General features: G+C 37.2%; 5 protein-coding genes across 10 annotated transcripts in view; 1 reads left to right on the forward strand and 4 right to left on the reverse strand.

Moving 5' to 3' along the window:
- The window catches only part of LOC131434752 (chymotrypsin-2-like), a 7,478-nt gene extending 5,258 nt beyond the window's left edge, over positions 1-2,220 (reverse strand). The window contains exon 1 of the mRNA XM_058601832.1: positions 1,888-2,220. Coding sequence (XP_058457815.1) covers positions 1,888-2,120 — 233 coding nt within the window. The 5' untranslated portion in view covers positions 2,121-2,220. The remainder of the gene's footprint in view (positions 1-1,887) is intronic.
- Positions 2,221-8,252: 6,032 nt separating this feature from the next.
- LOC131435564 (glutaminase kidney isoform, mitochondrial) lies at positions 8,253-23,931 on the reverse strand. Of its 3 annotated transcripts, XM_058603582.1 has the most exons (5): positions 23,211-23,931; positions 18,952-19,043; positions 10,850-10,885; positions 10,606-10,702; positions 8,253-10,541 (listed from the first exon to the last, which is right to left on the reverse strand). In XM_058603582.1, exons 1-5 carry the CDS (start codon positions 23,598-23,600, stop codon positions 8,934-8,936), a joined length of 2,223 nt encoding a protein of 740 aa, XP_058459565.1. In that variant the 5' UTR covers positions 23,601-23,931; the 3' UTR covers positions 8,253-8,933. The 3 variants fall into 3 exon arrangements, with proteins under 3 accessions (XP_058459565.1, XP_058459566.1, XP_058459568.1); XM_058603583.1 differs by lacking the exon at positions 10,850-10,885; XM_058603585.1 differs by lacking the exons at positions 10,850-10,885; positions 18,952-19,043; positions 23,211-23,931 and adding an exon at positions 18,112-18,922.
- A 4,278-nt stretch (positions 23,932-28,209) lies between these two features.
- Positions 28,210-34,505, reverse strand: LOC131436265 (nucleoporin Nup188). The gene is made up of 7 exons (XM_058604890.1): positions 34,361-34,505; positions 34,056-34,281; positions 32,551-33,997; positions 30,027-32,488; positions 29,673-29,960; positions 29,232-29,609; positions 28,210-29,166 (listed from the first exon to the last, which is right to left on the reverse strand). The coding sequence occupies exons 1-7, from the start codon at positions 34,384-34,386 to the stop codon at positions 28,243-28,245; spliced, it is 5,751 nt and encodes a 1,916-aa protein (XP_058460873.1). The 5' UTR covers positions 34,387-34,505; the 3' UTR covers positions 28,210-28,242.
- Positions 34,506-38,237: 3,732 nt separating this feature from the next.
- On the forward strand, positions 38,238-79,793 carry LOC131434522 (protein cueball-like). Of its 2 annotated transcripts, XM_058601276.1 has the most exons (6): positions 38,238-38,627; positions 39,370-39,655; positions 39,764-39,845; positions 75,472-76,993; positions 77,057-77,327; positions 77,397-79,793. In XM_058601276.1, the coding sequence occupies exons 1-6, from the start codon at positions 38,608-38,610 to the stop codon at positions 77,532-77,534; spliced, it is 2,319 nt and encodes a 772-aa protein (XP_058457259.1). In that variant the 5' UTR covers positions 38,238-38,607; the 3' UTR covers positions 77,535-79,793. The 2 variants fall into 2 exon arrangements, with proteins under 2 accessions (XP_058457259.1, XP_058457258.1); XM_058601275.1 differs by lacking the exons at positions 38,238-38,627; positions 39,370-39,655; positions 39,764-39,845 and adding an exon at positions 50,618-50,996.
- Positions 79,794-87,193: 7,400 nt separating this feature from the next.
- LOC131435836 (tubulin polymerization-promoting protein homolog) lies at positions 87,194-105,108 on the reverse strand. Of its 3 annotated transcripts, none has more exons than XM_058604064.1 (4): positions 104,830-105,108; positions 88,907-89,222; positions 87,928-88,113; positions 87,194-87,860 (listed from the first exon to the last, which is right to left on the reverse strand). In XM_058604064.1, exons 2-4 carry the CDS (start codon positions 89,210-89,212, stop codon positions 87,678-87,680), a joined length of 675 nt encoding a protein of 224 aa, XP_058460047.1. In that variant the 5' UTR covers positions 89,213-89,222; positions 104,830-105,108; the 3' UTR covers positions 87,194-87,677. The 3 variants fall into 3 exon arrangements, with proteins under 3 accessions (XP_058460047.1, XP_058460048.1, XP_058460046.1); XM_058604065.1 differs by lacking the exon at positions 104,830-105,108 and adding an exon at positions 99,771-100,233; XM_058604063.1 differs by lacking the exon at positions 104,830-105,108 and adding an exon at positions 89,281-89,321.
- Between the last annotated feature and the right edge of the window lie 12,913 nt (positions 105,109-118,021).

Genomic DNA, 118,021 nt, shown 5'->3' on the forward strand with positions numbered 1-118,021 from the left:
TTTAGAAGAAAAAAAATTCAAAAAGATGTTTACGTTTCGTTTATGTCTTTTTCTCCAACACAACATCGTATTTATACCTGCCAATATAGAAAAGACAACCGCGTCTGAAATTTTTTCGGCAGTAGTGTGCCATCTAGTGGCTAGTAGTCATTAAGGTGTTACCGTTTCGGTGACAGGGCGCCATATAGCTGCAGATTGCAGAAGCCAATTCAACCATTCATATTGGTTGAAAACAACATTTGATTTCTTTAATTCAACTAAAAAATTAGTTGAATGGAAATGAAATGTGCCTTAGCTAAGAAATGAAAGCACGTTTAATTTGTGAATTCAACTAAAAAAAATAGTCATTTCAACAAATATTTTATTATTATTAAGGGAATGAGAATAAAAGATCTAAATTAGCAAAAGTAAGATTATTTTAGTTGTCTCAAAAAATAACTAACTAAAATCAGCAAATCAACTAAATTTTTCGCGAAAATGCTGATTTCGGTCGTTCCGTGTATGATCTTATTTGTGTAATGATACAAATAAGTTAGTAGATTGAATTAACCGTATCAGTTTTGTTTCTCATAAACCAGAGAATTTTTCACTTACTTGGATAATCAATAAAGTTTGCACGTGTTTTATGGAAAATTTATGTGCTTCTTTCGTTTCCTTGGGGCTTTTCAACAGTTCAAGTGTATGTAGTGATAATTCAAAATATTACCAAACTTGCATTACATTACATAACACATTTTTACAGAAAATATGATGCAGGAGTTCTATTTTGACCAGACTGATGAAGCACCGAATAATTTGTTACAATAAAAATTAATATACCAGGAGCTTGAAATGGGCTCAGCTCATATTGAAAGCAATAAACTATTTGAAAATGGATAAAAGATTGAAAAAATGACCTTGAAAATTAGTTTGAAACAAATCAGATATCACCTTTATCTAATATTAGTTCGTTTTAAACTTATTTTGAAAGTTAAATTTACCATGAAATTGTTTGTCAAGAAATTGACAGGAACGCCCAAGTGAAATATTTTTTATATTTAACAAAATATTTATTGAAACAAACTAATCCACTGACCAAAATCAAATATCTGGTTTTGTAGCTTCAAGCAACAATATTTGCAATTTCAAATCAAATTTTTTTTGTCACTATTTCAATAAAATGAATCGTTGCGTGAAACCTAGATTTAGTTCATTATTTTTACGTTTCGATTTAGTTACTTTTACAATATTTTTCTCTGCGTGTACTTAAACTGACTTAGCAGCCGATTCATAACATACTGCATCATTGCATGGCTAGTACTACGACACTAAGAATCCTTCCGGGCCGGGACTCAAACACACACGAAAACTGGCTTGTAACACCAGCGTCCTTTGCATTGAATCGCTAACCCGGGCCGTGAATTATTTCCAAATTTTAAATTATGTGCTGAGAAATCACGAATCAGATAAAATCAAACTGTCTTCTGATCTATGATAGAGCTGTTATTGAGAAAAAAACACTGTGCCATATATCGTAAGCTGTGGAAACACGATTTAACGGCTGAGTGCAAAAATCGTATAAGTATTTTTGAGTGCAAAAATAGGGTTAAATCATTGAGTGTAAAATCCGAATAAAACGGAATTTGTTTCGGAAGAACTCGAAAAATTTTGGCCGGTTTTTGTATTCAATGTTTTTATCCGGTTTTTGCTTTCAGAATTACTAAAACGGGGTTTTTCAAACTATATATCACTTATCCAATTTTTGCATTCAGCCGTTCAATTATTTTAAGCCTGTGCAGGATCATCATCCTGTATATTGATCGAAAAATGCCAATGACACACTTGACAATGAATAAAAGACGAATAGCACATCCCTGGGTTATGATTCTTTTAAAAAAATCTACTCACTTGACTATGCAATGTGCAGCCGTAAGAATCCATCGATCTTCTATTATAGCTCCTCCACAGTTATGACCAAAGGAAGTTTGCAACGAAACTTGGAATGGAGCTGCCCCTTCTTTTGCTTCTTCTCCACCAACTATTCTGGGTAATGTTTCATCACTATTCTCGTCTATTCGATTCCCACAACTAGTACTTGCTCTCCATCCGGTCACCAACAAAATTATTACCAAGCGTTTCATTATTTAGTACACGCTATTCTGAGATGAGGAAAATGTATGCTATTTCTTTCAGTTAACTCGGTTGAATAGCAAATGATTCCAGGTGAGAGAATAACGTTCAACTTATAATGAGTTGTGGTGTTCCTGCTGTGTGCCACTTCAAGGCCTAATTATTGATAGTCCACTTGAATCCGCGAACATACCTAGAAATTAGGTGGAAACTGATAAAAATAAGAACAGCGGACTAGGTTATACGTAAGCTGTTTGCATAATAGTATTTTGTGGCACAAGGTACGGTACACTTCAGAACTAAGTCCTTACCTTGTTTCACGGGTCGCATTTGTATAGTTTGTTAGTAAAGAAAAGTTTACTTATGAGCGGACCATGGAATTTCAGATAATTGAGATCAACCACGCGCCTTTTGTATGACAACTTTAAAAACACACAACAATATACTTAAATCAATTTGTGATTCAATGCTTCATCATTTCAAGACTTTCCGAAGGCCAAGCATTTCTTTGAACATTTTTCAATCAGAATGTCAGCAACTCATCCGATATAATTTATTTTCCAACGTAAAATATTCCCATGTCTTCCCATTCCAAGACGTGTCTACTATAAGTATAACTAGATCACATAGGGTTATTGTACCAATAGTCATCTCATTACAAGTGTCGCCATGTTATTTTGCGGACTATTAGACATTCAATCAACGAATTGTGATAAAATCGAATACAATATCATCGCTTCGGCTGTTAAATTTCAATTTCCGGAATAGCCTTCAATACGGGTAGCGATTTACGTTTGATGTCTTCAATTGACTCAAAACGGTTTCCCCGGAGCGGTCGTTTGAGTTCGCTGAATAATCAGAGTCACACGGAGCTACATCAGGTGAATACGGAGGTTGCGGAACAATATTGCTTGAATTTTTGACGAAAAAATCACGAAGAATCAATGCAGTATGCGACGGTGCATTATTGTGGTGCAAAAACCAAGAGTTGTCGGCCCATAACTCAGCATCTTTTAACGAATAGCTTCGCGCAAATGACGCATAACACTCAACTTGTTGACAGTTTGGCCGGTCGGATGGAATTCGGAGTGCATCACACCTTGATAATCAAAAAAAACTATCAAAACTGCCGCCCGGGCGTGGTTCGTCATCGACGCGCTCTCGACCCTCTTTGAACAACTTGTACCAATCAAAAACACTTGTTTGCGACATACAATCATCACCAAAGGTCTTTTGCAACATTATGAACGTTCCGGCACCAGGAATTTGATTCCGTACACAAAATTCAATGGAACTTCTTTGTTGAATAATTTCACTCATTGTAAAAATCGCCGTTCGCACTTTTAATACTTAGAAAGATAGACGTGTATTAAACACTAATGAGTATTTTGAAAAAAAAAACCTAGAAAAAAAATATTTCGACGAAAAAAGTTCATCACTCGTTTCTCTTCAATCGAGGCTCAGTTTAATTACCGTCAGTTGATCTCTTGAAGTAACAATATATCTCTTTCAATAGTGTGAGAGCGGCCTTCAAATGAGGTTCATGTAAACATTCGAATTGGTTCAAGATGTTAGATGAAAGACTAATCAGATAGCTGAAATATCAATCACAGAATACACAAAAATTAATTGTTTCCTCCTTCAGTTTTATTTTTAAAGCTTGCTTCATTTAGAATTGGAACAAACTTTTGCTCATATTGTGACGCTCTCGTGGTGGAAGGATTTGGAAGTTCTTGATTTTTGACATTCCGCAAATCGACTGTACTTTGTAAACAATCAACATGGAAGCCGAAAGAAGGGAAAAAATTATGCACAGTTATTTCGAAAATACATTGTGGTCTGCATCTAGGTTAGCTAAACAGCTGAAATTGCCCAGAAATACCATATGGCGCGTTATCAAACGGTATAAGGAAACATTGACGACGATTCGGAAGGCTCAAGCCAATCGTCGGAGTGGAACTGTCGACCGAAAACTGCGTGGTAAGATTTTGAAAACGATTAAGAGGAATCCTAATCTGTCAGACCGTGATTTGGCCAGAAAATTCGGTATTGCCCATAGTACCGTGAGAAGAACTCGACTCCGGGAAGGAATTAAGCCGTATCGGACTAACAAACAGCCAAATCGGACCATAAAACAGAATAGTGTGTTCAAAATTCGTGCTCGGAAACTATATGACCATGTGCTGACCAAGTTCGACGGATGTCTTCTGATGAACGATGAAATCTATGTCAAGGCTGACTTCGGGCTAATCTCAGGTCAAAAATTTTACTTGGCAACGGCTCGGGGGGATGTTCCAGCTAAATTTAAATTTGTTTGTGCCGACAAATTTGCAAGAAAATTTAGGATTTGGCAGAGCATTTGCAGCTGTGGCAAATAAACGAAAGTTTTCGTAACAAATAAGACAATAACATCGGAACTATACCAAAAAGAGTGTCTCCAAAAACGAATTTTGCCGTTCATTCGATCCCACGACCATCCCGTAATGTTTTGGCCAGATTTGGCAAGCTGTCATTACAGCAAAGTCGTTCAAGAATGGTATGCAGAGAAAGGGGTCCAGTTTGTTCCGAAAAACCTTGAACCACCCAACTGCCCCCAGTTCCGCCCTATTGAGAAATACTGAGCAATCATGAAGAGGAGACTCAAGGCAAAGGGAAAGGTTGCCAAAGAGATCAATCAGATGACGACCTGGTGGAATAAGATAGCTAAAACGATGGACGAAGAAGGTGTGCCCGCCTAATGAGCAGTGTTACAGGAAAAATTCCTTCGAAACCGTGACGAATAATTTTATCCGTATTTTTCTTTAAAGTATGAAGAAAACGCTACATTTGTATAAAAAAAGATCTTGAATTCAATAATAAATAACTGAAATACTACTGTTTTCTCTTCCATGAGTTCAACCAATAGCCAGCTATCTTATATTAAATAAAAGTGATGAACTGATACAAACAAACCTGAAATAGTTATAAAATCATGTACAAAATAAATGTATTTCATTTAATGTAATTTATAATAGCAACTCGCTTGATAAAAACAGTGTTTAGATTAACTAATGAATACCAACATACTAATATGATATTCGAAATGTATTAGGTTTAAAATACTATGTAATGTGGATGCCACGGCGAAGAAAAACTTATGTATATTGCCTATGAAATAAACGTATTTATGAAAAAAAACTGAAATACAGGCAATTGTCTTTGTTCCAATTCTATCTGAAGCAAGCTTTGCTCCATTTATAATTCTATTCATTCGAACTTGCTTACTACCGAAGCGAAGACAATGAAGCAGCTAGACTACTTGGCAGTTGAAACTGAGCAAGCAAAACTTTAAATGACTAGGTACGATTATTCAACTGACGATGAATTCTGGGAGCTTCACTTGAAAATGGCAGTAAAAGTCAAATGAATTAGTAGGGATACGCTGACGGTCAGCGGCCATAAATTTCATTTTCATTTTATATTATTCGATTGAAAATGAAATTTTACCGCACTGATCGTGACCTTAAATGCAGATTATTCTCGGGATTATATTGGAGTGAAAAACTTAATTAAATGATTTATTGACAATGTTTTCATTAATATTACTAAGGGATTATTCAAAAAACGTTTCTTTAAATATTGAATACGAACAAAAAGTTTGTTTGGGCATACATATTTTTTTCAATTTGAAACCATTTCAACTCAAGTAATTAGAAATTCTTCGTGTTTTGAATTTTTGCTCTAAATGACGGTTTAAAATTTTAAACACATCTCCGGAACCGGCCGTGGGATCTAAACAAAGGTCGAAGGAAGTCTATTTTTATATACGTTGACCCTTTTATTTGAGTCTAAGTTTGTGAAAATGGACTTCAGCTGACTCTGATAAAATGAAAAAAACTTAGATTTAAATTAAAGGTCTCTTGATCCCATAGGGTGCTTTGAATTTTACCCGGATTGGACGAATTGGAATGTGCAAAAAAATGAAGAAAAAGTGCTCTCGATTTTCTCAGAGAACACTCAACCGATTTTTTTCAACTAAAATTTAAATTGAAGGCCTTGTAGTCTTATAGGTTACGATTGAATTTCATCTGGATCCGACTTCCGGTTTGGGAGTTATGGGGTAAAATGTGCAAAATGAGCTAAAAACGTGATATCGATTTTCTCAGAGACCGCTCATCCAATTTTTATAAATTTAGATTCAAATGAAAGGTCTTACGGTGCCATGCGGAATTCCGTATTAAAACTTCAAAATTTGAATAAAAACTAGTAGAGTTTGTACGTCATGTTAGTTTTTGGCCGTGCGAACCGACTTCGATACTAGTTCTCGTGTTCCGGTGCTGGAATTACATATAATAGTGAACCCATTTCGTTTTCTTAAGGATGACCTACGCGAGCAAAGCACTGTTTCATTCTGTATGTAATACTAGTTAATGCACAAACAATCCCTTGGTTTCTTTCACAAATTGAAGAGAAACATTTGAAAAGAATACCACAGTAAGACATCATTACATCACTAGGTGGATTAAAACAGGTTTTTAGTTAATTTTTCACATTTTACTCCGTAACTCCCGTACTGGAAGTCGGATCTAGATAAAATTTAATAGCACGCTCTGGGGCTACAAGGCCTTTAATTTGAGTCTAATCTGAAGAATATCGGTTGCACTTTTTCTTTTTTTTCACATTTTACCCCGTTATTCCCGAGACGGAAATTCGATGCGGGTAAAATTCAATAGCAACCTATGGAACCAAGAGACCTTTCATTTGAATCTACACGGAACGACCGAAATCAGCATTTTCGCGAAAAATTTAGTTGATTTGCTGATTTTAGTTAGTTATTTTTTGAGACAACTAAAAAAATCTTACTTTTGCTGATTTAGATTTTTTATTCTCATTCCCTTAATAATAATAAAATATTTGTTGAAATGACTATTTTTTTTAGTTGAATTCACAAATTAAACGTACTGTCATTTCTTAGCTAAGGCACACTTCATATCCAGTCAACTATTTTTTTAGTTGAATTAAAGAAATATAATGTTGTTTTCAACCAATATGAATGGTTGAATTGGCTTCTGCAATCTGCAGCTATATGGCGCCCTGTCACCGAAACGGTAACACCTTAATGACTACTAGCCACTAGATGGCACACTACTGCCGAAAAAAATTCAGACGCGGTTGTCTTTTCTATATTGGCAGGTATAAATACGATGTTGTGTTGGAGAAAAAGACATAAACGAAACGTAAACATCTTTTTGAATTTTTTTTCTTCTAAATCACTGTTTCTTCATTCTCACTGAAAACTTTGAGCACTCGGAAAACAAAAACCGAATACAAATAGTACACCGGACGGCGCAGCTCGGAAGGTTTGAAGATACAAAAAAACTTCATCACAATTAGAGTGAAACATTCGAAATTCACTTCACTGTTCCGCGTAAAAACATTATTACGCACAATCGCTTCAAGTGCGCACAAATTTTGAATAAATACGATTTCCACTAACAGTTTACGACATTTTTACATATCGGTTTAGAAATTTAAATAAAGATATATCGAACACATGCGAAAAACATCAAAACAATGTTCAAGCAGTTTCAATAAGACTGTCCTTTTTAGCTTTTCAATGGATTGTTTTGCTTTGACACTTCTCATGAGTTTTTGGCTAATAAACTTGTTAATAATACCCATTTCAGTTTTGTTTTTTTTGTGCTGTCCTTCAGTAATGATGGTGATAGATAAATAGAAACAAATTTTCTGATTTTAATAACAAAATTAGTTGTCAAAGAGAATTTCGTGTTGGATTGAAATATTGCTGGTTTGAGTCCAGGATATTCACCAACTAAACACATTCTCTAAAACTAAGAGTTTTTTCAGCAAAGTAAATTCTCAATTTTAACTAATTTTATAGTTATTTTGGAAATTTTGTTGTTAAAATCAACTAATTCAAAAACAGTAATACGAATTAGGCGTGGAGCTAATTTCGGTCGTTCCGTGTATGTTTGTGATAGTCCAGCCATCTCCGAGAAAATCGAGTGCACATTTTTTTACATACACATATACAGATAGATACACACAGACATTTACTCAGTTCGTCTAGTATGGAATGATGTAACCCTAGAGTCCCCACTCTAGGGCACAGTGGCCCAAAAAGGAATCACGATAACAAAGAAATACACGTTATTTTATGCATTTTACTCATTCAACGTTTAATACCATCATTTGTCCATGCAGACTAACCACAATAATTGATGTATATTGATTATGTCTTACATCTACTAGTCACTCCAACAGATAGATATTTCTAATCGGTATATTCACATTCACATATTCTGAAAACACTAAACAATTTATAATTCGACAAATAATTGACTGACCTGTAACTAGCTAGTAAGCCTTAATCTGTAATTATTGTCTGAATATTACTTTATTGATTCGTATTAGGACTTCCTGTTATATTGAGAACAGAGCTAGTTCAGTTTTAAAACGCTGACATGACACGGAACAATTATTTTTAACTGGACATAGTTGCAATCGATGAAATGTTCACATTTAGAATACAGTAATTTATAAAACTAAATATCGAAAAGAAAAGTTACGTATTACTAAAAATTTAAAAGAAATCAGAATAATTGGAATATTCGTATTACATGAGAATCTAATTTTTGAGATTTCTAAGAAACTAATAAATTATTGTTAACTATTAGGATTTCAAGTAACCAAATAACTAGAGGTTACTTTGAATAAAAGAAAATCAGTCTCATTATTGAAACTTAGAGTACAACAAAAAACTGCGCGAAATAATCAAATAACTGATCGATAATGCTATACATTCACATAGATGTTGCTGCACCTCAGTTCAAAATATCTGTAGGATGTTTGGCTTTACTGTCGGTTGAGCAAGCAGACGATTCACTCTTGGAACTGTCACGGTCCGAGTTGTAACCGGGATCGTTTGCAATTTTTTTCGCCATCTCTACCTTCTCATCCCATTCCTTCAAAAAATCTACCACCGCATCATGTCCGAACGTTTCGGCTTCATCGATTGGACGATTTCCCCAACGGTCCCTAGCGTCATGTGGAACACCACAATGCTCGAGCAAGAATTTTACGCACTCTAGATGTCCTTCGGAACAGGCCAAATGTAATGCAGTTCTACCGTCGTAGTCAGACAACGTGATATCCATTCCTGATAGTTTATGTCTTCTCAAAGCCGTAACATCACCACTTGCAGCTGAGAACAGTAGATTTACTACCGACAGTCCTTTGGTTTCGTAACGATGGCGACGTGGATCTTTTTTGTTTGAACCGTGTTTCAAATTATCATATAAATGAAAATTGAAAATGTTCACCAGTTCCTCGCAGAATTGTACTCCACGGCAACTGTTCCCCAGTGGATCCAGGGGAGGAGACCACATGAAAATTCCCATAACATTCGGGATGACCAACATAACACCCCCGCAGACTCCTGATTTCGCTGGAAGGCCAACTTTGAAAGCAAACTGACCAGAAAAGTCATACATTCCACAGGAATGCATTAGTGAAAGCACATCCCGTACGTTCTCTGATTTCAGAACTTTTTCCTCCGTGAGAGGGCAGATTCCTCCATTCGCAAGCGTGGAAGCCACTATGGACAGAGTTTCACATGTAGTTTCCATCGAACAGCACTGAAAATAAAAGTCCATACATTCACGCAAATTAGCCTTTTCTGGATAGCACTTATGTTCGCGCATATAGAATCCAAGTGCATAATTTCGATCAGCAGCTTCTCGTTCCGATAAGAACACTGCATTGTTGAATCCCAGCGTTTCACCGCCAGCCATTCGACTGAACCAGGTTTGAGTGTAATCGAACTTCTCGGCAAGTGTCATTTCCGGGTGAACCAGTGTTTTCAACAAAGAACAAGTTAGTATAGACCCGGCATTGATCATCGGATTATGTGGTTTCTTGTTGTAGTCTAACACCAACTCATTGAAATTTCTTCCACTCGGTTCCTGTCCAACATACTGGTGAACCACGTCGGATCCAAGCTTTTCCAACGCGATTGCATACGTCAACGGTTTGCTGCAACTCTGCAGCGTGAAGGAAACATTGGAATCTCCGATCGAGAATCGCTGACCGTCCACCGTGCAAATGCTGATGCCCCAATAGTCAGGATTCACACGTGCCAGTTGTGGAATATAGCTGGCCACCTTACCATCCGTGTTACTTTTACACTTCCAATATAGTTCCTCAATGTCCTTCGTGAAACCATGAAAATCAGGAATCACAAACTGGTGTCTGAATGCCCGTGCAATCAGGACGATATTTGGTGATATAACGGCCTTAAACGTTTCCGCATTAAGATGCTGGGTTAGAGGAGAGCCTCCATCATAGTTATTCAATTTGTGAACTTTCTTCAGATTTTCCATCATTTCACCGATGCGTGGATCCGTTCGGCGAATGCCGGTAGTTCGGAGTGCCTACGAAAAAAAGGAACCCATTGCATTTGAATACTTACAGCTCAATAACGAATAAAGAACTTACCGCCAGAAATTTTCCAATATTGAGCAGATTTGTATCTTCATTTTTGAACATATCGAACAGCAGATCTTCGGCTTGTTTCTTGTCGGCATCACGCTGTCTGGAAAGGGTAATACAATAATAAAACATTAAAATCGTGTTAATTAACCTGCCTTTTGCTGTTTATGATCCTTCCAAAGAATTGCAGGGGGGTAGATTAGGGCAACAGAAAGATAAGAAAATCAAACAACCCTTTCAAGATACTCACTTTAAAACCATTGACAAATTTCTCCGAAATTGAAAGCTTTGCATGAAAATTCATACAATAGATATCAGATGTGAATCAAAAAAAGGCAGGGTATTTAAAACTATACAGGATAATGATATTTAATGCTATGAACTCAGATGAAAATAATACCAAATCTGGTTTTGCAAAATTTTGTTGTTTTTCCCAAGCTCTTCAAAATTGTTCAGTACATAATTGTGCCTACTGAATGGCCAATATATCAATCATGCGGTGAAGTGTCGTCAAAAATGAAATTAGTCGAGAAATTGAGTTGTTTTCTATTCATTCATTTCATATGTCTATTGATCTTAGAGCAAAACATATGAGGTCCATTTTCTATTTTTTTGTAAAAATAAAATCACTGCTTTGGTTTGTTTTGAGTTTGATCTCTTCTATAACCTTTCCCTTGGAGGAGAGGCAGTCTCATTACCATTGAACGAGGCTTGGTTCACTGACCGCGCCTTTGTCCATAGATTCGTCGTCTATATCGTTGCTCTCCTTGCTGTTAGTATTCCCAGTGATGAAGTGATCCAGTCTTGAAGACATTTTTCCACACCTTCATAACTAGTGAAGTGGTGCTTAGAAAATGTGCAAAATATCGATGATCGAAAATAAAAATATGATAAGTGGGGCAAAAGTTACCATATGAGTTCTGAAATTATGTTTTGACTGCTTCAGCTGTATGTGGGGGCATTGTCGTAGTGCAAAATGATGCAAATGAAGGTTTTTCCAGCAATGCTCAATTCGGTTTCATCATTTGCTGTCGGTAGCGATTCCCGAGTAAAGTCTAACATCAAAATTAGAACAAATTGATATTTGATTATGATAGCAACATCAGATTGAAATCCTAATATGATATCGACTCATCAAATTTTCAATAAATATCATATTGTGTTATCATTTTGCTGTTTAAAGGCAAAAGTTGTGTGATACCCAAAAAATGAAAACATTAAAATCAACAACTTAGTGAATCCATTGAAATTGAGCAAATTTCAAATGGCAGCACAAAAATACAAAGTTAAGTTTCAACGAAAGAATTATTCCTTCAATCCTTTGTTGCCTTTTACAAAAATGCTTTGACATCCTGCCGAGATCCCGCAGTTGACCGCAACCATAACCGCGAAGAAACGATTTTTTTCAACTTTTACGCAAATAATGCTCTTTCTTTTTAACCACGAGAATATTGGTGTCAAACCACACGTCTGTGAGGCATTAGATAAATTTTCGATCATCGGTACCACGTTTGTCACGACCTGGATGACGATAAAAATCTACTCACCAAACCCGTTCTGAAAATATACATAACTTTATATCCAACAGTATGGAAAAATTCATTGTTTACGAAGTTCGAACATCGAACAATGAATGTCTCAGATTTCAGAACCTAGAGCTAATTCTTAATAATACTTTAGTGGCTTAGAGGAGCCACCAAGAAAATATATGTTTAATTTGTATATTCCTAAGTAGTCCACAAACTGTGTCGAAGAATCTCTTCAAAACAATTAGAACTTCATATGCTCACTAACGCTAGATACTATGAGAAGTAATTTATCAATCATCTAATAGATCTTGGAACTTTAATATACTTTTCTAAAGAAACCGTCTAACTAAATCTTCATAATTTTGAGTCACAGGACTAATTCTGCATCAAATGATTGTAAATTATAAGTCTACACAAGAACTAAAAATTTACTAAAGACATTATAGTTCTATCTGTGGTCAGAAGCGAGATAATCGTTCATTGTCCCAATTAGTCGAAAAAACAAATGATCTGGGATACCTTATTACCGGATTCCTAATTCACGTTCCCTGTGTTGTAGAAGACTTCACTGTAAAACGTTCGGTCTTCAGAGCCTCTAAATTCGTATTTCAAAGTGATTACATGTGCGAGTTGTTTGAGATCAAGTAGATAACTCAATTTAATGTTATAATGTTTGAATGCTACATCTTTGGATATAAGAAGGACAAAGAGAACATTTTTATACTGTGCTCAATTAGCCACACTGCTATTCATGGTGGATGCGGGATGGAAGCGACGCAACGAGTGTGCACTGACAGAAACTACCTGCATACAACTTTGTAAAACAACACTGCTTGTCATATAACTGCACATTTTCCATCTCCTGATAGCTAGCACTTGCAGTCCATAGCAATCGCAAAAAGTTTGCATTCCAATACACCTAAGTTCGAAACCGGATTCTCTCCGCGGTAGTGTGAAGATTGCATGAAATCTTTTTTCTTGCTTGCGACTAATATGGAGATTACATAAAATCTTTTTTCTTGCTTGCGAGTAATATCGCCTAAATGTATACTATCCCGGACCTTTTTTGGCTGTTCTAATTTTAGATTATGCTCGTGACGTATCATTTCAAGAAAATCTACATCATATTAAGTTTTCAATGTGCTTTCACTGAGAGCAAAACTAGTTTCCAGTTTGATGTCACACAGCATTTTTTGCTTTCAATTTTTATCTTTTAACCGTTAAAACGACCAAAACGATAGCAAATTAAATAATCGATATATACGAACAGCACAACATCAAATTGAGTTTTCTTTTTAATCTCACATTCTACTCGGGTATTTACTGTATTTACTCTTGTAAACTAAGGATAGTTTGTCGTACAAGCCTCCTTCATGATTTCACCCAAAGAACAACATCGTTCGTTTTCCTAAGCGATTAGGTTTTGCCCTTGATGTCGATGGTAGGCCAGGCTCAAACAAGGGTGATTTTCTGCGTATAAGATTTTCAAAATAAATACATTTCATGTCTACCGTCACGATCCGGTGCAAAAAATCGAAGTTTCACTCACCATTCTTCGATTTTCCTGCAGCCTATCATTCAGCTCATGAGAAATCCATTTTGTCACGATCTGTCACAAGCCGCGATTGATCAAGCATATTCCTCGCAGGCTTCTTTTCTTGGCCAGAATTTCGACATGTTCACTTCAATAAATGTATATGACACTAACTTGCAATCAACAATACAGCAATGGATTCTTGGAAAGTGATATTACAGGAAAAAAAACTCTCACCACTGGTAATATGAACAATTGAGGCAAGCTTCATTTCAGAATTTTTGTCGGAATAGCACAGTAAAATTGAAAGGCCTTAAACTTACAAGACATATATATTGGAACAGTATTTAGCCCAGTTTCACAGAGTTTTTACGTTCATTGCAGTGGAACCTTGAATGATGGTTTGAAATTTTCACCACTACAACATTCCTGTTATTCTGGAACCGAACATCGGATTCGAAAAAAAATCGAACCATACAACCTTTAATTCGAGCCAAAGCAAGTGGAAATCGGTTCGAATATCGAAGTGAGTTCATGGTTCATGGTCACATGGTTTGACCATTATGTAATAGAACCTACACACTTAAATTGGATTACCGATCTCAGCTGTTCCATTTTCTGTAGGTGATTTTTTCAGAGAAAATAACGTCTCATCACAGCGGTACTTTCAGGAACTGCTGTCAACAAATATGTATTTGTGCTGATATATCAGTAGAAGGAGAATATTCGGTAGTTCAGCTGTTCAAAACTACTCAAAAGATGAAAAAATTACCGAACTAAGATAAGTGTGTACATATAAACGACTGTATGCAAAAGTCGGATAAATGCAACTTAGTTTGGAAAACCCGTTCAAGTATTTTGGAATGCAAAAACCGGATAGAAAAATTTAAATGCCAAAGCCTGATACGGATTTTGCAATGAAAATATTGTTTATATACATCTTTTTTGCAAGAACCGTACAGAAAAATTTTCAAAGTTTTTCTGCCGTCTGTCGCTGTTGAAGGCAGCATGGATCTGGACGCCCACTCTGAAAATCAATTTTACCTATTTTGGAGAAGAAATCACTCATTGTCGAGCTCTTCTATAAGCGACCCAAAATTAGGTCGTTATCTACTCAAACTTTGAGTTGATCGTAAATACTGTAAAAATCACTTTGGGTAAACTTACATTTACCTAAATGTTGAGGTCATCACTCGTTACCTAAAATTGGGGAGATGCACATTAGTTGATTTTAGGTAGGTTTTGACCGCAAATTAGGTAGTGGGTTGGTGAGAGTGCATAACCACCAAACAAACCGAGTTATATTGATACGTTTGCTAGATACTGCAAAGAACACGACTTTCTCAGCTTCGCTTCCCGAATTGTAACGGTTCAACTATACTACTATACTATATACTAAACTTATTGACGACGAACATATTCTATCACACTAATAACGCTGAACAAATGAGAGTAAAGCAATACAAGTGCAACTATGTTGTAACATAGTTGTTTGTTTTTTTTTTTTAGATTTACATACACTGAGACCTTTTTTTATTCGATTTTTTATGCGGTTTTTACACGGTTTTTTGTACATGGTTTTTTCACACAGATTTCCGAATTAACGCTGTTTTTTTACGCGGATTTCCGAGGTTAAGCAGTTTTCTTGTTTTGTCTTCGAAATGCATGAAACATGTTTGAGATCTGGTGTTATCCCAGTTTTTTAAAGTCAACTCTCTGACATTTTCGATTTAAAATTAATTTGTTTTCAAAATTACACCAGATCTGTACGTTTCATGCATTTCTAAGACATTCGGCATCAAAAAACAATTCGATATAAGTAATTTCAAAATTCCCAAAGTCGATTAAAAAAAACATTCTTTTTTGAGAATACACCAGATCTGGACATTTCATGCTTTTTCAACGCTAATTCCCGAAGATACGCGGTTTTTTACGTGTTTTTTTTTGCGTGGTTTTTTCACGCGTTTTTTTAAGTGCGTAAAAAAGAGACCTGCGGTGCGTAAAAAAAAGAGACCTCAGTGTACCCAGTAGAGGAAGGTATAGTCGTTTGGGAATATTTTAATGGTTCTAAAAGAAACCGGTTCAAGAAATTTGTCCTATGCTTACAACATTGAATACTTTTTGCCACTTTCTATTTATCTACACCAGAACCTGAATTCTGGACATTCAAGAACTGGAACTGAACTAAAGAACGGAACCTGGGACTAGCTCCGAATTCAGTTGCAAAATTCAAGTTCGGAATCCAGATCAAGAGTTCAGTTCAAAGAATTTAGTTCTAGAACTCTGAACTCTTTTCAGAATCAAGAATCTAGAACAGAATTTAGAACTTAAATTCTGAATCTGAATTAGAGAACTGAATTCAATATAAAAAAAATCTAGTTCCAGAACCTAAGGTTCGAAATCAAATCCAGCATCTGGGCACGAGTTAATCGATGATTTTCACGCAGCCCACCTGGGTTCGATACCCAACCCCGCACATAGGGCCAGAAAGCTGTGAAAGTTGTGAATAATGAATTCTGAAACTGAATTCAGAAATTAAATTCTGAAATTGAATTCAGGAAGTAAATTCAGAAACTGAATTCGGGAAGTAAATTTTGAAACTGAATTTTGGTGAAAATGACATCTCCAAAATTATGGTTCCGAGGTCAGATCTAAAATTTTGTTCTAGAATTTCTAAACCAGAATTCCGGATACGAGTTCCAAACTTAAAAATTAAGGTACTAAAAACAGTTCCAAAATGTAGTCAAGAAACTAGTTCCCGAAATTTCAATTAAGATCCAGTTCCAGAGTTTTAGTTTTAACTGTTGAACCAGTATTCTGGAATTAAATTCAGAAACTGAATTCTGAAATTAAATTTTAGACCTTAAATTAAGTTCCAAATTCAGGTGGACAAGAATCCAGGTTCTGAATAGTCTGAATTCACAAGAGCGGATCGATCTCGTTCAACAATCTTTGGTGTCCGTACAGACAAGACGTGTCCCGGAGGTTTTATTTTGGTCACAGAACCTGTTTTTACAAAAAAAAATTCACTCACAGCTTCACAGTATTACGCAAAGGCACCGGCATTTTCGGTTTTAATTTAAAATGTTTTTTTAAACTCACGAACGACTGATTTTTCAAAAACGAGTTATAAATAAAAACGACACTCCAGTGTTCCATGATGGAAAGCTACTAGGTGAAGAAAACTTTCATTCCTCTTCGTTCCGATGCCGTGTTCGGTTTCGCCCTCCTATTCATTCTATCCTATTCGTCGTATTGTTTCAAATAAATCCAACAACACAGAGATCATATAAAAACATAAAATTCATGTTTTCTAGAGGTTCTGACGCCACTCGAATGCCCTTTTGACTATACCACTTACTCAGTCTTTTCAATATTTGGCATATACGCTACGAATCTACTGAATAGAGATGCTAATTTTTCGAAATACACAACACCCATCAAGTCACTGTCACTATTTTATAAAGGGTGATTTTTTAAGAGCTTGAGAACTTTTTTAAACAATAAAACGCATAAAATTTGCAAAATCTCATCGGTTCTTTATTTTAAACGTTAGATTGGTACATGACATTTACTTTTTGAAGATAATTTCATTTAAATGTTGACCGCGGCTGCGTCTTAGGTGGTCCATTCGGAAAGTCCAATTTTGGGCAACTTTTTCGAGCATTTCGGCCGGAATAGCCCGAATTTCTTCGGAAATGTTGTCTTCCAAAGCTGGAATAGTTACTGGCTTATTTTTGTAGACTTTAGACTTGACGTAGCCCCACAAAAAATAGTCTAAAGGCGTCAAATCGCATGATCTTGGTGGCCAACTTACCGGTCCATTTCTTGAGATGAATTGTTCTCCGAAGTTTTCCCTCAAAATGGCCATAGAATCGCGAGCTGTGTGGCATGTAGCGCCATCTTGTTGAAACCACATGTCAACCAAGTTCAGTTCTTCCATTTTTGGCAACAAAAAGTTTGTTAGCATCGAACGATAGCGATCGCCATTCACTGTAACGTTGCGTCCAACAGCATCTTTGAAAAAATACGGTCCAATGATTCCACCAGCGTACAAACCACACCAAACAGTGCATTTTTCGGGATGCATGGGCAGTTCTTGAACGGCTTCTGGTTGCTCTTCACTCCAAATGCGGCAATTTTGCTTATTTACGTAGCCATTCAACCAGAAATGAGCCTCATCGCTGAACAAAATTTGTCGATAAAAAAGCGGATTTTCCGAATGGACCACCTAAGACGCAGCCGCGGTCAACATTTAAATGAAATTATCTTCAAAAAGTAAATGTCATGTACCAATCTAACGTTTAAAATAAAGAACCGATGAGATTTTGCAAATTTTATGCGTTTTATTGTTTAAAAAAGTTCTCAAGCTCTTAAAAAATCACCCTTTATTATTCTGATTCACTGCTTTATGAAAAACCATTTATCTAACAACAAATTCCAAACTACCTTATGAAATTTGCCAGGAGTTTAACAAAGGCATCACGCTGCTTCGCGGGGATTCCAGTACTTTTTTTACCGCTAGGTACACCAGCACAATCGGTTAATGTATCCATGCCAGCGCCAACATAAAATTTCACTATTTTTCAATATTCTGAACCAAGCAGCACTACTAACACAGTTCCTGTTCCGATCGCTATTAAACTGGAACGGCAGAGCGGTTAAAAACGTTCTTTTATACGTTTGATCAGGACCATGCATGTCTCCAAGTTCTCGAGATGACTATTGGGATTATCAATTATCGAGTTGCGCGTCGACCATGCACGAGAAATATTTTTTAGTGGAAATTCGCAAATTGGTTTGTGTTGTTACATTTATAATTCTATTAGCACTCATAATAAGCTGGGTAAATCTCCAAGCTGTCGTCGCAGTTTTGCAGGTAGTTCTCAAGATTTCAGTGAAACACGATATTACATTAGTAAGAGAAAATTGACTCACAACTCATCTTCCGACACCTGTGCTGGGTAATTTTTGATCATGTGTTAATGAGTTATCACGGAAAACGCATTTTGGATAGTTAGCATCAACTTATTGAATTTTGTTTTCATGATATCTAAGATAACTGTTTTATAGTCGATATCTGAAGTATTCAAGCGTATCATACATCAGTAACAAACCACACCCTCACAATTCTCGCAACAGTGATTATTGATATTTATCTATCGTAATTCGTTTGTTGAAATAATTATCACATATTTTCGACAGCCATAGACTAAATTCAACCAGTCTGTACGTGACTCATTATTTAATCATCCAGTAAAAGTTAAAAAAAAAAACTATTGCACTTACCCAGAAACGATCGTTCCTTTGTTGTCTTGATCTATTTCCTTGTAAAACGCTGCTCGTTTACTGTAGATTCTTGGTGATAATGGTAAACATAACTAAAAAGAAGGAACAAATGAATTAAGGTTTGCAAAAGTCGTTTGAGACAAAAAGACTGAGTGTAAAAATCTGACACGGATTTTGCAATGCAACAATCGTTTGAAATCATCTTCTCTGCAAGAACCGGACAAAAAACTTTGGAATGTTACCCACTTTACGAATAGACGACGACTCATCAGCGTTTTCCATAGCTATAGTGGCGTATCTAGGAAAATTAGCTCCCGATCAAAATATGATAATCCCAGCCTCAACGGAAGAATTCTATTACTATCAATATTGAAGTCAGCACACCATCATCAACGATACTTACTAATGTATACATGCATGTGCATACACATGTGTATGCGTGTTCAATTCTTTCTCTTGCACTGACAACATCAACGAGAGCTCTTCTCTTTCACGCATATGCACCACTGTTATATAAAGTGTACACGCATCATGAGAGCGCGTGTTTATTTTCTTTCCCCTCTAGCACTGGATCACACCAAAGTGCTAGAACAGAGTTCTCAAATTCTCTGAGATGGACGCAGATATTTGCACATGCCGGTGAGCACTCTGATGTACGGTTCGCATAAGGGAAGCATTGGGCACGAATTTTCAGAAAAAAAAATTTATCGTTTGAAATTTCGTTTTTCCGTACTGCTAAAACGATTTTAATAGCAAGGTCAGCGCTACTTTCTATAAATTTAAAAATTCAATCACAGAAGTGTTCGTTCACCTGCGAAAAAGTTTGTACTAGCTTGGATGTCTGCTCTCTGTTTTACCTTTTTTTATAAATATAAAAAATAGGTATAGAATTCGCTCAAACTTTAGAAAAAATTTTCGAGGCCCGGAGGGAATTTCGATTCAGCTCGACGAACTAAGCAAATGTCCGTGTGTGTGTGTGTGTCCGTGTGTGTGTGTCTGTATGTGTGTTGTCAACTAAGAGGTCGAGATCTCAGAGATGACTGGACCGATTTTGATCAAACTAGTCGCAAATGAAAGGTCTTCCCGTCACCCTGAACGCTATTGAATGGTTTTGAGATCGAATGTTTACTTTTTGAGTTATACGAAGTTTTATGTCAAAATTTTCAGTTTTTTGACAGTATCTGTCGCAATTGACCTTGAAAACAGAATATATTTTCAGACTTAGATTCCGCACGGTAATACCTATCCAACAAGCTATAGATTGTTAAAATCCGTCCATTTTTAACGGAGAGCATTGAGCACTGTCTGGCAAAGAAATGCTTGGGAGCAACATAAAACACGATTCTCTATACTGTTACATACATTTGTTTCTAAGTACAAAAAAGACTGTGTACAGCATGATATTTTGCCGCGGACCTATTTTAGCACGGTTCGTTTTTGGCAACATAACCGTTCGAATATGCCATATGTCAACCGGATGATGGCAGAATTTTCGAGTTGAAAGCAATTCCATAATTATATTGATTTAAACTACTTTCAGCAATAAATGCTAGAAGAACATAACATCCATGTACCATTCGAATCAGTTCGCCGAGATCAGCAAATGCGTGTGTGACAAATAATTTCACTCATTTTTTTTCGGAGATGACTCAACCATTTTCTACAAACTCAGATTCATATGAAAAGTCGTATACTCCCAAACAAGGTTCCTGAATTATGTTTGGTTCCGACCTCTGGTTCCGGAGCTACAGAATGATATGTGAAACGAAATTAAAACTGTGTAACTCATTTTTCGCGGAGATGGCTGAACCGATCTAGGATTCAAATGAAATCTAAGAATCATCTAAGATTCAAATGAAAAGTTTTAAGATTTTAGTGAGATCCAACTTTCGGTTTCGGAGATACAGGGTGATTAGTGTAAAAATGTCTATTTCACATAAATTAATCAGGTTTATCGGGTTAGCAGATTTGGATAGTCGATAACCAAATAAACTTATTTCATTTTTGGTTGTATTCAGTTTTCGTTTCGGAAGGCACCCAAAAATTTAATTTGCGCTACGATTCCTCAAAGATGTCTACATTGATTTTTAAACATTTTGAAACAAATGTAAACTATACAGCTACTCAGGTGAATTTGCCTGACTTCGGCTACACCGAATTTCGAATTCCGGTTCCAGTATCGAATCGTTTCTCAAAGCACAATCGTTTTCTCAAAAAAAGTCAAATCGAATTTCAGAAACAAAAGTTCAAATTAAAATAAATCCAATTCTGACCTCCGATTCTGGAATTGTAGGATGATGAATTTTTAAAATTCAATGCGATATAGAAGATGACAATCCTGAAAAGCTTTAAAGTTGGACTCAAAAATTTTGCAAATTATTCGTCATATGACCATACGAATCGGTTTGGGTTATGCTGGTTCCGGAATACCGGCTCTGGAAGTACCTTAAATTACCCTAAACTCTAAAGTGGAAATTACTTCGACATATCATGGAATGTTCAATCGATTGTCACACTTTTAGATTCAAATTCGATCCGATTTGTAGTTTCGACATTACAGAGTAATGAGTGATTAAAATCTCAAATTGCCACTTAAAACGACGGACATAAGAATAATGTCATGAAAACTGAAACACCGAAGAATATTCATGCAAAAAACACATGTGGATTGATAAAAAAAGGTATCATCTCACTGCTAGGTGGATTAAGCACGTTGTATTACTCAGAAATCGGTTGAGCCGAAGTCAGTTAAATTTACCTAATGGATAGATAACCATTTCATTAGATTTAAAATTTTTGAAAGTCATTGTGGCCATCGTAGAGAAATAGTAGTTCCACATGAAATTTTGTGGTACCTTCCAGGATTGAAAACCGAATACCGACAATACTGAAATAAATTTATCAACTCTCAAAATCTGTGAACCCGATAAATCCGATAAATTTATGTGAAATTTTTACGCTAATCACCGTGTATCTCCTGAATCGAAAGTCGGATCTGAAAAAACAAGCAGTTTCTATGGGACTTTAAAACTTTCCATTTGAATATTAGATGTACGAAATCGGTTTATAACGAATAAAATTTTGATTTCATCACATACATCATCCTGTAATTCCGGAACCAGAAGTCCAATCCAAATGACATTCAGAAACATTATATGGGAGCACAGGACTGTTCATGTGAGTCTGAGTTTGTAAAAATCAATCAAGCCATCTCAGAGAAAAATTGATGAAATTATTTTTCACACACAAATTTGCTTATCTCGACGAACTTCTTCGAATGATATAAGGGTGTAAGAAGTTGTGTACTTCCAGCAGTTATTGCTGCAAGCAGTATAAATCAATATAAATATGAAATTGTTTCGAATTCTAAAATACTGCCATCTTTCCAATACATATGTCATGTTCGAACAATTATGTTGCCAAAAACGAATCGTGCTAAAATCGAAACGTCATGAAAAGGGGTGCTGTGAATAGTCTTTTATGTGCTAAGAAACAATTTCATAAAACAGTATTGAAAATCGTATTTCACTTTGCTCCGAAACATCGCTTTATCATCAAACACGTAAAATTCTTACTACTGGAATAATGGGAAAAGTTGCTTACACGAAAATATCGCTATCTCCATTAAAAATGAATGGATTTTAACAATCTATGGCTTGTTGGATGGCTATTACTGTACGGAATCTAAGTTCAAAAACATATTCTGTTTTCAAGGTCAATTGTGATAGATACATACCGTTTAGGATGACGGGGAGACCTACTAGTATGATTAAAATTAGTCCAATCATTTCTGAGATCTCGATCTCTTTATTGATAACAAACAGACAGACAAACACATACACACATACGAACATTTACTCAGTTCGTCGAGCTGAATCGATTGGTATATGACATTCGGCCCTCCGGGCTTTGGAAAAATTTTCTAAAGTTTGTTCGAATTTTATACCTATTTTTTATATTTATAAATAAAGGTAAAAAATCGGTCCAACCATTTATGAGAAAATTGAGTGAACATTTTTGTTACATACACACACACATACAGACATTTTGCGTACTCGACGAACTGAGTCGAATGGTGTATGACACTCGGCCCTCCGTTCAAAAGTCGGTTTTAACAGTGATTGCATTGCTTTTCTATATGAGAAAGGCTTAACACATTGCTTTAAAAAGTCGCATTACAAAATTACTTCAAAAAGACCCGTGTATTTACATTTACCGTGTTAGGTTCAATGTTATCATATACACATTTCAATACTCACCGCATTGCAAGAATGAAGATTCATTCGTTGGTTTAGAAACAGATCCCTGTTCCCATGTGATTGCAAAATACTGATAGTACCGTACTGACAAACCATCCTTTTCCAACGGTTGTTTGTCGCTTCATACTGCCTGGGTAATGCGAGGGAGGAATGATGATTACTGCTTTGTCTGATACACTGATTGAAATCAGAAACGACGCGATCTGTGATGTTGACAACCATCGACCTTGTGGGGTGAATTTGTGCGAAAATTTGCACCGATGTGCTAGCTTTATTTTTTATAAGGAACATCTCTACACTTTCTCGCTCCAATCTTAACTTTGCTTGAGCTAAGATATTCTTATTGATTCTATGATAGAATTTCACTTTTGGAATGTTTCTTGTCAACATGAAAAATCGATTTTAGCTTCGACAGCATGTACCCAAGCAACAGTTAACAATCCATGGCAAACTTGGGCTTCCTGAGAACGTCACAGAAAACGATTCAGAATGATTCAATAATCATTTTTTGAGAAATATTAAAATCCTTCAGCAATGAATAAGAACACTTGTATCCCTGTCAAGAGTAGTGCTTGTAAGGATATTAATCGGCACTTGCATTGCCTTATCCCTACGGATCGTTATTGCCTCGAGAGAAAGAGAGTGAGATAAGTGATTGGTGTGTAGAACAAGAAAGAGCACGTCACTCAGCAGTTTGAAACTGTATATGCGAACAAATTCGTGAAGCTTACACATATTTTGAATACCTCGTGGGTGCTGAGAACATAATCTCTACAAATAGAGCACGCGATAAGGGCGATTCACAAGTTTCTGTATTACATAATATATGTATGTGTTACCTGAAGGCATATCGAGATTCATTCACTATCGTCAGAGATTGTGACAATCTCTGGAATGCAAGCGAATGAGTATGGCACGGAAAATTCACTCCTTACTCTGGGAAATGCTCGGTAAAATCATGCGTACGACACCCACTTCGTTTTCGTCATTCAGTAACAGATGATAGGAACAGGGCTCATGGTATTGCTGGAGTTCGAGCAACAAGGTGCAATAGAATGTTTTGGTAGTGCTCCATTCCAAGCTCGTGTCTTTCTATTTAAGGTTTTGTATTGTACCTAGCTAACCAAAAGTAAAGTAACTGTTGAACTAATGTTTTACTTTTGAATTTTCGAGAAAACACGATACTCAGCACTAGATGGTTCCATCACAGAATTGTTTTGAGCACAAAATACGTGAAGATAAGAACTAAAACTAACGTTGCATGAAATGCTTCATAGATTTATAAACCATGACACGGCGTTTACTCATTTTTTATCTCTTCAGCGCCACAAAATTGAACAGATTTATGCCCATACTCACATATAAGTCTTATATTGATGTTCATCATTTTTAGGCTGATTCAAAAATTACATGTCTTATTTTAATGAAAGATCCGGAATTTGCATTAATAATATTAGGTTTGTTCAGTCAATCGTAACAGGTAGCCGTGTATGCCTCATAAGCAAAGAAACGCAATACAATGCATGCATGCGAGGAGCATTTCTCAAGAAAGGTCGTGTATTTCGAACCGATAATATCAATTTCTTGGGCTTTTATTATTTCTGTTTGGCATCAAATCTACAAAGCAATGACAGTGCAAGCCATTATAATGTAAGTTAGCTTATAAATCAAGTGAACCTAGTTTACTCACTTTACCATCAAGGTGGATACAAAATCTAAAATTGATGGATTTATTATATCACGTTGAATCTGTAGTATTATCAAAGACGAGTGTATGAGACGGATTCATCTGTAACATGACTACTGCGTCGTTTTTGGTATTAAAAAGATCTTAATCTTCACATAACGGGGCCGGGTGTCAATAAAAAGTTTCAAAAATAGTTGCGTAACCTTTTTTCTGTCATAGTTTTGAACGTTAATAACTCAGTCATTCGTCAACCAACCGATTCGGAAACTTTTAACCTCAACATGTATGGCAACGTCGTTTCAGTATTTTAATCGCATACTATTGAAAAATTGGTTAGAATCAACCTATGTTTTCATCCACGAATCCCAGTTGACCAAAATGATGTCATCCTCTTGATTTTTTCGTGCACGCCGACTGATTCGATCGTTGGTCTACACATATAATTTCATACAGTACGAAGATCTGCTTCGTTCGGCATAGGAGGCTTTGCGTCACACATAAAAACACCGCATCGTTCTGCGTAGTATCATAAATTAAGTAAACCTAGATTTCCCACTATACGGTGACACTGACAACCTAGATTCACCAGTGTATTAGTAATGTAGTTGAGCAACGGCGCTTTTGGGGTCACGGGTTGCTCAACTACATTACTAATACACTGAGGAATCTAGGTTTATTTGATTTAAGACAGTAACTAATGGAAAAAAAGTATACCCGTTTCTCGCTAGAGGTGCTGTTAGTGTCACCGTACAGTGGGAAATCTATGTTTATTTGATTTATCCAATACAAAAAAATGTGGGAATGGTTAAAAAATCAATTATTACGAAACAAATCATTTGTTAGTTTTATCATTCGCAAACAGTTCAAGCGCCTAAAGTAGATTAAGGTTCTAATCGGTCACTGGAATAAGTTTTTAGTTCTGTGCATCCATCATCATCTGTATTTTTGATTTTATTATGGGAACCTTTAAATTGTTTCATTTCTAATGTAATTGTGCTTGGTCGTATCTTGCACACAACCTTGTAATGATTTCTTTAGTATCTAGCATTTTCTTCTAAGTTTCTCGCTTAATTTTCAAACGGGTACAGATTCAGATTCAACAACCCGACGGACTTGGGTCTAGTTCGGGTAGAGTTTCAATTTCGATCGGGTTCGGGTTTAGGAAAAAAAATCGGTTATCGGTTGACAAACTATCACTTCGTCTTGAACACTTACTTACTTACCTTACCTTAGCTAACAGCTATAGGCCTGGGGTGTCCTTTGCTGTATCAAGAATACGTCTCCACATAACTCGGTCCATGGCTGCTCGTCGCCAGCTACTCAAGGCACGGACGCTTCTGAGATCACCTTCCACTTGATCGATCCACCTTGCTCGCTGCGCTCCTCTTCTTCTTGTACCAGTCGGATTAGATTCAAGAACCATTTTCACTGGGCTGTCGTCCGACATCCTTATGACATGCCCAGCTCATCGTAGACGTCCGATTTTAGCTGTCCGTACGATGGGTTATTCCCCTAGCAGCTGTTGCAATTCGTGATTCATACGTCGTCTCGACGTTCCGTCTTCCATCTGCACTCTGCCATAGATGGTTCTCAGCACCTTTATTTCAAAAACACTGAGGGTGCGATGGTCCTATGCCAACATAGTCCAGGTCTCGTGGCCATAGAGAACAACCGGTCTAATGAGCGTTTTGTAGATGGCCAATTTCGTGCGGTGGCGTACTTTTCTCGATCGAAGGGTTTTTCTGAGTCCAAAGTACGCATGATTCCCTGCCAAAATACGTCTCTGTATTTCTCTGCTGGTGTCATTGTCGGCGGTCACCAGTGAGCCCAAATACACAAACTCGTCAACCACCTCGATATCGTCACCGTCTATCAATATTCGTGGTAGGAGGCGAAGTGCTTCTTCTCTAGAGCCTCTTCCTCTCTTCCGATACGCCTAGCTTCAGCTTTCAGTCCGATGTAGGTTTCCGTCATCTTCTCAAGGTTACGTGTTACAATATCAATATCGTCAGCGAAGCCAAAAAGTTGTACGGACTTTCGGAAGATCGTGCCACTCGTGTGGATCCTCGCTCTTCGAATCACACCTTCCAAGGCAATATTGAACAAGATACAAGAAAGTCCATCACCTTGCCGTAGCCCTCTCCGAGATTCGAAGGGACTCAAGAGCGTCCCAGATACTCGGACGTAGCACATCACTCTATCCATCGTTTCTTTGACCAATCGCGTCAGTTTATCCGGGAAACCATATTCGTGCATGATCTGCCATAGCTGTTCTCGATCGATTGTGTCGTATGCCGCTTTGAAGTCAATGAATAGGTGATGCGTGGGTTCGTTGTATTCACGACACGTCTGGAGTACTTGTCTTATCGCGAATATGTGATCCGTAATGGCGCGGGCTCCAGTAAATCCCGCTTGGTACGGCCCTACGAATTCCTTAGCTATTGGTGATAGACGACGGCAAAGGATTTGGGAGAGTGTTTTGTAGGCGGCGTTGAGCAATGTGATTGCGCGGTAATTGCAACAATCTAGCTTATCGCCCTTTTTGTAGACGGGACATATCACTCCATCCATCCATTCCTGCGGTAGAATCTCCTCCTCCCAAATCTTAGAAATCATCAAGTGCAGCGCTCTAGCCAGTGCCTCTCCTCCATGTTTGAGCAGCTCGCCTGGTAACTAGTCATTGCCCACTGCTATTGAATTTCATCCCGATCCGACTTCCGGCAATTATTTAAGTGTGAGATGCTAAATGCTAATCTATGAAAAATGCAAGGAATGTTACAGACGGTTTTTATCAAAACAAGGTGACTACAAGACTGGATAAATAGGACGTCAAGCCGAAATACTTGACCTATTTGAATTATTTTTAATATTTTTCACGTTTCAAATAAGTATGTATGTAATAATCAATTCGCACCCTCTCACATTTACCATTGGGGCATCAAGGGGCGGGAGCATCAGGGCATCATACGAATTGAGGACTGGACGAGGGAACGTGGATAGCCAGCCCGAGTCACTTGACGGAACTTGTTTTTCCTGAAAGAAGTATGAATCACCCTTCTTAAAGAAACCATCAGCACATGTAACGAAATTGTTCATCGTTTAGCTGGATGTTATTGTTGGAAGGGAGCCTTGCATTCCCGTGGTACACGCGTAAGTTCTTCGGTTTACGAATCCACCCAACCCGTTTTGTTTTCCCTTCAGTAACAACAATAACGTTAAGACTACTCGGTGAATTATTTCGGGGCTACGCTAAGTCTACCCGCATTCCAGCCTCCATTCAGTAAAAAAAAAACTATACGAATAATGCTCAAACTATTTTTATTTCTGAATGACACAAGTTTGAACTTAATTTTCGCTTTGCGAAATAATCATAAACAAGTTGGAAAGCAAATGCAGATAATCCTCTTCGACAATTCGTACATAGGACAAACCCGTGTATTTATTTTCCTCCGGCTCGAAAAATATAGGTTCATCTTCGATAACGGAGTAGGCGAATGTCTTCGCGCCTTCCAGTTCGTCATCGAACATAACTCGCTTAAATGACGATGTGTGTCCTGGTTTGAGAATGCCTCGAGGCACAGGTGTTGAAGACGAAGGTTTGTTAACGTTCAGATCGGAGCGTGATTGAATCACCGTACTAAGAGGTGTGGAAGCGGTTTGCTGCAAGTGTTGCTTCCGTACCACATTGACTCGCATCGATTGGCTTCGGTCAGGTCGTTTCGGTTGAGCTCGAGCGTTAGTTTTCGGCGTACCACTACCAGCTGGATCATTGTCATCCTGGTCGGTACAATCATTATAAATTGGAACGGAACCGTGCTTTTTTCGTGCAAAAATTTCCTTCGAATCTTTATGAATTCGTTTTTTCACGAAATCATGAAAAATCAACAACTCGGTACTGAGCTCCCGCTTGATGAGTTGCTTTTCACGCTGTGATAGATTGGTGTCCTTCAATGCCAGCAAACTTTGCGAAGCCAACAGCGTTAACACAAACTCCAATCCGCTGATGCAAAGTTTGGTATCAAGATGAGTTAGCAGTTCGTTCGAAAGTGCAATAGCGTTTGTTGATGTGAAACTAGATACGGATGTCATGGACAGTGATTTCGAAAAAGGTGTCCTGGATTTGCGATTCGTTCCATGTACCGCCGCTAAAGCCGATTTATTAAGACGCGCCAGTGTAGAATTAGATAGAGACGGTGTGGTGTCGACGCAGTCTGAATCGCTATGCGCAGGTAACTCGTTCAGTGGAGTTTCTTGAAATGAATAGTGTTGCTGGAACAAAACAAATATGATAATTGTTAGTTAATCGAATCATCGAACGGACATTATTCACTTACAACGTTCAATACTTTAGTGAAGAGGCAAATCGATCGCAAAACGGTACCAAAACTAAGCTGTGAATAGCTATCGGAGTTCATTTTAGGTACACCAAACTGAATCTCTATCAAAGGATACCACTGAACGGGCGAAAACGTCACATCACACAGCAGACACAGTAAGGATGGACTAAATTTCAGCAGACATCTAGCACACAATGTAACGATCTCAATCACATTATTCATAGCCGGTACAAGCTCATCCGAAGTATCCACCGCATTTGGATCATCGTGTTCATTGCATAGATCGGCAGATGAAAGTCCTACAGCGAGTCTTTTCAAAATTTTTGGCCGATAAAGCAACGATACGGCATGATCCATTAGCACCTGAACATAGCGCTGTGAAAAAAAATGCGTTCAGTTTAATTTTGCATAAAATATGAAGAGCATCATTCTTCTTACCATCAAATTTATCAAGCTTTGTCCATGTTCCAGTCGCCATTCCTTCTCATAGTTGACCAGCTCGCCCAGTAGTTCGAGCGTTCCCTTGATCAACAGAATAGCATTTCCTTCCAACGATTGTTTCGCCAATAATAACGAATCCATTAAATACTCTTCATGAATCCCCACGAAGAAAACGGCATCCCGAAAGAAAAGATATTTGTGCTGGGACAGAAGCACCCGTACCAGTTCTATTCCTTTTGTGTAAATCGGCCACCAGTCTTGAGTTTTCCATTTGTGATCTGCTACCTATAATGAACAATGAATTCAATTGAAAAAAAAAACGCTTTCTGGCAGTCAATATATTCTGCTCACGTTCGCCATCACGTAGGGTCTCTGCAGGAGCTCCTTAGGAGGCAATAGTTTCAACCACAGATAATCCCCAATATCACAGTGCAGCATTTCACCAGAGCATCGACTTTTGCCTAGCACAACTAATATTTCGAGAATCTCAGCGGTCAGTTTGCGTTTTGAGAATATGTGCAGCATTGTGTTGATTACGCTGAGAAGTCGTTGGAACACTTTGTTCCGGATGAACCAGCACTGCCACCATGTGGCGGGACTTCCATTTTCCTCGAAAACTAGTATGAGCTTCTTCAACAGATTGAGTGCTAGTACCAGAGCGGTCTGTCTATCGGCAATAATAGGCGACGGGGACGATTGAAGGGCTTTCAATTCTATCTTCGTTGCAGTTTCCAAATCGTAGACTTCTTGACAGACGATGTCCACCACAGACCGTGCAACACTGGATATCACTGAGGTGTTGTTGTTGTTGTTGTCTATTAGTTGATCTGCTTGCAGTTCGATTGTTTTGATGGTGATTGCTAGAATGGATTCTTTTGCTCGGAAGTGAATTTCCTTGTAACTAATCGCCAGTGCGTTTAGTAGTTTTGAAACTTTTTGTAGTACTGCTTCATCCTGCTCGGAATTTTCGGTATATTTGTGTTCATAATCTGAGAGAACTACAAGATACAGCTCAGCTAGTATGACAAAGGGACGTAGATCTTCTAAATATTCGGCACGATCGATAAGCACATCGAGGCATTGATTTGCAAGAAATCGTTTGCTACGGTCAGGCAGAAATATACTAGAATCTTTCTTGCGTATCAGTAAAACCATCAGATCTTTGAACGACTGCAACCGACTAAGCCACTCGGGAGTTTCATCATTTATTGCTATGCCACCGATGCCGCTTTCGTCATTTATTTTGCCGCTCATTCTGGGAAGATCTAACACCGAGACAACCCAGCGAGAGAATGTTTCGTAGTCCAGAAACTGATCGTAAACTTTCTTCAGTGTTTCGTCCACTTTCTGGGTGGAGTCAATTTTAAACAGTTCTATTCCGAGAATGTTGAAAAGCTGACTGTAGGCTTTGATATTTTCACCGATGTTACCGAACAAAGGGTTACAGAGTGATTGCCAGAATGTTTTCTTTTCAAGTAGATCCTTGCACAAAATTTGCATGTTATTTTTCCAGAGAGCATGAAACAGTGACATGATTCTCGACAGAAGTGGGCTCGCCAGTTTTTTTGGATCATTAGCGATTGCTTCCAGATACTCTTCCATGTAAGTTGGAATTCCATCGCTGATGTTTCTTGTTTTGCCTGGTTTGACACCCAGGAAAAGCCGTTTCTCGACATCTTCATAGTGAACTTTGAAGAATGCTTCCGTCAGGCCCGGTTGTTTGTGAATGCATGCTTCGACAAATTCGAGAACGGCAATTTTCAAATTATCACTTTCAAGATCATCTCTCAATCGTTGCAGGAAAATAAGACGTATCTGATCGGGTTCCATGTCTAAACATGCTAGCAGGGACATTTGGAATTCGATCGAAAAACGTCTGAGCAACCGACAGGAGAGAATCGGTAGCCGGCGATTGAAAATATTACTCATATAACCCGTCACCACAGGAATTATTCGAAGGGTATCTCTTTGCTTGGGCTGTGTGTAGATTGCTGATTCTAGAGGAGACAATATTTTGCTATCTTCGATTACTGCATGTTTCAGGCGCAAAATTTGCATCAATATCGTCATCGACAGTTGAACAACAATGTTCATACTTTGCTCCGGTGCCATCATCCAACTAGTTTCACTTTCCATCACCTTCTGGAGATAGCCGTTTCCTAAACCTACGAATCTCAGCAACGTCATGCCATTGTCCAAATCCAACAAACTGTAAACGCAAACATTTCGCAGCACCTTTCGGGGATAATCATTCTTCAAAGTATCTGGGCTTAGCTGAAGAATCTCAAAAATGTACTGCAAAATGAAGACAAAAATCTTTTGCCGTTCCGCTTCCTGCTCAAACCGCCACGTATGAGCATGTGGAAAAACCTCGCGCAGCAGAAATATCAATCCCGGTAGCTCCACTCCAAACACATTATTTCTGTTTAGTTTTGTGTAAGTTTTCAAAAAGTTCAAGTACGCCATCAAAATTCGATATTTGCCAGTGGTTTTCTCCTGATTGACCAAATAATATCCAATTAGGCTGGACTCGAAGCCGGTTCCGGTGGCGTAATCTTTAAAATCCAGACTCGTGTTATTTACAGTCGGGAGCATGTTCAAATTAATCACTCTTGCGTAAATTTCCGGTTCGAACAAAGGTACCAGAGCAGCGCACACGTTAAGACATTCGGCCAGCAGCTCAATCGGGGGATTTTGTATCACTTTGAATTTGAGCAGTATGTCAAAGACCATCTCTGTTGGATGAACCATTTCGGAACCAATTTCGTGCGGTTGGTGAATTCGTTTTACGGCGACTGCTAGATAACGGATACCTATAACGAAAGAGCAATCAAAATGGGTTATCTCCTCACTTCACCTATCGCTTTTCGCTTACCTGCAGTAATTCGTTGAATTCGTTCATCGTTCAATTGGGTATAAGCGAGAGCGTCAGACAAAAGTTCATTTATTTCGTGATGAAGGGCATTGAAAAAGTTGAAACTAGTTCTAAAATGTACCAACGTGTGTGGCCGTTTATCGATGACGACCGCCGCGGTGCCTCGGGCAATTTTGAAACCAATCTTTCGAAACGGCTCGTAGTCATGCATTAGAACAAACTCATCTTCATTGGACGGTGACGGACGCAACTCGTAGCGATCGGGATTGAATATCTCACTGTAGACGGGTAGATTTTCGAGTATTTCATGGATGTACTTGTTTTGAGCTATCCCTGCCGACGCTAGAGCGTGTGCAATCATCGAGAGCGGCACAAAATCTACAGGAAAATTTTCCAGTGCAGTGTCCAAGAGAGATCGAATTGGTGTATCTTCGTTTTTGCACAGTTCCGTTGCAATCGATGGACTGTGGAGTAGTTCACTAAACAGTTCGAAAATTTTCGAGTGTTGAGACATAGATCCATCCGAATCGAACAGTTTACACATAAATCCAAGATGATTGAATACTGCTCTCCGGGTCACCCGACAAACAAGGTTATGATCCTTAAATGTGCAATGTGTCACCAGAGCATACAAGTACTGGAATACGCCCAACTGGATTGCTCTGGAGCCAAATTGACGGTAGCGGCTAGACAAATCGTCATCCTCTGAGCAGCTAGGTAGTCTAAAATTAAACAACATCCATACGAGCAGTAAAGGTCCATGCTCTGGAAATTGATGTAAGGCAACGAATTCATTGTCTAGGGCTTTTACCATCTCAACTATCCACGATGACTCATACGACCGATTTGTCACATCCAAAGCACAGTACACAATAGCTAGCTCGCTGAAAGTTATCCGTTTAACCATATCGCTGTGGTTTTCATTAGCGTTATACAAATATTGTTGTTGCCGTCCGAAGGAGTGGCCTTTAAATAATTTGAATAGTTCGATAAATTCATTCACACTTATTCCATCGATGCTGATAATTAATAAAAGAATGTGAAGAATTTCATTCATTTCTCTCATTTTTCGCTCGGACCACATGACCATTTTTGCTTGATTATTTAGCATATCGCCCGGAATCAATTTTCCTGGCATAGATTCGATTATCAAATGAGCCAGTTGCTTGATGTAAGATTTTCTTAAATTCGCAAAACCAATCTTATCCACCACTATTTTGTACTCCTTCGAATAAGGATGGCTACCGGAGTTATAAAATTCGAGTAAGTTTTTGGTAATCTTCAACATTACCATTCGCTCAAGTGTGTAATAGGCCCAAATATCATTTAATAATGTAAGCATTGAGCTCTCGGATGAAATGTAATCCATTAAGGCATTTGCGGGACCACGGTATTCATTGACAAGGTAAAAGCACAGAATATTCCAGGACTGCATCGCATCGATATCCTAGGGAAATATATAACGAGCATTACATTGAATTAAATTGTATCAAATTCTAACTTACCAAATATTGGTAAAGTTTAGTGGCAAATGTAAGCAATTTTTGCTGGTTGCGGTCTTTCATTTTTTTCTGGAATTTTTCCTCCGAGCCTCGGTCACTTCCTGCTTTTTTATAGAGTAAAATCCCATCGGTCAACTCTTTAGAAACATCAGTCAGCTTATCCCGCACAACAGAATTTGGAGTTTCGTAGTGAATTCCAGATATCAATTGCCACAATTTCTTCCACTGGCTGTAATCAGATATGTTATCGAATAAAGGTTATGTAAAGATAAACATGGTGCTTTTCTTCTACTGGATATTTTACTTACATAATATCTCCGTTTAAATCCTCCATTTTTGCAAATTTAATATACTGTACAAAATTTTTCAAAGAAACTATGATCCGAGAAACAAAATAATTCTGAATCTAGCGGCAAAGTTCGACTTCTCTCTTGTTATGTTTTCATCTAGCAGAGATGCCAGATACCAATCAGCGTTGCCAGATACACATACACTGAGATATTAGGACCTACACACTCATTGAACATTATATAAAAAATGAGTGATATGTCACTCAATATCAGAAAACGATTAATTGCCCGCCAAACTACAAAATTAGTTGTTTCTAATAAAGATATAGCTGATTCAAACAAAGTATGCTTATTTTTCATATAAATTAGTCCCTGTTATAGACAGAGTGCACTTCAAATGGCTCTTCAATACAAATTTTAGAGATAGATCGGTTAAATTTTGTAGACTTCATTCCGGTGGATAGAGGAAAATTTTAGGCTATACTTCAATTATAAACGTGATTTATACATTGCTTTCCGAAGCAGGAAATGTTGGTTCCAGGAGCTACGTGTTTATAAATCGGTTCCGAATTTAAGCGTTACGAAAAACAACTACGAGAGGTGTATGTATACACCAGGGGTTCCCAAACTATTTTGGGTCATGGACCCCTTTACTAAAATTAACTTAGGCTGTAGACCCCCATCAACAAATTCAGTGTCTTGCTTTTTTATAGTTATGTAAAATACTTACCAATTTCTGCGGATGGTCAAATAAACACAACTTTTTTTAGCGTAAATATTTCAAATAACAACTTATATCAAACAACAGGGGTCGATTTCTAGACCTCGTCGACCCTCATAGTCAGTTTTCGTTCCCGTCGACCCCCGCAAAAAGGATATCGACCCCAAGGGGTCTATATCGACCACTTTGGGAACCCCTGGTATACACGATTAACTTTCCAAGAGAAGATCAAATTATTTTCACTTGTAATGCAGGTGTTTTTCTCACAGAAGAACCCGCTTGTGATGAATTCTGGCAACCGTCAGAAGGCTGGCTGCATTCCGGCAGCTGTCAACATTGTCCAGGCGAAATTACGTCATTACTTCGCCGCACGTGTCTTGTTTATTTCTCTCTTCCTTCCAATTCTTTGATGCTGATATCTTGACCGAACTGATGATGCACCAGAACATTGAATACTAATTAAATACCCGGGCTTGATTGTGGTATGTGAATAATTCGATTTTTTAGAATTTGATAATGATTTATTAAAAAAAAATCATTTCATTCTTAAAAGCAAACGAAAATATGTGATTGTAACAAACAAAAGCGTTAGTTGAAATAACTAAATTCAAGTTCATTTTTTTCAAGTAATTAGTTTGTAGATTTAAATTTCATTTATTTCAAGTAATTAGTTTGTAGATTGTAGTAGCTACAAATAATGAACTGAAATAAGAGTTCGTTTATTTAAAATTATTTTTTAAAATAGAATTTACTGTGAATTTTCTTGTCAAGCAATTGACAGGAACGCATAAGTAAAATATTTATTATTTTTATCAAAATATTGATTGAAACAAACTAATCAACTAAGAAAAAATAATGATCATGTTTTTTAGTCAAAATTCGTCTGAAACCCAGATTTGCATGCAGTCTGATTTCAACAGTGATTTCAACATAATTCAACCCGAACGGTCATCGGGAAATGTATCCTACGAAAGATCGATAAAACATTCGCGGTAAGTTTGCGCATAGCAACATTGGGAACAGTGATTGAAGTTGTTGAAACGTGAAGGTAATTCCTTTTTATTTTAGAATGCCGACCCTAACAACCGATCTAATGGAGCATAATCAGATTCAACTTCCGCCAGTTGAACCATACGAATCCCAGCAAAATAATCAATCGGATGAGGACATTCTGTTCGTATGTGCAGAGTTTGCAATGGAGAAATACAAATACATTTATAATTTTTGTTTTGTTTTTATAACTCTGTTATTTTAAATGTTTGATCTTTTTGAATCAAATGCAGATACACTCAGAAAAATATTATGGTAACAGTTACTATATAGAGGGCCAACCTGACCATGCGAGTATAGTGGTTTTCAGCCGACTATTAAATCAGATGATTTCAACAATAGTCAAGTTCATGTTTACTATAAATGGTATCGGCTCTAGAATAGTAATATTGAACAGTATATTGCATGAATAACTAATACGATTGAGATGGTTAGGCTAACCATGACCGAATCTTTATTTACATTGTGGTTTTCGCTATAACCAGAGCCATGGTATTTTTGACATTTCACTTCTAGTTATTTCGAAACTGAAGGCAGTGGTTGATTCAACAATGCTGAAGATCAGCAAAACATGAGCTAATGTTAAAAAGTTTTATGAATTTGAAGTCTAGAACAAGAACAACAAAATAGTTTCATTGAATTCTATTTTATTTTTGCAATTATTACAATTTTATTATGATGATGTGCCTGGTGAAATATTGATTATCAACGTAGACACGGAGCAGCATTGCTTGGTTGCAACTGTTGATCCCAGGCTCTGTTCGGTGAAGTTTTTCCTGAAGAAGAAATGGAAGAAATTAATAGCCAAGTCCAGAAACAAACCTCAATACCCACCTGCCGTATATTGTTATTTTTTCCGTCGGATTCGAGCGATTTGAATCCGGGAATCGGATGCTGTTCATCGTTTTTAATCAATCGCTTGATGTTGTTTCTACAGCGACCGATAAAGAATAATAAGAATTATACAGGACGTCGATTTCACTAGAAAACAGCCATTGCCGGGAAAATTGTTGAAAAATTTAATTTCAACGACGGAAACTAGTAAGGCTACAAAATTTACTCACCTGCAAGACCTTCCAAATTGCACAATATAAGTCACAATATACATTTTTTCAAATCATTTACTGATGTGTTACGAAATTGTCTGCTGTATTGTAACTTTATGTGACAATAACAAAGTATATCCGTTTATTGACAATTTGTATAGTCAGCACAAATGAAAAACATAGTCGGTTAAAAAACACTATACGATAATGTGCTTACTACATAAATTCTGTTGATATGGACTACATGAATAGTGTTTTCAAACTTCATAATTTCATTTAAACCATGTTTCTATTTATGGTAACATTATTATACTGTGTACATATTTACATGGTAGCGATAACTATTCAGCTCCTCATATATATCAAGGCTCGAGAGCAATTTCACCTTACTAGAAATTGTGAGTTTAACTATTTGTTCTTATATTTGAGATGACTACCATTGTCAGGATGACCATGCCAGAAAAGTCATAAATACAAATAGTTAAGTCAAGTCGTAGTCTTTGTTGTCTAGTAATTTATACAATACAGATGGTGAATAGTCATATATCATGATTATTGCTACTATTTAAGCGTATAGTTGAAATGACAATGGAAAACAGGCTACGGTTACTATGGTATTTTGCTCAGTGTAGCTTTCGTATTATCAGACCCTGTCAGCTTGGAGCGATCTCGATCTTCAGTTCAGCAACGCCATCGCACGGCGTCTCATTCAACTTGTCATGTCAATTGTATGGGTGCACAGCCCTGCTATTTTGGCGCGCACGAATTTGACATTTCTCTCCTCTACTTCTATGTATGAGATTCGATGCGGACTCACCTGAGGGCGACATGCTCGCAAAAAAGGATGTTGCCAATGATTTGTTCGGGAAATGTGAGAGCTGGATATCTTGTTAATATGATGTCTTTGGTATTATCACAAGCGCACTATAATTTTAACTAGAACATGCTCTTAATTTACCAGAACAGTGTTCTATGAGTAAAGAAAATGATTACTCAATTAGGCTATTAAAAATTAGGCGTGTGATTAGTTTTAGTACATTTCAGTTTGTGCTAAAACATCTAAACAAAATGTAACATTATTGTCAAACTTTTCCCTGATGATGCATTTAGTTTGAACTGTGCCAGTCGAAAATTTTTTTTAATAATGATTTGAAGAATATGGACAGAATTCCATTCAGAAAATATTTTCAGTAATCATTTTTATCATGTGAAATATGAATGTGCAATATGAAGTAATGTTTAGAGTAACTGTTAGTATGCCAAGTAAACATTTTCTATGCTTCCTAAACAAAACAAAGGAACAGTGAATACATTCAAGGTTGTTCTTTTGGAAGCATTATACGTTCTTGATTGTACTGAAGATATCGTAAACCCAATTGTGGGGTGAAGTGGTGGATGAATTTCGTTCGTTTAATGTCCATTCCTGGTGATTTTGGGGCATATCACTAATGGCTCAATCATTCAGTTGGTAAGAACTCAAGGGGTAACGTTTGTGGTTGTTGAATCTGCTGTACACATTGCGATAAAGATGTATGTGGCGAGGAATTTGGACAGTAACGAACCAATCTAAAGCGTATTTTGTCATCAACTCAATTGTAGTCCAGTGAAGTTTTCCGTTTCATTATAACTATAATAAATGCCAATTGATTCGAACACTCGGGAGCAAGTTGATGTCAAGTATACAATCCATGCAGTGTATACACAGCAAAAATAAAAAAAACTTTGTTAGCATTTTTATTTGAATGTAACAGTTATTAGCTGTGAGCTAGTATATAGTTTTACTCAGTCGAAAATAGCACAAAGTTATGTTTGCTGTAGGTTGAAAATATTGATATTTTTTTTACTGTGCTTTTATTGTTATATTCTCTTCCGTTTATTCGCCTGTGTTTATTATATCTGAAGCAACCACCAGTATGTCGTATCAATCTGCTTGCGTGAGTTTTCGATTGTTAGAAATAGTGTTTGTCAGCCGTTGTTTAGTGCTGTGATATGCTACATGAATTTGTTCGGAGACACTAAAACAACAAAATGTAGTACGCTTTAGATTGCAATCGTTTTATGCAAACCCCTCAAATGGCGATCAATTATCCATAATAATTAAATCAATTCCTATCGATCCAGTATGCGATTGTGAGTGGTTTTCTTTTCAATTTTTAAGCCATGCGGATCAGATTGTTTAATAAGCGAAACTCTCTGTCGTTCTCTGTCAGGTACCACCACAACCACCTTGGAACGACGAAACCGGACGACCAATTGAAAACGAAGTCCGTACCGCTGTGTTCCGTCAATGACGTTCAGTTGCGTTTTTTGTGTCCTGATGATTTGGAGGAAGTGCGAACGCTATGCCAGGATTGGTTTCCTATCGATTACCCGCTATCCTGGTATGAGGATATCACGTCTAGCACCCGTTTCTTCGCGCTCGCCGCGGTTTATAACTACACGATCATTGGTTTGATTGTGTCGGAGATTAAACCCTTCTCTAAACTTAACAAAGAGGTATGAAAACGGTGTTTCTTTTTCTCAAATTTATCGACGTTTTCGATTACCAGTGAATTTAGGAAGAGTGTGTCGAATACTTATATTCCGTATTTTGTTTTTCTTCAGGACCGAGGTATTCTCTCAGAATCGATGGGTAGAGAGGCTGAAATAGGTTACATTCTGTCTCTTGGTGTTCACCGAAAATACCGTCAGAATGGGATCGGGTCGCTGTTGCTGGATTCTCTGATCAACCACCTGACAACTGCCGAACGTCATAATGTGAAAGCAATTTTTTTGCACGTGCTAACCACGAACCAAACCGCCATACTGTTCTACGAGCGAAGGGGGTAAGTTCGATAAATTTTGCGGGCACACTGCAATTTTTATTTATATGACCAACTACAGGTTCATACTCCATTCGTTCCTGCCTTACTACTACTCGATTCGGGGAAAATGTAAAGACGGATTCACCTACGTGTCCTACATCAATGGGGGACATTCACCGTGGACGTTATAATATCCTTTTCTAAAACAAATGCTAACTCATCAGCATCACGTATCATAATTTTCGAGAGTTTGGTAGCTTTATGCATGTGTTTCTTTATGTTACGGTTATTGTTTATTTCTGCATATATATGCGTTTTTATTTTTTTTTCTATTAAAACAAGTGTTCCTTAACTGTTAACCCTACGCATATTGGTGTGCTGCTATTGGCATGTTATGAGTGCTGCGTTCGGGTGTTCCGCATGTTCATTTTACTTATTTAATAGCTTGTTATCAAAGTAGTCACACCTTGCATTAAATTGAAATCAAACGAAAACACGAATGAAGCATGCTGCATGACACTTTTATGTGTGGTATGTATTTTTTAATTGTTAGTAAACATTATACCATATCATTATACTTTGTCACTGCCTATATAATAGCATCATGTTTGTAATAGTTAAAATTTTTTTTAATTGCTCGCACGCCTTTCTGAAACAATAATGATAATCATCCATACTATAGTTAATGTTTATGTTTTAAAGTATTGAAAATTATCGCAACGGATTTTTAGAAACCTCCAAGATTCTACTACTTATAATAGAAAAACAACCCTTGTTAAAAAGGAGTGTTTAGTGCTACATGAATCAATTTTAGCAGGAATGAAAGGGGAAGGTAAAAAGGACATGGGAAGGACTTGGCTTGTAGATTGGGTGGTAAAAACGTACAAAACAAAAAAATCATATCATTCTAGAAAAGATGCTGAGCAATTTGCAGGTGGAAAATTCTACATTTAATTGAACATACAGCATCCAATAGGATGTAGAGATTTTGCAAAAGCAACACCATTAAGCGACCCGGAAGGAAGCTGAACGATTCACAATATTTATGAGCAGCAATATAATCGGCACCCTGTGAAGGATACCAAACAATCTGCTAAAACCTTTTAGGGTAAATACAGCAAAAATTCATTGGCTCCTGGAGGAATGACAAACCCATCTGACTATAGTTCAGTAGCGCATAAAGATATTTGGCATACACACCATTTGGCATAACGGTCATTATGCATACGGTCATTTGGCATAAAGGTCATTTGGTGTAATGATATTTGGCACAGTCGATGGAACAACATTGTTGGGCGGCATGTAGGAGTTTATAGACTCGGTAATGAAATGCGAAGCGAGGAAAAATATACTCATGGGCAAGTCGTGTTCTTCTAGTAAAAGGCGAAGAACTTTGAACCAGAATAATGACGCCAATATAATGAAAATAGCACATAGTATTAGAAGTACTCTGAAGAAAACTACTTGAAGCAATAGCAGCATTGTTGGGGTCAAAATCAAAATAATTCCGATGACTGTTTCGTTATTTATATGTTAAATATTATTTTCTTTTGTTTTGTTACGACTTTTCGTTCATTCGCTATCGGAAGCGGCGGCCCCTCGCAAACAAACCTGTAATCAACCCGTATGCCAAATGACCGTATGCCTAATGACCTTTATGCCAAATGGTGTGTATGCCAAATATCTTTATGCCAAATGACCTTTATGCCAGTTGACCGTATGCCTAATGACCGTCGGCGAAATGACATGTAACCGCACATTCATTTCCTTTAATATCAGAATAACCGGGTAGAAGAAAGCAACTTGTTCATGTTCTAGATTTGACATGCGATCACAAGATTTGTCCGTGAATCTTTCGAAGTGAGTGCCTTTAAAACCCGACTGACTATCGGAACAAAAAAGAGCTCTCTCACCACGGATTATCTTCTGAAGTGTCGATTGTACACCACAAAGATTTGCAAAGGTTTCTCCGTGGAACTGCGAGTATTTTATAATAACACTGGTAGATGATTTAACTCAATTGATGTTTCCAAAACATATCTGATGCAATCGCACGGATGGTAAATGTGAAAGTCATTCAGCGCTTACATACCGACATAGAAGATGAAGCACCCTGTAGAAAGGTATTAGAATTGTTGCAAAAATCGATTTTAGAACGAAGCCTCGGAGACCCATAGTGTTATATACCAATCGACTCAGTTCGACGAGATCGGAAAATGTCTGTGCGTTTGAATTTTTTTACCGCGCAATTTTCTCAGAGATGACTGAACCGATTTAAACAAGCTTACGCTCGTTTGAAGGCTACTGTTGAGCCACTGATAAAATTCTAAGATCAAATGGTTGTCATTTCCGGTTCCGGAGAAGAATATAGACTCGTTTGAAAGATACTATTAGGTTATTTCATAAGTTCAACATACTAATGGCCGAGGATACGATCTTATGAATGTTTTAATTAGACTATTTAAATGGTAAGAGAAAGGCATGATCACACCACTAGTTGGATTAAAAAAGGTGTTTTTTTGCGTCGCGTTGTTTTGTACCACAGAAAACAGATATCTAGGCTTACAGGCAAGTATATCTGTTATTATACACACTTAGAAAAATTTACATCATTATAGAGCTTGAGCTTGAGCTTGAGCGACCACCCCTGGTTGCTACTCCGTTACTGATCGGGATTAGCTGAAATTGTACAGGGAGTTTCTAGATGATCTGTCCTGGGACTGGTAAATCATCCTTCAATGTACATCTTCTGGTAATCCCAGAATTCATTGATCAGTACCAGCGCCATCCAGGCCCGAACGTAGATCGTCTAAGGAATGGGAAGGGATGTTAGTCCAACACTTGTTGTTATTAGAAGCCGTATATACTACTGCGCACTCCACAAGTGTCACGGGAGAAGGATATTTGTTAGTAAAAATGTCAGTATTGGTATTATTCGCGCGCGACTCAGTATGTTCCGGTTTCAAGATGCTCGGATGCACCACTAAACTCATTGACTTCCCGAGTGAACGTTTCAACAATATCCTATATTGAAGTCCCGGCAAGTTTTGATTCACAGCTCTTGTTCGAGGAAACTGAAGAAAAATTTGCAATACTATCGCGTGAAGAATAAAAACTTATCTATTTTTTATAAATGAAATTACGTGATACAAAATCGAGTGAATAGGATTTAGACAAAATAGCTGATTCATTGCATTGACATATTCCAAACAGTTGTTATAAAATCATTTTAAATCACCAAATAAAGATCAACAGATTTCACGCGCGTCTTTATTTATTATTTATTAATCTTTATTATTTCCGCTTTATTATTTTAATTACTTATTAAAATTATTAATTGGTTATATTGGTTGATCTGGGCAGCCGACTACCGAGAAAAATATTAATTTATTGTTTGAAATATTAATATCAAGTGTTTTTTACTACGTGTTCAATATATCGATATATGTTATCTCTATTATTAATTTTGTAATATCAACGGATTTGCGCATTAGTTGGTTTTTATCATTCAATTTACAATCCTGAAAGACAATCAATAACATGAAAGAAGAAAACATTCCAAATAAAACTTTTCTCCGAAGCTAGACGGAAGTTGATAGGTTGAATGAAGAGATAATTTAGTAAAATAGAATAATCAGAAGTGAATTATTTCAATCAGTTAGATATTGAAAATATCTAATAACTGAAAGGAAAAAGAAACTCCTGCAATTGTCGCCTTTTACGACATGGAAGCAGGAACCCAGTGGATCTATTCTTGGTTAATTTTTTTTCCGCCGGATTCCACACGGCATCTAGGCTGGTACTGTCCGGAGAGAGCTAATAGGTACTATCAATCTACTAGTGGACCCCAGCCCCTATTTAGAAAAATTTACATCGTTATAGATGCACATAAAAGAAACGTTTACATTTCAAACCATGTAAAGATAAGTCATATCATCAACCTCACGGTTGATTTAGCTGAACCTCATCGGTATAGACACAAAAATGTTATTAGATGTAATATTGTGTCATTACCGAAGAAATTACGGCATGCTTGAATTTACTTCAAGCGTAAATTTATTTTTTTCTAAGAATGTAAATAAACATGTATTAACACACAGTGGCGTCTCGTCCTCATGTGCACCTCTTGCACCATCTCGTCATGTGCAACCCTTGCACCATCTCTCTCACACTTTTTAATCCATGCTTTATTCAAACCATTGTCGTTTTGAAATATCTTTCAAAACGGTTTTGAAACCTGTCCTTCATAATTGTCCTGAAGTTTCCTATTCGCTGATGAGTTTGGCAAATTTGTCTTCTTCGGCAAAAAAAAAAACGTTAGCTTCGTAACATTCCATCACTGGTTTCATGTAATGGCACGATACCAGATCCACCCAAAACAAGGTGTCATTTTTGTTTGACTGGATGAAGGGCAGGTCATTATCTGTGGATTGTCGAGTTTACCGCATCCACAGAACCCCTGCCACACAAAGTAGTTCTTGGAAAATTTGTTGACCTTCTTCTTCCGGAATATTTAGTTTCGGCTGCACCAGCCACTTGTGATCCTTACTTTGAAAGTGTCTGAAATAAACATAGTTTATTACCATTTTTCCGAGTTAGTTAGTCGGCTTACACTTAAATTCAAATTTTAGTTTGAACTACGGTATTTGTTACTTCTATTGATTTGCTTATAAAGTATACAATTCATGTCGGAAATGTACCAACCATTAGAACAGGGTTTCTCCGAAGAAAACTAATTCTGTTGTCAACAACTCAATATTCTCAACTATTACTGAAACATACAACAATCAAAGAAAATAAAATTTGGAGGTTATAGTGTACCAAAAATAGAACGATTTATTTTCAGTTCGGTTTTGCATGATTCATCCATTTGTTTCCTTAACGCTGCTATGATCAAATTTGCTTGCTCGCTTGCATTTGTTTGTTTAATTGGTTTTGTTGTGCAGATGTTTATCCCTAGGTACATAGGAAATACAAAAACTACAAAACATACGTGTCTCAGCAATGAACCTTAACCTTCGGATATACTGATCATTTGAAATACTGGTGCTCTCTGGTAGTCACTGCTGGTGGTCTGTTCTCATGGATCAGTGGTAATCTCAGGAGTGCGCTTCGTTGGGTTTGTTATCGCACGATATCTAGGTTTTCACTCACACAGGACAACTAATGACTTATGGAGGAGCGTTAATTATGATATTCCTAGTGCTGTGGATTGCTTTTACTTCAATGAGTTCGGTGATAATCGTAGTTCAATTTATTGGAAGCACAAGCGGCTAAAAAAAATATCGTTTGTTTTTAGTTGACTCAGCCATTAGTTGCTTTACCAGTAGGGTCATTAGATGTATATAGATAGTAAGTGTAATTGTTGATTATAAATATTTATTCCAATCACTCGCATTGATTGAAACGTTTTAACATTAAGAACATAGAGCGCCAGTCCAGTTTTATTTCAAGAATCATCTAACGGATTGTTTTTATTTTCAATATTGTAATATTAAACCAAATGTGAATAATAATAACTGTTCTCGAACATTCTAGCTAAAAGATCAAGAGACATTTGATTGCATATCAACTATTATCAGGTTCCTTTTTATACATTGATCACTGCAACTTGCGTTGAGTAAAAGCCGCATTTCACGTTTTCAACTATTGTACCAAACTACCTTACGATGCAAACGAATTGTATCAAATTTTACAGTGTTTTAGGTACAAAGCGACACAAGTTTTTTTTTTACGACAATAATTATATTAACCCGGCTTACAGGAGTCGTTTATTATTTGTATCAGTCATTAGACGCAATCGTATTACTAGATCTAAGCTCACAGTGTCTTGCAATCGAAAGACCCAGATAAAAATGACAAACACGTAATTGTAATTAATATAACACGGAAAGGATTATTTATTAACAGATACGAACATTGATATAGCTCTTGAGAAGAGAACAGAGTATAGCTATGCCAAATATATTACGATGTAATGATAAAACTGATTTATCGAATCTTGTTATATGTCTAGTGATTTATCACAACGTTTTAAGGTAAATAGTATTTTTGTTGCAGCAGAATTCTGAAAAATACTTCCAGCGATAATCATTATTATCGCTTTTGACGTGTAATATATGATGTCGTAAGTATTGCGCTTCATTCGTATAGTGATGCACATTGACGTTATGAAATGGCTTATGAACATGACAAAAACGATAATTCGACGTCAACATTTCAAAAGGGCCTAAAAATAATTGACATATTCTCTTTGTTTACTTTCTCTTTCGATTATATCTGCGTTATTATACAAACGTTCGTTCCATATTTGGTACTGTTGGAAACATGGTGATATTGTCTTTCATTATACACGAATACTTTGTAGGTACAAGTGAAAATTAAGGAGATATTCACAAAAGAGAAAGTAAACAAAAAGAAACTCTCATTGGTTTATGTGCCCTTATGAAATGTTGACATCGAATTGTTAGTTGCGTTTTTCAGTCAACTGCAGCGACTATACAGAAAAATATAATCGGTATATATATCTCCAAATGCCCGGAATGTCAAAATGCTCGAATGCTTGTTGTAAAATGCAAGTAATGGTTTAAACAACTCAGGTAAAATGATTTAATGTGAGAAATGAAGAACGTGGAAGACCATGAAACAAGTTTGAAGTCAACAATGTTGAAAGTTGCACAACAAACAATTTCTAACCTATGGCAAAAGTGAGAAAAATGGGTTCCAAATGAATTCAATGAACGACAGTTGGAAAAACACTTTATTTTAAGAATCTTAAATGAAAAAATCAAGGGTTAATCAGTGTTGGTGATAGCCGAAAATTTGACAGAAGCTGCTATATTACTATCTATATTGTATACAACATTTTCAATCCGGTAGAAGATGCTACAAGAACTCGAGTCTCTCAATGCATGAACCGTGAGAGAATTTTGCTACATTTCTTCGCTCCACTTCATACTCACGTAGTTCACGCCCTTAAAAAAATTACAGTCTGATAATGATCGTTGCTGTGTGGAATTTCCCATGAGAGAATCGCAAGTTGACAATTATCGCAGAAAATCGAATCGATGATTCAACTTGATTCTCATACTAGGTTGCAATATTTCAAAACCCTTGTGAGGAGCATTCACAGATATTTTCATAGACTTATACAAAGGTTATATACACATAGTTAGAATAAGCGGCAATAGTAAAATGATTCTATCGCAATTATCAACTGCCTGTATAGAATCGGATCGCGAAACGAGAATAAGCGACCGTTTGTTGGTTCAGAGAGAATCCCCACAGCAGCGTGCTAACCTTTGATTCTCAGAAATGTCATCGAGAGAAATTCGCTCTCGCACTGGTGTCGATTCTATGTTAAATGAACTGATGCCGGGTTTTTGTTGTTGCGATGATATTCGTCTCTCTTTGATGGCACTGATTCAATCGTGTGAAGAGTTGCCAGTGAGCGTTCTTTGATACGATAAAAGCCATCCTTGGGTTTAATCCAGGACAACTATCGAAATCGACTGCAAGACTAGATCGTTTCGGCAAGAAGGCGATGTTCTGAGTTTGGTGAAATCAGAAAGGTGTGATGTATCTTGAGCTTTAAAAACCGCGCTTTGGCTGACTAGTACTTCGATTGCTACGAAGAAATCGAAAATTGGGTGTATGATTGGTTTGCTTCAAAACACGAAAATTTCTATTGATGTGGTATCAATAAATTGTCAAAAAAAGGTGGTCAAGATGAGTAGAAAACAATGATCAATTAAACCAGTATGATCAATACTTTGAATATTTTTTTTTATTTTCCTATTTAAAATTAGTGTCATTTTAACAAAAAAAACTGGTATATTCATAGTTTAAACATATTTATGTTTCCTTCTCGATTAGTCAGTGCGTAGCAGCACAAATTGAAATACTTGTGCAGCGTAGCTATAATTTAATGGTAACATTCAGTTGCCGTTTCGTATCGGTGATGTCACATTAGTGAACGTGTGAACTGTGCTTATTTCGGTACCAACATGTGATTTGGGCATATCGTCCGATTGGCCCTTACGAAGGTAACAAAATATAATGCTCAATGGTCGGCTCTTTAACTTTCATGTACACCATAATTCGATATGGTTAGGTCTTTATGAATTACATCGTATGAGAGATTAAGACATCTGTAAAATTTATTTTTTTAGTGTGTATGGTCTGAAAGTTTTTCTGAACGAAGAGGCAAATGCCATTAAGGTTAAAACCTGAAGGCACAAAAAACTGAGAGCACACGAAAGCGAGTGATCAACATTCCTAAGGAACCAATAGAATATCATCAAGAATTCACAATAGCACTGATCACAACAACACAGGAAAAAAATTATGAAATTTACAGGTGACGCAAATCCACATATGACTCAATTCATAAAAACGTAATTCGTAAAATGACTGAGTTTTACAAGAATGATTTGAATATGTGTCAAACGCATCCCGTATTTCTAGAAGTCGTGCAATTTTACATGTTTCAGCACCTAAAAGTATATGTGTTAAACTTAAAAGTATATCTGTTCGATCTAGCCCTTTTTTGTCGCTCGTATATGTCGACCTCAGAAGACGTAAATTTACACGATTGTTTCAAGGTGTGCAGGAGAGATTAAAATCGAGGTGAGAATGGACTTCTTAAATACACCCTCCCTCCGCAAAAAGTCTGTATAGATTTACTGAAAATAAACAAACTTTAGCAGAATTCATAACTTGATTCAACATGATGCTTCAAGTAGATCTAAGAATCTCTAAGCACAATTCGATTCGACAAAAAGAATCTCTAAGTTCGGTCGATTCGACAAAAAAAAATGACACCGTGATTAAAACTCAGGTTAAGTTATTTAAAAGTAGTTTGGTTTGAAAAAGCAATATCTCTAATTTTGAGGATTCTGTTTTATTATATATGAGATTTAGTAGCGTTAGTTAGTTTTAAACATTTATTTGTCACGGAGTTCCGAAAATTAGCGATGTTAATACGAGTTTTATCTTGAAACTACCAAAAAGCAAAGCCTTGGTATTACATTCCTTTAGTGGAATTTGACCTTCTGTTTCAACAGACTTCGCAGCCGATTCAGAGTGTACAGAACCATTGCATGGCTAGTGCTGCGATATAATTGGGACACGCAAGGTTAAAAATAAATTAAAGGAAATTTACATACACAGCGTTCAGTTCGAACTCCGTCTCAGAGGTACTCCCGACAAATCACAAATTGGCAAAAGCTTGTCATCTATTTTTGAGGTATACAAGGCTTTATTTTTAAAATACAACTCATAATCATTCATCTGATGAATAATTGTGATTATTACTTCATGTGATAACGAAGAAGCTAGATAGGTTGAGATACAAAGTGAAACATCTTCAAAAATTTTGAAAATGTATACAAGACTACGCCGGGTTTTGTTTTGTTACATTTTTAGCAGTCGTTTCGCTTTTTCAATGTTTAAAAACATAATATTTATTTAAAAAAATAGTAGCTGTACTACTATTTAAATTTTATTGTAATTAAATAGTAACTTCCGTTGACAATATACGTTATAAATTTTAAAGTTGTTCCTAAAATTTAATAAAATTTTAAAACTTTCGAAATTCAGGTCTTATAAGTTGTAAGATGATGGATGGTAATAGTTTACATCCTCCATATAGTTAATGGCACAAAAACAAGGACGATATCAGGCGTATAGGCAATTTAAAGAAAATATTTAAACGATTAGACATCGTCAAATCCAAAACAAAGTTGTTATTTTGTAACCTGAAAAATTATTTCATACAATAATATAAAAGATTTGAGCCAGAATGTGCTTGCTTGGTGTAGGCTTACCACAAGAAGCTTTAGTTTGCCACAATGTTCCCAACACAAATCGTTCAATCGTACCCAATGTTTTTCTGAGTGTATTGTCATGAACATGCAGCATGAATACCACTGAGAAGAGGATCAAACCGACCACGTGTTGGTAAATTCTCTCTCTCATGATTCAATGTTTTTCTCTCTCTCTAAATAGTGCACTATTGCCATGACTACTTCACCTAATCATTCCATATGTTTCAGGATCAGATTACCACTGATAACATTTATTTCATGCGGACATGATATATCATGTACTTGGATTAGTGTTGTAGTCGACTTGTCCGAAGTTTTAACAAGCTAGGGTATTTATTTCTTTGATAAAGCGTACATATGCCAGGTAGAGAAAAACAGTGTTTGAATATCTATATCTATGCTTGTTCCACATGTTTTGTATGATCGACAAAAGTATATAGAACAGGTAATTTATCAACTCAACATAAAAGATACTTATTTAAAAATATCCATAATCGCCGTTACTGGAGGAAGTTCATGCGAAGTGCTGCCACTTTGAGGCAGTACATACTTAAAAATAAATTCATCTGCTATCAGCTATTGTAATGAGAAAATAAGTCTATTTGTTTCAACTATTCTGTTATTGGTATATCGTAAAGCATTTTTCACTAATTTTAACTCGTATTCACTAAGACAGAAAAACTTAATTAACCACTGTTCACCTGTTAGTTGAGAAGGCAGCTCTGCTCATAGCATTGACGGATCAGTTTGACAACTGAGAACATCATATATAGTGAACTAAACAGTGAACGCATGTGTTACATAAATTCGTCTCACGAGCACACATATTTCGCTCAGTCGATAGCCGAATGTGGAACAAGATAGATGTATCTTGCGTGAACCAAACTTCCTCGACTCTTTCGGTCGTACTTAATCCGTCTATTGGTTACGGTGGTTCGACCGTCTACCAGTCACAGTAGCTGTATATAATTTGATAATAGTTATATTTAGTGTCAGTGTTTTAAATCAAAAAGTTATAGCAGTGAAGGTTGTATATAATATTTTGCTAGTAGGATTTAGGCAAGCCATCGACTGCCTGCATTGGTTTTCACTTTTTTTTTTTGGTGCGACGAAACTAGTGAGGTGTTAGTCTATTGCTACCAAATATGAGAAATTTTTCAATTCTCTTCTGTTTCCTGATTGGTTATGTCACCGGTCTCAAATGGGGTAAGCATCAAACCGAATTAAAGTCTGTGTAAACTGCTCAACCAAAAAAAAAAATTGTTCATTAATGTCGCATGACTTAGAAGCCCTGATTGTTAATGAAAGTAAATATGCCAAAACTAAGATGTTACACCGAAAAGGTACTAAAATTTTATCGCAATGTTATTGAATTATCGCAGAACTCATGAAGTTCACAAATGTTCGTATCCATATGATTACGACAGCACTGTGACGACAATTCGTTGGTATAGTCTTTTTCAGCGTACAACTTCTAATCATTCATCGTAACCACGGTCTATGAAATAAAGCTTAAAGTTTCTTCTCATCGAAAATGTATTGTGGATTAGACATAAGTATTTAAAGCAACCGAAGCAAAAAATGAATTAGACATGTTTGCCCTCTTCTCAAAATGATACGTCTGGTCATGCGGTAGTGATGTATTGTGGCTTGTGATCGAACGTAGTTTACACGTAATTCGTGACACTGCGCTGATAGTGCGAAGTTTGAAGTTTATTTCAAAATTATGCGGAGCTACACCGCGTGCTAAAATGTTCTCATATTTGTCAATTTGGAGAGAATAAGGAATTGTCATGTAAAAATTGAACTACAAAATGCGAATAATGTGACTTGGAGCGACGGAAATAAATCAACTAACGAATGCTTTTGAAAAATGTGTTTTTTAAGAAAAAACAACGATTCGTTTAAATGATGCCTCTGACCTGCGAAGAAAATGGTCGAATTTGGTCTATAACGCTTACATAATCATGAGACAGTTTTCATTTAATATGTGATAAAAATGATTATTTTGAGGGGCAATTTGAAGTCTTAGGAAAATGGTCATTGTTGCAAAACGTAAAACCAGTTGAGGGGAAATTTCGAAAAAGAAATATCTGCTTGTTTGGTACATTTTTATAAATAAACTGATTATTTCTTAAAAATTCATCAAGCATTATAGGAGAAAAAAGCTCTTCGATTTTTCAGCAATGGTTGTTTTCCTAAACTGAATGGACCTTAATGAACAGGTTGATCAATTCGTATAACCATTCAGAAGAGATGTTGAAAAAGTGGGTGTGGTAATAAGACGATCGCCTTTCTCGCAGCCTACCCGGGTTCGATTCTCAAATCCCGTGCATAAGGTCAGAATAACTTGCAGATTGAAAAGGTTAATTATTACCAAGGCAAAGAATGCAAGGCATGCTGTATTGTATTTATATTTCTATTTATGTTACGTTTCTTTCAATGTACATAAATGACGATTTCACTTGACAGCTTGAACTTGTCAATTGTAAGAGAAGTAGATAAGAAAGCGTTGAAGTACTTTTATTATACATCCGGCAAAAAGACGTGCTGTTTCACCTTCATTGCGCGCTTTTACCGAAATGAACAATAACATGCTGAAAAAGGCTACACCCATGTGCATGCGCCATTCTAGCATAGCGTGCAGTCACGTAGTCCGCCTGGAAATCTATGCTTTCTGCTATATTTTCTAGCTTGCAGAACTGAGTAACAGTGAACGACATAGAAAGTGCCGGTAAAGTGTACACAAGTACGTTTGTCTATCGGCTCCGGTGTGTCGTAAGTTGAATCCTGTTTTTATGTTGGATGATATTCGTATGTGGGAATTCAAAACAGCTGACTTCGTACGTCACATGTTTTTGTCTATAGTGCGGATATGTTTACTGTTGCTTAGCAGCAATACGAAAAATAAAATGTGTGTAAGCTTTTACTATGGAATGAAGGCCACCTGTGGCTCTGGTGAGGGAAGCAATTTTAAATAGTGTTTATGTTTCCAGTTTTCCAGTGTCATTCATGTCTGTCTGTGGTTTTCCGTCTGTTTTTGGAATAAATTTTCAGAATTAAAAGATTTCTCCCGTCTAGAAACTCTTCGATGAACAGCAATGCACATAATGCAGTAAAAGAAGCGACGAAACGTATTCACCTGATACGCAGGGCACTCAAGTTTGACCTCCGCACCTAGGATGAGTGTTTACTGATTGGAAAAGGTTTGATCGCATGGTTGAAACATCCAAAATCGAAGTGAAAATGCCAATAGGCTACTACATAATATACACAGTTCGAAACATTTTTGTGATTTTACATCTTATAAGATGCACAAAAATGGAGCGTCGTATTTCATACAAATTTATATTCAAGAATATGGAAAATCGAGATTTGAAAATTACATGTCTTGAATTCGAATGAAATAAAAAACAAAAAATCGATAGCATCAGCGCAACTTGAACCGAGAAACATCAGATCACAAGCACATCGGTTACTCGACTGGACCGCAGAGCTCATATCTGTTCATTGAATAATTGATAAATATAAATCCATACAGCGGCACTTGGTAGCCGAGTACAAATTACACACGCAGCATGTAAAATTCTGTGCGAATGGAATATTGCGTCATTTTTAAAAATTTAGTATTGCTCAATTTTTCTGCGGTACTACTTCTTAGAGCCAAAGCAAAAATATTGACGAGGTGACTATTGGTATAATAGCCCAAATGGCTCACAGGACAACGATTTCAGAATACTTACACAGAAAGAAAAGATGAAACTTACACGACATGTAAACCGATAGTACTATGAAATAGACATCAGTTGAAACGAAAATCTGATTTAAAACCATGATTGATGTAAAATTACATTAAAATTCATTTAGTTTTTCATTGAACAAGACTGTATATTTACAAACCGCTTCGTTTTGTAATGTAAATTTCTATTTAATTGCCTGCTCCAAATATGTGCATGAAAATAAATGTAAAATCACAAAATATTTTTATCTGTGTACATTGTATGGTTTATAGCCTAACGTTCACCTAGATGTTTGTTCAAAAAAAAAATATTCCTAGTAGCATTGATTTTGGTTGTTAGAAACAGAAAAGTCAAGGTGCTAGATTCTGATGCACAGCAAAGTCAAGGTGCTAGATTCTGATGCGGAAATTGATCTTCTGTTTCAAAAGACTTCGTAGCAGATTCGTAAAAGCGTACATGACTATTTCATGGTCAGGTGTAGTCCTATTGACACTATAATATCTACCAGTTCCTTATACTCGTTAATCATTGTTAATCACCTTGATCGAATCGAATATATTGAAAATTCCTGAATAAATTCCGATTCATATTATCAATCCACAGAAAACAGATGTTAAAACTGCAATTGCATTTAAGCTATGTTTATAAACATCAGAATTATCTTCTACTAATCAACGATCAACTCAAACGCAATTAACGCTTATTCAGATCGTCGCGATCACTTATAACCTTAATTACCGCTTGCTTATGGCGAATTCAGCAGCTGTAAATTTTCTATAGGAGATGGATAATAGAACTGAACGGAAACAAAAGTTTTAGGATTATTTATTCGAACAGTTTTACTGTCATATTTAAAACTGGTAAACGCTGCCGTTCTTTATTCCCTATATTTGAAAGACGAGTGAAACGCTACTTGGGTTGCAAAATTTTTGTTTTGTTATAATATTCAGATTCAAATTTAAAAACTGACACAAATTATGCATCTAGAACTAGAACACACCTGAACATGCCATTAAGAACCTGCAGAAGGTTGGCAACAATGCGATGATTATTGCTGGTAGAGAATTTCACCTAGCGATTATTACCGGTTCCGCTTCTGTCGGATTTTTGCCAGACAGGGGTATCATAACCGGTTTAAATCAGTTACTATTCGGTTATGTTATAATAGAAATCAAATTTGCACAACAAAAATGTTAAGTGTTGATGAAATTATTTAGTCATATATAAAGGAATATCTATCTGGTCTCATAATTTTTGGTACATGCTTGATTAATAAACACAGAAAGAAAAGATGAAACTTACACGACATGTAAACCGATAGTACTATGAAATAGACATCAGTTGAAACGAAAATCTGATTTAAAACCATGATTGATGTAAAATTACATTAAAATTCATTTAGTTTTTCATCCAAAAAGACTGTATATTTACAAACCGTTTCGTTTTGTAATGTAAATTTCTATTTAATTGCCTGCTCCAAATATGTGCATGAAAATAAATGTAAAATCACAAAATATTTTTATCTGTGAAATATTCATGGCAAAAATAAAAGGAAGCGCTTGACCGGCGAGGAAATGACAAAATTTAGACAGTAACCGGAAACTAGATTTCAGTCAGTCTGTCAGAATTCCTCACAAGCAGAGAGGTACCCGTGAAACCTACAGAAACTTGGCTAGATTCTCGCAGCTAATAAAATTATTTTTTAAAATCGCATTCCTTCATATATTCTCTCGGATATTTTAATAAACTTCGTCAGATATTTTGAGCTGATCTAAAATCTTCTGTCAATTCTTCATTCTGCTTTCCAGTGTGAATATAGTTGAAAAGCTCTCTACAAAAATGTTCACTAAGAATAGACATGAATTGGAACAGAAAATGCATGGAATAAAACCGGTTCTGCCAATATTGTCTGACAAGTCTGCGGCAGAAACTGTTACTGTTAATAATCAGTATGTTAATGTTTCCCAGGTTGGCGGTTCAATGCAAAATAAAGATCTTTACCCATACCCGACCCGAACCTGGAAAAACTTTGGTAGTCGGGTTCCAATACCCGAAACCCGACCAAGTTTTGAAACCCGAACCCGACTCGTACCCGTTTAAAATGGAAAAATCGTTACCCGAACACGGGAAACAAATATTCTTAACACGAACCCAACGCGTACCTGTTGGGTACGGGTTCGGGTCGGGTTTCTGGTTCAAATACCTTAAACCCGACCATCTCTACTAACGGCTCAACAGAACCGGATTAGTTTTAATGCAAAAAGAAAACAAAAATATGTCTTTTTATTACTGTATCTCGTTATTTTTTTCTTGGAGCAGAAGCACTTTTAGTCCTAAACATCGCAGGTTGAGGGTCAATGGTTCATAATTCGTGCGTGCGTTCATCAATCCGCCCTAGCTGTTGTTTTTGCAACCATCGTGGGGTTTTATTGTTTTTGCCTTTCTCATATAGAAAGGCTATGCAATTACTTTGAAAACTGACTTTCTAACTGAGACCCGGAAGGTCGAGTGGCATATATCATTCGAGTTCATCGAGTTCGCGAAATGTCTGTGTGTGTATATGTATGTGTGTATGTATGTAACAAAAATGTGCACTCGATTAATGGCTGTACCGATTTTGATAAACTTATGTCGTTTTCGCTTGAAAAAACTAAAACTGACCCAGGGTAGTTTCATCAAATAAACATTTTTCACGAAACTGTGTTGATTTCGCACTTAGCAACGGGGGTTTGAACAAACCTGATATTAAAACCAGCTTCGAAACTGACTTGATTTTCAGTTCAACAACGCTGAAACTAGGTTCGAAACCGACTTCAAAGAAACGGTTTGACAGCAGTTAGAGTGGAAACTTGGTTAGGTTTGTCATCAAGCGAAAACGACATTAGATTCAAAAGAAAGGTGTTTTGGTCCCATAGCCTGCTATTGAATTTTATCCGGTTCGGGAGTAATGGGGTAAAATGTGCAAAACAAAAATGAAAAATTTACTCTCATGTCAGATGTCTCAGAGACGACGTCCCATAGCGTGCTATGTACAAAATAAATTATATAAAGGCACTTGAGTTTCTCAGAGACCGCTCATCCAATTTTCATAAGTTTTATGAAAATTAAATGAAAGATCTTACAATCCCATATAAACGCACTTTATTCGAAAACGACTTTCAATTCCGGCATTACAGACTGATAAGTGTAACATTTTCATTTTCAAGGGCGTAATGTCATAACAGTTCATCACAAACTGTTAAACAAAATAAGTTTTGCCTTTCTCATATAGATCACTGTGCAATCACTGTGAAAACCGACTTTAGAACCGAGGCCCGGAGGGCCGAGTGTCATATACCAACCTCGTACAATAAAGGAGCAATTTTTAGTTTGAATAAAATATCGTTGTTTATCATAATTTAAAAGAAAAAATTTTGGATAGCTTATTTTCGATACACTCCTTAATACTTTACTCCATTTATAATTCTATTCGTTCGAACTTGCTTACTACCAAGAGCGAAGGCAATGAAGCAGCTAGACTCAGTTCGTCGAGTACGCAAAATGTCTGTGTGTGTATGTGTGTGATTTTGTGTGTTTTTTTGCACTAACGATTTTCACAAACTTAGATTCAAATGAAAGGTGGTACCATACAAAATTCCTGAACATTATTTGGATCCGACTACCGGTTCCGGAATTATGGGGTAAAATGTGCAAAAAATTGTGAAAATAAGTGCACTAACTTTTCTCAGAGATGGCTGAACCGATTTCCACTTAGGTTCAAATGAAAGGTCCTGTGGTCCCATGCGTAATTCCTGAATTTCATGCGGATCCGACTTCCGGATCCGGAAATATAGGGTAAATTGGGTTAAAAATTGTATACCATCACTGAAAATGGGGAAAAACCTTAAAAAAAATTCTAATTCGATCTCAAATCTTTTCCAATTGATAGTTGTTATCAGTAGACAGTTAAACAAACCGATTTCGGTTATTCTTTTAAGAATCGAAGAAAATTGTTTTGAAGAATACCACAGTATCATATATGATAGTATGATTGATATGAGAAAGGCATCATTACACCAATAAAAAATAAAATTAATAAAAAAATCCACATAAAAATGTTGGAGAAATCCTTGTACAGGAATTCACATTGTTTGATTTAGTTAGCTCGAGTTTTGATTGGTAAAATATCAATATTTCAAATTTATTAAATGGCCGAATTGGGGTAGAGTTTCGAAACTATTCCCATGCAAAAAAAAACATGCAAATCGACGAATAGAGACAAAGACAACTAATTGTAAATACTTGTTCCAGTTTGTAGGCTGGTTCGAGATTTCCCTTCACTTTGCGTTGAGCACTCTTAATCGAACTTATTGAACAGCAGACAAAAGTTCACGTAATGCAACCTCTAGCTTCGCATGCATCATTTTCGGCATAGTATTGGACCAATGAAACCAATCGCCAACCACGCGACATGCTGATCAAATCAGTTTCACGATTGCTGAATGGCAGCAAGTTCAATTAAAATATTAAGGAAGATTGTGAACGGAGGACGTTTACTTAGAAGATGTCGTTTTTTTAACGGTTGGTTGTACTCTATCTAGTAATTCTGAAACATAACGTGCTTAACTGTTTTCTGATTTGAGCTTGCAAAAAAATTTTCGAAATCTTGACTCCCAGAAACCAATTTGTCCCCAATGTCCTCTATATTCGATCGGTCTGCCGTTGTTGAGATTGCTGACGAATGGCACGGAATTAGCAACACAAATTGAACACTCAAAAAAAAAAAAGTTTCGCAAATGTGCTGAACACACATCAGCGAGCTCGAAGTTCAATGCTGCAACGGTTGACCGCCTCAGCATGGCTTAAAGCTTCTTCGATCGACGTGTAGATTGTTGGACCTATTAAGTTACTAAGTTGAGTAACTGGGTGCTGAAAATGATCCGGAGCTTAAATTGATAGGTTCGCTAATTCAAATAATTAGAGCTACATTTTACTTGGACTTTAACAAATACTCACAGATGTTAAAATAATCAACTAAACCATGGGATGCTATTAAATAAGTAAGATAAATTAAAACTGTAAAATTCACGAATTGAAATCCGTTTTTGTCTATTTGTTTGTTGAACACAGCGTTACTATTAGACACTAAGATTTGAGCACTCTAAAACCAATATTTGCTGTTTTACTGCAAGGTTTCTTACAAACACTCAATGGCCCGCTTTACTCTGAGGACGTCCGGAGTGAAAATGAAAAGTAAATGATGCGATTGTGGCTCAACTTTACTCCATTGTCACTGACTGGGGATTAATATCGTTTTTTCATCAATTTTCCATTAGTGCTTAAAACGTTCTAAAATATCATCGTCACACACATGAAAATCTTATTCGATAAAGTAGATTCAAATAGTTGCTGCTTCTTGCAAAATTACTAAGAAATTGATTAATGTAATATTTGAACAATCCGAATATGCACATTGTTCGGTTTATCCGGTTAGCCTTCTGAGTTTAGCTTTATCACATCAAGAGTAGTTACTTTTGACTGGCACTTCATCACGGTCTGTAGAAACAATATTAATGAGTTTCCTAAACCTAAACAATGGAAATACTTAAAGCAAACGGTACACCCAAACCTCCATTTACGTAACTTATATATGTATATATGTATTAATATACGTAATCATGTGTGCAAATATTTCTATTTCCTAATACATGTAAATATTGGTGAAGTAAAATATATACACATATACGCAAACGAGTGAGTGTGTAAGCATACATACATACATATATAAGGTTCGTAAATGGAGGTTTGGGTGTACAGCAAGAGAAAAGCGAAGACGTTTCTTAAACCAATATGACAGATACGATTTTTCAAGGATGGCATCACTTCCTAATGTAACCTTTTTGGATAGTAAAGTAAAGTAGATGCTCGTATTTTTCACTCGTCGGATTTCGAATTCTTAGTGCTCTGTGTTTTACGGACGTGCTTTGTGTGAAAATGAGTTTTTTAATTACTAATACACAATTTATAGACCGAAACCATCTGTTATGGAACATTTGTTTCGAAGTCTATATAGATCAACGACATTGTGCTGAGCTGTGACAAAATTACTGTTGAAATTCATTAGCACAAGTTATGCCCATTACCGTACCAGTATACAAGATGAATAGTTACTATCAGTGTTGGTGATTGACGATAATTTGGCAGAAAGCGGCTCGATATTTCTCTACATTGTATACAAGATTTTCCATCTGGTAGAAGATGCTACAAGAACTCGCTGCCTCTCAATGCATGAACCGCAAGAGAATTTTTCTACATTTCTTCGCTCCACTTCATACTCTGAGTATTTCACGACCCTACTAGGTTACAATATTTCAAAACCCTGGTGTGGAGCATTCACAGACATTTACATAGACACAGGTTATTTGCACATAGTTAGAATGAGCGGCAATAGCTAAATGATTCTATCGCAATTATCCACTGCCCGTATGAAACCGGATCGTAAAACGAGAATGAGCAACCCTTTGTTGCTCCAGTGCGAATCCCCACAGCAGGGTGCTAACCCGTGATGCTCAGACGGGTCATCGAGAGAAATTCGCTCTCGTACTGGTGTCCATTTTATGTTAAATGAACCATGCCGGTTTTTTGTTGCTGAGATGATATCCGTCTCTCTTTGATGGCACTGATTGAATCGTTTGAAGAGTTGCTAGAGAGCGTTCTTCGATTCGATAAAAGCCGGTTAGAATAATGGTTACAATCATAAAGCTATTGAATTCTGTTCATGATAATCATAAGATTTAGTGAATGCTGATATTACAAAAATCTTATAAAATTTAAACAAACGAGTTGGTTTTTTTCGCAGGAGTCTAATGTAGTATAAGGAGTGTATCGAAAATAAGTTATCCAGAAGATTTTCTTTCAAATTATGATGAAAAACGGCATTTAAACTTGAGCATAATGAAAACCGGATTCCTTCACGAATTTTCGAACTTTTGATCGAACGCTCTTCATCAAGTTCCGGACAAGTGTTGCATCGCGTTTTTTGGACGCTTGGGCCCAATATTTTCAACTCCTGCGTGTTCCCAGCTGCCTTACCAGTCTTCTTGACGACCCTCTTCACGATTGCCCAGTAACGTTCAATGGGTCGAAGCTGAAAGCAATTTGGTGGATTGATATTTTTCTCAACGAAATGTATACCCTTTTCCGCAAGCCAATTTTTACACTTGAATCGACCTGTCCGCATCGCTCACATCCTCCCCAATGACGACAGTGAAGTATTGTGGACCTGGAAGGGTTTTTGAGTCCTCCTTTACATGTCTCATGAAATATTCGAAATTGAAAAAAAATTTTGATGCCAAAAGTCTTAGAATTGCATGAAACGTTGAGATTTAGTGTCATCTCGAAATATTTTTTTTGAAAATATCGACTTTCTGAGAGTTCCTTACTTTGCTTCCGCCGTTTTTTTCCAAAATTAAAAGCTTTATGGCGAAAAAGTGCTTACATATGTATTATTCAAAGTATTGTCCGTCGCTAGCGACAACTTTCTCCCATCTTTCCGGCAATTTTCGGATTCCGGTTCGAAAACAGGAATCCTCTTTGGACACTATCCATGAAGCAATCCATTTTTCCAACTCTTTGAAGGATTGAAAATGTTGATCTGCGAGGCCGTGTGCCATCGAACGGAATAGGTGGAGGTCAGAAGGGGTGACATCTGGGGAATACGGCGGGTGGGGCAAGACTTCCCATTTCAGCGTTTCCAGGTACTTTTTGACCACTTTTCCGACGTGAAGCCGAGCATTGTCGTGTTGGAGGATGACTTTGTCATGTCGCTCTTGATATTGTGGCCACTTTTATTTAGCGTGCGACTAAGGTGCATCAGTTGCGTTCGGTAGCGATCTCCTGTGATGGTTTCACCTGGTTTTAAGAGGTCGTAGTGAATCACACCGAGCTGATCCCACCAAATACAAACCATTACCTTGGCGCCGTGAATATTCGCTTTTGCCTTCGACGAAGTTGCATGCCCGGGATTTCCCTATGATTTCCTGCGTTTAGGATTATCGTATCGAACCCACTTTTTATCACCGCTTACGATTCGAAGTAAAAACCCCTTACGATTTTGTCTTTGAAGCAGTTGCTCACATACAAATAGACGGCGCTCGATGTCCCTCGGTTTCAACTCGTGAGGCACCCAGTTTTCTTCCTTCTGGCCTTGAGACGTTTTGAAATGACTTGCTGACTCACTCCCAACGATTCGGCAAGCTCTTCCTGAGTTTGGCACGAATCTTCATCAAGCAATGCTTCTAGTTGTTCATCTTTGAAGTGTTTTTCTCTTCCATCACCATGTTTGTTTTCTTTTTTTTTTTTTTTTTTCCCTTTATGGGCTGCTCTGGCCGAGGGGGGTGGTTACAACGATCCACACTTTCCATACCAGACGAACTAGGCTATGGTGCCCAAATGAACACTAGTAACGAAGGAGGAAATCCTCCAGCATGTAACCCAAGCGACAGATTCCTTTGCGGCTATCAATTTGCAACGAAAGATACGAGTATCTTCTATTGCAAGTTCGCCAGAGAATTTGTCACTTGAGCAGGAAGTGTGTGCTTCACCCTGTAACCAGTCAATCATTGAGTCGTGCGTCTCTGTCGTATTCGTATTTTGTCATCCTACCAGCTGCTTCTGTGTCTTAAATGTCCTCGTCGATGAAACTTTGCAAATTTCGCATTGTATCCGCTTCGGTCTTGTCCCTGCTTTCCTAAATAGTCTTATATGTCTGAAGCGGTACAAACGATTATTACTTTAAAGTTCCTAAACAGATGTAGTTATGTTTGATCTACTAACACTATCCATTCTAATCTGCTCTGATTAATTCTATCTTTGTCGAAGTTACGTTACATTTCCTTTTCCCCATTGCATCGCTTTTTTATTATGCCGGAGAAACCTGTTAATATCTCAATGTGATAATTTATCAAGAATAAAGAAATAAATATTTATAATATTACAATAACAACAACAATAATAATAATGATAATAATAAAAGTAATAATAAAAATAGAAATATTGTGACTTACCAAAAGTTAATATGTCATCAAAAGATTTATTACAATAACATACCAATGTTTCGTCGTTTCACTGGGGCTCTTGATTTGTTTTCAATTTCCTTTTGGTATTCCTGTAGCATCCTAGTATATCCATATCGTTTTTGTCTATAATCTTTTATTTTGATATTTTCTCGTGATAAGAATAAAAGAAAATTAGGTGTTAGTAAGCTTGTTAAATTATATAATGTAAGGATGCGCATTTAACACTAGATTGCCCAGGAAAGTCACAATATGTAAACAATGGAAGGACCGCGTGAAATTCTGTGAACTTTTTTAATTCTTTATTTACCGATATATGCACTTAGGAATACTGCACTAGCTTTTATTTATTCTGTCACAGTTTATATTATTGACTTTCTCTCTTTCCATCATTCTGACTGCCTTTGAGCAGTCTAGGTCTAAACTAAGTGTTGGGCCTTCTAGTGTTGAGCACGCATCCAGGAAACAAGAACTACATGTATTTCGTGAAGAAATACTAGGTGTGATTGGATGAAATGGTCCACGTGAACCGCTCTCTTCCAGAAACACACATCTCACACTCTTAGTTAGAAGGTGACATCTGTGTCCAAGTTTGAGAAATCTAAGTACATTCAAACCTTTCCCGATATGAGAGTGTATTCGCACTTGATTAATCAGTTTCGTCATCATTGCAATTTGTAAACATTACCGATACCGAGCCGGATCGGAAAGGTTTGAAAGTTCTTAAACGGTTCATAGGATATCAATTTACTCCTATTCCTGATAACAATAGTCCTCCTTTTAGAATTAAATTCACCAAGCTCAGGACGAATATGATATATTAATATTCATCCCAACTGGATCAAAATAATTCAAATTGGTGACCAATTCCAGGCATAAGAATGCTCGAAACCACCTAATGACCTATTGTCAATTTCAAGCATTATTAGTCCTGTCCACTCCGTGATCGATTCAGACAACACAATAATTTTCATCTTTTAAATTTATGAGCTAACGATCGATCTCGGTATGGTCAGACTTTGTAAATACGCGAAGTGTAAATTGACTCCCACCCCCATCCACCAAGCGGGGGTACGCACCCTGTAGCTCATCATCCAAAGCCTAGGGTTTTTCTCTTCCATCACCATGTTTGTTTTCGACATCGAAATCACCATTTTTAAAACGTTGAAACCACTCCCGACACGTTCTTTTACTCAGAGCAGCATCACTGTAAGTTTCTGAGAGCATTCGATGCGCTTCAGCTGCATTTTTTTAGAATTGTAACAGAAAAGTAAAACTTCCCGCAAATGGCGAGAATTGGGCACATAAACAGACATTTTCGAGCGTGAATATTACGAAAACAAGAACAACAGTCACTGAAACGGCGATGACAATTCGTTAGGCACTGTACATACTCACTTTAAAGGCATTACCGTTTATATATTTTGACCAGCCTCAGCCGGTACAGCCACCTATCGGAAAACGGCAGAAGCAAAGTTGTATACCCGATAAGTCCCTGAAAGTCGATTTTTTCAAAAATTTAAAAATTTTTGGCATCAAAAAAAATTTTCGATTTCGGAAATTTCATGTACTTCCCCCTATTGTGCTTTTTCAAGATCGAAAATTTTCAAACCTTAACCGCCAGGCAGCACCTGTACGCATGTCTGATTTAGCTCAAATTTTGCATGAGGATATTTTTCGAGGTGCCTAAACTTTGGAGCACTAGCGCTTTAAGAAATTAGAGGTGATCCCAAAATATTGGCACGCTTATATATATATATATATATATATATATATATATATATATATATATATATATATATATATATATATATATATATATATATATATATATATATATATATATATACATATATATATATATATATATATATATATATATATATATATATATATATATATATATATATATATATATATATATATATATATATATATATATATATATATATATATATATATATATATATATATATATATATATATATATATATATATATATAAAAGCGGTAAAAATCAACGTGTTTTTTCGGTTACGTCATTTATACCATCATATCTCTGGAACCAAAAGTCACAGCCATTTGATCTTTGAACTTGATGAATGGCCCGACAGTAGCTTTCAAACGAGCCCAAGTTTGTTAAAATCGGTTCAGCCATCTCTAAGAAAATTGAGCGCGCATAAATATCTTCTAAAAGGGTACACACATACACACACACATACACACACACAGACATTTTCCGATCTCGTCGAACTGAGTCGAATGGTATATAACACTATGAATCTCCGATGCTCCGTTCGAAAGTCGGTATTCCAGCAATTCTAATACCTTTTTATAAAGAAAGGCAAAAACATCACAAATACATGTGTACAACACAAATGTATGTGGATAGCTTATTTTCGATACACTCCTTAAAATCACTTGGGTGTATTTAGACGAGAGCTCGTGATAGCGATTCATGCTCAGATAATGTGATTCTCTTGCACCTGCATTTTTTCAACACAAGCACACACTCAAAGTCTGTCTAATGGACACTGAGAAGAAGTGCGCTTTCATTTTTGTGTCCACCGTATGCATCCGCAGAGTAGAAATGAAACTTACACACTGGTGTGTTATTACTTTAGTTAAATACCATCACTGTTTGCTACGTCGTTTTGCTTTCTGGTGTAATCCAGATGCACTGGATTTACTAACGATGTTTTGGATCGACATGGTTGGTTGTAAAAAACACTTCCGAACACCATAAATCCTACTCTCAGCTTTACACTAGAGATAGTCGGGTATGAAAATTCATGAGCCCGAGCCCAAACCGTACCTGATAAAAAATTAAAATCTCTACCCGTACCGACATTGAAACCAAAAACGTTTGTAATGAGCTTGAACTGTATATTACACCTTTTCAATGCATCCCATTAGACTAACATAAAAAATCTTAACAAATGCACACGAAATACACCGATAATGAAATCCAAATGATCAAGGTTCATAAGTCCCAGCGTAGGAAACTGTTAAGTAATATTGTTTCGGTGTGTGATTTTCATGGTTATCGTTGGTAAACATCGAAAGATTATTACTCCACTGAAATGACCATGCAATTCTTTGATGATTATTTACCTTTAGTATATCACCCAGCCGAAGCCGAACCCGAAAACGTCAGAAAGTGATTATGAGAACGCAAGTTTTATGAGGATGTTTTTTTTTCACCGAACGAAATCAATTACCGTATTGCGATGCGATCTGAGCCAATATTACGCGTTTTTTTTTTGTGATAGTCGCCAATAAAATATTTCTCTTTTGTTCACTCTATTATGGCTTACTCTCAGTGAGGACCGAATCTTTCGGAATTCCTCTTCAAAGTGTATGTTGATAGGTTGCTTATTGGCAGTGATGTCCGAGCTCAGCACACGAGCTGCTCTATACCTGCAGTGTGTGCCTATTAAACTCGTGTGTTGTGCTTTTCAAACCAGACTCATGAGCGTGTGCTATTTGTGTAGTCCATCTACTGACAAGAGAAAATGCAAGCGCAGGCACTGTGTGTTAAAAAATTATATTATATTATTAAATTAAAAAAAACGGACACTCAACTCAGCTCGTGAGCTAGCACATTAGTCAGCTCTCGAGCTAGCTCCCCATTCCAGCTCATGAGCCAGCAGATGAGCCAGAATCGCGAGCTGGTTCTTCGAAGCATACGACTCTCGATCTAGTAGCAACACGGCACACGAGCGTGTGCTTCAGACTTCGTTTGCGTGTTTTTGAAAAGGTACAACACACGGATTGCATGAGAGCTGGTTCGTGTGCTGGGTCATCACTGCTTATTGGTTGTTATCACAAAAACCGCTAGAAATCTTCGCTTAGGTTTTCATATGCATTACAACTACAAAATAAGTGTGAAATATATGCAGTATTTTATCGTTGCAAATATAACGACACGAAAATTGGAATGCAACAAATATTTTTTATCCTATCAACCTGAAGAGATATAGCAGATCTCACTTTGATTATTGGTTTTAATTTTTAATTTTGCCCCGAACTTTGAACATCGTTCCCTATGAGTTCTCGGTTATTCTCAAACGTCTTTATCGATGGGAAAGAAAATGGGTTACCGATGGGAATTTCATAGTTATTCTGTATGAATAATTGTGACACTTGGCAGATGTAAACAATACTCTATAAGTATAATTTATTCAAATTTTCATGTCTTTTATTTATATGCTTTAAATGCTACAAAATACTTTCGGTGTGCCATTGTTTTCGAATACACTCTTTAGGAAATAATTGATGGGCAAAACAAATAAGTTCGTTATTGTAGAAAATCGAACAGGATGCTTTAGTTTTTTTCATATTTTCCAAATCAATGCATTGAACAGTAATGTTAGATCTAAAACAAATGAAGGTAATACGAATAAGGGTCTTTTATTACTATAGTCCTATAATGAAAGTTATTATAGCGTTACGAGACACTCCATGTATGCTGCACTATAATAAAGTAAGTAATTAGTCCATACTTTTCTTGCAATGAATGTAGGTTTTAGGTACAAAAATTCAATTCAATTAAATGTTTTGAGTGCAGAGTAGACAAGATTCAGCCACATAAATCAATAGGTTTCTGAAGTAGATTTGCTTTAAGAGGAAGGATCAAACTTACGCTCGCATGCGTAGGTTGGATACATGATTTCAAACATTTCCGCATTTCTCCCTGTGCTGTCGTGTTACGGAAATATCTGGCATGTCCATAAGCTCTACGTCCTTGCATCTAGAGCAGCTTATTTAATGATACAGTTAGAATACTCACTTCACCATGCTCATAGTTACATGTCATTTTGAAGACTTGCTATTGATCACGATACACACGCCGTGTCATATGTTGTTGCGCACGATCGTTTACTTTCAAATCCACAACGACGACGTTTTCTTTTAATTGAGTGTCGATGTTTCTCCTATGGATAATAGTACTATTTTATTCATTCGTGGCGACTGTGATTCTTGCACCTGATATCTCAAAAACAGTTTTATTATTAACAAAGATGCATTGGGCTTGGATGCGTTTCAAACGACACGAGGCGAGTTCAATCCTACACACAGTCAGGAAACAAACAGGTTTCCTTTTGTTGTGTTCGATTGAAGATTTAGGAACTCGAGTATATGTTAATTTATAGTGAAACCAATCCGGAAGGGTTAATCGTGGAGTCTTTCTGATTAAGGAGTATTGTATGTTGTATCTTTCTTATGTTCTTATGAATTAATCAATTCAGATAACGGGATCCACTTAAATCTGAGTGCCTTTTTTCATTTCGGGTCATTAGTTGGAATAATATATACGGTGGTTTAAAGCTGGGGTTTAACTAAACGACATAATAACAATAATAATGATCTTTATAGCTTTATATCTTCGCGCTGCCTTTGGTTAAATTATGTTCCATCGGAAATGATCGGAAGATAGTGGCCGAAAAGCGTGATCAGCCGATAGTGTGCCCATAGAGACATTAATTGAAGCGCATTCGATGAGATGAATTAAGAATAATTCCTGTAGAACTAACGTTTCTATAGATTTCAGTGCTTTATTGCAATGTGATAGGATTGCCTACTTTGTGATTTCAGGTAAAAGATAATAGTTCAAGAAACATTTCATTGCAATTGGCACGAATCATGGTGACTACATTCGTGACTGTACTAAAATGATCCATTGGCTCAGCTGAGCTAGAGAAGTAATTTTTCGTATCTAATCAATTTTGTGCAATTTTTTAGATATTTACCTGTTTTGGTTATTGATAAGAGGGGATCCTTTTCTGGTACTATATGTGCATGAGTCAACGGTAATAGGTTCCCCTATCAATTCAGTCTTCTAGATCGATTATCAAGTGTACGTGATACACTCAATCGGCGAATGTGACAATCTTTAGCAATATCACATGTATCATGAAGGAGGTACGATGTTTGTATACTAGAAAACTATTTGTTCTAGGTACAAGATTAGCATTTCCAGTTAGTTTGCCAAAGACAGAGAATGACTTCATTCTTTGTGTGATGATTTATGCGTATCCGTATGATAATATAATCTGGTTTGAAACCGTAGAATTTTTCAAAACTTTAAATACTTTTGCTTGAGCATGTGTTGTTTTGTGCACGACATTGATAGGGGAAACGTACTTACCTTCCACTCATAGCTCCTTCGATTATTACTAATGTACTGCATTGAACTAATAAATTAGAGTGAAATTCAATGAATAAGCTCGATGAGTAGGATGAGATACATTTTTACTATTAAACATTAGGATGAAACACATTTTTACTCTATTTCGGGTCATTTAACCGAAAGCCGCTTCGCTCAAAGTCACTTCGTCGAAAGTGGTTATGTCGAATGGATCATTTCGTCGGTTGTTTCGCCACGAGATTAATTTCGTCGAAATGGTTATTCAACTGAAAGAAGGGTACAGAGCTTAATAGGGGCTGGGACCCACTAGGAGAGTGATAGTACCTATTGTCTTTCTCCGGACAGTACCAGCCTAGATGCCATGTGGAATTCGGCGGAAAAAAATGAACCAAGAATAGATCCATTGGCTTCCTGATTCTATGTCGTAAAAGGCGACAATTGCAGGAGTGTCTTTTCCCTTCAGTTATCAGATGTTTCGACGTTTCACATCTGATTACTCTATTTTACTATATTATCTTTTCATTCAACTTATTAATTTCCAGCTAGCACCTGAGAAAAGTTTTATTTGGTATTTTTTCTTCTTCTGTGTTATTGCTTGTCTTTCAAGATTGTAAATTGAATGATACAAATGAAATATTGCGAAGATCCGTTGATATTACAATATTGCAATGTTAAGATTGGAATATTCGATAAATAGTAGGAAAATACTTGTTTGTTTGATAAATTAATATTTTTTTCTCGATAGCTGGCTGCCCAGATAAACCAATATAACCAATTAACCATTTTTCACTGGAAATAATAAAGTGGAAATAATAAACAATCAAGACGCGCGTGAAATCTGTTGACCTTTGCTTGGTGATTTAAAATGATTTGACATTATTTATAGAATATGTCACTACAATGAATCAACTACTTTGTCTAAATCCTAATCACTTGTTTATTTTGTAATTCGATTTAGAAAATGTAGGAAAATTTGTATTCGTTACGCGATGGTATTTCCAATTGTTCATCAGTTTTTTCGAATAAGAACTGTGAATCAAGACTTCCCGGGTCTTTAGTTTCGGATATTGTTGAAACGTTTACTCGGGAAGTGAGTGAGTTTAGTGATGCATCCGAGCATCTTGAAACCGGAACATACTGAATCCCGCGCGAATACTACCATTACTGAAATTTTTACTAACAAATATCCTTCTCCCATGACTCTTGTGGAGTGCGCAGTATTATATACGGCCTCTAGTAACAACAATTATTGGACTAACATCCCTCCCTATTTCTTAGACGAACGTTCGAGCCTGGCCGGCGTCGGTACTGATCAATGAATTCTGGGGTTACCAGAAGATGTACATTGAAGGATGATTTGTTAGTCCCAGATCGGATCAATTAGAAATTATCTGTACAATTTCATCTAATCCTAATCAGTTGCGAAGTAGCAACCAGGGGTGATCGCCCAAGCTAAAGCTAAAAGAAGGATACAGAGCTTGAATATCGCTTTACTTTCAAATATAATATTACGTTCGTAAATGCAATGAAGTATAGTAATGCCTTTGACTATAACGGTCTCTTATGCCATTTTTGTTTTTTGTGCTGCAAGACATTATTTGCTGTCCTACAGCAGTGTAGTGACACCGTTGAAAACAAAACCTCTTAAAAATAAAGGTTGTGTCATATTTTTTTTTAGAATTTTTATTCAGGCCAATTTGCGTATAGCTTTACGTGGCCGATTTACCCATGTTTTTGTTACATAATATTATTTTTTTATTGTTGGATCTCGTTGTCATCCTTCTTCTAGGGGGAGAGGAGCTTCCATTTCCTTCTAGCAAAAATTGGAGGTCATTTTGTCCGTTGCTCATGTCATCCATTGCTACATCGTTGGAGTTGTGAGTGGTTTCCGTTTCTTTGTTTTCATTGTTGATCGCAGTCTTGGGTTCATTTGCAGTTGATGTAGACGCGCTTTGTACATTGATTGCAGTTGATAGTTGGTTAGATGGTGAAGGTGTTTTTGAAACAGGAGCACTGCATTCACTAGTTTCCGTTGTTGAGCGGTTGTCCTTGTTTTTGTTTGTTTTGTTTGTTTTCGCAGTTTTAGTGCAAGGTTTGCCGTAGTGTGCAGGTTGTTCACAAAACTGACATGTAACCAGTTGATTTTCATACGTAATCAGCGTTTTACACGGATGTATTCCATCTTGACCACAAACGATGTAAGATGGAATTGCTTTACGTTGTTGCATACGTACCACTCGCACGCCAATCCATCTTTTTCACGTTTGAACATAATGTACACACAGTTAGACGCCTTGTTGAATTGAATCTCACTTACATCATTAACGTTTAGATGCATTCGTTCCTTAAGCAAGATTTCAATTTCGGTTGCTGCTGGTCTAACTTTGCAGCGCTTGAAATCAATACAAATTGAATTTGGCCTTGTAGGCCAAGTTTCAGGCTTTGTTCAATCGTATTTGCCCATTTCGTACTTTCTATTGTTCACTGCACTGTATTGTCTTTGTTTCTGTCGTCGCGACCGTAAGAAATTTTCGACTGTGTCGGATGCGATGCGAGCACGAACTGGTTGTGTCATATTGCCCGACGTCTCGACGGCTACCGGCTATTCTTCGTCTGAAAATCGTATCTTTGGAAGCGTCTTTCAGTAGTGTACCTGGCTGCTCGCTTTTGGGTGGCGGAGACGAGGGACCATTTTTTCTACTCTCTGAATCGATCGGTTAACTATGATGGGAGGCGGCAGATAATATTTTTCCACGGTCGCTAATTAACCTAGGTACGCCACCGTGCAGACGAAAAATGTTGCAATATTTCTTTTGATAATGACCAAAACCAGTGGTTATGGTGGTTATGAAACAATTATTAGAGACCACTAATGCCGAATACATCTTATTATTTATCGTCTTCCACGCCGCCTATTTGGGTTCGAATCCCAACCTCGCACATAGGGCCAAGAAATTGGTTTGGTTCGAGAGGCGAATTACCACGATGTTAAAACTTCTGTAATTGAAATAAAAAAAATCTTATTCTTAATTTAAAAAATAGTCTGATTCTGGCTTTCAATTTTTGACTTGCGTTCAGTTAACGGTGAAAGGAAGCAGAAAAATGTGTGATTGATAAAGTCAACTAGCTCTCCTGGAAATTCCATGCTAGTGCATAAAATAATCCGGAAAGTTCAATCGAGAAAGTACTCTTTTCAAATTAAACATGTGGAAATGATTTTATCCGTTATTTAAAATACGCACATTAGTTCAGAAGTACGGTTTTGGGTCAACGAAACGAGCGTGCAGACTATTGTCATTAATTTGTCTTTATTTAAAAACAGTCCCAACACTATATTAAGACAATTCTATGAAACGCTTAATCGATCCTTTCGGAGAAATGGAGCTCGCAGAAATGGCTCTAGAGGAAATGATCCTGACCCGCCTAATTCCATTAAGTTTATTGCTTAAACTAATGATTCTGTTCCGTTAAAAAATATTCATTTCCATTAAAAATGTTGTTTCAACTAATGATTCTGTTGATGGTCTCATATTCAGATAGTCTAAAAAAAAGTTATTTACGATGCTGTTGATTGTCTCAATCAAAAACAGCAAGACGAAACACTAAACGTTGCATGCCAATTTTTGTTTCGTAGGTGAATGTAATGTATTTCAATTGTGCTGACTAACTTTGTTTTTATTAAGTTCAAATGCAAGTTCTATGTTTTATGACAGTTTAAGACCAACGTCACTCGACCCTCGATTGCAGTTGCAGTGAAATGACAACAATGTTTTGATTTTTGTTTTTAAAATTCAGCATGTTTGGCCTACTGGTAGTGAGTAATAGATACTTGGTCAGCAACTTTAATTAAAAATCGGAAAATTGTCGAGAAGACGCCGGCTATTTCCACGGCCAATTTTAACAAAGGGCATTTAGTCTACCAATGATGCATCACAATTTCGTTGTTGCACCAATATGTTTTCATAGATATTTAATTTTTTTAGGAATCCAGCAATGTTCAAACGTAAGGTAAATTTAATAGTTTATTCATTCTAAAAAGAATTATATCGTCTAATTCGTGCATATTTTAGAATATACATCCATTTAGAATGTTTCAGTTAGAAGTTAGAGGCCATCAGTTTGAAAATTATCGTATTTGCTGGCGTGTCTGCTAGCGGACAAAATATGGTTGGTAATGATTTTGCGGTCTAGCCCGTATCGAATTCCACAATCGATCGCTATATTAGTTTTCTTCCGGTAAAAAACGTGGCCGATGTGCATAAAAACGTGTATAGCAGAATGTAGCGTTATGGTGTTTTGATTGGTGGTTTTCGATTGCAATTAATGGCGTTTTCGTTTTTAATTTGCACTACACCGGTGCAGTGCTACACTGAGGCATGAATAAACGAACAAAAATGACGAAAACATAAACAGTAACCATTGACTACAATGAACGATTTCATTGCACAGAGCTACACCAAACTTTTGATGAGTGCTACACCAGTGGTATCTATCGGTGCAGAAAAAGTGTAGCACTGGTGTAGTGCAATTGGTAAAAACGAACGATTACAGTGCAGCTTTCGCTACACCAGTGTGATGAAATTTAAAAACGTAAACGACATAAGTTTTGCACGAAAATGATCTCAATGAACATTGTTTGACAGCTATCTGTGGTTTGTTTACAAGTTCATTCCGTATCATTCCATGGATGCTTTTTTCCAGTTTTCCGCCACTTTGAAATTGCTTAGTGTTTTTCGATTGGTCGAAATTCTGAGCGATCATTTGGTTGGCAACAAAATCAATCTTGATGGCATTATACCACTCCAAAACCTCATTGAATTAATGGCCAAATTTCCAGACGTTCTCCGATGTAATTTCATCGTCGAGGATGTGACGAATTGTTCCGTTGTCAGGCCATGTTTACTGGTTTTGTACGGCTAGTATCTCTTGCTGGCAAGATTGTTACACACCGGTTAAAAGCTGACGTTGTACCTTCTGGTCACATGTCAATATAAACGCCGGGGTTAGCTTTAACGCATCCCAACACCTTCCTGCGCAGCTAACAGTTTTCGTAGGTCCGCTGATTCGTTTCCTCACTCAGGATTTTGTTATAGGTTTTGAGCATTCGGTAAACTTATGTTTTCGGCATCTTCAGCACTTTAGCTGGACTACTCCGGATTTTTCAGATGTCTGTGCGCAATATTTTTCTCTTTTGTCGGGTTTCATACGACGTTATTTCTGATCGCGTTCGACTACTTTTATCAAACTTGCACCAGTTTTTTTTTCTACAGCAGCGCGCGAGGGGCGTTCAAATTTATTTTTATATTTACCTTTTTTACGTTCGGATTCACCCAGTACTACAAAAGCAGAATAATCAACGTGTGTAGAGAAATTACCAGACTGTTTGAAAAGTCATAATAACTGTAAGAGTTCTGTTAATTCTGAGGCTACTGATAGAGGCGCTTGGATTGTTTTGATTTTTTTCAATATTTATTGCAGATTGTGTAAACATCGACGCTGAGCGTTGAAATCAGTGGCGTTTTAGGCTTGAAGAATGTATGCTCCAGTATGTTATTTGACTCCTCAACTTTTATCAATGTTTATGGAAGCAGGATTATTTAGCCGTTGCTTTGCTAACGCAATCATATTTATTTGTGCAAAACTTCTTCGAGCGCGTCTTTTCTTGGATTCGTGTCGACTCCAAAGTTGTAAATACCTTTCAGATCTAATAACACTTGTGCTTAGTCATGTTATATGTTCAATATGTTAATATGGTGATTGTTCTGATACCAATCGATGCTAAAGTTTTCGAAGCAAAAACACTGTGAAATTAGTGTTCGGTAATACCTTGGATATGACTTTGGATATGATTTTATTATCTTAGCTAATGCGTTGAACAGCGATAGCCGATCTCCCCCTGACAAAAGGCCAGTAGGTCGCGTGTAACCAAGTGTCTCGCTCTGCGTATTACATTTCTCTCCATGATCTTTCCCATATGTACAAAATGACTCTCGATGTGCCGGGTGACCAGAAAAGTTTCGATATGTTCGGTTACAGGTTTGCATAAAATGTGTCTGCATCCAATAAAGCTACCGCTTGTTTGGCAGCCTTGCTGAGCCGATTTTATTTCTTTCTCATTTTTCGTTACGTTACCAGGAAACTGGAGCAGAAAAAATGGCACGTGCATGGAAATCGACTTACCTTCACAAAAATTGCATTCACTTCATTTTTATCGCGACAATACATATGTTTTTATGCACTAATCGCATCTAAATTAAATTATCTAGACAATGTCAGGATAGATTTTTGATGCATGCCTTTGAGGGCGAGATATTCAATGACCAAGTTAAAAGACGGCGTTTTCAGCTATGCAATTCTTGCTTCAGAAAAAAGACTTTCCCGACCGCTAAAGTCAATGGATCATTCTGAAATTTTCACAGAATAATTTAAATTAATTTTCTAAGAGATTGTCAGTTGGGTTTTTTTTATATTCGTTACCTTTTCTGAGAAAATCAGATTTGAAGCGTGATTATAGTTAGAGGGCACCCTAAAACACACTGGTCTCAGACCTTAAGAATTCCGTTATCCTATTATGTAATGAAATCTGGTATGAAACAGAAGTTCTCAGTTATCGCATCAATGATTACCAGGCTATTGTCAATCGTATCTATTACGAACAGAAAATTTTATTGATAAGCATTTGCCTCTAAGTACTTTTTACATATCTAATAGTGATACTATGTTTTTTTTTGTTTGCAGATGCCGTTATCACTACCGACAGTGGTATTTTATTTTTCGACCAAAATTGGACTCAGATTTCATCGGGAGGCCACCAGTTCCAGCACATTTCAGCCTTCGCCTACGATGAGGTGAAAGGCAAACTTTACTTCAGTGACTTGAAGGATTCGAAGTTCCGCTTGTTCTCACTGGATACCAACCCTCAGGAGGAATATCATAAAATCACCAAATTACTGCCAAAGCTAGATGAAACAGCCTACATCACCGGGTTGGCATTTGATCATCTCGAAAGAAAACTCTATTGGACGGAACGGGGAACACATTCTGTTTATGCAGCAGAGGTTGATAGTTTGGAAAGGAATGCTAACGACAGTCAAGCTCAGATCAAGTTGATCGCTCGGGTCGAAGAAGATCACGACTTGGCAGCTCTGACCATTGACGAATGTCGCCGGCATCTGTACTGGACGAACAGTTTCCTAAGAACCTCTAGCATTGTGCAAGCGGCAATGAACGGTTCGGTTCTGAAATCATACATCAAAGATGTTTACCAGCCAAAAGGCATCACCATTGATCACTACCAAAATCGTATCTATTGGGTGGAGAAGAAGTACGGTCGAGCATTTACCATCGAAAGTGCTGATCTAGATATAGAAAACCGATCAACATTCCTCAGTGGCTACGATAAAGTTCCGACACATGTATCAGTCGATAATCGTTTCTTGTACTGGATCGATCAGGAAGATGATGAAGTACACGAGGCATCGAAAACAGATTCGACTGTTAATCGAGTAATTTATAAAGGAAACAGTCCATCAGCAGTGATCATAAGGTCTAGTTTACTGTTAGAATTCCACAAAAATAATCCACGATGCATGGATGTAGTTTCTCAAATCATGGATAATGTAAGACGTGAATCAGCAGGTGAGGATCTGGAGACTCACAACACAACGGAGATCAAGACGGAAAGAATAGTTTGTTTGAATAATGGAATTCCTAATCACAATACGAATAGTTGCATCTGTTTATCGGAATATCAGGGTACCTTCTGTGAAATTCCGATCTGTAACAATTTCTGCGTTCACGGTGAATGCATCGTGGGTGTGGACAGCAGACCTGTTTGTAAGTGCAATGTGGAATTCGAGGGAAAACGGTGTGATCGCAATAAATGTGACGGATACTGCCTAAATAGTGGCCGTTGTTCGCTTAGTGCTTCCGGTGAGACATCTTGTACTTGTTCGAAAAACTTCAGCGGTGCTCGGTGCGAAACGGCGATTTGTACTTCAGACTATTGCTACAATGGTGAATGCTACGTGGAAGGAGAAGTACCGAAATGTAAATGCAACGTCGGCTATCGGGGGGAACGGTGTGAAGAGTATACGTGCAATAACTACTGCCTCAATGACGGAAATTGTGTACTTAACAATGAAACTATGCTAGTAGAATGTCGCTGCAGCGTAGAATACACGGGAAAACGATGCGAAATTCCAAAACGGTTCTGTTCACTCGATAATGGTGATCCGGAATTACAGCCTTACTGTGAAGGGTGAGCCAACTCTACATTTATTAAGTTCCCAATTGTTACGTAGCAAATATTTTTATTTTCTAGCATCACAAATGCTCCACAACTTGCGGAGCCCCAAGTTACTTATTGTAAAAATTCGTTCAACCGAACCGTAGTCTACACATCGTTGGCCTTCACAGCGTCGCTGTTTATATTGATGATAATCCTTTGGCTTGTTCGCCGGTTTTACGAAGAAGGCCGGCCGCGTATTACCAAACGATTCAAAGTGACTAATCATACGCAAATGACATCGAGACCCGCAACGCAGTGTGAGATTACGATTGAAAATTGCTGCAATATGAACGTGTGCGAAACGGTATTATAAGCAATTGTTCTCTATCGGACTTAATCTAGATTTTTCAAAAATTTTGGTTTTCATTTTCAGCCCTGTTTCGATACGAATCTTCTGCAGAAGGCATCATCGAAAGCAGATGATAAGCAGTACCTGTTGGACGACATCGAGAACATTGCCGGTTCCTATCGCAAGCTACCCAGCTGCAGTAATGAAAAGGGTCTACCCTAATCACTTGAAACTAAGACTGCTAGCGGGGATAGTATCCTCGATTGGTGGCTTGTATTCCTCTCTAAAGCGGCAGCTGTAAAAGTGCGATTAAAAAAGCGGATTTGCTTAGCGATGATGAAAATCGTTGCCCCCTAACTGAAATCTCTCCAGACTTAGCAATATACAAATAGGTAGTTGTGAACTAATTTATGTGATTAGTTAATAGAAAAAAGGAAAGCTAAGGGCTGCAGGAAGGTTGCATTAGAAGAATGATTGGGCTAAGTAGTATATATTGCTTGTCGGTTTTATTTTTTTTTCATTTGTGGCATGCGCACGTAAATTTGGTGCTTATGTGTTATTTTATTCGCCCATATACTCCGTCGAATTCACCAGTTTAAAATGTGTAATTTGCAATACGATTAGTGATACCCGTATTTTAAAATGGGTTCTGTCGTAAACTTACAATTTGCTCGTTTTTTTATATTTTTGTGCTCTAACTAAACTAAAATGGTAAAGAACTACGTCGTCCAACAAATCCAAATCATATTTTTAATTTCAATAAATAATTCTTTATTATTTTAAAACTATGAAGCATTGATTTTTTAACATATAGGAAATGCTAACTTCAATTATGTAAAAAAGCGGTATTCAACAACATGAACGGAATTAAAACCCTACGGCGCGACATCTGGACTCTAAATTTTCGGCTTTAAAACAATTCATCAATCGTTGTATTCAAAATAATATCAGTCACTAGTTGAAAGAATGTACCTGAAAATATAGAGTTGTAGAACTTTCTTACACCACTTATCACTTAGGTCATGCCAGACAGTTTTTGATGTCGCATACCTTCGTAATTACCGTTTCTTTTTTCTTTGAATGCGTCTTCCAATGTGAATAAAACAAAACGCCTCTAAAAATTTTTTTTTCGAGCTATTAGTGGAATGAACTAAGTCGCTTTAAAATAAAGTTAATTCCGTTTAAAACCAAAACATATTTTATAGTGGAATTAAACGGAGTTAATTATATTTGAAATACTTCTTAAAAGTTATTATTGGATACTAGTTTAATTGTTGATTATTTTAACAATCAATCATCAATTTTCGCAAGTACTTAAAAGTTTTATGCGCGTGTTCTTATTAATCAGTTTCATATTGTTATCTAATTTATCAAAAATTGTTAATATACAGGCTTGCTACTACATCTACATAGAATAATTTTTTTTTAACTGGTTTGAACCGAATTCGACAGTGTAATGAGCCAATCAGATCACCACATTAGGATATTCTACATTTATTTAACAAAAATCATAAAGCTACCAGTGGAGTACTAGCATGTTTCAAAATGAGTAACAATTGTTAGTGTATCGATAACATTTTTGCGAACGAACAAGGGTTAAAATTTAAGAAAACAAAAGCCAACAATACCATAGAAACCAAATAAAAAAACAGCACATGAATTGTATTCAGAATGATCGGAAAACCTCCAAGTTACCGTCACATGACTGACAAATGCTCAACAGCCATCAAGTTCATCGAATAGCCAAACCGTTAGTTTTAATCCCGCTACTGAAAATTGCACTTTGCTGCGCTATGCCACGCACAACTTGTTTAGTTTCAGTTTACCTGACAGTTCCTTTAGTTGGTTAATGGCTTGTTAAACGTTATTAGCTTAGTACAATCAAAGAAGCATTGTGTTGCTTGACAGTAATAAGTAGAATCAAAAATATCAAATTGATATTATCCTAAGGAGGAAACGTGGTATTTATGAAAAATGCCATTTTTGCGTTTACTATTCTCCTTCCTTGTACAATATACTCCATAGCTAGTGATCAAATGCTATTCAACGCAGAAATAGTTTGCTGGTTTCTGTAAACGCCATATAATTAAAAAAAAACGGTCATAATTGCAAGCAGCACGCACATTCATAAGCTTTTAGTTTAGCAGTCAAATCTACTTTTGCTTACCACTGCTATGCATCGTTATCGTAACAAATCATTTATCTACGTTGGAGCCTTGGCTTAGAGAATAAAAACAACGGAAGTAATAAATGGAGGTACTAATGCAACAAATTCAAAGTTAGGTGCCGATAATGTACTTTGGAAATTTTACACAAAACAAAGGAATTTGTTAAGACTTTATATAAAATATCCACATAAGAAATGTGATATTTATATAAATTTTAAATAGGAAGATTCATCGAATGAATTCAGTTGTTAGTGAGATGTAAATAACTAAAAAGACGAAATTATATTTTATCCGGTATGTACGGTGTACATGAGTCGTGCGAAGTTTTATTTATTTTATCCGAATCTATTACGGCAATGCACAGTAACACCGTTTGATCTGTTGTAAAAAAAATTCCGTACATGTTCCGTGTTGAACGACTAGCCGGAACGATCCCACCATTGACGCTCCAACCGTTCCAACGAACCATGGACGATTGCACTCCAATAAATCGGTCATCACAGAACCTGTACGAAACCACATCGATACTTTCATTCTTGCATTTATTGTCAGCGTTTCCCATCGTAATTAAATATGTTAGTGACGACGTAAACTTTTTCGAAACTTCCATATTAAAGAATCTGATGTTGTTGGCAAGAAATGGGAAAAAAATCCAATAATTATTTCTGACGATCTATGGTGCTGAAAAGTGACTTGAATTGCAATGACCTATGAAATTGGTATTTAGGCAGAACTGAGAACTCGGTAAAATTGTTCGAAATTTAACTCGGAATTCATTGTGATTTCGAAATGGTTTCCGAATCAGATGAAACAATCGATTCCAGGTGAAATCGGTAGGTGCATTTCACGCGTTTTTTTAATAACGGTCAATAAGCCATCCATCAACATTCACTTTGAAGAGTAATTTCGGATGACTCGGCACTCGCTGAGACCCACTTAGAAAAAAACGTTCAACGGTGGTCCCTCATTGGTCCAATACGTTGGATCATTGGTCCAATGAAAGTTAAATTAATCGTTCAACGGGAGGCCAACACGGGACCTTCGTTTGCCGATTTTGAAACAGACCGTTGAACCGATTGCCATTTTTTTTTGTTCATCAAACCCGGCAGACAGAGGTCCATTGTTGAGCCATTTTTAACATGAGGAGTTGGAGCCCCGTTGGACTAGTTTTACTGCAGAATTTCTGAAGTTTTTTCCACAAACTAACAATACATACCTGCACAATACTTCTACTTTACGTAGAATAACAACAAATTTTCTTTCTATGTAAAGGTAACACTTAATTTTCAAACTATTTTTGCAAGACAAAAAAAAAACAACAAACCGTTCCAGCAAATTGAACGAATATTTCGTGCAATATGTCGTTCAACAAGCGCTCAAAGACCAACAAAATTGAACAGCCTGCTGAGAGGGGAGTAAGTCATAATAGTAAACGGCAGAGAAAAGTTTTTTCTTTCTTCTGGTGTTAAATTTAATACTCTATTTTTCATAGTTTGCCTGAAATTTCTTTCGAAAGTGGAAAAGTTGACAGGTGGCTTATTGGCCGTTATCAAAACGTGAAAACGTGCAGTGAGATGATACCTTTTTTTTATCAACCCGCATGTGTTTTTTGGCATGAATATTCATCGGTGTTTTTAGTTCTCATGACATTACTTTAATGACCGTCGTTTTAAGCGGCAATTTGAGATTTTAGTCGTAAATCGGATAGAATTTTATTCTAAGCGTGTGACAATCGATTGAACATTCCATGAGATGTTGAAGTAAGTTCCACTTTAGAGTTTTTCGCCATTATTTACCGTAGTTCCAGAGCCGGTATTCAGCATCCAGCACAACCCACAAAGATTCGTATGGCCATGAATCAATATGACGAATAAATTGCAATAGTTTTGAGTCCAACTGTCATCTAAATTGGTTTGAACACCCCACGGTGGCACGATTGTCACCTGCATACAATTGGCTTGAAGGCGAAAATTTTGGTTCTTCACATTTTTCTTCATGCGGTTGCACCAACATACGGAAACGATTTCGATTGAATATAATCAAACTATAATAAACCACATTTTCTTTTTCTTATTCAAAAAGAGGAAAAAAGAGAAGTTATATTTATAATGGGTTTGAAGAAATTAACTTTTGACACCAGTGTGGTTTGATTGTATGGTATGAACGTAGCTTAACATGTTGTTGACAATAACACCAAAACAAAATGCGTCGGTTTCAGGAACCAGTTTCCATAGCAGGGGGGTGGGTTTGAATTTTAAAAACTCATCGCCCTGTAATTCCAGAATCGGAATACAGAATTGGATAAAATTCATTAAATTGTTATGTGATCCTTTAATTTGAATTTTTGTTTTTGAAATTCGACCTGTTTTGAGAAAACGATTGAGCTGTGAGAAACGATTCAATACTGAAACCGGAATTCGAAAATCGGTGTAGCCGAAGTCACATGAGAAGCTGTATTGTTTACATTTGATTCAAAATGTTTTAAAATTAGTGTAGACATCTTTGAGAAATCGTAGAGCGAATACAATTTTTGGGTACCTTCCGAATTGAAAACTGAATAGTGAATACTGTTAAAACTGAAATAAAGTATATTTGGCTATCGCCTACCCAAATCTGCAAACCCTGTAAACCCGATTAATTTATATGGAATGGACATTTTTAAACTAATCACCATATGTCCCTCTGAACCGGAAGTTGGATCTGACTAAAAAGCAAGATGTTTTCTAGGATCTTAGTACTTTTCATTTGAATCGTAGATGGTTCTTATATCGGTTCAACCATATACGAGAAAAATGAGTTATATTATTTTAATTTCGTTTCACATGTCATTCTGTTATATAGTTCCGAAACCAGAAGTCGGATCCAAATGTAATTCAGGAAACTTGTTTGGAAGCATACGACTTTTCATATGAATCTGAGTTTGTAGAAAACGAGAAAATTGGGTGAAATTATTTGTCATACACGCATTTGCTGATCTCGACGAACTGATTCGAATGATATATGGGTGTTATGTTCTTCCAGCAATTATTACTGTAAGTAATTTAAAACAATATAATTATGGAATTGCTTTCAACTCGAAATTCTGCCATCATCTGGTTTACATATGTCATATTCGAACGATTATGTTGTCAAAAACTAACCATGCTTATTCGATCTCAAAACCATTCAATACTTTCGACCTCTTTGTTGACAACACACATACACACACGTACATTTGCTCAGTTCGTCGAGCTAAATCGATTGGTATATTACATTCGGCTCTCCGGGCCTCGGAAAATTTTTCTAAAGTTCGAGCGATTTTTATACCTATTTTTTATGTATATAAAAAAAAGGTAAAACCGCGGGCACGAAAAAAAAAACACGCGACATGCGTTTTCCTCCTTGACACTCGTTGATATCAAACATTCCAGCAAACCTTAATTTTGAATTATTTGTGGTTATACCATACATGATTTATTTATGATCATATTTCCGACGGTATGTAGCAAAAATTATGTTGATACGTTAGATACAACAAGAGATATCCACGATCAAAAACTTACCAGAGGGTAAGCTCGTCAAAAATAGAAGTCAGTATTGCCACAACTTTTACTGTTACCTAACGCTCGTATTTTACAGTATTGTACTATATTTTCGACCCAAATACTGCGTGCTGTTTCTCCCTTGTAAGTACGGTATTTCAATTTGTACTGCATTTTCCCATTGAAATGTACTGTACTTTTCATATGGAAAAGTAAATACAAAATTTTAAGTCGAATTCCGATTTGTCGCAATTCAAAATATCAGAGAGAACAGTAGCATCAGTAGCGAGTTGTTCATGACAACAGGTCGATCAAATAGATTTCTCTCCTTTTTATTATGGTCTTTCTTTCTTATTAGACACGAGTGTTACGATTTTCAGAAAGTCCGATCACACACTTAGAAAAAATCATGTAAATTTACGTCTTTCCGTTTCTCGTAAAAAGTAAAAAAAAAGAATGTGAAGTTTCGGGTAAAAGCTGCTATGCACTGACGAGTTTAAGACGAAACGTGAAGAAAATGAAATTGGTTATGTGCCTCAGGGGTGACGGAAGCCCTGTTGTGAGTATACTGAACTTCACTTCTGGAAAATGTCTAGGTGTGAAATTCCACACCTGGAAATGCGGATTTTTATCACTTTCCTTTAACAACCAAACCCCTTCTCTTCACCAACCTCCCATCTACACATTTTCACTCCACACCGAGGTGAAATCTATTCCATCGCCCCTGTGTGCCCTATCACAAACATGGTTAATCCCTAAATGACCATCTGAATCGGCCAGTATTAGCTGACACTTGTTTTCATTCGGCACGTCAGGAAGGACTTGACACTTCGGTGCTAACTGTAGGTGCTAACGTGCTAACGGTGCTAACGAGTAGCAATAACTTTACGTCTGTCTAGCGGTTTTTGTTGAACTGTAGGTGGCATAACAGTTCAACATAAACTGTTATGCACTGACAAGTCTAAGACGAAACGTAAAGATAATGAATCTTAACCATGGCAGATGCGAAATTTTAATGCTTCCGGTATCCAGCTATTTTATAACAGTACCGTGTACAAAACTTCTGTACAATTGGCTCAAAGGTTATTATAGATTAAGACGAAAATTTAATCATTCACTTTTCGGCATCTTTATAACAAAGAGTACAGAAATTTTGTCGAACTGTTCCCAAGTAACCAAGTTTAAAACATCTACTACTGTAGGCAAAAAGTAGTGAGACGTTTGAATTATACTTCGCGCGGAGACCTTATTCGTCGAATTTTTTTTTTGCCAAGTGTTATGTCAAAATATCCATTGTTTTTTTTTTCATAAATACGTTTATTTCATAGGCGATATACATAAGTTTTTCTTCGTCGTGGCATCCACAATACATAGTACTTTAAACCTAATACATATCGAATATTTTGTTAGTATTTCATTAGTTAATCTAAACACTGTTTTTATCAAGCGATTAGCTATTATAAATTACATAAAATAAAATACATACATTTTGTACATGATCTTATAACTATGTCAAGTTGGTTTGTATCTGTTCATCATTTTTATTTAATATAAGATAGCTGGCTATTGGTTGAACTCATGGGAGAGAAAACAGTCTAACATAAAATAAAATTCAAATTGGAACTCCAATGGTCTTAATGAAATGATAAAGAAGTTTCATGAAAGGAAGGCCACGCCAAGCAAGAATGTCGCGAACTGGATTGGACTGGATTGGCTATCAATGGTACCATTATTTGGAGAAGACTTCCTAATAATGCTATGCGTAATAACAGAATCTGGACAAACTTTCCTCGCAAAATCAAATATCCATCGGTTCGAGTATTCCTCACTCTCATTTCCTACTTTACGATTACTCATTCGTCTGGCCGTATTCCAAATAGTGCTTATTGAGGTTTCTATTGACAAACCTTCGACAAAATGTCTCCAATAGTTACATTTCTTGGCCCGAAGTATGCTCTTGTACTTGGTTTCTAAAATCAAGATTTTTTTAACATTCTGAGGAGTTCCTCCTCCTCGTTTTAAAAACGTCTTGAAAGAATTTTGTTTCGCGTGTTTAGCATCTGAGCACTCTTTGACCCACCAAGGGTTTGGAGGGCTTCTGTTAGACGATGGACCAAGAATTCGTTTGGTTTGTGATTGTTCTGCCGCCTCCAGAATCGAACAAACGAGGAAGTTATATTCTTCAAATGGGGGAAGAGTTCCATTGAGTTCAAAATACTTGAGATACTACTTTGGTATTTAATCCAGTCAATCATTTTTGTCAAACCATTTGGAATATTAACTGAATTAGCAATGCCTTTGTTACTGCTGATTGAGATAATGATTGGTAAATGATCGCTACCATGTAAATCAGGAAACACTTTCCAGGTGCAATCTAGTCGAATTGAAGTCAAGTAAAAAGATAAATCTAATGCACTTGAGCTTGCAGAAGGTCTTGGGGGAATATTCATTAGTGTTTAGTATACGTCTGTCTTCCAAAAGTATTAAAAGCGCTATCGACGATTTTTACAGTTTCACATTCAACAAAAAAGTCCCATTAAATTTTGTGTGCGGAATCTAATTTCTGGTGCCGAAACGTTCAGAATGTTGCAAAAGGCCGTCGCGAGCATTGGTACAATCAACATCCACTGATGATGGATACGTCAATAAAATCAAGGAATGGGTGCTCGAGAGTCCATGATTAACAGTCAAAGACCTTACTGAGATCGTTGGAATATCAGACGGATCAGTTAAAACCATTTTGAAAGATCATTTGGACCTAAGAAAAGAGAAAGCACGATTGGTTCCAAAGTCACGGTAATGCACCGTCGGATACTGCATTCATTCTTCGTGATTTTTTCGTTGAAAATTCAACCAATATCGTTCTACAACCACCGTATTCCTCTGATTTAGCTCTTAGTGACTTCTGGCTATTCAGCAAACTCAAAAGACTGCTCCGGGGAAACCGTTTTGAGCCAATTGAAGACATCAAGCGTGAATCGCTACGCGCATTGAAGGCTATTCCAGAAATTGTTTTTAACAATTGTTTCGAGGATTGAAAAAAACACACAAGTGTATTGGGGCCGAGGGGGATTACTTCGAAGAGGACAAAATAGATTTGGTAGAATAAATAAAGAATTTTGAAATTATGAACAAAGGCTTCTGTGTTTTGCGTACAGTAGTCCTTTCGTACTGCTTAAAAGTACACGCATATTGCATATGAAAACACCTATTTTTACAGTACAAAAAAAAGTTCCGCGTGAACACATGGATCAATAATTCCCGAGACTAAGGCAGAGATGGCGCTCGTAGTAAACCAGTAACCACGTCTTTCTAGAGTACTAACCTTTGCTTGAAACGGGTGAAATTTTAAGTTGATCCGACCAGAAACAGCTGAGTTATCGAGGTTGGAGTAAAGTCGTTTTGTAGTTTGTTTAAAAAATGGAAAAAAACCGAGTTTCGTTTTTTGATAAAACATTGTTTTTTAATGGGTAAAAACACCGTGCAAGCGAAACAATGGATTGAAAAATGTTATCCGGACTCTTGTCCATCAAAAGCAACGATTTGTCGGTGGTTCGCCGAGTTTAAACGTGGTCGTACCGACACAAATGACGCGGAACGCTCGGGTAGACCTGTGGAAGCCGTTACACCGGAAAATGTGAGTGAAGTGACAAAAATTATAATGATAGATCGTAAAGTGAAGCTCCGTGAGATTGCTGAGATGACACAGATATCATATGGAAGTGTATTTACTATCCTTCATGAAAAATTGAGCATGAAAAAGGTTTTTTCCAAGTGGGTGCCGCGATTGCTTTCGATGGAACAAAAACAGCAACGAGTCGATGATTCAGAAAGCAGTTTATCGAAAAAATAACGTTGGAACCATTGTATTACCCTAAAAGGTTGATGAATAAAAAAAAATTGCAAACAAAATGTTGTTTCCATTGTTTGTCTCGGGACTTATTGATCCATGTGTTAGCTGCCTAAACAAAATCTGAAAGTACAGAACATGTTCCGTGTTTACTTTCTCTTGTATCTGAACTTTGGGTTTGTTGGGATTTTCTGTGAAATTCCTTTTTAGTGTCGAAGCGATGATATTTTATCCTACTATATAATGATTTGTGGATTGGAAGTCAAAATGGCTTGGACCCTACATTTAGATAGTATTGTTGGGCTGAGATATTATATACTACTTAAATAGTTTGGTAATATATTTGTTCACTTCGAGTATAATTAGCAGGAAAATACAAATACATTGTTTTTATATCATTGGGTCTCTTAAATAACTCTAAATTTGTAGTCATTCACAATGAACTGCATATATTTTGTTCTTCGGGTACAAAATATAATGTTTTGGGTGCGAAATATACAGTAGATGTAATGTATTCTCATTATTTCTAAGTAATTTAAGTTATTCTCTATTTTGTATGTAACGAAGACTAGAGGTCACCTTTGAAAACATGAACATAACTTGAAACAAAACATTCGGAACGATCGGTTTTTCATTTCTAAAATAGAGAAAATGCAACAAAACAGAGCGTATTACATTCGAAACTAAGTAATCATATAACTTATGAATCTTCTGAAGACTTCGGATCACTCAATATATTTTGATTTCTCACTTGTTGTGCTATCTTTGTTACGCGTTGAACAATACATTTGAATGTTGGAAAGAGCATAGGAAGTAGATTTGTTTTCTAATGTAGTTTGTCGTAAGTGTTTTTGTGGGCATAACCGGCAACATAACCGGAGTCATCCGTTACGTCTTTACGTCCGGCTATTCCTTTGCCTTTGCCCGTCTCATCGAATCGTTGCTTGTGTGAACCGGTGTACCGCGAAGTATCGGTCAATCGGGCTACTGTTTCGGCTGCCTTGCCGGGCTAGAAGAAATTGTTTCTGCTGTGAGAACCGAACTGTACAACTGTACAATGAATTTAAGCTACTTACGGTGGAATTGTGAACGCCAGGAGCACCGCAGTTGGCCATTTTGCCTTTGATATCCTCCAACTCGACTTTTTTAGTTTTCGCAAGATCTTCGAGAAACTTGTTGTAGTCTTCCAATGTAAGTTTCATTGATTTCAGCTTCTTAAAATGGATACCCGTGTCGGTGGTGGTAATCTTCTTGTCGATAACCTGAAGAAATGGAAAAAGTCTGCTTGAATTCATCAATTGACGTATCTCTCATAAGCATATAAGTTACTGTAGGATTTTAATTTAAAAACACTAGGAAACTTTTTGCCAATACAAGCGATGTGGTCGTCACTTACGAAACCGATTGTAGGAAACCAAAATGACCATTTTCAACCAGTATTGTCACTTGTTTGCATTTAGTTTTCGCCTGCTTAGTATTGAACCGCGAGCAACCTGAGCTGCTAATGAACTGATGAGCCGAACAAGAAATTTAAAACAAAATGAAAATAGACATGTGCGCTTAACACTAACCGTTACCCTTGAGAAACTAAACCTCTAAATGGTTAATTGTATTCGTTTAGATATTCTATGGAAAATATACAATTTTATCTATTGAAATCGATGCGTGGAAATATTTAAAATCAATTGGAGCGAAAATATTATTAATCGAAACGAAATTGGCTGAGTCGTAAACCTGACCACTTATATTGTATTACATTTCTAGTTTTCACATAGAAAATTTCTGATGCAGAATGTGCATCATGCTTGTGATCATAATACACGTTTCCAGCTAAATGTTTTATGCTGATTTGTTGAAACGATTGCAATGATATAAACCTTCAATCACCAAACTAGTCAAAACAAACTGATGATTGTTTTTGTGCACTAGCTAACGTTTGTACACCGCTACCAAATTGTGTGCGTGCAAAAACCTTCGACTTCCGACGTCGAATTCCAATTTGATATGTGTAGGAACAGTTGCACAACTAGCCAAAGTGCAAATAATGATATTTACCTTTGCTTGTTTCATCCACTTATCACTCTGGGACAGGGTCAAGTGCTTGCCATCGGACTTGGTGTCACCAAACTTCGAGAATGCTCTAAACTGCTCCTTGAACGCTGCAGCCGATACCGGAGGAGTACTGCTGGGTGTTGAATTATTGCCTTCCTTTTTGGAAGTGTCGTTGTGTTCTGTTGTTTTCGGTGTGGCCCCTTTCGATTCAACCGGCGCGGCTTTACTATCGTCTTCCAATGCCATTTGGGCTACTTCGACTGCGGCCTTGTCCACGGCATCGGAACCATTCTGTGTTTTATCAGCCATGATGATGGACCTAAAAAGATAGAATAACACGATAAAAAATAATAAAAATTTGATTACATGAACCTAACCGGTGTATTGCTACATGAGAATACATGATTTTGGTAATTCAAGGAAACCATCAAACTGTGTTCTCGACGGTTGTTATAAAATCTAGTGCTGAAACTTCTTTCGGCACCCGTGTGAGTACAACGGACGTGATGAAAATTCAAATTTTAGCGCCTAAGCGTCCATCTATAGTGTCAATGATATAGCTAACGAATCTATTTGAGTCTATGATCTCATGTGCGCACACTTCCAATACATCAATCATACAGTTCCCTCTACAATGAGGTGCTAATGGGAGAGGATTCCAGTTGCTTGTTAACGATGAAGAGTGCGGCAAGAACACCAACTGATAAAAGCTACCTCGTCTAAGCGAAACAGTAATTTTTTGTGAATTATCACCAAAACCAAATAAGTCTTATCTAATAGTCACGTCATTTTTCACTGTTTGGATTTTTTTGCATGCTCTTACAAATGAGCGTTTCAAAGGATTAAAATTGTATTTGTTTTGTAGTTAATTTAGTTGTTTCAACGTTAAGAGCGTATATTCAGCTAGGGTGTTAATGTCAAGTGAGCATTAACGACGGATTCAAATGTAATTAAGAACTTTTGCAATTCAGTATACGTTTATCCAACTGAGGGTTAGCAGGACCTTTTTTTCGACCCGTTTTCGGTTTATCCTCAAAGGTGTTATCCTCACTAAACTTCGTGATTGCATTTCGCACGGCTTTTTCACTTACTCCTTCCATTTTTGCTATCTTTCTCAGTTACAGTCCGCGTTCTTTGCACCATTTGTGCACAATTTTTCGACGTTGTTCTGCTGTAAGTCCACGCATTTCGAAACAAACTAATGAAAACGAATAAACAACTGCACAAGTGGTTAGAGAAGAGTGTATACAACATGACGCTGCCATAAAAATTGACAGATTCTGAGCCATTTCGAAATGGCAGCGGTTTTTGGTTGCGTCCATAATCTCTAGGACAGTCTTTACGATATACACATGAAACTTTGAGATTAATCGTTAATAATCCAGGTACGTTAAATTTTTATTTGACATTTTTTTTTAAATTCTACCATAATGATTATGATTATTCTCATTATCTTAAAAAAAGTTGTATTTTCGTTGTTACTACGTTGCAACAAATCGCTTCTACCAATCTATAGCTATCTTAGTCAGAGCTGAAATTGTATGTTATAATCCTGTAATATCTACGTTACTTATATTTCATGGTGGAGTGAATCTTTGAATCATATGGCGAAAAGCAGACATTTCATGTTGATGGGAAATTTTCGAGCGTCTTGTTTTCCCTTAGGAATACACAAAACGTCGGAATATGGTGTAGGTAAGTAAACACGATCAAATAAAGTTATCAAAATTGAATCAAATTTTTATATTTTAACTTACACAAAATCTATTCGAATTCGATATAAATTTATCATGGATAGTTGCTAAAATATAAAGAGTTTATATCAAACAATTGTATCGATTGTATCTGATATCTAAGATTATTTCAATGCAAAATATTATTGTTGTATTTTAATTGGTTTTAAATTATGTATATTTCATTTGCCTTTCTTTCAGTAGTAAATAAATAATGAATTTCGAAAAAATTTCGATTTTTAATATTTTTATAACACCATATCTTGACATTTCATGAATTTTAAAGAAATCGGGAAAAATAGTAGTTTTACGGTTTTTTCAAAGCGAATTTTCGAAGTTATGCGGTCGGAAAATTCGCAAGACGATAGAACTATCCTTCAAACTATTAAAAAAATGATGTATAAATATAAGACAAACAAGAAAAGTAGATGGAAGGAAAAATAACAAATCAATCTATGACAACATTCCACAGGGCTCCGGTCAAATCAAATTTATGGTATAAGGTGCGGCAAGTTATGTTTCGCTGTTTACTTCAATCGTAGCATCGTAGCATAAGCGTCTTCCAACGTGGCTGTGGTCGCCTGGTAAGGCGCAGCAAATCTCCATCAACTATCGATCCACACGTTCTATATTTTAATGCAAATGAGAAACGATGCCAAACACGTGAAGCATGTGGAAAAAAGAAATTTTTCCTTCCTTTTACGAGTCTTCTGTTACCAGTATTCAGACTAATTTATCGCCAAAGGTGTATATTACTGTAACTAATTAGTACATGTTGTATGAACAAAAACAAGAGTGAACGATGCATTTTTTGTGTGACGTCCGTAAATCAGATATGACGATCAGTACAGCCGTTGAGTGACATATTCGTTAGTTTATTGACACAGTCCAAACTCGATGAGCTATGCAGTTAACGCGCTGGAGTGAAATCATCGTAAAACTGCCATTTATATTTATGTACATATGAAATCCACCACACTTGTTGCTGAGAATCTTTTCAGTGGGACTTGGAGTTCAATACTCATACCCATCGTTACATCATCTCTCGAAAATAATAAACCATACGACGCACAAGTTCAAAACAAAATACACAAATTTAGAGATTACTTCATTAACAAACTTTGCTCCGTGCCGGGCCGCTCGTTTAGATAGCATTTGATATAACGGCACAATAGCGGTAGCGTGTAAATACAGATATATTCACATGTGCTCTTGAAAAAGTAGATATTTTTTATGAGCGCAACGAATGATCGCTGTCACAATTATGATATTCATAAAATAAAATCTCTGAACTTTCTATGAATCAGCCACTATTCCTGAAAGATTACATAAGATCGAATAAATTTCGATAACAGGTAGCAAAGTTAGATCCACCTTACAGGGTGTTTCATTTATAATTGTAACTGTTTTAGTGTTTAAGCATATAGTAGAATTGATAGTGTAATCCAAAAAGAGTGATTGAGATACATACTGGAAATTTAGTTTGGAACCCGACGATAAAAAATACCTAAAAAGCACAGCAAAAGAATTTTTACCTTTTCCGAAATATTCATTCGAATTCTTGTCATTTCAAAATATTATAAATTACCCTGCCTAATAGCAATCGATCATTTTACCGGAATCAGTCATATGAAGATGTTAATTGTCTGGAATCATGGAAAACACTTTGTAGACAATTGAAGTTTGGTAAATCATCAAAAGGGGCTGGGGTCCACTAGGATTGATAATATCTATAAGCTCTCTCTGGAAAGTACCAGCCTAGATGCCGTGTGGAATCCGGCGAAAAAAATGAACCAAGAACAGATCCACTGGGTTCCTGCTTCCATGTCGTAAAAAGCGACAATTGCAGGAGTTTCTTTTTCCTTTCAGTTATCAGATATTTTCATCGTTTCACTTCTGATTACTCTATTTTACTAAATTATCTCTTCATTCAACCTATCGATTTCCGTCTAACTTTGGAAAAAAAGTTTTATTTGGGATGTTTTCTTCTTCCATGTTATTGATTGTCTTTCAGGATTATAAATTGAATGATAAAAATCAACTAATACGCAAATCCGTTGATATTACAAAGTTAATAACAGAGATAACATATATCGGTATAATGAATACATCTGCTCAGATCAACCAATATAACAACTGTTTAGAATATGTCAATACAATGAATCAACTATTTTGTCTGAATCCTATTCACTCGTTTATTTTGTAATTTCATTTATAAAAAAGGGAAGCTTTTATTCTTTACGCGATAGTATTGCAAATTTTTCTTCAGTTTCCTCGAATAAGAGCTGTGAATCAAGACTTCCCGGGACTTCAACATAGGATATTGTTGAAACGTTCACTCGGGAAGTCAGTGAGTTTAGTGGTGCATCCGAGCATCTTGAAACCGGAACATACTGAGTCGCGCACGAATAATACCAATACTGAAATTTTTACTAACAAATATCCTTCTCCCGTGACACTTGTGGAGTGCGCAGTAGTATATACGGCCTCTAGTAACAACAAGTGTTGGACTAACATCCCTTCCCATTCTCTAGAAGATCTATGTTCGGGCCTGGATGGCGCTGGTACTGATCAATGAATTCTGGGATTACCAGAAGATGTACATTGAAGGATGATTTACCAGTCCCAGGTCGGATCATCTAAAAACTCCCTGTACAATTTCATCTAATCCCGATCAGCAACGGAGTAGCAACCAGGGGTGGTCGCTCAAGCTCAAGTTCAAGCTCAATTGAAGTTTGGTAAATAATCAAAGTAGCCATGTTTCTTCAGAGCAAACCCAGTAAATCCGAGCATCGGACGCATCGTGCAAGAAAGCTTTTGACTGCGTTTCAAGCTTACATAGTGTATCGATAGAACAAAAGAGTGAAGAAATACCAAAGCAGAGAGCGGATGTCTTATACACAGAGGATGGGATATATCGGGGTTGGATTTTCAACTCCGAACATAGGGCCAGAGTTTTTCTGGCCCTAAGAGGCGAATGACCTTAAGGTTAAAGCCTCTATGATCGAAACAAAAGAATGTTTAACACTATTTCACACCCTATCGGGAAGACGTCGGCTTGAAAATGCCTTGTTTGATATTCCTTCGCTCTGTTTCTCTAGCGATACATAATGTAAAAATAAAGCTTTCTTAGGACGACGCGGTTGATGCAAATGGTGCAGAATTGTCCGATGACGGGCCGATGGAAGCGCTACGATCGGCCCCATATCGTGCTCAATCGGTCCTATAATCGGGCCGATGATCGGACCGATACAGGTCGACAAATTTCATAGGGAAGCTGAGAGTCATTGATAAGTGCCGCTTTTTTAATAAAATGTACTAAATGCCAATTATTTTGATCATACGTGGGATCAGTACTATTTAAAATTGCATCCGAACATAGCGATACATAAACATCTTAGGGTAACGGTACCTCTATTCATCACAGTTCCAATAGTCATCTCATATAGTAAAACCATTGGTTAGACTGATATCTGTTGTCTCTGTTCGACAAATTTACATAAAAGAAAAAATAGAAATAGGTATTTTCGCTTCGAGATTTCACATCGATATAACGGCAGTTATGCATAATATTCGAACTATTTTTCCTGCGGCTTCGTTAATTGAAAGTCGAGTAATCTGAAAAATAACATGGCAACTCTACGAATGAGGTTACTATTGGGACAATAAAGCTTTTTTTTTTTTTTTTTCATAAATACGTTTATTTCTTAAGGCAGTTTACATAAGTTTTTCTTCGCCGTAGCATCACTTTTACATAATATTCTTATCCTAATTTAATTCTAACATAGTCACAACGTTTTGCATTTATTAAAACATATTCTCTTATTACTTAAATATCATCTTAGGTAACTCGTCATTAATTATGAAATCTACTCGGAAATATTATTTGAACCAAACGATTAACTTCTATAAATTATAAAATAAGCTGTTATTTTCAGACATTTTGTTAATAATTTCATAAACTGTTTCGAGTTTGTTTGTATCATTACATTATTTTTATTCTAATTTAGCTATTGGTTGAACTCATGGACGCAGCTGGGATCAGAACTAAGTCTTGAAAGGGGCCTTTATTAAATTGAAACTCCAGTTTTCTTTATGAAATGATAAATAAGTTTCATGTATGAAAGGTCACGACAAGCAAGAATGTCTCGAACTGGGATATTGGATAGTCTACCTTGGGTACGCAAAGAATTTATTAGTTGAGATCTGACATCACGATACTCCACGCATGTCCAAACGACATGATCAATATCTCGATAACCTTCGCCACAAGCACAATGATTAGTCTCGGAGAGCCCAATTCGAAGGAGATGTGCATCTAACGTGTAGTGATTGGACATGAGTCTAGACATCACACGAATGAAATCTCTACTCACATCCAGTCCCCTGAACCATGCCTTTGTCGATATTTTCGGAATAATTGAGTGCATCCACCGACCCAGATCATCTTTATCCCAAGAAGCTTGCCAGCTGGCAAGTGTTCTTTGGCGAGACGAGCTATAGAATTCGTTGAAAGCAATTGGTCTCTCATAAATTTCACCCTCAATAGCACCACGTTTGGCTAAAATATCGGCTCTTTCATTGCCAGGAATGGAGCAATGAGCCGGGACCCAGACTATAGTGATTAGATAATTATTGTTCAATATGTCGTTCAGGCACTGTTTTATTTTGCCCAGGAAAAACGGTTCAGTCTTGCCAGTCATGTTTGAGCGAATGGCTTCAATTGCACTCAGACTATCTGTGAAGAGGAAATAATGGTTTGGAATTAATGTGACGATTACACTCAAACTATATTGATCTGCTGCTAGCTCTGCTATATAAACAGATGCAGGTTCTTGAAGCCTAAATGAGGCCGAAACATTATTGTTGAACATACCAAACCCTGTCGCTTCTTCAATTCGCGATCCGTCCGTGTAAAACATTTTCTCAGAGTCAATATGCCTGAACTTACTTGAAAATATTTTTGGGATTTCCGTCGAACGTAGATGATCCGGGATTCCACGCACTTCGCGCTGCATGGATGTATCGAAAAATAAAGTTGAGTCAGGGACATTTAGGAGGCTGACACGGATAGGAATATATCTTGAAGGGTTGATTTCCTGTGACATATGGTTAAAATATACTGTCATGAATTTTGTTTGAGATCGAAGCTCGACTAGTCGTTCGAAATTATTAATTACCATGGGATTCAGCACCTCACATCTTATTAGCAGGCGTGATGAAAGCTCCCAAAATCGATCTTTTAATGGAAGAACTCCCGCCAGAACTTCAAGACTCATTGTATGTGTCGAATGCATGCACCCTAAAGCAATTCGCAAACAACGATACTGAATTCGCTCCAGTTTGATAATATGAGAGTTTGCAGCGGAACGAAAGCAAACGCATCCATATTCCATCACTGAAAGTATCGTTGTCTGATACAATTTTATTAGATCTTCCGGATGAGCACCCCACCAAGATCCTGTTATTGTTCGAAGAAAATTTACTCTTTGTTGGCATTTTGTTATCAGAAACCTAATGTGTCCTCCCCACGTGCATTTGGAATCGAACCACACCCCGAGATATTTAAAAGTTAAAACCTGTTGGATCATTCTTCCCATCATATGTAGCTGAAGCTGCGCGGGATCATGCTTTCTTGAAAAGACGACTAACTCTGTTTTCTCCGCAGAGAATTCGATACCAAGATGAACAGCCCAATCGGACAAGTTATCTAAGGTATCTTGCAATGGTTTATGCAGATCAATAGCTTTGGGTCCAGTAACTGAAACCACGCCATCATCTGCCAATTGTCTTAGTGTACATGGGGTTACTAGACAGCTGTCAATGTCATTTACGTAAAAATTATAGAGGAGCGGACTGAGGCATGAGCCTTGCGGGAGACCCATGTAACTATTTCTGAGTGTTGCCAAATCGCCATGTGAAAAATGCATGTGTTTCTCTGACAAAAGGTTGTGCAAATAATTATTTATAACCGCTGGGAGTCCATTTTGGTGAAGCTTGTCTGAAAGAACATCAATGGAAACTGAATCAAATGCTCCTTTAATGTCTAAAAATACAGATGCCATTTGTTGCTTTTGAGCGAAGGCAATTTGGATGTCAGACGAAAGTAATGCAAGGCAATCATTCGTCCCTTTATTTCTACGGAAGCCAAACTGAGTACCTGACAACAAACCGTTCGTCTCGACCCAAGTGTCGAGACGTCGTAGAATAATTTTTTCGAACAATTTTCTGATGCAGGACAACATCGCAATGGGTCTATATGAGTTGTGATTGGAAGCTGGTTTCCCCGGTTTTTGAATGGCGATAACTTTCACTTGTCTCCAGTCAGGTGGAACAATATTTTGCTCAAGAAACTTGTTGAACAATTCCAACAAACGTCTTTTTGCGAGGTCGGGCAGATTCTTCACCAAGTTGAATTTAATTCTGTCCAACCCAGGGGCGTTATTGTTACAAGACAAGAGTGCTATAGAAAATTCCATCATTGAAAATGGGTTATTAATAAAACCATTATTTGGAGGAGATTCCCGTATAATGCTCTGCGTAGGAACAGAATCTGGGCAAACTTTCCTAGCAAAGTCAAATATCCATCGGTTCGAGTATTCATCACTCTCATTGCCCACGTTACGATTCCTCATTCGTCTGGCCGTATTCCAAAGAGTGCTCATTGAGGTTTCTCTTGACAAACCTTCGACAAAATGTCTCCAATAGCTACATTTTTTGGCTCGAAGTATGCTCTTGTACTTGGTTTCTAAAACCATAAGTTTTTCAAAATTCTGAGGAGTTCCTCCTCCCCGTTTTAGAAACGTCTTGCAAGCATTTTGTTTTGCGAGTTTAGCCTCTGAGCACTCTTTGTCCCACCAGGGGTTGGGAGGCCTTCTGTTAGTCGTTGGCCCAGGAAAGCGTTTAGTTTGGGATTGTTCTGCTGCCTCCAGAATCGAACAAATGAGGAAGTCATATTCTTCAAGTGGAGGGAGCTCTTCCATTGAATTCAAAATACTAGAGATACTACTTTGGTATTTAATCCAGTCGATATTTTTTGTCAAATCATATGGAATACTAGCGGAAGTAGCAATGCAATTGCTACTGCTAATTGAGATGATGATTGGTAAATGATCGCTACCGTGTAAATCAGGCAGTATTTTCCAGGTGCAATCTAGTCGAATTGATGTTGAGCAAAGAGATAGATCTAATGCACTTGGGCGTGCAGGAGGTCTTGGGATCCGTGTCATGCTACCCATATTTAATACCGTCATGCTAAAATTGTCACAAATGTTTTGTATTAAAGATGATCTGCTATCATTGTAAACGGAACCCCACATAATACCGTGAGAATTTAAATCCCTCAGAATCAATCGTGGTGCAGGAAGGGCTTCAACCATTTCATTAAGCTGTTGCTGTCCAACTTGTGCTTTTGGAGGAATATAAACCGAAGCTATGCAAATATCTTTGCCTTTAATGTTTATTTGGCAAGCAACAACTTCTATACTAGAAGTTGAAGGGATGTTTAATCTATAAAAGGAATAGCATTTCTTAATTCCCAAAAGCACTCCACCATACGGAGAGTCTCTATCGAGACGTATAATGTTAAAATCATTAAAATTTAAAGCTATGTTTGAAGTAAGCCATGTTTCGCATAAAGCAAATACATCACATTTTTGACTATGCAATAATATTTTAAATGAATCAAGTTTTGGCATGATGCTTCGACAATTCCACTGCAGGACAGTGATTGTATCATTTGCGACGGGTGATAAATTATCCATCAAAAGATACAAAACCTGAGACAATTGGCCATTGAGCTGATAACTGCTTCAAAAAGGTTCTAGCTATTGGAAGGAATGCCATTATGAGGGTCTTTAAGGGTTCAGATATATTGAATGCTGAGAAAATCCATTCAACAATTTCCGAAAACTTCAGTAATCCTGTTGGTGGCTGTGAAATGGAGCCCACTGGATTATTATCTTTTTCTGTACTAGATCCTGGATTGGTTTGTGAATTTGACAAACCAGGAGGCACAGTCTTTGGTTTTGACTTTTTTTGTTTAACACGGGGATCTTTTTTTGAAGATGAAATTTTAGGTGTCTTTTTTGGTAATTTGGAGGAAGACTTCTTTCTCTTAACTGACCCTTGGGTAGTGATAAACGAATTACCTTCACTATTTTCGTCAGAGTCAGAGTCCTCTGGTTCCTCTAGATTTGAAAACCCGTTTTCGGTTTCCAAAGGGGGGACATCAATGACCGTTTTAAGCATTTCTGCATATGTGCGCTTAGACCGTGCTTTTAAAGAAAGCTTAATTTTGTCTTTGTGCACTTTAAATGCAGTGCATACTGAAATATCATCATGAGGACTATTCCCACAATAAATACATTTTTCAATTTCCTTGTTGCAATCATTATCTTTATGAGGCCCTTCACACTTAATACATTTTGGTTTATTACTACAGTAAGTAGCTGTGTGGCCGAATTTTTTGCAGTTCGTACAATTCATTACATTTGGAACAAAAAGCCGAACAGGGAGGCGAATTTTATCGACATAGACATGGGACGGCAACGCAGACCCGGCAAATGTCACTCGAAACGAGTCTGATGGGCGATAAACTTTTTTTTCCTCTTCATGAACTACTGAGTACAGTTGTTTGCACTCCAGTATTTTCACACCCTCAAGCATAGAGTTCTTGAAACGACCAACACCATGCTTGAGTAAATCATCTACCGAAAGACTCGCTTCGGTAACAACACCGTCAATTTCGACATCTTTGGAGGGTATGTAAACTTTATACTCTTTATTGAAATGTTCCGAAGAGACAATATCATTCGCGTGTTTCAAATTATTTACCACAACACGAATTTTATCGTTATTTACTTTTATGATCTCTTTGATTGAAGAGTATCGTGATGTCAAACCTTTATTAATTTGAAAAATGTTTAATGGCTTTGATATACGTCTAAAAAAGACTATCCAAGGCCCAGAAGAGCTCTCCTGATATTTTTTCGTTCGTGGGGGTATCGGATTCATGCTAGGATTTACGTCCATGGATTCATCCATTACATTAAAATTTTTAACTAAACTTTAAAATAAAATTTGAAACCAACACTACACAGTACTCAATCAAAAGGAAAAGAAAAAACTTCTACCTTGAAATTGTTGTCTATCTCCGTTGCACTGCCGTGTAGATCCTCGTTGCTCTAGATGTTCTTGTTGGATGTATCTGACATCCAGCACCACTCGAATTCCGATTTGCTTTCGTCTTCGCCAGCTGTAACCAGCGCAGGTCACCGGTGTATACCTGCGTGTTGTATGGCAGTGGAATGACCGAGTTGTCTTGTCTCCTTCTTCCTAGTGCTCCGCACCGATATGCTTCTGCACCGAAGTGCCTTCGCACCGGTGTGCCTTTGCACTCTCCTGCTTCTATGTGCCTTTGCACTCTTCCTCTTCGATGTGCCTTTGCACTCTCCTGCTCAGCACTTGTGGCTGTATATTGCGGCCTGGGTAGAGTTTGGGAAACGCCCTTTGTTGTTTCCTACACCAGCTTGGCCCAGCACTAGGGCTCTCTTATGCAGCACGACTATACGTTTTAACGGCTGCTGCCAACAGGTTTCTACCTGTAGTTCAACCGTTGTCGTATTTAACGCGTGTAAACCAACCAGCGTTATTAAACTGTACGCTTCTATACACAACCTTCTCGGTTGAACGGCTATTACTGGGACAATAAAGCTTGTTCGCGACAAAAACAAACCACACCGCTAAGTATGTATATCTTTGGAAATTTGTGACATATTTCGCAGACTGATAAACGTATGTCCACAGAAAGAAATAATGAAATTTACACGACATGTAAATCAATACACTGAAAATCATTTTTACCTATTTTTTGAGGAGAAATCACTCATTGTCGAGCTCTTCTGTAAGCTACCCAAAATTAGGTCGTTATCTACTCAAACTTGGACTTGATCGTGAAAAATGTTAATGTGTTACATTTACCAAAAAACCATCACTCGTTATTTAAAATTGGGGAGATGTAGTTGATTTTGGGTAGGTTTTCACCCAAAATTAGGTCGCGGCTGGTAAGAGTGCAGTAACGTGGAATAGACATGGATTGATTCGAAAGTTTGATTGAAAACCTTCACCGATGCAAAACTAAATTGGATTGCATTGAATTTTCAATGAAAAGAACTGTAACTTTCAATCAACGGTTGGTTTTGCAATTAAAGTACAGAATTGTAAAGTAACTTTATTGACTGCTCCAAATATGTGCATGAAAATAGATATAAATTCACAAAATATTTTTATCTGTGTCGGTTTATTGTGTGAAATCAATATAATTGGATGTGCTATGGATATGCTCAAGTTAACATATTGTACAATAGTAATTTAGGGAATAATAATTTGACAACAAACATCTCGTCACAAGACTCAAGACGTCGTGAAATATTTTTTTCTATCAATTCAGGACAACATAGCAATGGGTCTGTGCCAATATAAGAAAGCAGCGCCGACAACAAATAATGATAAGGTGCTCCTAAACCCATCACAGATAAAACCACAATCATATGAGGAATAAATACCTTAGAATGATCGCAATAAAGACCAGGTTTATTGATGATAACGGTGAAAAAAGAATTCGTTAAAGTTGTTGTATACAATCACAGAAATATGTCCAATAGCATTGAAACAGCTATTCTCGCTCTTTCTATATGAAACGCTACACATTGTGTTTTATAATAGCACTATCAAAATTACCTAGCGTAGTTCTGGAATGTTTCGTTAATTATTACATTATTACCAACGTAAATGAAATACTGCAAGGACAATAACATGGTTCGATTTGCATCAAATGGAAAAACCGAAATAATGCTCATGAAAACCACATAAATTAACATGAGTGTACTTAGGGTCTCATATAAGTCTGAATTAATGAGCCGAATGTCATTACCCTTAACACTTTAGGTTTCTAAAACAGAAAATGGAAACACTTTGAAATAGAATCTTCATAATCCATCCAAAAATAGCGTTAAAATAGGATTCCGTCGGTTACGTCACTTATACCATTATATCTACGGAACCAGCAGTGATAGTCATTTGATCTTCAAACCTAATTAATAACTCAATAGTAGCATTCGAACGAGCCTAAGCTTGTTGAAATAGGTTCAGACATCATTGTATGGAAGCTAGAATGCAACAGCCCAAAAGCAACTGTTGGGCTGCTCGAAGCGCCTCTACAGGAGAATTGCTACTTGGGGATTGCTTTTTAAAACAACCGTTAAATATCTTACACACATTGAAATCTCTACTGGGATGTCAGTTCTCTGTGGTTATATCACATTTTTGGTATTTACGCAATTGAATCTTGACATTAGCGGATATACCAAAATTGTTTTCAAAAATTTGCTCTATGAAAAAAACTTTATATCGAGACTATTTGAAAGAAAATGAAGATATTATTATAGAGATAAATAAAGACATTATTATAGCACTAATTAACAGGATTAAGATGCGGTTTTTTTTCTATCCGATTTCAGAACACAATTGATCATTGATTTCTAAAACTTTTTTTTTCCTGCATTTTCATCCTGATCATGAAACTTATCAAGTGAGTTTATATTACTCTACTGGTAATTATTGTGTATTGCAACAATTGTACAATATTTTAAAATTTCAACAACGGAGGACGGATGTAGCGCTACGGGTTAGTCGATACCTTTCATGTAGCCCACTTGGGTTCAATTCCCAACCACGCACATAGGGGTCAGAAAGTTTTTCTGGCCCGAAGAGGCGAATGACTTTAAAGTTAAACAAAAAAAAGCATCCTCTGTGGAAACTTTGCTTGACATAACTGAATAAGACACCTATATTAGAGATAAACTGGATGCGTGAGAGTATATGCTACTGAGCAGACTAGTTCCCTTGCTTGGTAAATTGCCTGTGCTGTTAGTCTCAGTTAACATATGAATCAATCCATGGAAATGCAATTAAATGAATTCTTTCTTTTATTCTCGTGAGCAGTGCAGTAAAATTTCATTCAATTCAATTGAAACCGAATGTAAAACATACTAACGATATCTCTACTGCAGTAAACTTCACACTCTGACACACACAACGTTCACTGACGTACCGAACCGACAGCATTCAGTTCTTCAATCGATTCTCTTCAAATCAAAGCTCAGTTTAACCACCGCCAGTTGATCTCTCGAAGTGACAAAATATCTCTTTCAATAGTGTAAGAGCAGCCTTCAAATGAGGTTTATGCAAACATTCAAATTGGTTCAAGATAGTAGATGAAAGACAAACCAGGTAGCTGAAATATGAATTATAGAATACACATAAATTAATAGTTACCTCATTCAGTTTTCAATTTTAAACATTTACTCCATTTATAATTCTATCCGTTCGAACTTGCTCACTACCAAGAGCGAAGACAATGAAGAAGCTAGACTACTTGGCACTTGAAACTGAGCAAGCAAAACTTCAAATGACTAGGTAGGGAGCTTCATTTGAAAATGGCAGCAGAAGTCATATGAATTTGTGTCGATATGCTGACGGTCAGTGGCCATAAATTTCATTTTCATCTGATATCATACGATCGGAAATTAAATTTCACCGCACTACTCGTTAGTACTGTACGAGAATGAAGAACTTTGCTTCACGGCGTGTTACAAGATGCGAAGCAAGGTCATACAGGCAATATTTACGGTGTTTTTAAATGTAGTTTTAGTGTTACATAAATCATTTATGAACATAACGCCTGTACTCCAAGACCCAATTTGATCACATTTCAAAAACGTTTCAAACATTGTATAACATAAATTTGGCATTTGAGCCCGTTTTCAATACGAGAAATTTGTTTCTTGTAAGTTTATACTGTGTATATATCCTAGAAACACAAATAGTAATGTTTATTTAATTAAAATTCATCGGAACTAAAAGTTATGAATGTAGTTTTCTCAAAGGCATCTTCAATATGAGAACCGTTCATCAAACGCTAACCTCACGAAGCATATTCATCAGCTGGCGCACATCTTCATGAACTAATGAACGAACGAAGCAGCTCTTCTTGCTTGGGTTGCGCTGTGAATTCTACCTAACATACGAATGTGTGTGAATAGCACAGAGAGATAAACTTTTTTTTTAATATTCGTTGCTTCAATTTGCAAGCCCTATCCCCGTCTTGAAAAGATTCCTCGGAAGGATCGTAATACTGGCCGTGTAATTGTTCTGTACACTTATGAATTGACTTCGAAATTTTATTTTTATGCAACAGGCCAAACTCTGCATCGGAATGTAGTGCTTCGTTTTTGCTTTGATCTTCTCTATGGCAATAGTAATGATGTCATGTCCTGTAACAAAAAATCACTCTTAAACATTAATAGCAGTGAGTCATCCAGGATTTTGTCATGATGCGTCATATTTCTTTATCCTTAAACAACAAGCTACCAACACAATTACAGGCCAGGAATGTGCTTCGAACCAACACATTTTTACATAGATCATAATAGCTGTAAGAATGTGGAACAAATTAAATTCTAAATACGTGTTAATGAAACATGAAATTATTCCATCATACATTGTTTACTTTTTAGTGTTCGTTCCCTTTTATTATTGTATTTTTAGTTTTCACACGCCCTGCGAAAAAGCGTGTGTAAACAGAATCAGTTCGTCGTATCGCTTCATCGAGATAATCGCAAAGAATATCATCAAATGGGTGGTGGTTTGGGGTGGTTCAGTATCATACTCTAATCGGGTCACTATATGCACGCGATCTCGTGTCGTATCGCTATGAGGGTGGCAAAATGACACTCAACGCGGTTGAAACTAACGTACCTAAACACAACGAAATTAAATTCTACCACTGAGTAGTTCGTCAGTGGTCAGTCTCAGTAATAGGCTGGATGGGATTGTACGTTTGAATTTACTAACAACAAAGCACACCCCTCATATATTAGAGGGGAAGTATCCAGTGCGCATGAACAATTAAGTATTGATCTGTGCTTTTAAAAATCATCGTCATCATCTCCATTGTCATCTTCCGTACAGGAGCTCGTTTTATCTTACGAGATGTAGTTCATCGATGGATGTCAGAATTCATATTATTCATGTAATCCCATTAACTGGAAACTGTTGCTTCTATAGTTTCACTCAATACGTTCCAAACTGTGAACCCGAATTGATTTCTTCGAACTTTAAATAGATTATTACCTCAGTCGCACTTGATAGGTGACTCGCAGAAAAAAACCGCAAAAATTGATATTAAATTTCCTTCCTGTCCACTATAGTTAACCTTTTTGCACTGTAGCTCTAGCTCTATTGAACAACCTGAAGAAACCGTGCTCTGATAGACCTTTTTCAATTTAGATTACACCCGCGGAATGAGATCAGCACCAGAACACCCTGGACTATTCCGATACACTAGGTTCAAAAATTGTCGCGCGCATCCGAACTCGCCTGAAAACAGACTGAACGTGATGGCAGTCGCAAATACCCATGAGTCTATGCCTACTGCTCACATCCATTCATCGAATAGCTATAGGCAAACGCGGTTGCTGTGTATGATACAACAGAGCAGGTGATGCTAGGATAAAGCTTTTGAACAAATGTCACGTCAAAACATATCCTGATGACTCAGAGTCAGAGTGATTCAATTACTTCAGAATATATTCGCTATGTGGACTTGTTGTTAGAACAGTTTTAATCAGTGTTTTGATCAGATAGTAACATTATACATTCATATCGCTATAAGTCTTTAACAGACTGTGTCGCAATTCGTTTATCTTGGACGGCATACTCCAAGTGAGCGTACAAGGGTGGCTCGACAATTTTTATTATCATATTCTATTAAATATTACTAATGGATTCATCAAAAAACTTTTTTGTTGAATTTTCAATAAACACAATAATGTTTTGTTAGGCATAAACTAGCATAGCTTTTTCAGTTCATAGCTTTGGGGTATGTACCAAATTTAGAAGAATTCTAAATGACAGATTGAAATTTTGAACGCACCTAACCTTGATTTTTGATTCCGGAGTCGGCTCGGTTTTTAGAGTTCTGACCATTATTTCCGATACTTCCGGAATCGGGAACTGGGAATCGATAGGGTAAAGTGGGGTGAACTGTCGCTCACCGGTTAGTAAAAGTAGCGAATTATATTTCATCTGTAAATATTTATAACCGATAGTATATTGTTAGTTCCTTTGTAGTGACCCAAATATTTATTTCGCACCGCGTAAAATATGGTATTTAATTTGAAATCCATCTCAAAATAATGACAAAATCTATGTACGTGACAGATAGAACGTTGTCGAAGATATTTTTAAATCACAGGCAAAATTTCGTCATTGGCGTTTGTACCTATAAATCGGTAGATACACCGCACCAAAACTATAGGAGAGATGTCGCCTCCATATATATAGTAACGGTCCGTTACTTCCTGTTCATTTTATTTTAATTTAAAGAAAAGTGCGTTATCTCTCCCCACTTTACCCTATATCCGAAATCATATTGTTTTGGTCATCAGCTTACGAAACACACACACACAATATAAGAATTATATGGCTATACACACTAAATTTCTTTTTCGATGTTCAGTAATTATTTTCACTAGATGAACTGTAAAATCGATCCAATTCACAGCCATCTGTTATTAAACTACCAGATTTCGGTAAATCCTATACAAATATTACGGAACATTACCTTTTCTTTTACTGATATAATTTGTTTTTACCAATTTAGTAACAGATTTGCCAATTTCCGGTGAATCTATTTATTATAATGGAGAACTTCAGAAAATATTACTGACTTCTTCGGTGAGTGATAAAGTAAAAACTTGGTCTTGCATTGAGAAAATTGTACGCGAAACGCTAAATTTTCTGTAATTCCTATAATTTCCTGACGGTAAGCAAGTCATTATTTTAAATTTATATTTTAAACTTGATATTTGAGCTCTATCAAATGGCACGTGATCACGTTTTTATGCTACCATCAGTACTAGTAAGTATTTCATCTAGTAATCCCGACCTGGAAGGGTTCTTAGTGTCAGTAGGATTGTAGTACTAGCCATGCAATGATTATGTACGCTATAAATCGGCTGCGAAGTCTGTTGAAACAGAAAGGTCAAATTCCACAAAAGGAATGCAATGCCAAGACTTTGCTTTAATCTAGTAATAACAAATAAATAACTTGTTGAGCGAGAATATTTTGTTAGTAATTATTTAACTTATGTGCTCCCTTAATTTCACGGGTTTCAGTAAATGAAAGTTGGTCCGATGAAAGTTCAATAATTCACCTGGGTTCGATTCCCAATCCCGATTCGGGACTCTCGTCTGTCGAGTTAGAAACGATCATTGAACCGGGAGCCATTTTTTTCATTCAAAAAAAACCGGGCAGACTACTGTTTTTGAGCCATTTTTAATATGAGGAGTTGGAGCCCCGTTGGACCAGCTTTACTGGAAAATTTTGTATGTTTCCCATTATCTATTTTTTTTAAAATAAAACTGCATACCTGTACAATACAATCGTCCCACGACCAAAGGGCCTAACTGCAAATGCCATTTTCTCTTTGTTTACTTTTTCTTTTGCGAATTACCAGAGTGATGATATATTTGAAGATTGATCTTATATTCGCATAATTTCCAAGCCAAAACCACAAACTTCCAATTGATATTGAAAATTTTGAAGAAATTTCAATAGCAGCTTCGTAATAATCGAAAGAGAAAGTAACCAAAGAGAGGCTCTATTTTGCAGTTTGGCCTTTTTGTCGTGGGACTATTGAATACTTCTACTTCGCCTAGAATAACAACACATTTTCTTTTTTTATATGAAGAAAACACTCGATTTTCACATTATTTTTGTGGGAAAGAAAACAATAACAAATCTTCGACATAATAAAGAAAAGAGTTTCACAAATAGCCTAACTTTACGTCTGCTTAGCGGTTCAAAATGAGCTGCCGAGTTTTGCATTAAGCAGCCCTCTCAGCAGGCCGTTCAATTTTGTTGATTTTTGAGCGCTTGTTGAACGACATATTGCACGAAACATTCGTTAAATTTGCTGGAACGGTTTGTTGTTGTTTTTTTCTCTTACAAAAATAGTGTGAAAATGAAGTGTTACCTTTATATAGAAAGAAAATTTGTTGTTATTTTACGAGAAGTAGAAGTATTGTGCAGATATGTAGTGTTAGTTTAAACAAATAAGTGGGAAAAACTTCAGAAATTCTTCAGTAAAACTAGTCCAACAGGGCTCCAACTCCTCATGTTAAAAATGGCTCAACAATGGACCTCTGTATGTCGGGTTTGTTGAACGAAACAAATGGCATTCGGTTCAACGGTCTGTTTCAAAATCGGCAAACGAAGGTCCCGTGTTGGCCTCCCGTTGAATGATTGATTGGACTTTCATTGGACCAATGATCCAACGTATTGGACCAATGAAGGACCACCGTTGAACGTTTTTTTCTAAGTGGGAGTTCAATTTGATTTCAACTGCTCTGCACTGACGAGTATAAGACGAAACGAGATCTAACCGCTTTCTCAGTGGGGTGGAGTTTTGCTATCGACGAATTTCCCACCAACTCGAACAAATGCTGGCAGCACCATCACAGATTTTAATGAAACTTCCAGTGCATCAGACCCTGTTAGCTTGGAGCGAAATCAATCTTCAGTTCAGCAACGCACGGCATCACATTCAACATATCATGTATATTGTATGGGTGCGCCGTGCTGTTATTTTGGCGAGCACAAAGGCTATAGCAGGATAAGCATGTGAAATATGCCCCCAAAGGAAATTCATATTCGACCTGCCCCCAAAGATAATTCATATTCATACCACATTCGAAAGTTCATAGAGTGGAATTTTCTCAAAATTTCAACCCTTTAACTGCATTCGTAACCGAATGTTCGAAGTGAGCACACGCGTTTTTTTAACAATCGACATCGGTAAGACGAAGGTGCCTATCACAGCAGAGGCTGTAGTATAGGCATTAAATAAAAGTGATAAAAAGTAGCATCCCCGCAAGTGAGTTCTGTCTGTGCACCGGTTTTGTATCGGTATCGACAGTAGACGCTATTGTGCTATCCTCGGGCAGCAGTTATTTCTATTGTTTGCTACCCGCATCGCAGCAGCCAAATCCTGAGTCAAGGTCACGCTGAAGCACAACGAAGGAGTGAAGGAGCAACTCACCTAACAGCTTACCGTGACATACTGTTAAGTATTTTCTCAAACTTTTTCTTTCAACTTTTACTATTCATATATTTTCTTTTCATTTTATTTCTTTCTTTCTCATTTCAAGTGCGGGAGACTTCTTTACTCCCGCACTTTAAATATGAATATTGATGACAGTGGGGGTGTCTCGGAGGAGGGCGAAGCTGAACGAAAGAACGAAGAACATTTAGAGGCTGAGTTTGCTTCCGAGATGCCATCTACCCCTCCTATGCCATCTCCCCCTCCGATACCATCTCCCTCTCCAATGCCATCTCCCTCTCCGATGCCTCCATCTCCCTCTAAGATATTGCCTGCTCGCCAAAAAGTTTACCAGGACGATGGCTCGGGGGGTCCGTGGGTGGTATACTTCCGGCCCAAATTAAAGTCTCTCAGAGTTTTAAATATTGCTCGGGACCTGGAAAAACATTTCTCGGCAATAAAAACAATAGATAAGGTTTCGCCAAACAAGTTACGCGTTGTTGTGTCCGACCTGAAGCAAGCAAACGAGATTGCTACCAGCGAGTTGTTCACGAAGGAGTACCGCGTGTACGTCCCGTCTCATGTGGTGGAGATCGACGGTGTGGTTCGTGACGAAAGTCTGACAATCGACGATCTGATGAAGGACGGGGTAGGCCGTTTCAAAAACCCCGACCTTCAATCAGTGAAAATTTTGGAGTGCAAGCAATTGCACTCCAAATCGATAGATGGTAAATTTTACCAATCGGACTCATTTCGCGTGACTTTTGCCGGATCTGCACTTCCAAATTATTTGGTAGTGAGTGGAGTTCGTCTACCTGTTCGGCTGTATGTACCGCGGGTAATGCATTGTACAAGCTGCAAACAGCTAGGTCATACGGCAACCTATTGTTGCAACAAACTGCGATGCGGCAAATGCGGAGAGGCCCATGAGGACGATCTCTGCAGAAGAGCAGTGGAAAAGTGTTGCTACTGCGGGGAGAATCCTCATGATCTTTCGGTGTGCCCTACGTACATACAGCGTGCGGAGAAATTGAAGCGATCCGTGAAAGAACGTTCCAAACGTTCTTATGCGGAAATCTTAAAAAGAACCCCTCCATCGACCCCTGAGAACCCGTTTGCAATCTTGCCAGTTGAAGAGGATACCTCTGACGACCCAGGCGAAGGACCTTCCTACACACAGGTTGAAGGAAGCAGGAAAAGACAAAATCTGGCTTCTCCCAAGCTTCCTCGTAAAGGCCTCAGACTGTCCTCTTCGTCACAAAAGAACCAAACGGAAACAAAAAGTGCTGACTCAAAACCGAAGCAAACACCTCCTGGGTTCAAAAAACTTAGGGATGATAAGGAGTACCCAGCACTTCCTGGGGCACCAAAAAACCCGAATGACCCCAAAGCACAACCAGAAAATCCAACAAACGCTGGATTATTGAAATTTTCTGATATCGTGGACTGGATATTAACAGCCTTCAATATTACTGATCCTCTGAAAAGCTTCCTAACTGCTCTACTGCCAACAGTAAGGACATTTTTAAAACAGTTGACTGAACAATGGCCCCTCCTTGCAGCGATCGTATCTTTTGATGGATAATTTACCACTGAGAATCGAAGATATGATCATTGTGCTTCAGTGGAATTGCAGAAGTATCATCCCAAAACTTGATTCTTTCAAACACTTAATACATACTCATAATTGCGATGTATTCTCCTTGAGTGAAACTTGGCTTACTTCTAACATCAACCTCGACTTCCATAATTTTAACATAATCCGCCTGGACCCAGAAGACTCTTATGGAGGGGTACTTTTAGGGATTAAAAAGTGCTATTCATTTTATCGTATTAACCTCCCCTCGACACCGGGAATTGAAGTTGTTGCTTGCCAAATTAATATTAAAGGCAAAGATCTATGTATAGCTTCTATCTACATTCCTCCCAGAGTCTCGATAGGGCATCGTCGGCTTGCAGACATCATAGAACTTCTTCCTTCACCGCGGCTGGTTTTAGGGGACTTTAACTCGCATGGTACAGGATGGGGCTGCTTATATGATGATAATCGTTCTTCGTTAATCCAAGATCTGTGTGACAACTTCAATTTGACAATTCTAAACACGGGAGAAATGACACGGAACCCTAGACCGCCAGCACAACCAAGTGCGCTGGATTTATCCCTTTGCTCGACTTCGCTACAGTTAGATTGCAAGTGGAAGGTAATCTGTGATCCTCACGGTAGCGATCACTTGCCGATCATAGTTTCTATCACCAACCGTGGAAGACCATCGGAAACAATCAATGTTTCGTACGATTTCACACGAAACATTGATTGGAAACGTTACGCGAGCTCGATATCTGAGAAACTAGAAACATCACAGGAGCTTCCTCCGGAGGAAGAGTATACATTTTTGGCTGGCTTGATTCTTGACACCGCAATTCAAGCTCAGACGAAACGAGTACCTAGCGCGCAAACTAGTATGCGTTCTCCCAACCCATGGTGGGACAAAGAGTGCTCAGAGCTGAAAACGAAAAAAGCTTCAGCCTTCATCTCGTTTAGAAGGAACGGATCTCCAGATAATTATCGGAAATACGCGGCGTTAGAATTTCAAATGAAAAGTCTGATTAAAGCTAAGAAACGCGGTTACTGGCGAAGGTTTGTTGACGGATTAACGAGAGAAACAGCAATGAGCACTCTTTGGAATACGGCCCGTCGCATGCGCAATCGAAATCACGCGAACGAAAGCGAGGAATATTCTAACCGCTGGATATTTGATTTCGCTAAGAAAGTATGTCCTGATTCTGTTCCGGAACAGAAGATATCCCGCGTCGCGACATTGAATACAAACGAAACACCGTTTTCGATGGTAGAGTTCTCACTTGCGCTCTTGTCGTGTAACAATAGAGCCCCGGGGTTAGACAGAATTAAATTCAACTTGTTGAAAAATCTGCCCGACTCTGCCAAAAGGCGCTTGTTGAATTTATTCAACAAGTTCCTCGAGGGTAATATTGTCCCACACGAATGGAGAGAAGTGAGAGTTATTACTATTCAAAAACCTGGAAAACCAGCCTCCGATCACAATTCGTATCGGCCGATTGCTATGCTTTCCTGTATTCGGAAATTGTTGGAGAAAATGATTCTCTTCCGTCTAGACAATTGGGTCGAATCAAATGGATTGCTTTCAGGTACACAATTTGGGTTCCGCAGGGGCAAAGGAACGAACGATTGTCTAGCGTTGCTCTCAACAGAAATTCAAATGGCATTTGCTCGTAAAGAACAAATGGCATCAGTTTTCCTCGACATCAAGGGGGCATTCGATTCAGTTTCCATTAACGTTCTATCTGAGAAGTTGCATCAGCATGGTCTTTCACCAGTTTTGAACAACTTTTTATATAATCTATTGTCCGAGAAACACATGCATTTTGAGCATGGTGATTTGACGACAAAGCGATTCAGTTACATGGGTCTTCCTCAGGGCTCATGCTTAAGCCCCCTTTTATACAACTTCTACGTAAATAACATTGATGAATCTATCAACACATCTTGCACGCTAAGACAACTTGCCGACGACAGTGTTGTGTCTATTATAGGACCCAAAGCTGCCGATCTCCAAGGACCATTGCAAGATACCCTCGACAACTTGTCGACATGGGCTTTTCAAATGGGTATCGAGTTCTCTACGGAGAAAACTGAGCTCGTTGTATTTTCAAGGAAGCGAGAACCTGCGCAATTACAGCTTCAACTAGGGGGTGAAACCATAGCTCAGGTTTTCACATTTAAATATCTCGGGGTCTGGTTCGATTCCAAAGGTACCTGGGGATGTCACATTAGGTATTTGAAACGAAAATGCCTACAGAGAATCAATTTCCTTCGTACAATAACCGGAACTTGGTGGGGCTCTCACCCAGGAGACCTGATCAGGTTGCACAAAACGACGATATTGTCAGTAATGGAATATGGATGTTTCTGTTTCCGCTCCGCTACGAATATTCATTTCATTAAACTGGAAAGAATTCAGTATCGTTGTTTACGTATTGCCTTGGGTTGCATGCAATCAACCCATACGATGAGTCTTGAAGTGCTGGCGGGCGTCTTACCGTTGAAAAACAGGTTCTGGGATCTCTCATATCGACTGCTAATCCGATGCGACATTTTGAATCCGATGGTGATAGAAAACTTTGAAAAGCTCGTCGAGCTTAATTCACAAACCCGTTTTATGTCCTTGTATTTTGACTACATGGCTCAGAATATAAATCCTTCTTCGTTTGTTCCCAATCGTGTTCATTTTGTGGATACTTCTAATTCTACTGTGTTTTTCGACACATCCATGAAAGAAGAAATTTGTGGAATCCCGGATCCTGTACGCCCTCAAGAGATCCCAAAAATTTTTAATAATAAATTTAAAGAAGTCGACTGTAATAAAATGTTTTACACTGACGGATCATATCTAGACGGGTCCACTGGCTTCGGTATATTCAATGTAAATTTCACCGCTTCCTATAAACTCAGTGATCCAGCTTCAGTTTACGTCGCAGAACTAGCTGCAATTCAGTATACCCTTGAGATCATTGACACTCTGCCCACAGATCACTACTTCATTGTATCGGACAGTCTCAGTTCCATTGAGGCTCTCCGTTCAGTGAAGCCTGGAAAGCACTCACCGTATTTCCTGGGGAAAATACGGGAACAATTGAGTGCTTTATCTGCAAAATCATACCAGATTACCTTGGTTTGGGTCCCCTCACATTGTTCCATACGGGGCAATGAGAGGGCGGACTCGTTAGCCAAGGTGGGCGCACTAGAAGGTGATATCTATGAAAGACCAATCTGCTTCAATGAATTTTTCAGTTGCTGTCGTCAGAAAACTCTAGCTAGCTGGCAGAATACATGGAATAGTGGAACTCTGGGACGATGGTTACACTCAATAATCCCACAGGTATCGACGAAAGCTTGGTTCCGGGGGTTAGACGTGAGCCGAGACTTTATTCGTGTAATGTCAAGGCTCATGTCTAATCATTATAAAGGGTGATTTTTTAAGAGCTTGAGAACTTTTTTAAACAATAAAACGCATAAAATTTGCAAAATCTCATCGGTTCTTTATTTTAAACGTTAGATTGGTACATGACATTTACTTTTTGAAGATAATTTCATTTAAATGTTGACCGCGGCTGCGTCTTAGGTGGTCCATTCGGAAAATCCGCTTTTTTATCGACAAATTTTGTTCAGCGATGAGGCTCATTTCTGGTTGAATGGCTACGTAAATAAGCAAAATTGCCGCATTTGGAGTGAAGAGCAACCAGAAGCCGTTCAAGAACTGCCCATGCATCCCGAAAAATGCACTGTTTGGTGTGGTTTGTACGCTGGTGGAATCATTGGACCGTATTTTTTCAAAGATGCTGTTGGACGCAACGTTACAGTGAATGGCGATCGCTATCGTTCGATGCTAACAAACTTTTTGTTGCCAAAAATGGAAGAACTGAACTTGGTTGACATGTGGTTTCAACAAGATGGCGCTACATGCCACACAGCTCGCGATTCTATGGCCATTTTGAGGGAAAACTTCGGAGAACAATTCATCTCAAGAAATGGACCGGTAAGTTGGCCACCAAGATCATGCGATTTGACGCCTTTAGACTATTTTTTGTGGGGCTACGTCAAGTCTAAAGTCTACAGAAATAAGCCAGTAACTATTCCAGCTTTGGAAAACAACATTTCCGAAGAAATTCGGGCTATTCCGGCCGAAATGCTCGAAAAAGTTGCCCAAAATTGGACTTTCCGAATGGACCACCTAAGACGCAGCCGCGGTCAACATTTAAATGAAATTATCTTCAAAAAGTAAATGTCATGTACCAATCTAACGTTTAAAATAAAGAACCGATGAGATTTTGCAAATTTTATGCGTTTTATTGTTTAAAAAAGTTCTCAAGCTCTTAAAAAATCACCCTTTATGTTCAGCGCGCATCTCCGTCGTGTGGGGCTCGCTGAGAGTGGTGTCTGCGTTTGCGGTGAGGGTTATCATGACATCGAACATGTTGTTTGGACATGTGTCGAGTATTGTGATGCCAGGTCCCAACTCATAGGTTCCCTTCGGGCCCGAGGTATACCACCCTTCGTACCAGTCCGCGACGTCTTGGCAACTCGAAATCTTCCTTATATGACTCTCATCTATAACTTCTTGAAAACTATCAATGCTCAAATTTAGTGCTCTCCCTATCTCTTTCTCGTCTACAGCTCTACCGCACTCTTCTTTACGTTGCTGGAAGTATGGCCTGTGTAAACGATGCTTCGGAGCATGCACCTGCCTTGAACTGACTGAGTTGCTGGAAGCTACCCAAAAACGTCACATCAACGTCAGAACACACCAACGAAGCATCCCAATCCAGAATAATCTCTTCATTGCTACAAGCTGAAAAACATGAAGATTCATCGAACGCAAAATGTGTCTAAAAGATGTATGCCACAAACCAATGATGTATTCAAATTTCAATTCAATACTGTGTAGGTCCCACCCTCCCTATGTCCCCTTACTAACTGGGGAGTATGCCGCCCCGTAATACGGCATCCCTTTCTCTCTCCCTAACAACAAGACAATCAGCCACGTTAAGCTAAAGCAAATGAGCCTAATAAAAATTTTATTTGAAAAAAAAAACCCTTTAACTGCCATATTGACGGAGCTAGGGTGGTTCTATTGATTTTTATTTTATTTGATTTTTTAAGAAATCGCTCCTCCGAAAAATTTGAAAATGTTTAAAGCATTATGGGGAAGGTTTACAATTTTTTTCAAAATTTTTGAAGATATATTTCTTCCATTAAAAAATAATTGAAAATTTAAAATTATATTTTTTCCCTCTTCCAATTTTCGCACCACCCAGGATTTTTTAGTGATAAATAAAAAATTTTTGGACATGTTAAAGTGGTATGTTTTCATATTTTTAAAAAATGTGGAAGACCACAATATTTGATTTTTTCTAAAAAATAAATAACAGTCGACCATGCGACCATCAAGTTATGTTAGAATGAAAACGCATGGTGCTTTGTTCTAGTAGTTTATGTAACTCAAGTGCAGGGCTTAGAAATCAACGTAACGAAAAGGAAGAAATGAGTTTCAACCTTTGCATAATACAAACACGATCATACTTCAGGTACAATCTAGAATGCTACAAAGCAAGAACTTACTGGTATGTGGTTTATATATGAATGGTAGTAATACATGAACGTCGTGAGTATCACACATATGAAATTCGGTTACGGCAGTCGAGAATTAGAGCGGGTGTCAGTTTTTCACGTGCTGCTGATGGTGTAATGGAAGAATAATGAAAGAAAGAATGAAAATTTCGTTACATTTTCAAAAGTGACTGTATATATTTCGATAATTCGATAGTGTTTCATGAAATGGTCAAATCGCTTTGCACTGTGGGGTCTCGTACAATGCGGTACATTTCAATAAATGCATTGAGTTGAAACAACAGCTAATTACATTTTTTCTTATTATCAAACTTAGCTTACTTAGGCTGTGAACCATTTCGCGGTTAATTTTAACTTTTGGTTAAAATCTGACACTCGAGTGGTTAATTTGATGTTGTCAAAAATAACCCTGCTCGAGAGCATGGTTATTTTTGACAGATCGATAGTTATTTTCCAACACTGAAAAAAATCTCGCAATGGAAATTCTAATACTGATTCTTTAGTTGAAATTATTTCCAGTGGAAAATAAACCCAAATAACTTTCCATCCGTCAAATTTTGAAATGGGCCACAGTTTTAGTCAAATTTAACTACTCGACACCAAATAATCACTCAAGTGTCAGATTTTAACCAAAAGTTAAAATTAACCGTGAAATGGTTCACAGCCTTAGAATTATTGACTGTATATTTCATTTAAATAGGAAATTGAAAGCACACTTTTTTTTTATTGATAGTCGTTGGTAGCTGTTCTGATTTAAGCATTTCTGACAATATTTCCGCCGGTCTCACATTTCTGGATAAAAACCGAGTATAAGGAAAGGTAGTGAATAATGGCGGCCACGTGTGAACAGCAACCAACAGTTCTATTTCCAATAGCGCATTCACAGCAATGGCGCTGGATTCCCAAATATCCAGTCGAATTTGACGTGTACTCGATATAACACTTGTAAGCTTTGAATAATGAAATACAACTTATTACGGGCCCAAATAGCTTTTTTGTGATCTGTGTGTCTTAATTAGGTCGAAAAATAACACATCACTTTTTTATATCTGTCGTTGTTTCAAATTTTAGAATAAGTATAAAAATATAAAACGCTCTCAGTCTACAAACCATGGAAACCATCATAAAGATATCCGATTGACGTTTTCAAACACAAAACTTAAAGTTTATCTTCATCACACATTTTTCCAGAAAACTAAAGACATTCCTCGATAACATATCTTCATGATAACTTTTGACACTGTAACGAAATTTTCATTCTTTCTTTCATTATTCTTTTCATTCATATATGAACCAACTACCAGTAAGTTCTTGCCTTGTATCATTCTAGGTTGTACCTGAAGTATGATCGTATATGTATTATGCAAAGGTTGAAACTTATTCCCTCCTTTTCGTTAATTTGATTTCTAAGCCCTGCGCTTGAGTTGCATAAACTACTAGAACAAAGCACCACTCATTTCCTTCTAACAGAATTTGATGAGGACGCATGGTCGACTGTTATTTATTTTTTTGAAAAAATCAAATATTGTGGTCGTCCACATCTTTTAAAAATATGAAAGCATACCACTTTAACATGTCCAAAAAATTTTTTATCTATCACTAAAAAATCCAGGGTGGTGCAAAAATTGGAAGAGGGAAGAAATATGTTTCAAAATTTTCAAGTATTTTTTAATGGAAGAAATACATCTTCAAAAATTTTGAAAAAAATTGTAAACCTTCCCCATAATGCCTTAAACATAACCGATTTTTTTAAATTTTTCGGAGTAACGGTTTCTTCAAAAATCAAATAAATAAAAATCAATAGAACCACCCTAGCTCCGTCAATATGGCAGTTAAAGGGTTGAAACTTCGAAAAAATTGTTTCCACTCTATGAACTTTCGAATGTGGTATAACAATATGAATTTCCTTTGGGGGCAGATTTCACATGCTTATCCTGATATAGCCTTTAACATTTCTTTCCCCTACTTTTATGTACGAGATTCGATGCGGACTCGCCTGAGGGCGCCATGCTGGCAAAAAAAGATGTTGCCAATGATTTGTTCAGGAAATGTG

The sequence above is a fragment of the Malaya genurostris genome, chromosome 3 (genome assembly GCF_030247185.1).
Source record: "Malaya genurostris strain Urasoe2022 chromosome 3, Malgen_1.1, whole genome shotgun sequence".
In the NCBI taxonomy this organism is placed as follows: Eukaryota; Metazoa; Arthropoda; class Insecta; order Diptera; family Culicidae; genus Malaya; species Malaya genurostris.

Coding starts and splice junctions, on each gene's coding strand:
- LOC131435564 (XM_058603582.1), bottom strand. CDS start 23,600: ATGTTGACAAGAAACATTCCAAAAGTGAAATTCTATCATAGAATCAAT. Junction 10,886..18,951: donor AAAGGAACGATCGTTTCTGG/GTAAGTGCAATA, acceptor TTTCATGCAAAG/CTTTCAATTTCGGAGAAATT. Junction 10,703..10,849: donor AATTTGTCAATGGTTTTAAA/GTGAGTATCTTG, acceptor TACCCTTTCCAG/ACAGCGTGATGCCGACAAGA.
- LOC131436265 (XM_058604890.1), bottom strand. CDS start 34,386: ATGGAGGATTTAAACGGAGATATTAT. Junction 32,489..32,550: donor AATTCAACGAATTACTGCAG/GTAAGCGAAAAG, acceptor CTTTCGTTATAG/GTATCCGTTATCTAGCAGTC. Junction 29,961..30,026: donor GACCCTACGTGATGGCGAAC/GTGAGCAGAATA, acceptor TGTTCATTATAG/GTAGCAGATCACAAATGGAA.
- LOC131434522 (XM_058601276.1), top strand. CDS start 38,608: ATGGCTCAATCATTCAGTTG. Junction 39,846..75,471: donor TGGTGTTCACCGAAAATACC/GTCAGAATGGGA, acceptor TTTTGTTTGCAG/ATGCCGTTATCACTACCGAC. Junction 77,328..77,396: donor ATATGAACGTGTGCGAAACG/GTATTATAAGCA, acceptor TTTCATTTTCAG/CCCTGTTTCGATACGAATCT.
- LOC131435836 (XM_058604063.1), bottom strand. CDS start 89,306: ATGTATTCTCATGTAGCAATACACCG. Junction 88,114..88,906: donor AGTGGATGAAACAAGCAAAG/GTAAATATCATT, acceptor CCATTTCTTCAG/GTTATCGACAAGAAGATTAC. Junction 87,861..87,927: donor CTGGCGTTCACAATTCCACC/GTAAGTAGCTTA, acceptor AATTTCTTCTAG/CCCGGCAAGGCAGCCGAAAC.